A 134,998-nucleotide genomic window follows, 5' to 3' on the forward strand; every position below is an offset into this window, starting at 1 on the left:
TATATTTTGGATAGAATTGAATGGTATCAATGTCCCATCTCCCATTTTGTACTCAAATGAATAAAATTTGATTTGTCACCTTCTATAAAAACCGTCAACTTGAAGATAAAACCTACAAATGGGAAACAAAATGCAAGCCTTGATAAAGCCCTTGAAATGTTAGGACCAACCATCCTTTAATAACTATTTTCCAGAAGATTACCCAACAGTTCTTTCCAGAAATATTTCTCTCTTTCATGATGCACCAAAAAAGTTAATACCTACTACAAACGTTTTTTTTTATTTGCAACTGGCTTATTATATCATTTATAAGCTAAATATGAATTTAAATAATTATTTTACATGAGATTATACATAATAAGGTTTTTTTTTATTTTGAGGGGTAAATTGTTACCCATTGCTAGAAGACAGTAATTATGATTTTTAAAAAATACCATTCCAATAAAGAACATATTTCACTTAATTTGTTTAACAAATTTTCGGCATTACTCCTATTTGTTTAAGATCAATGTGCTCGATCTGTAATGAAAATCATAAGATCAGTATGCTTGATCTGTATGAAAATCATATTTCACTTAGGCTATTTTTTTTACTCCAACTAAGCTGCTTTAATATTAATAAACTTGAACATTTCCTCTTCACAATATAAGCCTATGCCATAGATACAATAGAAATATCACAGTCTGAAGAACAATAAAAGCATGCTACTTGGTCCACAAAGACAAGATTTTAATAATTGTTGAACATTTTGAGATATGTACAATAGAAATGCTTAAACTTCATATACCAAGTATTCAAGTAATGTTAATGCATAAATTAAACTACATAGATAGTAAAACCTCTTACCATTCTATTATACTATTTTTTGCGAACTCAATAAAATTACATTAATACAAAGAATGGGAGAATTTATTTTCATTTCCATTCAAGTATAATACCAATTTATAAGATCAAAGTTACAAATTAACGGATGAAAACTATTGCAAACACAATTGGTGATTGCAAGATGGACTTATGATAATAAATAAAATAGGGCATATTATGGAAATGGAAATGAGGGAAGTGTGCACTAAAAGCAATGCTTGTGAAATCACATATTGAAAGGCATATTGTTGACATCGAGGAATTATACAAACTTATTATGTATTCTACACAATGTCAGGAAAAGAATTTAAAGAAAATTGTTGAAGGATTAGAAACATGTTGAAGAACTATAATAAGAAAAATGTTGCATTGATGGTATTTGTTGGAGCTATATGCTGTTCTTGATTTTCATCTTACTGTAGAATTGCACTGAAATATCTTCAATCATTAAAGAACATTGGCCTAAATTCATTTATTTCATCTGCTTTTATTCACTATTAAAATACATGAGTAGCCCCCTACATTATACACTGTTTGTTTATTACAAGTATCACAAGATATAATAACTTGATCTCCTAGTAAAAAAATACTTTTAATTTAGTACTCTTTTGATAGTACCATATCTCAGTGAGTAATGATTTATCAGAGCCCATTCTACAATGGCAAAAATATTTTAAAGAAACGTAATTCTTGGTGATTGTGACATTGATCCCTGAACGATTCAAACAAACACGTAGCATAGGATGTGGTAGCAGGAAATAGAAAAGAAACCGATAGTACAATTTGGGATTACTCAACGGAAAATCAACGATAAAAGGAGCTGTTTTGAAATATTGATACTTCCGATAAGAAGTATAGATTTTGGGAATTTGGTAGGATTTTGCTGTTTGTTTTTTTATTATTATTTATTTATTTTTTACATTAAGAGGTGTTCGTGCACCCTGGCAATAAGTTGGTTTTAAATAAAAACAGAAGAAAAAATAACGAAAAATATTGATGAAGGTTTGATGAAAATCCATTAATGAATAAAGAGTGAACTATGATTTATTTATTCTTTAATTAGTGCATTGTGATGCTTGCAGCTTCCCCATTATATAAATTCAATAAATTACACATTTTTGTTGGAATATGTCTCATATGAAACTACAATACAATGTTTGGAGCTACTGTATATTTAATTTCTATGGTGTGCATGTATTTTCACAACACCAGCCGATGGTCTTTTTAACACAGAAGTTTGTACTGTGTACAATCTCATTTTACTAATTTATCAAAATAGTGAAAAATAGCATTAAAATATTATAATTCCTTCAAGTAACGAATAGATAGAGCAAGGGGAATTGAGCTATACATAGGCCTATAGCATAGGATAATCTCTTCTTGATCTAACTGGTAGCGGATGCCATCATCTTCTTCTGTATGGCTATGATCTCCTCCTGTTCAGCTACTGTCATGATGCATCTAGGAAAAAGATTGTGAGAGGTTATACTGACATAGCAGAGAGGAGACATGAAAGGGTGCATGGCTGGAAATCAATGATGATGATGACGATGATGGTGGTGGTGGTACATGTAGTGGTGATGATGGTGGTGATGGTGGTGATGATGATTAAAAAGATGATGGTGTTGGTGGTGGTGGTGATGATAGTGGTGGTAGTGGAGAGGTTGATGATGAGGATGATGGTGATGATGATGATGATGATGGAGAAGATATTGAAAAAGAAGAAGAAAAGGATAAGAAATAGCTAGAGAAGACAAGAGTATTATGAGATAAAAACCTGACAAAAAATAATTTCATTCATTTATGAATATATATGAATGCATAAAGTAAAACTGGTGAAATAAAAGAATAAAGAGACACCGTGAAATAGGAGTAGGAGTTTACAATTGTAAGGAAGAGAGAGAGAAAAAAAAACTTAAAACACTTTTTCTCACAAACTCTCATAGATCTTCATACCATAACCACTCTGTTCTGTAATGATCAGGATTTAATGTAATGAATTAAAAGAATGAAGCCGATGTCGAGGTGAATTGTTTTGAATGGGTAAAGCTAAAACCGACACTACACTCATTCTCATACCACACGATAATATCATTATATCTTGATGGAATGATAAAAAAGACAGCATATTGCTGGTAAAAACAAAACCCTGAGAGATATTGGTAGGTCGCTTTCCAGAGACCATTAATAATTTACATTTTTATTGTCGGCCATTTAATATTTGATCGTCTCTTTTACAGTTCTTCAAAATACAATGAAATAAGATGGAGAGAGGGAGAAACATTTCTTTTGTGTGTACATAGAGATATTTGTTCATATTCTCCTCTCATTTTGAGGGGGGGGTCAATGGGGGATAAATTGAGTTATGCCGTTTTATGAAGAATCATCAGATATATATCACCACTAGGTCCGATAACATTATCGTCTAACATCATTTGGTCAAGTCCATTTGATCTTCTATCAGTTGGGCTAATTGCCTTTTGCTCCTATCTTCACTTGGTCCAATACCCATTTGGTCTACAAAAAAACCCACTTGGTCTCACAATATATCCACCTGATCTGAAAGCCGCTTATATAGACTGAACCCACTAGAGCTAATTTTCATGTCTCATGAGCAAAATGATCTGTACTGAATGTTGTTTCATTTTCAACAGATTTTCTTGTTTCAATAATTGAGCAAATATTTGAAAATGGCAAGGTATATATTATATCAAATGGATGTTAAGAAAACAGATACAAATGTGGATTAAATCCAAACAGGAATGGGACAAAATTAGAATTATGCCAATTTGCAAGTCACAATGTGAGTCCAGTCATTATAGGTTATTCACTCAATGATGAAGAAGGTCATTCACACTATACATTATTTCATTCAATGTTAAAATTCACTCAATTAATGATGAAGATGGTCATTCAAACAATATTATTTCATTCAATGTTAAAATTCACTCGAACATGAAGATTGTCATTCACATTACATTATATCAATCAAGGTTAAAACTCACATAAGTACATGAAGATGGTCCATTCTCACTACATATTTCACTCAATGTTAGATCACTCAAGATGGTTCATTCACACTAAATATTTTATTCAATACTATATATCACTCAATTAAGAAGATGGCCATTCCCACGACACATTTCATTCAATATCAAATCACTCAATTAAAAAGATGGTCCATTTGCACTACATATTTCATTCAAGGTTAAAATTCACTCAAATATTATGATGGTTCATTTACACTAAATATTTCATTCAAGGTTAGTCAGAGTTCACCCTGGTCAATTCACACTGCACATGTCATTCAATTTTAAAATTAATTCAAAGATGAAGATGGGATATTAAAAACATGGTTCATCTAAGATTAGATTTAATCCAAGGACCAATTTACACAAAAAAATTTCATTCAATATTACTATTCACATGATATTGCAGACAATTCACACAACATAATTCATTTAGCCCTAACTTGCCGGGGGGGGGGGCATTATGGCCCCCAACATGTTTTGCGAAAAAACCAAAAGCCGATTAAGTGTAAACACGGTAAAAATCATGCAAATGATGTAAGTGCATGTCACACCAAAAATTGCTCCAAAATGTGATTTCATGTGAATGTACAAAGTCAACACTAAAATGTGTCTTCAGCTAAAATCCAAAAATGAGTGATCATTTTTAAATTTATTGAAATCAGTCATTTAATTTAGTGAAAATAGATAAGAAAACAAAATTGTTACTGGTATTTTTCTTTTACAGTTAGAAATACTATGAAGAATATTTCCACCAAAAATTAGCCTGCTAAAAGTTTTATTTAGTGAATTTGAGAAAAAGTACGATTTGATTTTATATAAATTAGCATTATTTCATACAAAATAAAATATATGAAGCTATAGCAATTCAACTATACAACTGCATAGAATATATCATTCCCTATCTTCGTGCCAATTTTCATTGTATTCACGAGCTCTGCCACCGAGATCTTGAGGGGCCATAATGCCCCCCCCCCCTCCCTCCAGGAATTTAATTTCACAAAATAGCCCAGGTAAGTTAGGGTTAATGTTAGAATTCATGCAATGATTATGATATCACACAGTCCACACGACACATTCCATTCAGTGTTAGAGTTTACTCATCCACAAAAGTGGTATATTCACACACTATTTCATTCAATGTTAAACTCAACCCAATATTTCCAACATTCCAACGACAGATGCAGGCAGAAACGTTTATGTTTTGTGAAATGTGATTACTCTGTGTGAATTTCTTTTATTATTACCAATAAAGAATAGCAACAAATCAATGCACTGCTGATAAAAACATGTTGCACTGATGTTACAAAATAAATTTGACTTGAGAAAAAGAATAATCTTGATTTAATCATATAAAAAAAGCTTTAGCTGATTTCTTTAATGAAATATATACAATCTATCATATATGCGCATTACCATAAATTCTATACATTATGCAGATAGTGGGATATAAATCTCACTCAACTGCATGCCTAATAATGAAATATGAAAACTGCTACAAAAAGAAAATAAAATTTTAGGTCCCTTATTTCTATTTCAACAGAAAACAAATTATTCAAATGGAGTTGAGGTTAGAATGACTTGATCAAACCATCGATTAGTTCATTACAAAAATAAGTATTACACTATCACTTTTTAAAGGAGCGAGTTAGATCAAAATTAAATTCTTCAAAACAGATAGCTTCATATGAATGGCAAGCTATTAGTACATGCGACAAAAATCGTGTAAAAACAAAAAAAAAATATGGAACATTTTACCAAGATGATCTAACACCATAATACTATAGAGGATAAATGTTTGCTTAAATACATTGGAAAACATATTTTCCCTATTACAATGCTTTTATAGTTAGATACAAGTGTGTCGATTTTCACTGACTGGAAAATTGCCCCAATCATGTTGTATGTATGAACTTTCATATCAGGCGTAACAGGCCCTGAAAATGTAGGGCATTATATTTTAGAAATAATGGTAAATTTAATGAAACTACATAAATGTAAATTAAGGTAATCATCATAACTAGGTCCAAACACATGACTAAACTTTGCTAGCAAAGATTGGGGAAGATTACTGGATACATGTTTATATAACCCTTATTTGAATAAATGTCCTAAAACTTATTTAAGAAATTGAAGATACCCATTGATTTATTTCAAATGAATTGCGAGGGGAAATTAAACTAAAACATGAAACAAGTTACCCATATTCTGGTGTACCTTCTGAATAAATACATTTTGCAAAAGAAATAAAAGTGTGACATTTTAGCACAAATAAAGAAATCTGAGTAGAGCAAACAGCCTTTGAAAGGCTGTAACTTAACAACATACATGGCAATACATGCTTCATACAACAAATTTTGTTGAATATTTAAACGCGACCTTTGGAACACATCTCACACCAAGTCCAAATTTTCAAGATTCCATGGTCTGTCACATACTCGGCAGAAAAAGATAATTTGACCAAAATAAAGTTATTTTCAAACTGAGGTTTAGATCTTGATGCCCTACTTTTAGCTTTCGGATCATCATGCACAAACGGTACAGCCGTTTGGTTTGTATCTGTCTATGAGGATACCGCAAGAAAGTTATCTTCGAGTTTGCAACTGCCAGATCAACTGTAACATTTGTGAATCAATTATTATTTTCCTTTGCAAGGAGGTGGAACTTGCAACTAATTGCAAAACTTATGATTGATTCTGTGATTTAAATTTGACTTGTAATTGATTGCAAGTTACTTGCAATGATGTCTAATCCATTCTGGTGAGAAGGGAGGGGGTGGTTCCATGGAACATCTTTCAATGAAAATCACTGACAAATTTGGTCTCAGCCAATCAGATGCAATGATTTAAGTAGCTTATAACAGTTCTTAGAGAAAGTCACCAACAAGATGCTATATGAAATCACCCCCTCCCCACAAGTCATGCATGTACTAGATCAATGGGTATCAGATTTCTATGAATAACAAAAAAATATGCTACAAACCAGAGCATGCTCATGTACTTTTTTATTATACCCCACAATTTCCTGTGCATTATTTGCATTATTTATTCAGATTTCTATGAATAACAACAAAACATGCTACAAACCAGAGCATGCTCATGTACTTTTTTTATTATACCCCACAATTTCCTGTGCATTATTTGCATTATTTATTCAGATTTCTATGAATAACAAAAAAACATGCTACAAACCAAAGCATGCTCATGTACTTTTTTTATTATACCCCCACAAACTCCTGTGCATTATTTGCATTATTTATTCAGATTTCTATGAATAACAAAAAATATGCTACAAACCAGAGCATGCTCATGTACTTTTTTTTATTATACCCCCACAAACTCCTGTGCATTATTTGCATTATTCATTTTTAAACACTAATATTTTGTAATTACATGTTTTCAATCAAAAGGATTCTAGATTATTAATGCTACAACTCATGTTAAGCCACTTCCTACTGAATTTTTAGAGCCCTATACGTTTTGTACAGGGATCACCCGTTTCTACTGGGCAATGGGTTAACAGACACAGTAGTATAATGCACACGAGACATTTTTCGATACCTCGAAATACTTCCCATAAATCTTTAGAATGAACACGAAATGTAAAAAGTGAAACCTTGCATTCATATTGGATAGGTGTGTTCAGAAGTACAAATGAACCAGTACATGCACACATACGCATGTAGCATGGCATGCTCTTAAATAAATGTTTGTGTCAACACACAATTGGGATAATAGAACATATACCGACAAATACGATAAACAATCAAAGGCAGCGAACATTTAGAAAGCAGTGCGCTATAACAGGAATGTGAATTTGGAAAGTGGTGAAGATGGCTATCCCTCAATTTAATCAGAGATCGAGATGGGCTCAATGCCTAACCTAGATTTGGTGACAACTGGTGAGTGAATTCGCCATAGGTTTACTGCAAGGATCACCAGGGGCAGGTTTCACAAAAAAATCATTAGACAAGTTTGTAGATAATACATCAAAACATGTATCATACACATGTTTGAGTCAATGAAGTTTCCATGAATTTAGACTTTACACATACACGCATTGAAGTCCCGTGAAACATACCCCTGGTCCCTATAACCGAAGGTTAACTACATCTCACGGGAAGCCTTTCACGTGCATACTGTATCATATTAATACCCCTTTTGATTACATGTACTTCCTGCTAATAGTGCAAGTTGATTAGTTACCTCAAATGCAATCAATATCAAGACTGTTATAGTGTTTTTCATGTACATGACTTGATCTTGCTGGCAAGACAAGCCAATTGGATTTGAATTGCTAGCAAAATACCAACATTATATAATAATCAATTTGGTAGAATAGCCTACATTTACACCAGAACATAATTCTTTTACGAGATACCATAGAAGGTCTCGTGTAATTTAAACTTGAAACTGACTGTGAAAAATATTCACAGACGTTACATAATACTTTTATATCTATACATGTCTCACACAACAATGAAATAGAGGGAGAGATATATCTACATTTCTACAATATCCTAAATATTAAAACCTTTTTTTTGTAGGAATAGATAGTGCTTCTGTGGAATAAGATAGAATAGAAACAGCTCAGGCCATATAAAAGAACAAGAAGAAAATGCCTGTGAATAGGATATCAGCTCATCTAACCACCCTCAGTTTCGTTCAATACCTTACGTTAAAATTGTGAATTATTCTATACAAAATCAATTATTGGATGGTCATTGGTTCATTGATCCTTGATTAGGTTGATTCAATCGGTGTGATGATGGAAGAAACCAATTTTCTTTTGTATCCCCATGCTGCACCAGTAACTATGCCATCTACGACGTAGGTCTGACGCAGCTTGCTGCCTTGCACGTAAAAGCTTAGGTTGAATTTCACAATTAAGACAAAAGAATGTTTTCTAAAATGACCCCCGATTGTTTTTTTTTTAATGGATCAAGGGAGAGTCTGAAATTTCAATAATTCATGACAACTGGAATATTTGAACTTTGGAATTTAAACATGCATGTAGAAAACGCACAGTATACATTTTTACAAACAATACAGGAGACAAGAACCTAGACAAAATACATGTGACCAAACATGCAATGGATACTCAAGCACGGTAAGCCCATATAATCAACAATTTGGAGTAAAACCCATCATTGCCTTCCTTGAAGAAGGAATTCAATAAATTGATAATACATATACATGTACTTGCGAGCTTCTTGTAGGAAACCTGCAGTATGTAGATTGACCGAAATGAAAGTACACGGAAGCACAAGTCATGGTTGAAATGAGATGCATAAGGACCTACGTTGCAAGAATTTTAAACCAAAGCATGAGATATGACAGTTATGAGATCCTGAAATAGCTATTTTGCACGTCAGACAATAGGTCATAACTACACAAAATGGATTACATGCTTTCAATTGTGTGTCAATCAGGTACTGTTTAAATATAAATGCAAAATGGCAATATGTCCTGTTACTCAAAGTTCAAAATTCTGCAATCACAGTACGCGTGCGTGTATTACAACAAACCCACATGTTATGTATCACATAGTTCAAGTTCTGTACACGTATGATATCATGCCACTACATGAGTGTAAAGACACAGCATCCCAAAGATACTGCACACAAAACTTTTGGAGGACATGACTTGACTGATAAAGAAACAGGGATTGTGGGTGCGGTAAGGTACTAAACACGAGGGTGGATTGAAGTGGGGAAGGCTGGGTGTTTTTCAGGCAACCGGTTCCAAACGCTGATCATGCTGGACAGACAGACAGACAAGTGCACAGACGCTCTTTCGCTCGCTCTCTCTCTTTCCCCCCGTTACTAATTCCTCTCCTGTAGCGCCTTGAATAGTTCTTTATTAAGTTTTGCCTGTTTGTCTGCATCTGCTGCTGATTGAACTGACCTGGATCACAAAAGAAAATATAAAATAAAATAAAAAAGGAAAACGGTTAGTAGGTCCAACAATCTGGATCAATTTCACTTGGTATACAAGCAGTGGAACTACCTCTCAGATAGTCTAATACCACATGGGCTAGACCCATTTGGTCTACACTACACTTGGTCTAATATCCACTTAGTCTAATCTAATGCCAAGCAGGGCCCTGTCTTGTGATTGATCCAATCAGCCTAAGCTATATGAAATCCATCAATGTCATTTCTACCACCGGAAACTTGCACGATGCCCTTCATAAGTAAAGAGCAGCACACTGAATTTTCCCCCAAAACAATAAAAAAAAATATACATCATATCTGGAAAATATTTTGTGGAAACATGCAGTTCAGATGTTGACGATATACTACGGGGCCCTGGTGTTAACGGCCACTTTGTCTACTATTCATTTTGCATTTTTCCAACTGAAAATTTGATTTATTAACATTTCATCTAGTACCAACAAAGTGGTCATAAGCATCAGAGCAGACAATTACCTTGATGTTTGAAGGGGGGACGCAACAATATATGTCCCCCACGAACACAAGATAATCCTCTGCACCGAAGCCCAGTGCCAGCCGCATAGAAACGCTGTTTAATAGTGTAACAGAGCACATCTTTTGGATTGTGAAGTCAAAATATTTATTGTTGTAACATTTGCCATCGCATAACCGGTTGTAACAGGGCCTCTGTTAGCGAATTGTTGGCGCGAATGTTTCTGTACTGTCACTACAGGTTAAGAGGTGAACAAGTGGAATGCCTCTGGCCGTCTCACCTGCATCACGCGGTTCAATTAGCAGCAGTGCTGACTTTGAATACTACTCTAACTCGCACAAGATGTTCAGTGATACATGGTTACTCTTATGTCCACTTTTTATGAACTAGACCAATAAACTTACAGAGATATGATGGTTATTCAACAAAAAACCCAAACATGGCCAAAGTTCATTGACCTTACATGACCTTTGACCTTGATCATGTGACCTGAAACTCGAACAGGATGTTCAGTGATACTTGATTACTCTTATGTACAAGTTTCATGAATCAGATCCATAAACTTTCAAAGTTATGATGGTAATTCAACAGATACACCCAATTCGGCCAAAGTTCATTGACCTTTGACCTTGGTCATGTGACCTGAAACGCGCACAGGATGTTCAGTGATACTTGATTACTCTAATGTCCAAGTTTAATGAACTAGACCAATAAACTTTCAAAGTTATGATGGTAATTCAACAGATACCCCCGATTCGGCCAAAGTTCATTGACCCTAAATGACCTTTACCTTAATCATGAGACCTGAAACTTGCACAAAATGTTCAGTGATGCTTGATTACTATTATGTCCAAGTTTCATGAATCAGATCCATAAACTTTCAAAGTTATGATGGGAATTCAACAGATATCCCCAATTCAGCCAAAGTTCATTGACCCTAATCACATGACCAAGGTCAAAGGTCATTTAGGGTCAATGAACTTTGGCCTTGGTCATGTGACGTGAAACTCATGCAGGATCTTCAGTGATACTTGATTAACCTTATGTCCAAGTTTCATGAACTAGGTCCATATATTTTCTAAGTTATGATGACATTTCAAAAACTTAACCTCAGGTTAAGATTTCGATGTTGATTCCTCCAACATGGTCCAAGTTCATTGACCCTAAATGACCTTTGACCTTGATCATGTGACATGAAACTCTAATAGGATGTTCAGTAATACTTGATTAACCTTATGGCCAAGTTTTATTAACTAGGTCCATATACTTTCTAAGTTATGATGTCATTTCAAAAACTTAACCTCAGGTTAAGATTTGATGTTGACGCCGCCGCCGTCGGAAAAGCAGCGCCTATAGTCTCACTCTGCTTCGCAGGTGAGACAAAAACCATGTGGATATTACAATAAATGTGCATAGTTTAACTGGATATGAGACAAAATGGAAGACCAACAGGTTGTATGGTAGTTTAACTATAATTAGACCAGGTCGGATGAGACCAAATGGAAAGCAGATGTGGGGGTGTAGGCCAAGTGGCCATTTCATTTTTTTAACCAATGTTTCCTGGGCCCCGTCTTACAAAGAGTTAAAATTGATCCGATCAACTGCAACTACGGCCAGCAACGTCAACATCGTCAACAGTTATGATGGTAATTCAACAGATACCCCCGATTCGGCCAAAGTTCATTGACCCTAAATGACCTTTGACCTTGATCATGTGACCTGAAACTCGAACAGGATGTTCAGTGATACTTGATTACTCTTATGTACAAGTTTCATGAATCAGATCCATAAACTTTCAAAGTTATGATGGTAATTCAACAGATACACCCAATTCGGCCAAAGTTCATTGACCTTTGACCTTGGTCATGTGACCTGAAACGCGCACAGGATGTTCAGTGATACTTGATTACTCTAATGTCCAAGTTTAATGAACTAGACCAATAAACTTTCAAAGTTATGATGGTAATTCAACAGATACCCCCGATTCGGCCAAAGTTCATTGACCCTAAATGACCTTTGACCTTAATCATGAGACCTGAAACTTGCACAAAATGTTCAGTGATGCTTGATTACTATTATGTCTAAGTTTCATGAATCAGATCCATAAACTTTCAAAGTTATGATGGGAATTCAACAGATATCCCCAATTCAGCCAAAGTTCATTGACCCTAATCACATGACCAAGGTCAAAGGTCATTTAGGGTCAATGACCTTTGACCTTGGTCATGTGACGTGAAACTCATGCAGGATGTTCAGTGATACTTGATTAACCTCATGTCCAAGTTTCATGAACTAGGTCCATATATTTTCTAAGTTATGATGACATTTCAAAAACTTAACCTCAGGTTAAGATTTCGATGTTGATTCCTCCAACATGGTCCAAGTTCATTGACCCTAAATGACCTTTGACCTTGGTCATGTGACATGAAACTCTAATAGGATGTTCAGTAATACTTGATTAACCTTATGGCCAAGTTTTATTAACTAGGTCCATATACTTTCTAAGTTATGATGTCATTTCAAAAACTTAACCTCAGGTTAAGATTTGATGTTGACGCCGCCGCCGTCGGAAAAGCAGCGCCTATAGTCTCACTCTGCTTCGCAGGTGAGACAAAAACCATGTGGATATTACAATAAATGTGCATAGTTTAACTGGATATGAGACAAAATGGAAGACCAACAGGTTGTATGGTAGTTTAACTATAATTAGACCAGGTCGGATGAGACCAAATGGAAAGCAGATGTGGGGGTGTAGGCCAAGTGGCCATTTCATTTTTTTAACCAATGTTTCCTGGGCCCCGTCTTACAAAGAGTTAAAATTGATCCGATCAACTGCAACTACGGCCAGCAACGTCAACATCGTCAACAGTTATGATGGTAATTCAACAGATACCCCCGATTCGGCCAAAGTTCATTGACCCTAAATGACCTTTGACCTTAATCATGAGACCTGAAACTTGCACAAAATGTTCAGTGATGCTTGATTACTATTATGTCCAAGTTTCATGAATCAGATCCATAAACTTTCAAAGTTATGATGGGAATTCAACAGATATCCCCAATTCAGCCAAAGTTCATTGACCCTAATCACATGACCAAGGTCAAAGGTCATTTAGGGTCAATGAACTTTGACCTTGGTCATGTGACGTGAAACTCATGCAGGATGTTCAGTGATACTTGATTAACCTTATGTCCAAGTTTCATGAACTAGGTCCATATATTTTCTAAGTTATGATGACATTTCAAAAACTTAACCTCAGGTTAAGATTTCGATGTTGATTCCTCCAACATGGTCCAAGTTCATTGACCCTAAATGACCTTTGACCTTGGTCATGTGACATGAAACTCTAATAGGATGTTCAGTAATACTTGATTAACCTTATGGCCAAGTTTTATTAACTAGGTCCATATACTTTCTAAGTTATGATGTCATTTCAAAAACTTAACCTCAGGTTAAGATTTGATGTTGACGCCGCCGCCGTCGGAAAAGCAGCGCCTATAGTCTCACTCTGCTTCGCAGGTGAGACAAAAACCATGTGGATATTACAATAAATGTGCATAGTTTAACTGGATATGAGACAAAATGGAAGACCAACAGGTTGTATGGTAGTTTAACTATAATTAGACCAGGTCGGATGAGACCAAATGGAAAGCAGATGTGGGGGTGTAGGCCAAGTGGCCATTTCATTTTTTTAACCAATGTTTCTGGGCCCCGTCTTACAAAGAGTTAAAATTGATCCGATCAATTGCAACTACGGCCAGCAACGTCAACATCTATTATGCTTGTTTGTTCAAAATATTTTCTAGCTATGATGTATATTCATGCATTCATTGTTTTCTTGAAAATTCACCGCGCTCCTCTTTGCATATAAAGGACATTGTGCAAATTTCTCAAAAATTCTTGAAAGGATAATTTATAAAAGGACAGTTGCTTTCCTTAAGAAATATAGTATTATATGTGATAATCAATTCGGTTTTAGAGAAAAACATAATACAACTCATGCTATATTGACATTAATAAATAAAATATCTACTTCTTTTGACAATTCTGATCATACCGTAGGATTATTCCTCGACTTCTCAAAAGCGTTTGACACAATAGATCATGAAATACTGTTATATAAGCTATCAAATTACGGTATCAGAGGGACAGCTTTACAATGGTTTAGGAGTTATCTTACTGATAGAATTCAGTTTGTTACAGTAAATGAATCAGAATCTCCAACAAGGCCAGTTTCCTGTGGAATTCCACAAGGTAGTATTCTTGGCCCTTTGTTATTTATACTTTATGTTAATGATATGAAAAATTCATCTCATGTTCTCTCATTTATTCTCTTTGCTGATGATTCCAATATTTTCTATACACATCATGATCCACATGTACTTGTGAAAACTATGAATGCAGAATTTAAAAAAGTAACAAACTGGATTAAAGCCAACAAACTGTCACTGAATCTGCAAAAAACTAATTATATGCTTTTTAGTCATTTATTGAAACATCTACCGCATCAAATACTTTTAGATAATACTGAAATCAAAGAAGTGCAAACAACAAAATTCTTAGGTCTTACTATTGATAACAAGCTCACGTGGAATGCTCATATCAACAATATTTGCAAAACTGTGTCACGAAATATTGGAGTCATCAATAAGCTTAAAAACGTTCTTCCAGCACAGGCGCTATCCATGTTGTATTGTGCATTAATCCTACCGTATCTTAATTATGGAATTCTGGCATGGGGTAATGCCTCTCAAACGAGACTAAATAAAGTCTTGCTACTTCAGAAAAAAGTAATGAGAATAATATGCAATATGTCCTTTAGATCTCATACGGATGAATTGTTTCGTCAGAAACGTATCCTTAAAGTCAATGACCTGTACCGCTTGCAACTATTCCAATTCATGTATCAGCTAGATAGAAATAGTGTACCTAATGTCTTACAAAAGAAATTTATGAGAAACAATACTTTACATTCATATAATACGAGACAATCAAACGACTATCACCTACCTAAAAGTAGAACAGTATTTTCTAGCAAAACTATATTTTTCACAGGACCAAAACTCTGGAATTCTCTGGACAGAGAAATGAAAGAGGCAGCTAATCTTAACCGATTTAAATTACTCATCAAAAAATTTCTTCTGAATTCTTATTGATTGAATCAAATATTTGTGAACTTCATACTTATCCACGGTAGTATTGATTATTTTAAAGTCAATATTTAATTTTGTATATAGTGTATATACATTTGTGTTACAGTGTTTATATCTATATAATTGTATAGAATTTTGCTGATTATTTTACTCTATTTGTGTCATATTACCCTTGTATAAAGTTTTAATAGGGGGTCTACATTTTACAAGCACTGCTTTTTAGTAGGCCCCTCCACTTTTTTTCTTTTCATTGTACGTTTCAGTCCTGCATGTGTTATGCATTTTTTTCATTGTAAACATGATTTATTACGAAATGTACTTTGATGATTGTGGAATATGAATTTATCAATAAATAAAAAAAAAAAAATAATAATAAATTTTTCGTATAAAAAAATGAGGACACTGATGGATTTCCATAGCGTTACGATTGATCGGATCAATCATACCTCTTTGTAAGACATGAAAGACTTAATGTGCTTGAAAACCATGTAATATATTTCTTGTTCAAAGTGTGATATATCACAAAGGCCACAGGGTTAAATAATGATGCCTCATAGATGATTTAAATTCACAATTTATAATAAATGAAGACACTATACATGGCTCATCCCTCAGGTGGATTTGAAAAAAAAAACATACCCAGGGTGCTACATAAATTTTTAGAAGCGCTTGCCTGGTTTGGCAAGTAAATTCTTAAATAGTTGGAATATACTTGCCCAAAATGTATTTCACTTGCCCGGAAAAATTCTTGAAAAAAAAAGTGTTTTACACCTCTTCAAAAGAAAGTTTTGCAGTTTTATAAACCATTGACCTTTTTCTCTCTTTTGACATGAACTGATCTACATCTACCTTGTTATTGCATTTTTTTTCCAAAGTGATTTTATCCTCCCTGCCATGACCAAAATTAGGGTCAATATCATATATCGACCCTAATTTTGGTCATTCTACTGTGAGAATTTTGCTTTCTACTGTGTGAATTTTGCTTGCCCATTCGGCAAGTTTTTTTGGTCTTTACTTCAAAACACTTGCCCGACTCTAACTTCTACTTGCCCAGGGCAATCGGGCAAGTGCTTATGTAGCACCCCGATACTTGAAGAAGTAAACTTACCTTAAACCATTAACGATATCCTTTGTCTTTCCAAAGTATATCTGGTTCAGTGTGTTCCTAATCTTGTTCTCCATTTCCTAAATAGAAGGATGGGTGGAAAGGATAGAATGGAGAATGGGAAAAGATGAGTGGAAGGTTAACTGATGTTTCAGCAGAGGAACATACACAGTGAAATCTGTACACAAAGACCACCCACAGGAAACAAGAAAAGTAGATCTAGTCAATGCAAAGCCGTTTCTGGCATTTTGGGTATAATAATGCCTTTGTGCCATCATATATCAGGTTAGGCAAACATTTTATGTTGTCCAGGGTTATCAAAGGTCTGCATTACATTTTGGAATTTTCATGCATCCAGTAAATAAATCATGCGTCCGGTAAAAAAAATCATGCGTCCGGTAAATTTTTTCATTCGTCCGGTAAATTGAATATACCGGATGCATGAAATTATCATGCATCTGGTAAATCATTAATTTTTGTGGTTTATTCAATAATTTTTTTCCATTCTATCAAACAGATGATGCATGGGCTTATTTTGTGGGTCAGTGGAAACTGTGTGCACGCGGTAACTTTGGAATTATGGTCTATGGTTAAACCATGCCAAAGTTACCTTGTGCACACAGTTCATACTGACCCAATCTAACCCATGCATCATTTGTATACTATAACATACCTCTACCATACGGCCAATATTCCCTATGTGTGCATTAGTTTATACTATAACATACCTCTACCATACAGCCAATATTCCCTATGTGTGCATTAGTTTATACTATAACATACCTCTACCATACAGCCAATATTCCCTTGTGTGCATTAGTTTATACTATAACATACCTCTACCATACGGCCAATATTCCCTATGTGTGAGTTGCCGCTGCCAAGTGGCTGATCTTGCTCAGTCTGTCTTGTCAGACTTCCTCCGAGATTGACTGTTCCTGACCCGCTCTTGGTCGTCTGTTTAATAAGAAATAAATACATCATGAAAGAAACACCATGGAAATCTAATACCTGGGTCCCGGAACACAAATGTTGGCGATTAATCGTACATCAATTGGCAAATGATTTCAATGGATTTACTGTATTTTCGTTGGATTTATATTTAATACATGAAAATAATGCCTCTTTAGACAACTTGTTGGATATAAATGTTATCAAACGCTCCCCTGGTCTGATAACGTCACACTTTTCCAGATGATAGCTTGATTGATATTTCCTAGCACAAAGTTTGAAAAATTTGGCATTAAATCATGGACTGAGCATCATCATTCTTGTATCTAGCCGAAGAAGTTCTGAAATATGCCTTTCACCCCCCCCCCCCACCTTCCCCCTGACTTCTCAGTGAAATGCCTCTTTGATGTGTGGATTTTCCATAGGAGTAATACATTGTATGTGGCAGGAGAAGATATCATGGAAATGTCATTTCATACCTGAAGCCATAGCATTACTGTTGAAGTCAGCTTGTAGTGTGCATTCCTGCCCTGAGCTTTTATCTGTAAAATTAACAAAATAATCATTATAATGATAATCAATATTTATATAACGCATCTCACATAACATAACTCCCGAAGACGGACAGTCGACCTGCCCGAAATGTTGAATAACCCCTCTTCACTTCATCCTGCTACTACTCAAACCATCGCTACTCAAGCCATATTCAGCTCATCTCATCTGGTTTACAGTCCTTTTCAGGACTTCACTCACTTTCAAGAAAGAATACCTTAAATTTTGTCTTTTTCAATTTTTCTGCCTGTATTTCCTTTCCCTTCTTCATATTACACATGGTGACCCGTAAACCTTCTCCACGAAACATAACTATGTCTTCATTCGGCCAGTAAAGGAACAATATGGCCGATATCATAGACAAAAAAGATATTGCTTTGCACTTTTTTAATATTTTCTGATCTAGTGTATTAAAAGCCCTTGCTTGTCATGACTTCAAATTTACCAAAATCACCATATTTTGGTACAAATTTGATAATAATAATAATAATGATAATAATAATAATATGCAACATATATATAGCGCTTAATACAAATGTTTCTAAGCGCTGCATATTATTACCCCGCCTTTAGCACGGGTACCCTGATCGGGCGCATCGAGCATTCAAGGAATTTCTTCCTACCGGGTACCTATTTACTACACCTGGGTCAAGAGTGGCAAATAGAAGAAGGGCAAATTGTTCCAGAATGCCCATTTTCGCTATAGGGAGGGCAATATCGAATGAGCCCCATTTCCACCCGGAAATTTGTAAAAAAGAATAGGTTGTAAAAAAGAATAGGCTGTAGAAAAGGCAATTTAAACTGGAATGAAACGACAGCGCCACATCACCAATTTACATGTACTTGCCGAATAACAATGTCTCAAGGGGCATTAGAAGTTGAGAAAATAAGAAAAAGCAAAAGATATAGAGAGTTCCCTATGTTGAATTGAGGAACAAGTGAAAAGATAATTTTTTAGAGAATTGGTTTAAGAGAATTTAGAAAGTCATCCCCATAAAACTGGGGAAATAGCAAATGAATGTTCACCTTATGATTTTGTTGAGATAGGAGGAACTGTTAATACATTGTTATTGTATGAATATGGCATGTTGGTTATAGACAATATATTAATCATTCAAGAATGTATGAGCTAGTCCATATAAAAAAATGATATAGTAACAATTACCATAACGATAATAATAATAAGCATTTATATAATGCCATCTATCTTGAAATAATCCTGTTTGGTGCTCAAGGCGCTCCGCAACCAATTTCTGTGCTCACAGCTTTTTTAAGGAATTACTCCCTGCCGATACCCATTTACCTCACTTGGGTAGAGTGCAGCACATTTTGGATCAGTTTTAATGACAATCAGCCATGCACACAGTCTTTTGTTAACAATACGATAGCTACAGTACGGAATCTGTAAAAACGCATTATTGTGGAGCGTTGTGGCCCAGTGGATTAGTCTTCTGACTTTGAAACAGAAGGTTGTGGGTTCGAATCCTAGCAACGGCGTAATTCCTTCAGCAAGAAATTTATCCACATTGTGCTGCACTCAACCCAGGTGATGTGAATAGGTACTCGGCAGGATTAATTCCTTGAATGCACTGAGCACTGAAAGCTAAAGCTATAATAATAAACAACATGCCTTGGAATAGAATATTTCTAGAAAGATGGTGCTTCATATTTATGCCTATTATCATTACTATACCCCAACTAAAAATAGGAATAAAAACATTTCATTACCATCACTTCAACAACATGAATGGAATCCTGCCGGGCCGGTACCCGGCAGGATTAATTCCTTGAATGCACTGAGCACTGAAAGGCAGCTTGAGCTAGAGCTGGGGTAATAAGGATAAACAATGTGCCTTGGAAAAGAATATTTCTAGATAGATGGCGCTTTATAAATGGCTATTATTATACCCCGACTAAAAATAGGAATAAAAACATTTCATTACCATCACTTCAACAACATGAATGGAATCCCAACATCCCTTGATTTTGTTGGAACCATCGCCAGCTTTCTTGATTAGTACAACTCCAGCAAAGTTACGAAGACCATCGGACTTGGTGGGCTGGACCTGGCTCTTGTCATCCAGATCCCAGAAGTACACTGATGATACTCCACCGTCAAAGTACCTGGAATTAAAGATCAACATTTCTGATCAGAAATGGAAGACAAATCTATCGAAATGAACCCATACAGGTATGAAGCTCTCTCAAGGTAAAAATCAATCTGTGTTAACTCTTCAAATTGGCAATGTCTATAATCTTTATTGAAATTCAACATCATACCATGTTTGAAATTTAAAGGACAAGTCCACCCCAACAAAAACTTGATTTAAATAAAAAGAGAAAAATTCAACAAGCATAACACTGAAAATTTCATCAAAATCGGATGTAAAATAAGAAAGTTATGGCATTTTAAAGTTTCGCTTATTTTCAACAAAATAGTTATATGAACGAGCCAGTTACATCCAAATGAGAGAATTGATGACATCACTCACTCACTATTTCTTTTGTATTTTATTATCTGAAATATGAAATATTGTTATTTTCTCGTCACTGTCATGTGAAATGAAATTTCATTCCTCCCTGAACACGTGGAATTCCATTATTTTAACATTTTGTGCTTCAGGCAAGGAGGCCCTAATCGTCAAATTCGTAAAAATTAAAATATTGTATTATTCAAACAATAAAAAACAAAAGAAATAGTGAGTGACATCATCGACTCTCTCATTAGGATGGAACTGGCTCGTTCATATTACTATTTTGTTGAAAATAAGCGAAACTTAAAATGTCATAACTTTCTTATTTTACATCCGATTTTGATGAAATTTTCAGCATTGTGCTTGTCTGATTTTTCTCTATTGATTCAAATCAACATTTTTCTGAGGTGGACTTGACCTTTAACAATGAAAACAAGAAGTCTTGGATATAACTTACAATTCTCTGTATGTGTCAAAGGCAGAGTTTGCATTCTCTTCGAGTTTCCTGAGGGCTGGGGAGGGGACAGCCCCATTCTCTAGTTTTGGATCATATTCGTTACTCCATGGAGACCTGGATTGCAGAAAAGAAAGAATTATCTTGGTTGGTTTCATACCTTGTAATTGTTAATTCATAAAGTATGTTTGTACATAAACAGCATGAGAAAGGACAGCTTCATGTACTCTCACAGGAATATTAAAAAGTTGGTCACTAGAACCGACAAGATGTACAGAACTACAGAGGACAGAAGAAAAATCTTACCACTTTTTCATTTCTCATAAATAGTCTGTTTTTGTTTTTTAAGAACACTCCTCTGCACACATGGTAATTTCAATGTACACATAGAAACTAGAGATGCTCGGCGGGTCGCCCAGCCGAGCACAAGTATCCCCGAACCCATCGCGTCATCCATCTTTGCGATATATAGAGCTCACACAGAAATTTGACAAATAAATACAATTATCTAGCGACAATGATCCTACATGTAGCATGCAGGTCTCCAAAGCCCATCTACCATCCAAGTGTGGTTGAAAAGTGACTTATGGTTGCAGAGAAAGAAGGTCTTGCATGTAAACTTCAACGTTGACCTGAAAATGACATTTGACCTTACCATGTGACCTCCAACTACAGCATAATATGCAGGTACCCCAAATCCATCTACCATCCAAGTTTGGTTGAAAAGTGACATACGGTTGCGGAGTTAGGAATCATAAGAGAGTCTTGCATGTAAACTTTAATGTTGACCTGAAAATGACCTTTGACCTTACCATGTGCCCTCTGCCCATACCAAAATCAATAGGCGGCTTCGCTATACCATACTCAACCTTCATGCCAAATTTGAAAATGATCGGAGAAGAAATGCAGCTGATAGACCGCTCACAAGGAAATCTCTGCGGCGGACGCGGCGTGACAAGGTCAACTCCATAGTATCCTCCGAACTCTGTTCGGGGGATACAATAATACTTTTTGGGAGTAATCCTCAGAGAATATTCATAATTCCCTTCTTCAGGGGTAACTTTTCACAATCAACCTATTCTACCGTTATGTGCAATAGGCGTGAACCACTTGCTATTTTACATCACTTCCTTTATAGAACAATAGTTTTCAGTGAAGCATGATCATACAATCTTGATTTGGGTATCTTTCAAATTATGCTAATTATGAGTCATACTCAAAAGTAACATAAATGCTTGGTGATTTCTCACAAACAATCATGGAATTCAATTTAATTCTTTCACTAATTTAGACAATAATACATACAGTGGTGTTTTAAAGTTAGTGAACTCCACCAGGAAATGAACATATTGAAAAATGTTCAAGTTCTATCATGTATTAATAGATACATGTATTTGATTGTGAAGTCAGATGATAAAATATTACATTCAATAAAGATTGCTTCTATGGGCTTGCAGAAAATTGTAATGTTGTTGTCTACATTTAACACTCAGCATGAAGGAGTGCGGTTGGGTTCACTATTAAACTATTACCTGAGCACAACTGTATTCAAAATCATACATGAATAACAATCATTGTAAATTGAATCATTCAAATGATTAGGGTGCCCCTAAAAGAAGCTTGATGAATAGGGCACCCAATACATTATACATAAAAAATAATAAAAGTGTAACAATACACAAATTTATACAAATAACATGAAAGAAAAAAATTCACTAAACCTACAGGGAGTTAGGGGGGGTCAGGTAAACAGTGAGAAAATTACTTATGTGATAATGGCATACGTCATTATGGATGAATTTATGAGCTTGGCTTTAAATGCAGTACATACATGTACTGCTGGAGTGCTGTAATTACATGTAACATTGAAGGTAGGAAATTCCACATTCGAGGACCAGTTGATAGAGCTAACCGTTTGAATATTACCGGGTTCTGGAATTTAAAGCGGGAACGGGTGTGTTCAATGTCGATTTTAAAATCTAAACAGCAACATGAATCATGATTGAAAACTCAACTCAAAACACTGACACAATCAGCGCCTCAGCGGTGCACTGTTCAGTGTCAAAAAATATAAAGCTGGCTATTTGTTGATTGTCTTTAAATTTCCTGCTTTAGTACGCAGTTTGAACCATCACAAGAAAGGTCAATTCTGGCACCTGCTTGTGAAGGCTTCCACTGCAAGAGCAAATTTATAAAAGACATTTAATGCCGTATACTTAATGCTTGAAGGTCGTAAAATCTAAGCTGATCGCATTTACAAACGCACCTTTCTTGCCATTTAATTTTTCTTCCAATTATGATTTGAAAGACATATAACCAGAAATGGAGGACATCGAACACACCCTCTGTTTCTCATTATATGCGTTTTGTAATCACGTTTTTAATCATGATTCATGTTGCTATTAAATTTGGAAAAAGTTGGGAGAGTTCGAGCAAATTCACAAAGCTTTCCATTTGGTTTCCTTTCTATTGATACACCCTGTACAGTGATTACTCACCTGTATGAGTCTGCATCTCTGTTATATTCACACAACAAGTAATCTTTTCCACATGTATTATCTTTAGCAATCTTGAGTGGTTGATCGACAGAAGAGAGCAGGTCCTCACATAGGTCTGGAACCTAATCACACACACACACGCAGACAAAAAAAGAGAAATATCAAATATTGAAGTTGATTAATACATGTACATGTACCCTGCCCGATGATATTATCAGGGCATCACCGTTAACAACACATATGGAAAAAAGAGTCTTGCATGTTTTTATCCCAAGACAATTTTTTGTGCCAAATTTCATGAAAACTGGTCAAAAACTGAGGAAGGAGTTTCCTTTCCCAAAGTTTTAGACAGGCTTTAATGGAAAACTGTATTGCACAAAGATACATTGATTGTGATGTGCTTAAAGCTAAATGATAGTATTTGCAGTAAAACACTAATTTTGTGAGAAAGTCTGTAAAACCAAGGTTAAGTATGACTATATCATCATGGATCTAGATCTGGTACAGTTACATAAGATGAACTTTGTGAAATTATAAAATCTAAGCGAAATATGATCACACTGAAGATCGCCAATACAGATAGCCACATGTGGGACAGTGTATTATTATTGCTGGAATAGACCCGACGGAAGTGACCGAATCGGCGCTTATTTTGCTAATTTCTCAGCAATTACACAATTTCTTCCAGAATCCTTTGGCACATATTGACACTTGGTTGGTCATTATATTAGATTCTGTAAAAAGTCATTTTGAGATCGTTACCAGAACTGGAATTTATCTTTAAAACCTAAAACGACTGGGGGGGGGCTGTGATGGCCCCTCCTTGATGCTTCAAGCAATATTTCCCTAATGCAAAAAGAAAGCGGCGCAAAATTTTTATGATTATTCTTCTTTATAGTCTCCTGCAACTTTTGACACCAAATTCGTGACATACGGGTATAGCAATGCAATGCCACATGATTTTTTACAAGACAATGTCATGCCGAAAATAGCTCATTTTTATACTTTGTGTACAAAGTCTATGGGAGATGAAATTCTTTAAAAATGTGATTTTTTTTGTTCTAATTGGTAGGCTCAATTAACTAACGGTTTGATATTTGTCAAATGGTCTGTAAACATTTCCAGTGAAAAACAATGATAATCAAAAGATGAAACAACAAAGAAATACAGTAAGGCCCCCATCTCACTAGGATGGCGATCATGGCGACCATGGCGATCTGTCTAAATCCCGCAAAGCGTAGCAGAATCGTCCTCGAATTCTATTTTTAGCCTGCGAGGCGATTGCACTACAACTTCACTGCGACGGACCTGCGCTGAAGGCGATGGTAATACGCTGGTAGTACGACGCTGCCACTCTCTTGCCACGATTTGAGGCAGATGTGATGCGCTGCTTCTGCGATCAAAGCGACCGTACAACGAGGCCCATACGCTAATTAGGACCTCAGTACGCTGGTGCTACGAATGGAACGATTGTGTTACGTTCATGATGGGCTCTTGAAACGATTTCAAGCAATCGGCATATTGATCGCGGCACATGAGACATTTTTCAGTCGATTGCCAACCTCCGACCAAGATGGATGTCCAGAATTTGGTTGGACTTATACATCTTAGCATTATACACTTAAATTAGAAGTTGAATACGAGGACCTGATACAAGGATAGTAGGAGGAGGCCAAAAAGATACTGGGTCCGATCCTGGCTGTCACTTAAGTCATAATATACAATATATATTAAAATTTCACCCAAAAGATGTCGATGAGCCTAATAGTATTATGAAGGAAGGCATCCAGAATTTCATAAAAGAGCATAAAAATGTTTTATATTTTGTTTATTTTTTTCCACAAAAGTTTGTCACTCAAAATTGTTAGGTAAATTCCTTGCAAATTTGCTTTCAAGAAGTAGTCTACTGATGTGAGAGCACTCATAAGGGGGGGGCACAATGCCAGAATCCCCATGAAGTGTGCTTTCCCAATCAATACATCAGTGATCGAATCATTAAAATTTTAATATTGTTTACTGTCACTGTAGTTAGAATTCATTCTATTTTTAAAACATTCAATTTATATATTTTTGCGGAGGTAACCCATTTCGTCATCAAGACATGCGATCGAGCGTCTTTTTTTTCCTCTCTTTCAAGCTGGCTCAGCAGTTAGATATTCATCCTCCTACTATACCTCCTTCTCCTCCTCCTCCTCTTCCTCCTCCTCCTCTACCACCACCATAACCTCTTGTTCGCTTCCTCTTGGACCGCCGGCATAACAGATAGGGCAGCTTCCCTTTTTGGTCCTTTTTCTGGGAAGTATATTTGAAAACGTCGTGGTGTCGCCTCGTAATCTGTTGAAAATGTGATGATCCGCTACCATCGGCACGTTGTTTCATAGCAGCGCAGACGGTCGCTGCTCAATCGCTGGCCAGTCATCAGCGGCGCAGCAAAAGCGCAACGCGAATGCCTGCAGCGGGCTGAGAACGTGTGCCACATGCCACCCAAAGGGAAAGCGTCGTGGTGGAAACGGTGTGAAGCGTGTCGAGCGCAAGGCAGTCGCGCGCAAGGCAGTCGCCTCGTAAACGGAAGCAGCGTAGCAGAATTGTCTTGGGAACGGGCCTGAAAAACACGGGCGATCGGTGCCGCTTTTAATGCGCTTCTACTACGCTTTGTGCGTTGGAGCTTCGTTACAGCTACGAATATGTCGTTTGTAATACGCTCTTGACTCGATTATGATGCGCTTTAGCACCTCCGCGATCTCGCTACGTAAGTTTTGAACATGTTCAAAATTTTGTGGCGACCAGGAAGATGGTGGCGATCCTTGCCGCTTCAGAAAATATCAAGGTACGACAGAGAAGATTGAAAAGATCAAGCCACGTTCAAGCTACGATATACCACGCTTTGTCGATTTTTGACGATCACAGCGGAATCGCCATCTAGTGAGATGGGGGTATAAGAGATTCTGAAAAAAAAGAAATGCATTAGCATTAGGAAAAAATTGGCTTTTGCAAGTTTTCTTTGAGAAAACCTTTATATTATAAATTACAAAGATAACATCTGGAAAAAAAAGAAAAAAAATTGGAGTAAAATTGGGTGTTGAAAATTAAAATAACTTTTTCACAAATAAATTTGCATATTTTATTCATAATGAATAAAAAAATATTATTTTCATTAATTTTTTTCAAACAAAATTGTGCATGCCAAATTTCGCACGAAAGGCACCCGAGAGCGAAAAATTGGCTTTTGCAAGTTTTCTTTGTGGAAACCTTTAAATTAGATTACAAAGATGACATCTAGGAAAAAATTTGAAGTAAAATTGGGTGTTCAAGGTCAAGTCCACCACAGAAATATGTTGATTTGAATCAATAGAGAAAAATCAGACAAGCACAATGCTGAAGATTTCATCAAAATCGGATGTAAAATAAGAAAGTTATGACATTTCAAAGTTTCGCTTATTTTTAACAAAATAGTTATATGAACGAGCCAGTTACATCCAAATGAGAGAGTCGATGATGTCACTCACTCACTATTTCTTTTGTTTTTTATTGTTTGAATTATACAATATTTCAGTTTTTACGAATTTGACGATAAGGACCTCCTTGCCTGAAGCACACAATGTTAAAATAATGGAATTCCACGTGTTCAGGGAAGAATGAAACTTCATTTCACATGACAATGACGAGAAAATCAAAATATTTCATATTTCAATCAATAAAAAACAAAAGAAATAGTGAGTGAATGACATCATCGACTCTCTCATTTGGATGTAGCTGGCTCGTTCATATACCGGTAACTGTTTTTGTGAGATGAAGCGAAACTTTGAAATGTCATAACTTTCTTATTTTACATCCGATTTTGATGAAATTTTCAGTGTTATGCTTGTTGAATTTTTCTCTTTTTATTCAAATCAAGTTTTTGTTGGGGTGGACTTGTCCTTTAAATATGAAAATATTGTTTTTCACAAATAAATTTGCATATTTTATTCATAATAAATAAAAAAATATTTTCATAATTTTTTTCATACTAGCTTGTGCGCAAATTCGGCACAATCGCACGAACAGCAGCCGAAAGCAGAATGGGGGACCATGTAATATTTACATGTATGATTGCAGTGATTGTACATGTATGTAAATGATGGAAAATATTTGAAGGATTCATTAACTAATCAAAATATACACAGGCTTTTAACTATAACATGTCTATACATGTATTTTCATGCACACAGAAAATCACATTATCAGAGCTGCTAACTTGAACGAGAACATTTCAATCTAGCTGAAAATCAGTACTTTGGTGAGGAAATCAGTATTTTCAAAGAAATCCCACAGGACAACACATATAACTATAACTTTATAAATCAGTATTTTGAATGAAATCATCAGTATTCTTCTCACTTTTCAGTACTAGTTATGGAAAATCTGTGGCTCTCTGTATTATCCAGATGGTCCATAATAGTGCATAATGTATCATTTACAATTATTAATAGAGCGATTGATGTACAGAAATCATTGAGCAGAATATGAAGAGAAATCACTCATTAGGTGGTTTCAGACCGCCTCGAAGTTCGTCAGTTCCAGGTATTCTCTGATCGGGAAATTTACCCCGATCAGAAAATACCAGGTATTTTGGTAATCTGAAAGCAAACTACGCGTAATTTCCCCGAAAGAAAATACCCGCTAAATGGTAGGTACTTGGCGAAATTACGAGAACTTTCGTGGGGATTTTTCCAAGGTCGCAGGAATAATTAATGGGTATTTTTTAGCCCAAAAAAGTTCTCGTAATTTAACGGGGATTCTTGTGATCGAGGCGGTTTGAAACCACCTATTAAGATGTAGACACACTTTAACAGAATGAAGTGATTACCAAAAGTGTCAATCTACATGCAAGGGAAGTCTAATAATGGTGTTAAAAATAATCCACAGGAAACCACTTCCAAGTTCTAATGAGGCAGTCTTTTGATACTATCATTTTATGACAAGCAATTTTGTGGTTTCGTTTATTAGAATATTCTATGTACCCCATGGTGTAGTTGTAACTGGTTTTAAAGGGCAAGTCCACCCGTTAAAAAAGGAATGATTTAAATGATACAGCCATAAAGGTATTGTACATGAGAGAGAAATAAAACTCCCTTGAAGCATAACAATGGAAATTTAATCAAAATTGGATGTAATTAACATGTAAGAGAGATATAAACATTTTTTCAATTAACTTTCAAGGTGGACTTGGCATTTAAAATAAAGGTTATTTTTTAAACAAGGCTTGACATTAGCGGTGGCCCGGTGGCCCGGGGCCACCAAAAATTCATCTCGGGCAACCATTATTGAAAAAATGTTAAGTTTTGGTGGCCCGAATCGGGCAACCAATAATTTTCAAAGTAGCGCAATTTTTCTCCCGATTTTGCATGCATTTATCAACCTTCTACAGTTAAAATTGCAAGCCAATTCGTCATGCGCCTTTTTTGTTAATCTACACACAAATACACACACACAAAGAGTGCATAGTCATGACAGTATGTAGGCCTACCGCTAGCATACAGTACCTATTATTCAGCCGGCCGCGCCGGCTGTCTGGCTGAGCTTTGCATGCATGAAACCAATGCAGCTAGCTAGCTGTGCACGAGCAGACTATTCAGACCCAGGGAGCTGCGATACGAAATGTTACTGCTAAGAAATCTTCCCCAGAACTTTGGAAATCTACGTCAGAGTCACATTTTACACCAATGAAATGCCCTTCTACAGTCCATATTACTGAAACCTGATTAATTGCAAGCATTAAAAGGAGGAATTATGACCTCTCTTTTGACTCAAAAAGACCGATTTCCAAATGCATTAATACACATAGGTGAGTACATCACAGTCCCATATGTGCATTTGTATGTATGTTGATATTTGGTTTTAATAGTTCGAAGCTGTGTCTCTTTGAGCCAAAAATAAATAGGCCGCTCTTTCTTTCTTGTTTACAAATGACTTCTTAAACCACTCTTAAGGAAGTAAATACTTTGGGAAGGCATTTCATTGATATGACATGTGATTTTTTTTCCCATCATTTTGTCAAATATAGGGAAGGAATTGTCTCACTGTTTTTTCCAGATAACTTTTGCCATTTTATTTTTTTCTTTCATTTTTTTCAGTGATTAAACCATTTATACCCCTTCCCATTGAAAATACCTGATTAAAGAACATGTTTCTACTGAATAATAATAATTTTCCCCATTTTTTGATAATTTTGTTTTATTTATTTTTCTTAAATTTTCTTTTGTTTTTCTCAAATTTTTTTTATGACCTGTTCTTTGTTTTTTTCTTTCTTCATTTTTTCTTTTGTTTTATGCAAAGTAAAATAACAGCAAGCACAATTTATATACAAGATGTACAAAGAATAGTGGTACGTGTTAGTGATTGCAGAATATTTCAGTTTGTTTTATTCATTTTTAATTAATGTTTTTCTTTATATTTTTCGGGCCACCAAACTTTATTAGTGGGCCACCAAAAAAATTATTTGAAGGTTTTGGTGGCCCGAACGGGCCACCACCAAAAAAAGTTAATGTGGAGCCTTATTTTAAACATTATAGCTTTGTAAGCAAAATTTCAAAAACATACATTACAGTGTACATGTAGGTTAAATTTTGCGAATTTGAATACACCCTAGTGAAAAAAAAGACATAAACATTACAAAACAATAGTTATCTTTATATCGATGAGGCATTTCTTAATTTTTTTTATACATGTATCAAGAGCAATTTGAGAATTCTTTTCAAATTAAAGAGGGAAAAGCTTTCTACATTTTCAGTTGAGATAGATGACCATTTCTTTCCACCGCAAGTTACATTTAACATTTCTAGCATCTCTTTCCTGTATGTAACATATATGTGCATGCAGAATACTGTATGATTTTTAAATCATCCCCAATCATGCAGAAGAAAAAAAAATATTTAACCTTTATTTTTTCCAAAAGAAAGTTTTTACCACAGCCTTGTCATTGAAACTAACAAAGCTAAATTCTCTTTTTGAAATCATAGTAAACTAACACTGTTTTATATTTTGAACAAAATAACTTGGTCACTTGTAAGATGAAATCTACCAAATGCTGCCTGGGTGAGAAAAGGGCATAGTTTTAAGACCTCCCCCCCAAAAAAAAAAATAATAATAATAAAAAATAAATAAATAAATAATAATAATAATGAATTAATAAATAAATAATAATAAATCAGAGTTCAAAGGAGACATTCCAACATACCTTTTAACCCTATCTAGGCCGGGGGGGGGGCCTCGGAGGCCCCCCCCTCAACAAATCGCGCGATATTTTCGCCGTGCGAAATTTTTTGACCGCGCCGCTCGCTGACTTTTTACTTTCAAGTCTTGCGCAACTTTTGAGACCAATTTTGCGTCACCCGGGTATGTGGTTCCGAAATTACGCGACATTATGTAAGTGCATGTCAGACCGAAAATTGCTCAAAAACGTGATTTTGTGTACAAAGTCAATGCAAATTGTGTTTTCAACCAAAATTCATAAATGTATGATTATTTTTAGTTTTGCTAGTCAAAATGTATTCATTTTATGCTTTTTATGATCACAGAAGAGTCCCCAACAAATTTCATTGAAAAAACAATGAAAAACAAAAGGTCAAAAAAACAAAAAAATACATAAGAAATTGCAAAAAACAATATAATACATAAGAAAACGATTTGATATCACAATTTTTTTCATGTACACTTGCTAAGGACACCACAAAGAGTTTCTATACCAAAGATTAGTACATTTGGAGCTTTATTTAGGGAGTTAGAGGAAAAAGTATGATTTCGCATACTAATTACGCATAAATTAGCATAATCACTTAATAACAATTCGCATGAAATAAATTACTATACAATCTTGTAGATTATGTCCAAGGCAACCCGCGTGCCAATTTTCGGCGCGATCGCGCGGTCGACGGCCGAGATCTTAGGGGGGGCCTGGGAGGCCCCCCCGGCCATAGGAACTCCCAAAATACCCCGGCCTAGATAGGGTTAAGAGTAAAATTTGATAGAATTTCTTGCAGTTTTATATTGATGTTTACTCGCTCGACCATGCTTTTCAAATTCCTGCCTTTGTTTATACAGCAAATAGCAAGACTTTTTGGTGACAAAAGCATTTTCCCATTGTTCTTCAATAATCAGATTCATGAATTAAACAATTCAAAATTTAACACAGGGAATTCCCCTAATTTTTTTTTAATCAATCAGGAAATTCATAAGTATCAGGTATGTCAGGGTTTATCAATGAATGATAAACAACCAAAACACTTGATAATTCACTAGGAAAAAGAATGTAAAGATCTAGATACAAAGTCCATAGAAAACTCTTGTGACTTACTAAAAAATACATTTATTTATAAATTAATTCAAAATTGCAGTCATTCATGCTTGACCAAAATCAATTATAATAAAAGTTAAATTCATAAATTCTGAACACTTTGCAAAAGTTTGCATATCTAATCGCTTTACAAACGTGTAATAATTATTATTACCCTGGTCGTCAGATCCTAGAATGCCCCTACACAATTTAGGTGCTGTATCCACCCCCCAGGGGAGCATTCCAACAAGACTCAATTGCTAGGCATATTGCATACATTGTAGCTTGAACTCTTTGGCATCCCACCAGGTATCCATTTAACACCTGGGTGGAGAGTGGCACTGAGTGGAGTGACACCTTGATTCCCCCATTACACCAACGCTACGTCTATGCAGTTCTCGCTACCTCAAAGAAAAATGGCCATGACGCAGTGGGAACTGCTGCAGCGTACTGAGAGCGTAGCGAGAACTGTTATTGACATGGCATAGTCTGCATGATCTCTGGAGACAAATTTTCCGCTACATGGACTTGGAACATGTCCAAAGTCCACGTAGCGGGACCGCTTTCTGATCAGTGCATAGTACTGACGCACTAAATATTGCGTACTAAATGCTCCATCGACGTTTCATAGACGTAGCGGACACGAAAAGAACAACACTAATGCACCATGAACGTATCAAGTTTCGTAGCGCATACGTAGCATGCACTGGACGATTTCATATTTTTGCGAAAACAAGGAAGTTATCGCTACGTCACTGCTATTTTTTCTGAATTTCAAGGATGTAGCGGGAACTTCCTCCAGTGTAATGGGGGCATAAACGAAGCTGGTGCCACGTTGGTTTGCTTCTGAACTTCAAGAACGTAGCAGAAACTTCACTTGGTGTAAAGGGGTATTAAGGAGGTATTAAATCAACCATCTGACTACAGACTTTGTTGGATATCTCGTAATTTTACTTACCAAGTCGATAAGGTTACTGAGATTCTTTTCTATTTCCTGTGGTGGAAGCCGCCTCATTAAATCCAAGGCACAATCAAGTTGAACATCAGCCTGTAAAAAAAAATAAGAAGAGATGATATTGTATAAAACTATAAAAGGCACTGGTTAACATTAAAGTGACTTTTAAAAATCTGAGAAGTAAGATCACATTTGCCATTTGCATCTCTGGTATGTTGTAAACAATGAAGCCCTGTAGAACTAATTAGTTTGTGTTCCAAAAGAGTGGCAGGGGTAGAGCATGGACAAAGACAATTTTCATCTGGATTATACATATTCAGGGACGTCTTCCACACCTTTTCCAAACGCAATTTGAACATGTAAAGGCCTGGTCACACCGCCGAGCATTGTTGAAGTGGTCGTGGAGCGGAGAGAAAAAATCATCACCGCTCGCTACCGTTCACCATTTTCGATTTTGATTGTTTTTATTTTGTTTTCGATTTTTTCCCAAATTTTGTGAGCGAAATTCGACCCTCTCTCCCTACCGCTCCAACAACGCTCGGGTGGTGTGACCAGGCCTTTAACAGTTTGACTGTTCACAACTTCATCTGGTAGATTATTCCATTGTGTGACAACTCTGTGAGAATACACCTTTTGTTTCAACTTTGTACGAACGCGATTCTTTTGAATCTTTAAATTGTCCCACCGTGTTCTCTCTGATCTTGGCAATGTAAAGAATTGGTCCACACTATAAAGTCATCGATACTATTTATTAATTTGAAGATGTGCAACATTGTCTGATACGTGTCTTCTATAGGCAAGTGTAGGAAGTAAGGTAGTTTCAAGATTTGAAAGTGTGTGAAGTAGTTGAGGTCCCTTTAAATGGAGTCAAAAGTTTGGTGGCTCTTCGTTGCATCTTTTTAAGCTTCTCAATGTATTTTTTGTCTATAGAATGCCATACACATGATGAATATTCTCAGATACATGTAGGTCTTTGTACAGGAGAAGGAACTACATGTAGGAATCCTTCTTGGTCAAAAGATGAAAATGTGCATCTGATCATTCCCAGTTTCCTATTTGCTGCAGCAACTACTCTTCCAACTTGCTGACTAAACTTGACCTTATCATCAAAAGTAATTCCCAAGTCCTTCTCCTCCGATACTGATGCAATGTGGGAAATCTTACCATAAAAAGGACAAGTTTAACCCTGTCGAAATATAACATGCTGTAATAATATGCTGTAACGCGCTTTGGGCCATTCTGGGAAAAGCGCTTTGTAAAAATTGGCTTTTATTATTATTCAATTGTCCATGCATTTCCACAACAACACAACGCTTATTAAAAGTGATTATTGAGCACTTTTAGAAATGTACGTCATAGAGGACTGGTACGAGGTGACGTCATTTTTTGGCCTGCCATATGCCTCAGGTCCTCACACACATCCACTATCAGAATAGAGAACCTCACCACATCCATTTTGCGGTTCTCCTAAATCATAGTGGACGTGTACGTGAGTGACGTCATTTTAACCATTCAAGCCCAGCATGATGATCAACCTTTCCCTTTTAAAACACAGTTTTCAGTGACTTTTCACAAAATTAATGTAAGTTTTACGATGCACTGTGGTTATCATATTTGAAATTGCTTTCTGACCTCCAAAATATATATCAATATATATCCTAACTCGCATAAAAAGGAATCAAAGCAAGTGAAAGGGCACATGTGCACAAGTTGCATCTGTGCATCACCCAACCAGGTCGCCAGGCGATGGTAAGCCAGATCTTCTGGGTCGGGCAGCGTGTCATGACCTGGTGGTTATTTTCCTTTTATGATTTACAAAGTGTCAAGTCACGTTAATTTGCTGATGAGAAAACATTTGCCGACCAGAACAGATGATGTATGATGATACAAACGCATTGGCTCTTCATTCACCCATATTCTAGCATTATTGCTGAGACGATCAGCGGACCTTTTGTAATCCCTAGTATAACTTTGCCTTTTCTTTGGCTTTGGTAGGCTAAGCACTGGCACTAGATTTGTGCAGTAGACATGGCCCAAAAAGTCAATATGTGAAATGGCCCCAACCGTTCTTTTATATTTTGAGAGAAGCATTAGGGACAGTGACTTTCAGCGATCGCGGAAAACGGACGGAATTCACAGAAATGGCCTTTTGAAACGGTAAATCATGGAAAACATATTTTTCCTCAAAAATTACTCCACATTCTCGACAAAATTTGAATATTAAATGGCCACAAAACACGATCTCACTTCACCACAATCACGACAATCCACACATCCTGACTGCTCTTCACTCCTTCACACTCGATCATAACCCTCGCCCCGGTCCTTTCGTGTCGCTCTGGTGGGGTACGGTCGATGGGCTGTATCGAAATCATTTACATGCTGGTCATGCTTTGCTGCCCTCTACGTTTGAAGATGTACAGCACGATCTTGAAATCCAAAATGGCGGATAGAACGAAATCGTTGACTGCTCGAAACGATGTCCAAAAACCCACAAAATTATCAATAAAAATTTCACTTAACCATGAAATAATGCTACAAATGTGAAAGTTGAGGATGTAGTCAAGTTAAATATGTTTGTCAAAATATTTTTTGTACCCCATCCGATTAGAGCGGATTCTACTGCGTTGTTGGTACAGTGGCAGATACAAATTTTGACCAGCTTGAGTGCTAACTTGTGTTATTGCTACTGAATGGGTAAACGGAATCATTGTTTACTAATTTCTTATGTACACAAAGTCTATGGGGAAACGTAATTTCCGTTTTCTGACATACTGAAACAGAATTTAAGATTTTCTGAAACGGAAAAGGCAATTTTTGAAATGGAAAAACACTTTCCCTAAACCATGTAGTTACATGTAGAAACATGTCACATTTTCTGACAGCCAAGTTGATGACATGTTTCCACAACTCCTCTCAGAGTCCCACAGTCCTACATGTAGGTCAGCTTAAAGACTTTAAAATGCCCATTTCTAGCCACTAGCCCGCAAAGTACATAGGGACCAGTATGCATACATGCATTTTCCAGCACATTTTAAAGAGTATTTAACCTTTATTTTTCACTATTTAGGAAATTTTGAGGTAAGTTTCGAGCAATGCCTGTGATAATAATGCTAATAAACTAGTACTTTAAATAAAAGAATATATTACTCTCCAAAAATTGGGCATTTATTTTTCTGACTAAATAAACCGATGCCATTGGGAATTACACACACTTTAAATTTTGACGGAATAACGCCATATTTTGGTATGTATCCAACTTTTCCTCCTTAAATCTCTTAGATACATTTTAGATAATTCTTGACACTAAGTAAACCTCCATATTTTTTTTCAATTTTAGTGGAGGGAACTTTCCTTTTAAAGATCTAGCCATAAATCATGAATTGAATTGAATTTATTACAGAACGTCACTGGCAATTGCCAACATTTTGTTCAAAACAAGAAATATATATAAACAGATAAACAAAAACAAAATAGTATTTTTTGTCAAAACAAAACAAAAACAAAATCAAAACAAAACATAACAAAACAACTTATACATACAAATATACACTATAAACATAGGCATTAATCGGGTACTCATTTTAACAATGAGTAAAATAAAAACTGGGGCCGATTGCACGAAAGGGTCTTTCCAAGGACCGTCTTTCGTGTCGCCCATCTTTTATGATACGCTACAAGCGGGGTGTTTCTGAAATTTATGATAAATAATAAGATTCGTTAGCTTGCGTTTAAATCAAATTTTATACAATTTCATGATATATCACATCATTTTAAAAAGAAATATTTTGTTTATTTTAACGGACGAATGAAATGTTTGCAGATGATTTATTTAAAATACGTTTCCACATGGCGCATCATAAAAGATGGGCGACACGAAAGACTGTCCTGATGTCCAAGAAAGGACAAGGAAAATAAAAGTAAAGTGGGAGAGGAAAGGGAAATAAAGAGGAAAGAAGTTCGAAAATAGAGAGGGCAGGAGAGATGGGATACAACTTCATTTCAAACATTTCTACGATATCATTTTAAAACAAGAATTCATTTAAAAACCAAGAGAAATGTTATGAAAAGACAGGGAAAACTCGCTTTTTTTATGCGCCATCTTGTGTACTGTCGCCAAGCGAAAGACAATGAAATCAAGATTGCCACATAAACACGATGGCAAGTTTTCCCTGTCTTTTTATAACATTTCTTTCATTTTTTAAATTAATTTTTGTTTAAAAATGACATTGATAGCAAAGTAATGTCTGAAATGAAGATATATTCCATTTACGTGATTTAGGGCTAGATCTAGACCCCTATTTAGTATTAGGATAAAAGTAGTTAACTCGGAGGCACTCAAGGGTTCAAATCGTCTCGTGTGTGAAGGATTCATATGTACCGGTGCACGCGAATCTTTCACACCCTTTTTACTAAAATAACTATGACTTTACATCGTAGCTAAGCATTATATTTGAGCTATGACACTTACCGAACCATATGGATCGTTTGTTGAATTCTCTTTGCTGTTTTTTTAAATAAAATAAGAGCATTTTTCGTGATCTTCACGTAGATGCCTCTTGATCAGCGTTGATATCAACTTTTGCCTAAAGAGGGCGCGCGATATTATTTCAAAGTCGGTAGGCACTTAAGAACCAAGTTTGAAAGGATACTCGTAAAATTATGTCACTCTCGCCGATGAATATTCATTAGATCGTGGTCGTGCGTGTTCAATACACACTGAGTGCATGCATGCAGAGAGTTTTTATTGAACACGCACGACCACGATCTAATGATTATTCATCGCGAGAGTGACGTAATTTTACGAGTGTCCTTTCAAACTTGGTTCTTAAGTGCCTACCGTACCTTTGTTTACGGTGTTGCAAGCTAGCTGCATTCTAGGCAATCAGCATTATTTTCTTGCTCGTTCAATCCACTTTCATCATCATCTTGTCAAAAGATGGCGTACTTTACCAATAAGTATATACATGAGATGCAACCTGTTGATTTTTGGTACAATTTCCTATTATGCGCTGACGACTTGAATTGAGAATGTTCGATACGAAAAATTGCTTTTCGATTGTTGTTTGCGTACTTTCCACCGCAGTATTAAGGACGGATCGAACGGAGTATCCTGGTAGAGACTTGGAGGTAAGCGATAAAAACACTTTTATAAATAATTTCCAATTCATTAAAAAAAAAAGTTAAATCATAAAAACAAATTTCCATTAGTGGAGAAATACTGGAATGTTTGGCGTTTTTCATTCCCTCACATTCGTGTGATGAATGAAAACGTCAAAGTCCACTATGAAACCACATGCGTTGTGCGAGGTTAGTATTACTAACCATGCTAACCTCTCATGTTGTGTGAGTGACTCGGAGGCGAAAGCTTCAGGTTTTTTGACGGTTCATGGAGATGAATGGGAAGAAATTCCTGGATCCGTCGAGAGTTAAGCATACGTTAGTAAATGATTTGGCCATTCCGTGCTTTAGGAAACTGGACACTTATTTGAACCGGGATCTACCTTACCATGATATTCTAAAGAAATCCTCGCTTCAACAATTTTCAAAAGATCTGATGCGAAACCTTTTGTTCCCGATGCGAAACTCTCCACACAGAGCAGTCGCTTCTGGTTCCTTGCTCCTCACACAATATTCTATTGAACGACTTTTACAGCGAGGGACGGTTTTTCAATCGACACCAAAATATAAATTAAAATCATTATTTAACAAGGTTTAACAAGCTAGTCGTAAAAAATAGGACACCAAAATTAAAAGTACAATCATTAGTTAACAAGGTTTAGCAAGCCTTAATTTACTCGTGAAATAGGACACCAGTCTGTAGAAACGCACGGAGAAACTCTCCATAGACTTGTACACAGTGGACACCTATTTCAATTCAATTTCAATTCATTTATTTTCTCTTTCAATCTTTTTACATTTACAATGATAGTTCAATAGACATATTTACAAAATATAATACATAAATCATTTCTATAATACAATAATGCTATGAAATCGAAAGAGAAGGAGACCAACTAAAAAGCAGAGCTTGTAGGGTGGAGGCCCCCTTTCATAAGTAGATTTCATGAATAAAAATATGATAAAATAAAGAAATAAACAATACATAATACAATGAATAAAAAATAAACAAAAATAAAATAAATAAAAATAAAAATTAATGAATCAGTATACACTGTATACAGAAATCATAAAACGATTAAACATATATACAAAGAGAAATTAATAAACACATTTACATATTAAGTTCTGAGTTACATAACTTTGTGGAAAAAAAACGATAATCTAATATGAATCCAGAAGATATTTTTTCAGTTTTCCTTTGAAATTTTGTATTGAATTACATTGTATAATATCCTTTGAAAAAGAATTCCATAATTTTGGACCAGTAAAAACAAATGTCTTCTGTGCAAACGATGTTCTATTCAGAGGTAAATGAAAGGAACTCGCCTGGCGAGTAAAGTGCTTATGAATTGTATTATTTTTTACAAACATATTATTAAAAGGTAACGGTAATTGTTTATTAATAAACTTGTACATTAACTGTCCGAGTTGAAAAGAATCAATCTTTAACCTTCAAGACTTTATTTTTCAAAAACAGAATATTTGTATGTGCCCTGAATTCTGCATGACTAATAATACGAATCGCTCTTTTTTGTAATATAAAAAGTCTATTAATTTGAGAATTCGCTGCGTTACCCCATGCAACAACTCCGTAATTCAGATAAGGTAAAATTAACGTTGAATATAATGATAACAAAATATAATGGGGTAAGAAGTGACTTAATTTTCTAATGACACCAATATTGCGAGCAATGATTTTACAAATATTATCAATATGTGTTTTCCAAGAAAGTTTATCGTCAATGAACAGTCCCAAAAATTTAGTAGATCGCACTCTTTGAATAACAGTATCATTTAAAATTACATCTTTTGGTACAGTCGTAATCTTGTTGCTAAATAGCATGTAGCTAGTTTTTGCTAGGTTAAGAGAGAGTTTGTTAGCTGTTATCCATTTAGAAACATTTTTTAGTTCGTCATTGAATATTTGCGTCAATTGATCTGGGTCGGGGTGTGATAGAAATATATTAGAGTCATCATTAGAGTCATCATTAACTTCTCATTGACATCCAACCACCAATTAACAAGGTTTAACAAGCCTTAATTTAGTCGTGAAATAGGACACCAAAATACAAATCAAAATCATAATTTTAACAAGAGTAAACAAGCTTTAATATAGTCGTGAAATAGGACACCAAAACAAAATAAATCACTAGTTAACAAGGTTTAGCAAGCCTTAATTTACTCGTGAAATAGGACACCAGTCTGTAGTAACGCACGGAGAAACTCTCCATAGACTTGTACACAGTGGACACCTATTTCCCCACGTAATTTCTCATTGACATCCAACCACCAATTAACAAGGTTTAACAAGCCTTAATTTAGTCGTGAAATAGGACACCAAAATACAAATCAAAATCATAATTTAACAAGAGTAAACAAGCTTTAATATAGTCGTGAAATAGGACACCAAAACAAAATAAATCACTAGTTAACAAGGTTTAGCAAGCCTTAATTTACTCGTGAAATAGGACACCAGTCTGTAGAAACGCACGGAGAAACTCTCCATAGACTTGTACACAGTGGACACCTATTTCCCCACGTAACTTCTCATTGACATCCAACCACCAATTAACAAGGTTTAACAAGCCTTAATTTAGTCGTGAAATAGGACTCCAAAATACAAATGAAAATCATAATTTAACAAGGGTAAACAAGCTTTAATATAGTCGTGAAATAGGACACCAAAAACAAAATAAATCACTAGTTAACCTGAGTTAACAAGGTTTAGCAAGGAGCAAGCCTTACATACATGCGCACGAGCGACTAAATAAAGCTATATGATGACATATCAGCCGACGAGAGATTGAGAGCTCGAGTACGAGTAGAAGGAGCTACCGCGGCGAACCGAAACTGAGCCTTAAAGGATACACACAAAGAAAATTCACGAAAGTGATGATTATAGACAAATTATATATGAATGGAAAGGTCTTGTCTTTTTATACACAAATATGTCACTAAAAAGTCCTACAGATGTTGTGGAAATGCAAGAAATGAAATTAATAGAGACCCTTCTCAGCCCCCCAGCCGCCCCCAGGCAGACATTCACGCGATCGAAAACAGTCGAGAATAATGACGTCACATGATCGACTACACACTATCTCTCTGTGCATAATACACTGATAAACCTTCCTGGTCTCTATTTTTCTTCGAATTTACCGTTTTCTTCATGTGTTGTGATATCCGATTTCGACATCTTCAGACTATAAGAGAACCAGAACTGTGTTACTTTGTCCATTTTTATTGAATTATGAACTGGAAAGACCGATTTTGTCCACTCGACAGTCTTCGTTGTGTTGCTCTGATTCCAAGCTGTACGGTCCCATTCACTTGCTGCCGATGCAGGTTATTTACGCTGTTTGATCCAGTCAAAAGTCAAGGTAAGCATGTTTGGAAACTGTAGTCTGTAGCCGTACTTGTTCTGACGATGCATTCAGGTCAGATGACAGATACAGATCTGATATAATTTTAGAATCATGCATTTTGGCATGACTACTATTAAAATTAAAAAGTCTTTATTTTAGAAATAATGTTTTTGCACAATTCCAGCAGATTTTTCTTCACAAAGACTTCAGTCAGATTTCTAAAATTCTAAATAAACTGGTCAGGACTCAGGCGATTAAATTGTTTAGGAGCATTGGCATGGACCATGGCTGAAAATATGCTGTTTCAGAGGAATGTTTGGCATTATCGTAGTTTTTGTCACCATCGTAGTTTTTGTCACCAGTCCATTCACTGCCGTTTATTTCGTCAACGGCGGTGATCCACTCCCATTGACTTTGTACACAACGAGCGCACAAACACCAAATTTCACGATAAGGCCGAATGTTTTCACGATAAGGCCAAATGTTTAAGTTTTTATTATACACAGGTCTATTACCCAATGCGTTCATGCTCAGGAGGGCCCTGTATCGTATACATCCAGATACACAGAATTATATCACCATAATGCCGATGTCATGAAGCAAGACAAATTTTCAGCAGTGGTTACCCTGATCATGCTGATTCCTGGCCAAAACTAGAGTCTGGTGTTTCTTTCTGATTAGAGTGCTTCTACATATGAATGCGTAGTGCCTTCAACATAAAACAATGAAGATAAATGCACTCTTTGTAATAACACAGAGTACCGTACCTCAAGTGATTCACTACCGCTAAGCGGTAAGTAGAGTGGGGCCTACACAAACATCACTTGAGCGTTGAGGTAGAGCACCAGTGTTCTGAGTGGAATTTTTCAGGTGTCTAAACCTACTATTATTTGTTGTTGACCGGGAATTACATGCCACCGCACGTCGTCAATCATCAAGATAATGAAATTCATACTTTGATTTGATTATTTAAATTATTTCTTTATTTTTTCTCTCTTCTACACACAGATCTGCACACTTGCTGACTCTGGTGACTTCTGGTCTCTGCTCGCTACTTCAATCTGGGAGATTCCATCATGTCCTCTTACTGATTTGGATATAGCCATTTTTTTCTTCATTCTTTCCAGGAGCTACGATGCAAGTTTTGGACTGATAATGATGCAACAGAAAATTTATGTTTATCGATCTTGGAAACGATTTTGAGCACAGTTTTGGAGAGAACTAAAAAAATTGACTTGGACATGAATACAGCTTGTCGAAAATAAGAACACACAACTTAAAACGAAAAAAACAATTTTAATGTTATTAGGGCATTTTGCAAGAAATTTTCTAATCAATCACACGTCCCAAATCAAGGGTAAGTCCTTTGATTAAAGACAAACATGTACATGTAGTTGAACTGCTATTGCAACTCGACCTTATTACGCTTGAATTTGAATTTAAGACTTACGCTTGATTTGCAATGGAACATAAGTTTCTTGCAGTGCCCCATATTTGTGTTTTGTTATCAGATATCTAACGTGCTGATTTTTCTCGAAAGGTATAATATATTTGTCCTTTTAAACGAAATGAATATGGGTACGCCTTTTAATTGTTTTCCACAATATTTATTGCATGTACATGTATGAACAGAAGTGAAATATTTATTGTGAAGCACTGAATGTTGTGTGCTGTTGTGTGATGGTTCATCATTTTTTTTTGTTCTAAGACTGTAAGCCTGGTGGGTGTGAGGAAGTGGCCTGGATGAAAGACAAGTGAACATGTGCCCAATTACAGATTTGCATATTTTAAGACAATTTTGTTTCTGGATAAATATTGCTATGCATTCCCTACATTAAGAGTAAAGGAGAAGTCCACACAATCAAAAATTCATTTGAATTTAAAGAAAAATAAGATATTGCAGGAAATTTCATGAAAACTTTGATTCAAATTTATATAATTACTACTCTAACATTGAGAAATTTTGCCTAATTTATAAAACGATGATATGCTCATCTGTGTCGATGTGCAAATTACACTAACCGTTATGTCACACGCACTAAGTTCTTTTGTATTTTGTTGTTTGATATATTTACATGACATGTAGATTTGATATTTAATTTTCTATTTATTTTCTGAAAAATTTTCAGAGGGATTTTAATTCCTCCAAATAACATTTAGAGTTACAGTTCCGTAAATGTAACCTATTGTGTTCGGATGAAGAAATTCCTATACTCAAATCTGCAAAGAATTAAAAAACAAAATGCCACAAAAAAATTAGAAACGAATGTGATGTGAGTGCCACACTAATTTGCATATCATTGTTTTGTGACTGTTTTGAGTAAAAACAGCAAGGGAAATTACTCTATTCAAATAATTTTTAGTTGATGTGGACTTGACTTTTAACTCATCCTGTACCCCTCCCATCCCAAATAAGAGTAGAATCTAATCAAGAACTTGAAATCAAAAGCAGCAATTAAATAAGATTTGATAAATACAGGTCTGAATGGGATTTCACAAGAAAAAAAAGCTGGGTAGGGACGAGAAGGAATAAAAAAAAATAACCAAGTTAACCCGAGTTTTGAACCAGGGTCCTCGCACACGACAAAACGATGGCCAACACGTTTGGCCACAGACTATTCCCTACATTGTGGTGTGCTTTTAAGATATATGAAACAAAGTCCGCTCGCCGCTGTGGGCTAATCATGTTTCGGCAATTCAACTGCAATTTCAATCATTTCGCGATGGATATTGCCATGTTATTTTGTGGTTCCTGACTTTGTTACGTAATGAAATTTCATAATTTTTTTTCAGTCGTGACGAAGAATGTCTATGCTTTATATTGATTATAATATCAATTTGTCGCAAGTGTGATTTCTAAGTGAAAATATGCTTTGTTTATTCAAATATATTTCTTGAAAAAAAATCATTTTTTCTAAGCTAAATATCGGTTACCAAAATACGTTAAATGTGCACTTTATTTCACTGTTCAGTAAATTCAAACTTTTATCTATATAACAAGACCAATCTTGTGAGGAATAAACAATTCTAAGAGCAAAAAACGCTGATTGGAAAGATCGTCTTCAATGGGCTGCTGTCAGCTCAGCTGCTCACGCTCATTGTGTGACGTCACTCAGCTGGAGCTCGCAAGAGGACCGATGGAAGGCAGAAATATGGCATGAAAATAAATCATTTTTGAGAGCTGATTTCTGCAAACTCTAATGACTATTTTGAAAAGTGAAGTTATATATCTGATTAGTAATACTTCGCCTTTACAATGATGACCACAAAAAGGCATTATAAAATACTTTGGATTCTTCGAATGTCTCCTTTAAATAAAGGAGGACATGTTTTTCATTTGGTAAGTGTCCGGGGGAATTAGGAAACTGGACACCTATTTCACGATAATGCCAATGATTTTTACTCTCTAGGAGCCTCCTGGCCATGGGTTCATTTCATGTCGCATGCGAAGGAATATCAAATGCACGCTTACACATGCAAATCTGTCATGGGGCTAGCGGCTTAAAGTTTTGCCCAAATAAATTAAGTTAGAATTTCACATTGTGCCACTCATTCATTAAGATTAAGTAGGTTATTAGATAAAGAATCGGCACCTAATAATCATATGTTCATGAAATAGTTTTCCTTAAATTGAGGATTTGTGAAGTGTCTTTTTTTTACTCAGCTCAGCCTCGGCTCAGCCTCGGCTCAGCTCAGCTGGTACCCGGTAGTCTCACCTCCCCCTGCAAATTTGTCAACGTGTGGGACTGACTTTGCAGTAGCGACTCCAAATAACCAGCGACGAAATAACAGTTATTTCATACAATCACAAAGAAAAATGGAAATAAATAAGATAAATATATTGAAGGTTCTTTAAGCTTCACTTACCATCTTCTTTGTTGAATTTGTCCTCTCAGAAATAGATAATGACTCTTTGTTTTTGTTACAGTCGCCGCTCTCTTCCGTGTGAACCCTCCCAAAATGGCAGAATAAGTACATCCGGGCTTTTCAAATAGGGACGCCCTCCCAGTGGTTTTCCTTATTTGGCAAAAATACCAAAGGACCTTTGCATGAATATTCAAGACGAAACTCTACATTAGTTTTAATTGTCGAAGAGTTTTTATTGATTTTAGATTATTTCTTAATATCTACAACAAATCATCAGCTAATAATTAATGATCAACCAAGTTAAGGAAATTCCTTCACCTGTATGGAAAATCCCGGGAGAGAATGAGCGAATTACTTCTCATCACCCTCATTCTACACCCGGAAGTGTTTGGCTAGAATTTATCAATCAGATAAAAATCTGTGTATACTTGATTTCAGCGAACGTAAATTCCCCTTATCTTAATTTAATTACCACAGTATTTTAAGATAGTACCACGTAGTGATAAAGGAATTTCCACAGTTAAAATGAAATACATGTCATTTTCACCAAACTTTGCAGATAATAGTGACATTATGTTTTTGCATTTTGGCTTATTATGTCATAATAAGCCAAAATGCAAAGATGTACGTGGATATAAAAAGGATAGACATGAAAACAAGGGATCACAATGTTGATTTATTTCACCGCAAAAACACATGCAAATTCAATTAGATTTTTCAAAAATGAGAGTCGATTCCACTGAAGATGGAGTTAGTATACTAATGATGAGGTCCCCGGTTTTGGCGGATTCAATGCAAACATATTATACCCCCAAACACTTAGTTTCTCCTGGAAGAATAAACGAAAAATATTTCAGAGGACGATGGGCTTAATTATTTTTAAAAGGGCCACCAGCTAGACTATTACCCTATGTATATGTCGGCTAATATCCTATTCTCTGGAGAATAGATAAAGCGGACTTTGTGCGTTCCCCCCCCCCCAAAAAAAAAAAGGGAGAGAGAAACTTTATGGGGCCAAGAGTGAAATATATTCTGTCGACTATAGGTCAAAATCTATCAACTGGCAATATATTTTTCGTCCGCTAGCAAAAGTTTGGGCTTAATTATTGCACCACTGTGGCCGGGGGGGGGGTCGCTTACATTGACGAGTGGATACCATATGCGCGACCAAAAAAAAACACGTAAAGAGGATGTCTTTTTCAAGATATAGGCACGTTATGTACATGTACGTAACGTAATAAGGGTGTCAAAAACACTAAAATAATGAAAAATGGTTTTATTTCGCTAGGAAATTAACGTGTTTAGGGTCAAATTTGCGAGGCTATGACCAATCAAGACTAAATTTTTTTTATAAAGGGTGTATTTTTTGCCCCAGATGTCAACACTAGTTAAGGGTACGATTTGCGCGAGTTTGGCTGTATACTAAACCCAATGATGTAGGTAAAGGCAAAAACCGACGACCGACGTCCGTGTTTGAAATATCATATAGGCGGATCTGGCCCGACGGCCCCCCCCCCCCCCTCGGCCCCCTTAGTGGCGGGGCAAAAAAGGAAAAAAAGGAAAGAAAGAAAAAAGGAAGGAAAAGAAAAGAGAAGAAAGAAGAAGAGGAAGATGAGTGAATAAAATGAGAGGAAGACTTAGAAAAAATATTTCATGTCACTATATAAATTTTTCGCTCGCGCTTCGCGCTCGCATTGCCTGTTAAGTGATTCACAATCTTGTTCAACACAGAGCTTAAATATCAAGTTTGGAAGTCAATATACGAAACATATTTCTCCTCGGAAATTGAACTTTCATTAATTTGTGTGATTTACAAATATATCAGGTACCTTTTATTTTCATGTATTCCATAAAGTTGTCAAAGTATCCCTTTTCAGGTCTAATTGTCAAAACGTATCAGCTAGCGCTGGCATGCTTGCATTTTGGTTGGTGGGTATGTCTTAATATTGATTATATAACAAACTAACTAAAATCCCCTTTTCCCAGTGGCAGTTTATCAAACATGTCGGCTCGTGATTTTCGCTCTCATTAATGGTTAAAGATTTATCAACTGATTACTGATGCACCCTATTCATAATAAAAAAAGTGCTTGAAATGTAGTATTATGCATTAATGAATAAGATATCAATTTAATAATTGAATTGTCCCTTTTGTTTAATCTCGCGCTTTGCAAAATGAAAAGGAAGTCATCATATTCATATAATAACATGTCCTAAGGATGTCACGGTCCTATGTCTCAAACTCAAAGTAATAATGAAAAATATCAGCTCTTTATCAGGAGCGATTTATATTAACCTTACAATTTACCTACAAAGTGCTTGAAATATAAAGTTGAAATTAACCCCCCTTTTTCAGATCGGAATATCAAATATTTTCTCATCCCTATCAAATATTTCTCACCCTTATAAAATTTAAGCTCGCGCTTTGCGTTCCTTTTTATTTTCATGATAAAAGATGTATTTAGAATGCCTAGATTATAGGTCTAAATCTGAAACACGCGCGCATGTTCATTCAATTATCCAGTTTCAGATCACAATATCAAAAGTTTTCTGCTCGCCCTTTGTGCTCGAATTATTAATGGAGGAAGACCCCCCCCCCCTTCTCACCCCTTTCATGATTTGCAAAGCATGAACAGAGTGTCCCGTTCTAGGTCTAAATCTCGAATTTTTCCTCTCGCGCTTCGCGCTCGCATTATTTGATTGTTGAAATATGTAATTTCTTCATGGCTAAGTGCAAGCAGTCCTTAAAAGGCACTTTTCGATCAGTTCAAAACGTATACAAACATTTTCTGCTCGCCCTTTGTGCTCGAATTATTAATAAAGGAAGATCCCCCCCTTCTCATCCCTTTCATGATTTACAAAACATGAATAGAGTGTCCCGTTCTAGGTCTAAAACTAGAATTTTTCCGCTCGCGCTTCGCGCTCGCATTATATGATTGCTGAAATACGTAGCGTCTTCATGGCTAAGCAGTCTTTAACGGGTAGGCCTACCTTTCCGATCAGTTCAAAACGTATAGCAAACATTTCTCCTCGCGCTTCGCGTTCGTAGTAATTTTTGCAAGCACATTTTTTTCAGAATATTCAAAGTTTAGGAAAAAATACATACAATTAAAAAAAAATTGCCAGCGCTTCGCGCTCGCATTATAAAATAAGGATTATATTTTTATGTTGATATATAGAATAAAGCTAAGAAGTGACTTATAGGACTACCCCCTTCAAAGAAACAAACAAAAAATCATCTTCGAGCGGCCGATCGGGAAAAATATGGCTGAAAAAAAATCCGCCGCCCCCCCCCCCCCCCCCCTATTGGCGAAGGCTGGATCCGGCCCTGATATCGCTGTACTTGTTTGGGAGTATAATTCAGGTATTACTTTCCAATATAGTAACGTGTTTTTTTCCCCAATACTTGTTAAGGGTATGGTGAAAATAATTAGGGTGCTTTTTGAGATCTCATGGTCGCGCATGGTATCCACTCGTGAAATGAAATCCAAAATGAAAATGAAAATTCATAATTTATTGTTCAAAATAGACATGAAATGAAATACTCCGAAAATTTGCTTTGCCCAATAGATCGTAGGCCCGGCAACCACTGTGCAGCGCCAGATCGACGAGGCTCTACAGGGTAGCAGCAACTCCCATCTTTTAACGTCTTTTGGTCTGACGCGGCCGGGGTTTGAACCCCCGACCTCCCGGTTGTGAGACGGACGCTCTAACAACTGAGCCAACACACCGGTGGCCCCCCGGTGGAAGTGGCCCCGGGCACTGTGCTCTATATTATCATTTTAATTTTTTTAATGAATCCATGTATTTCAAAAAAAACTCTTCAATTTGTTCATAGATAGCCCATATTTATAGGCCTCTGTGTTATTCGGTTAACGTTGAATGAAACGAATGTGATATATTGTATGCCTTCATTGTATGGAGACTCCAGACAACTCGAGGTGTAATTCAGCTAAACATTTTAGACACAGTGGCGTAGCTAGGATTTTTCCTGGGGGCACTGGGGGTCCTTGCTTTTTAATGGGGGAGGGGGCAACATATTTTTTTCTCTGTGTGTATGTGTCACAGGGGCGGATCCAGCAGAGACACCAGGGGACGGTGGGGCCAAAAATTATTTTCACTCATATTTTCCCCGATCGGCCGCTCAAATTGTTTGAAGGGGTAGTCCTTACAGTCACTTCTTAGCTTTAATCTTATAAAATAACATAAATATGAAATAATCTCAAAAGCTCTACATAAAAAGTTTTTTTTTTTTACTTTCATGTATTTCGTCCTGAACATTTAATATTCTGGGCAATGTTTATGGTCCTGAACAAAATGTAGGCCTAACTATGAGCTGCGAGCAGAAATTTTCAATAAACGTTCTGGCCTGATAAAAACTGTTTGCAGTTAGCCATGAAGACGATACATATTTCAGCAATTAAAAAATGCGAGCCTGAAAATTTTTGACATTCCGACCTAAAAAATGTCATTCTCAGCACTTTTTGTAATCATAAAAGGGATAGGTATGTAACTAAACAATTGGTGCGAGCGCGAAGCGCGAGCGGAAGAAAATTCAGATTTTAGACCTGAAAACGGGACACTCTTCATGTTTTGTAAATCATGAATAGGGTTGGGCATCTTCCTAATAATGCGAGCGGAAGCGAGAGCAGAAAATTATTGATATCCTGATCTGACACTTAATAATTTAAGAACGTTTAAATAAAGAACAAGCTACATATCTCAATAAATATTTGTGCGTGTGTTTAAAATTTAGACCTAGAATATGGCCATCTGAATACATTTTTTCACGAAGATTAATCATGCGAGCTCGAAGAGCGAGATGAAAACATTAGATGAAAAGGTGTCAATTTAAGAACTTTTTCAAGCACTGTGTAGGGAAATTTCGAAGTGGATGTGGAACATGTACTTAATAAACATGCATGCGAGCGCGAAGCGGCATGCTTTTTTTATTGATACTTTGACATGTAGGACCGGGACGCGTCCTGGACACTCTAAGAACATTTTGTCATCATGATGAAAATGATGACTACCCTCCTATTATTCCTAAGCGCGAGATGAAACTTATCGATATTACATTCCGAAAAAGGGCCAATAATTCAGTTATTACAGATATGAAAATTTCATTTTCTCATTTATTAATCTAATATGCTTAAAGAGATGGTCCGGGCTCAATATATTTATATCTAAATAAATAGAGTAAAATCCACAGAGCAACATTTCATCAAAATCGGATAACAAATAACGAAGTTATTTCAAAGTTTATCAATATTTTGTGAAAACAGTTATATGCACATCATCATGAATATTCATTAGGTGGGCTGATGATGTTATATCCCCACTTTCCTTTTTAGTATGTTATTATATGAAATCAGAAATGTTTCATTTTTTCATCCTTGTGTAAATGTGTCTCCATTACGATGAAATAATTAAGTTGCGGCAATAAATAACTATAGTGCACTTAATCAGTTTTCAATCCAATTGTTTTAGTTCTTAGTATAATTTTTTTTAATAAACGAAATTTCATATAATAAAATACAAAAGAACAAGTGGGATATGACATCAACAGCCCACTTATATTTATAAAGACATACATGCCTAGAACTGTTTCACCGAAATAATGCAAATCTTTCAAATTCAATAACTTTGTTATCCGATTTTGATCAAATCTTCAGCATTTTGCATTGTGAATTTCACTCTATTTATTGAGATATAAATATTTCCAGCCTGGATCATCCCTTTAATTACAATGCGTTATTCGTCCAGAAATTTATTTGTAAGGCCTGAAAACTGGACATTTTAACAATTTTGTAATTATAAATATGACGCACGAGTTAATACGTTGTTTAGGAATTAGTGCGAGCGCAAATCGCGAGTGATCGCGAGCCGAAATTTGTTATAATTTCCCATGAAAAGGGTACTAGCTTGTTATAGAATTAATACAGAAGTATACGCACCAATCAAAATGCGAGCGCGCAACGCTATCATGTTGATATGCCTACGTTTTGACTTGATTTGAACAAGATATGAATCTCATCGAACAGGCAATCGCGAGCACGGCGAAGTACGTGCGAGCGAAAATTTGATATAGTGACATTTTTTTTAAAGTATTCCCCTCACCTTATTTTATTCATCTGTCTTCCTCCTCTAATTTTCCTCCCTTCTTTTCCTTTCTATGTTTATCCTTCTTTCTCTTTTTTCTTTCTTTCTCCTCTTTTTTTTTTTTTGCACCGCAAATTTTTTTCAGGGGGGCACCTTGGGGGCACACCAAAACTGATGATAGTTCATGTATAAAATCAATGCTATTAGTGTTATCCATATCAATTTGTTTCACCCTAAGGCATTTTCTAGCACTATTTGTTCTTGTTATACTGTTCTCTTAACTTGATTGAAAAATTGTCATTATCCGGCTAGCTAACTGATTTTTAAAATATGAGATTGCATGACCTCCGCATGAATTTGTCTAAGAAGTTGAATTGGGATGTTTCAGGCACTTTTTTAGATACAAGTATTCGCATATCATGTTAAAAACATGATAAGTTGAGACCGCGGGATGGTTGAAGTGAAGTCCCCAAAATGGATTGTCCTTTTATTATCGTAGATCAAAATAAAATAAGCGTATACAGGCCTACAGTTATTTTTTTTTCAAAAAAATGTTGGTACTAATTTACACTCTTTGTGTTAGTCCTATTATGCAATTTTTGCTACCTTACATGATATTTCAATTTAGTTTAATCCACCGGCTCTAAAACTAAACTCAGCTATTCTATTAATAAAATTCATGTGTGTTAATTTCTACCCTTCTAATATTTTTACTCTCAATCTAGACAACATCACTATATCACCGTCGCCATCAACATTGCTAATTCATCTATAAATTGAACTGATGGCATATTTTACACTGTCTCTTGAATCCAAATAATTTGGAGTAAAAAAAGGTCAGGGAGAGGAAAGAAGAGAGGGTATGATGTTCAAGGTAATACAGGTAATACGGGGGGGGGGGGGTTGTACACCTGTTCCAGAGACCCAACTTAATTGGTCTGAGCATGCGCAGTGCAGTGAAGTACGAAAAGACACTTCATTGAAAAAATGGAGTCCGCTTGACGTCGCTATGGACACTTAATTTACGTTGCAAGTGATTATTCGATTCAAAATTTCAAAGTAAGACGTGCCCCTTTTTATTAGTCAATCACTTTAAGTTTGATTTTGATGCTGATGAATGTTTATGCAAAGGAGGAACGTTTCATGACCCAAGCCGAAGTAGAGAGTGGAATTCGAGATAAATTTCTGGTTGAAAATGAATGAATGAGTTGCAAAACTGTAGGGTAGTAGAGTGTCGAGACTCCAGCATTTGTAGCCTTACGTACCGGGCGCGGCCTCGATCGGGCGGGGTGCCGGGTACGGACAGGTACAGGTGTGAACACTTCGAACAGTGTAGTTCACACTGTAGACTATGATGAAACTGGAGTTCTGATTTTATGAATATATGGCAGTGTATCCTATTGCCGGACACCTTTATTTCAGTGCTTTAAAAATGACAACTAGGCCTAGAGGAAATACAATCAAGAAAAATTATTACTTGCTAATTAATTATTCCAAATATTCTGAAAATTATGAATATGATGAAATTAAATATTTTCCGTTTTCTTTGCACCGCACTTGCCGCATACCCCTTCGCAAAAACAATTATTTTCCTGCGTGACAAATGACATCATAATTCTGGAGGCGCGCCGGATGGGTAAAAATATTCTTGATTATAATGATGAAAGAAAGAATTGGTGTGATTTTTCATGATTTATCATATGATCATGAGTAAATTCTAAGTTTTTGTTTGCTTTCTTATATCGATTCTGAGCAGATCTTTGTAATAAAATTGTGTTTGCTAACAAATTTCATTTTTTTATTTGCGCGTTCGATATGACACTTTCCAGTATTAATGCTCGTTCATATCGTGACCCTCAGTCATCAAGTTCTATTGATGCAATGTCGATCGTCCACGGCTCTCTATCACGGTAAACCTCGCGCATGGCCGGGGTACCGGGTACCTTGAGAACTAGCCGTCGACGATCTGAGCGATGGAGCGGACAAGATTGAAATTCGGCAAATCAGGTCCATATTTCCATCAGAAAATCGACCAATTGGGGGCAATTGGGATCGATTGTTCATGCAAAATTATGTTATATGATATTTTAAGCATTTTTTGTCATTTAAGAGAAAAATAAGGCAAAAGTTGGATTTTTTCGCCTTGTTTATTGAAATCTTGTTCTTTGAATTGATCTGTGAAATTGAACTGCGTGTCCGGAAATATGAGTGTCTCGTAATACAATACGTGCCTATAGTATTTTTAGTTTCATTATAGTAGTAATTAATTAATTATTAATGCATGTTTGTCACAATATGAATTACATCTATTTTCCCAGGGGGGGGGGCACTTACATTGGTTAGTGGATACCATGCGCAACCCACAAAACACGTAAAAAGGATGTCTTTTTCAAGATAGGGCACGTTACGTATGTAACATGATAAGGGTGTCAAAAACACAAAAATGATGAAAAAAGGGTATCTATTTCGCTTGGAAAATTACGTGTTTAGGGTTAAATTTGCGGGGATGATAAAACAAAATTAAAATGTTTTTATAAAGGATGTCCTTTTTGCCTGAACACTACGTGTTTAGAGTCCGATTTGCGCGAGGTGTAGAAGGTGGGGTCGTATGATGTGTTTATAAAAGGTAAAACCGACGACCGAAGGACCCGTAACAATAAAACATTCCTGTACTTGTTTAGGGTTCATTTCAGAGAATATTTGCCAAGAGTATTGTTTTGTTTCCAATACTTGTTAAGGGTAGGGTTTCACACGCCAATAATTGTTACGGTGTGCATTTTCAGAATATGGAAAATACGTGTTTAGGGTGCTTTTTGAGATCTCATGGTCGCGCATGGTATCCACTCGTGAATGGAAGTGCCCCCCCCCCCCGTCTATTTTCTAATTGCATCGACAATTCTGAATTTATTTCCAATAATAGTATCCTTCAATCATTCATAAACATAGACCGAAGTTACTAAATGATGTAATGATGAAAAATATTGTATTATCTGTAGAAAAGACTTACATGTATGGACTGGATAAGTTATGAATAAATATGTGAACTAGTGAAATTCTGTCAAGTTTGACGCTGACCCACCAGGAGTCAACATGATCCGGCCAACCTAAAGAGGAGAAAGAATTTGGACTTGGAGCTGTGCATTCAGAAGAATCCATAATAAGCATTTTGCCATAAGGCAAGCTTAATATAGGTTCCCTGTACAGAGTGGGAGACAGACTTCGGTCTATAGAGGGTAGTGAAGCAAGACATCCAGTGAAACAACCGACGAAACAGAGACTGAAGTTTTCGGTTCCTAATGCTAGCTTTCCAGTTGAGGCGAGAAAAATTGGTAGTGAACTGAAAGGGTGTGGGGAACAGGGGAAAGGTAATTTCCCATGCAAAAAGCAAAAGCAAAATTTATAAATGAAGTTAGAGAAAATATCTCTATTCTTTTTTTTTAGAAAAAAAAATAATAAGAAAAACCCACAAAGCTACCTCCCCCTTTCTCTCTTTGCTTTTGATTCTCCTCCTTTTTTTTTGGGGGGGGGGGCAAACAGCCCATAATGCCCCCTGGCTATGTGCCTGAAACTCACTCTGGATGGTTATAGGACTTTTTTTTAATGAAGCAAAATGTTCAAAATTCACTACTTTCTTATTTTACTTCTTATTTGATTTTACTTAAAGACACAGCATTAATGCCATATTGTGCTAACTAATGTACCCAGTAATCTTTAAATTTACAAGAATCTTACCTTGGAATTAAAATTAAAAAAATTATGGTATAGAACTCACCTTTTAATAAACTCATCAGGAGACCATTTCATGAAATTTGTCAGCACGGACAATTATTAAAGTCAGTGCTGACAGCTTTCATTAAAACACTCCCCCCCAATGTGTCCAATACTTTTTCCTTTTATATAATAGGAAATGTGAAATAATCTGTACAAAATATATTGAGGGTTTTGTATTAAACCTGTCATTTTGATTTTGAAATAACATTGCCATTTTGAGGATTTGCATATAATGCAAATTGAAACTTCAAACGTTATGACTAGCTCATTCAGTCAAGGATTTAGTGCCAGTGAAATATGATATGAAACAAGAAAAATATTTGCACTTTAAATAGGGATAGAAGATGAGTAACACAGTATTGCACAGTTTGTATACCATTACAAGATTAGGGTTGCAGAATGTTTCAGTGAAGCAGTTGTATGTCAGAATGGAGTAGTGTATTTTAATCTCGGTTTTGCAAATTGTTTTCGCAAAATGGAATCTTCAATTTTTTTTTTTTTTGGGGGGGGATGATGGTAACATCACAATAAATTTGTTTTTTATTTAAAGGCAAATATTTTTCTTGTTTCATATCATATTTCACTGGCCACTAAATCCTTGATTGAATGAGCTAGTCATAACGTTTGAAGTTTCAAATTCCATTATTTTAAAATTTTGTGCCTCAGGCAAGGAGGTCCTAATCGTCAAATTCGTAAAAATTAAAATATTGTATAATTCAAACAATAAAAAACAAAAGAAAAAGTGAGTGAGTGACATCATCGACTCTCTCATTTGGATGTAACTGGCTCGTTCATATAACTATTTTGTTAAAAATAAGCAAAACTTTGAAATGTCATAACTTTCATATTTAACATCCGATTTTGATGAAATTTTCAGCATTGTGCTTGTCTGATTTTTCTCTATTGATTCAAATCAACATTTTTTCTGAGGTGGACTTGACCTTTAATATTTTTACATAATTCACCAAAATTGTGCTTGAAATTAGTAAGTTTTTCTTTTGAAAGTGCAAAAGTGCCTCTATGACATGCTCAGTCACTTTGCTCCCCCCTTTTTTAGTATTTTTGAAAATTGTTATACATGTACGTCATCCCCCCCCCCCCCCCCCCCCCCCCCCGAAAATATTATTCGGCCATGGGCAAAGTCTGATGAGTTTGCCCCTTCTAGTTTCAAGTGATGTCAGTAAGTCTTCATAGCCATAGGTAATTCGGTCCAAGTATTTCGTAAATGATTTTGATAAATATCTCCTTTGAATTGCTTAGAGCCTCTCTAGATATTTTCTCTTTTCTTTAAACTTATTATTTAAATTGCTTCGCTAGATATTCTTTCTTTTCTTTAGACTTATTATTTTTTCCCCAGGGCATATGAACTGGAGAGAAGCAGGTCTCAGGAAGCAACCTAGATGATTGGTTATTTCATGTGCTATCAGATGAAACAAAAAATATCAATACAGGCAATAATTTTTATGAGGAGAACGTTAAAACACGCACCAAAAATTTCCAGGCTTATTAAAAGGGGCACCAAGGCAATTTGATTGTGCATCCATGGTTATGGCTCCCAATGGCCTTGAATTGATTCAAGCCCTGTTGGGTTATATGCTGCTTCATGTTCTATCTAGTATTATATTAGAATTATTCAATCATCATCATCAAAATTATCATTATTATTATTTGTTTGGCATCACTTGTGCCTGGGAGGGAAAAGCAAACTGAATCACTATGACCCGCATGTCTCTCCCGATATAACAGATTTGGGGAGTGCAGGTGGACCATTACACCGGGGTTCCCTGTTCTCTTATACGAATAGGGCAGTGGATTTTTAACATGCAAAATAATTAGAATTATTATATATTCATATTTTTATATCACTGTCAGATGCTTTTCTAACAAGACCAGGACCGATCGTCACTATGGGTTCAGGGAGTTCCAAGACCAAGAATGGAGCCCCTCCTCCAAAGGGCGGGGCCAAGAACGTGGTTGTGGCAGAAGTGGTCGTCCCCAATAAATCAGAGCCAATCAAGATAACTGGAGAGTTGGACGAAGCTCCGCCCGCCAGTGGGAGCGGCGGACAGGCAACTGTGAAGGAAATTGGCCACAATAAATTTAGCCTGCAAGTCGGAGATAAAAATATTGGGGTAAGTCATTAGCACCAGCCCTCTGGACATGACATATTGAAAATTGATTTACTTCCATTTTAGATTAGAGTAGATAGACTTTATTTCCAAATCTATGAAAATCAGATTGAAAGCAGCAATTGTCTTAACATCATAATCCGTTTCATGTTGGTCTATTTGGGGCATTTCTTTTTTTTGTTGTGTGCACTTCCACTTGTCACAAAAGCATGTTTTATACTATGTTAGTTGACAATGGGCAGTTGGTGTATTGTACTGACATGTAGACCTGTATCTCAAAATTTATTTTAAAAAAAAATCAGGACAGGTAAGAGAAGAGCTGTATTTCAGAATTATGAAAATAGTTGCAACCTCTTATTTTATATATATGAAAAGAGTCTCCAAATATTTGAAAGAGAACTAATTCTAGGCAAGAGTGTTGTCATCGACATGAATGTCAGCTCTAAAACAAAGATTTTTCTGGGTAATCCTGATTTTTTTTTCTTCAAGTTCTGAGATACAAGGATTTAAAAGCCCGCCAGATATTTATTTTTTCTTTTAAACAAATTTCCATTTAGATTCCAATATACTAAGAGGGCAAGGCCACTTTTTGTAGGAGATGATACTTTATTATAGCTCAAATAGGAACAATTTAAAAAGGGCACCAAACTTATCGGAGGCCAATAAGAGGGCCATTGTGGCGATTTAATAGGCCATGACCCTTGGATGATCTTGAATTGAGGAGGAAAGATATCATAATTCTTTTGATTGAAGATGCAATAACTTTTACAACAAGCAAACACTGTCAGGAATTTAATCTTTTAGGGCAATTATGGGCCCTATTTATTAATTAGCTCAAAGGTCAAGACAGTACGATGTATACGTAAATACATGTAGCTAATTTTGAACTTAAGATACGGTCGTGCAAAAGCGTGAGGGTGAGTCATATTCCTTTTATATGTGGTGTTGTCATTTTATTGTGATATCTGCTGAACTTGTGACATATGTGTTGTTCACACGCATGTAGGAGTTCTACACAGCAGTGTTCAGCTCCACAAGGTATGTGGGGGATAATAGTGAGTGATACAGGAAAACATTCCATACCAAATGATGTTTGCTCATCTGCATTTGTGTAGGGGTCATTTGTGAGGTATTCAAATTGATATTTATTCTATATACATACTATTGAGAAAAAATGTATTTTTGGTAGGATTTTAAAAAGTGGCAGGAGGACCATGTCTAATGTATTTTTATTGAATTTATATAGGCCTACAGGTAAGTAAAATTATTGTGATTGGATGAAATGGTTGGACCAAGGATTTATGTTGTTCTGTCAATGTGGAGCTGGCCCCTGTAACCATGGTTGTGGGTTCGAATCCCAGCCATGGCGTAATTTCCTTCAGCAAGAAATTCATCCACATTGTGCTGCACTCAACCCAGGTGAGGTGAATGGGTACCTGGCAGGAATATATTCCTTGAAATGCCACTGCGCTGTAAAAGGCTGCGGGGCTACAAAAGCCAGGGTAATAATGTCCAAGTCCTTTGGAAGCGCATATGGACGTTATGACAAAATGTGATATGCGCCATACAAGAACTGCGTTGTATTGTTATTATAATTCCTTGAATGCTTGAGCATCTGATCGAAGTACATGTAGCTGTGCTATAGCCGGGGTAATGTTCAGCACTTATAAACATTATTAAATGCTACATTATCATTATTTTTAATAGGAACTTGACTTTGAAATCTCTTATTGTAGACATTTGAAGCATCCGACACGGGAGAAGGTGGCGACTTCTCGTCTTACTTGGCAAACACTGCATCTCTCACCATCAAGAATATAGAGACTGTGGCAGAAGACGGGGACAAAATGGCTTCTTCGAACAACGATACAATGGTCATCCAACTAGACGATTCGGTAAGTATTGGAGATCCGTCTTGTGGGCCATTGCAAGAAACTGATGATCGATTGCAAATCTAAGTGGGTTACCCAAATCAATCATCAGTCCAGCACTTAATTGCAAATTTAAAACTGATTGCGGATCTGCTTCTTGCAACATAAATTGCAGTGCGATAATGTTGCTGGCAATGTACTTTATGCCCCCCCCCCCATCAAGGCCAGTCAATAAATATTTCACCCTTTTCATCTGGTCTTAATATTTAAATGATAATGGTATTTACCAGGCATTTTTCAGGGATACACCGTATATCAAAGGCAGGCCCTGTCTTTCAAAGGGTAGTGATTGATCTGACCAGTCTCAACTATGGAAATCCTTTGAAACCATTTTTCTTATTATAAGAATTTCACACATTGTCCACTTATAAATACCATCACATTGATATATCAATGTAATAAATATTAAAGTCAACATCATATTAAAGGTAAATGCCAGTTGTGGTAATGATATCAAAATGAGTTTGTACAGAATCCAATAAAATGACCACCAAAGTGTCTGTTTGTATAAATAAAATTTGTGTGCCAAAGGATTCTGGAAGAAATTGTGTAATTGCTGAGAATTTAGCAAATAAGCACAGGATTCGGGTCAAGCGTTGGGCCGACAGTCAGAGCAATAATAATACACTGTCCCACATGCGCTTAACTGTGTAGGTGATCTTCAGTGTGAACATTTTTCAGCGTAGATTTCAAAATTTCACAAAGTTCAGTTTATGTAACTGTACCAGATCTAGATCCTCGATGATATACTGACAATGAAGCCTGGCCTTACAGACTTTCTCATGAAATCAGTGTTTACTGCAACTACTGGTATTTCTCTTTAAGATAACGTTATGAACAGATGTCTCCATTCTAGATATTAGTATCACTAATTTTCCACAATTGAGATCAATCAAATCAATCACAACTCTTTGTAAGACAGGGCCCTGGAATATCAGCAATACTAAGACCTTAATATTGTCAAAGACAAGTGAAATGTAGATAGTACTCATCAGACCCCACAGTCAATCCTGATTCATTTTACACAAGTTATTCACTACAATGTAGATTTTAATTTTCTATGACTCTATTGTATCCCATTGTATTCTGGTGTAATACTTTATAAATAAAAATTATTCTGCGAATTTCATTTTCAAGTTTACCATGATTTTGTTCTTTTTTATTGTATCCCAATTTGAGTATGGTATGCAATATTTCTGGCAAGCCCCCCCCCCCCACAAAAAAAAGGGCAAGAGTTCACCTCCATTGGGAGCATTTTCGTCTTAAAAAGATCATGACAAGCAAAAAAAAGAAAAAATCCCCAAATGGAGGTGCTCCTCCCCCCGAATCTGCATCTGATATTCAGTGCATAGAATTTAATGACTTTGTTGTATATCATTGCAAACCAGTCCAACAAAAACTTCAACGATGAAGTGGAATGGGAAGAAGTGATTCAGACCGTTGAGGAGACCCCAAAGAAGAAGAAGAGCAGTCGCCGGATAGATCTCGACGGAACAGACAGGAAAGCTCAACTTGAGGAAGCACTTCAAAGCAAACAGGCAAAACTTTCCGAGCAGGAATATGAACAAATGATTGCCAACCATAGGTAAGAATGAAATAATAGTAGCTGGATTTATAAAGCCCTTTTTGCCTGAAGATACAAAGTGCTGCTATTATTACCCCGGCTTTAGCTTGAGCTACCATCACCGGCCAGGTGCTCAGTGCATTCAAGGAAATAATCCTGCCGGGTACCCATTCACCTCACCTAGGTCGAGTGCAGCAGTGTGGATAAATTTCTTGCTGAAGGAAAATACGCCATGGCTAGGATTCGAATCCACGACCCTCTGTTTCAAAGGCGAGTGTCTAGACCACGACGTCCCCACAATGACCAATTCTGCCATCCAGTGACATGTGGAAGCAGCTCTGAGGAATGGGTTTTATTAGAACATGAGGAAAATGTGTCAATGTTTTATGTGAAAATAAATAGAATTTATTTATTTCATTTATATATTTTATTTCCGGGCAATAGACAACAAGAATGTGTACAAGAGGAAGAAGTTATCACCGACGAGTGCCTGTGGATGACTAATAGAAAAACTAGTTTCTGTTATGAAGCTCTCCGCACTAGTCAGGGTTTACAAGTATTCAAAAAGAAAAACGGTATAAAATGGCAATAAATGTTTAGATGCATTACTTATTAAAAGAAATAACTTAATTATAAAGAATGGTAGTTTCCATGTGCAATTATAATATCCAGTCAATATGAAATGTTTATGCATTTAAATAAACAAGGTTATGCTGTTATCAGATAGTAAAGCCTAGTCAGAAAAACATATGATTATCATTATTGACTACATTCATTATTAAGTTGATATCAAACTGAAATGTATGATCGGCCTGAATTGATTGCAACTCTTCTTCAAACAGGGACCTGGACCCCATCTTACAAAGAGTTAGGATTGATCCGATCAATCATAACTCTATGGAAATCCATTAGTGTCATAATTTTTTCTACGAAAAAGTTGCACAATGTCCATGTTATGGAAAGAGAAGCGCAGTGAATTTTCAAGAAAACAATGAATGCATGAATATACATCACAGCCAGTAAATATTTTGAAAAAACATTGCTGGCCGTCCATAGTTGCGATTGATCGGATCAATCTAATAAACTCTTTGTACAACAGGGCCCTGGACCCCATCTTACAAAGAGTAAGGATTGATCTCATCAATCGTAACTCTATGGAAATCCACCAGTGTCATATTTTTTCTACAGGAAATTTGCACAACGTCCTTTGTAAACAAAGAGAAGCATAGTGAATTTTCAAGAAAACAATTATTGCATGAATATAAATCATAGAAAACATTTTGAACAAACGTGCATCATGTTGAAGTTGTTGGCCGTCCATAGTTGTGATTAATCAGATCAATCACAACTCTTTGTAAGACTGGGCCCTGGAGTAATTCAAAACTCAACAAAATTACTGTCTCTAACAATTAATTTAACCCCAAGTAAGCCATGCTAATTTGGAACCCCATCCCGATCCAGTTAGGGTTAAGACACGAGGCAAATACTTTGTTTGAAAAACTAAAGTAAAAAGAACAAAATCATACGAGGAGAGTACTTTGATTTTCCATTCTATTTCCATTTCTATATTCCAGTTGTTATTTGAAATGTCTATATTTCAGATATTAGGAAAGTAACTCTAATTCCTTTAGTATCAGGTAGAGCATGCAGAAAATATCCAAAATCAAGAGAAACTAAATTTTGAAGGAACAAAATCAGTTGCTTACTTTAGTAATGGATGGCAGATGCATTATGAGGGTAAGTTCACCCTTATGACAAGTTAGTTTTAATAAAAGTTGCAAATCCACAGTCCTTTTCACTATCTGTAGAAAACAATAAGATATCGCAGAATAACATACATTAAAAAAGTACGCGTATTTCACTATCTTTCCCAGACAAGAGGTGGAGCTGATGACCCTTCTACGAGAGAAGGAGAAAGAACGGCAGAAATTTTCTCTGGCATCCAAGGTGGCTGCTCGTAAGAAGAAGAGAAGGAAAAACAAACAGACGGATGTAGACGGGGGAGGTGATGCAACAAATGTAAGTACATGTATTACGTAACATTACGAATGAATAAGTCACGTATAAATCAGCCTATTACAGTTTAGGATGTACTCTTCAAGTTACAGCAGTGTGAATATTTTTTCTATATTTTTTATGTGAAAATATTTTGTTTAGACATGGGTTGCAAATGTGACACATCAATTTAAATTTGAGGGGATTTTCTGGTTTAGTCTTTGCCAATTTTTTTTTATAAAATGAACATGTTCTGACCACTCGTAGTGGTTTAAACTATACCAATTCAATAGACATTGTTTCGTCTGTCAAGCGATACATGAATGTCCCTGAAAAACATAGAATACACAAATGATAACGTATAGCCTTTGTAAAGCACTGATTACATGTATCTAGTTGATATTCAGTGGCGTAATAAATATATATTTAAAGACCCAATTTTTCATGTAACTGAATAATGTGTGATATTGTGGGAGACAAGACCTTTGAAAGTTGTTGACTGTTAAATGGTGCCTTGCAAATGATTTCCATCATCGTATCCCTGCTGTAACTCCAGATACTGTGTTAAGCTGCAGGGCTGCCAACTCTTACTTATTCACTCACTTAGATCCTTTCTCACTATCAAATTTGTTTCATTTGCATGCATTTCTATGGATCTCAATCATTTTGACCCTTAAACTATATCATTGGCCAATGGGAGTCTCACTCTCAACTAATTATGCAATTTTGGCAGCTTGGTGGGTTCAAGGAATTTAAGTTAAATGATAGTAAAGGAGCGCTGTTGAGCGCTGTGGCCCAGTGGATTAGTCTCCGGACTCTGAAACAGAGGGTCGTGGGTTTGAATCCCAACCATGGCATAAGTTCCTTCAACAAGAAATTGATCCACTATGTGCTGCACTCAACCCAGGTGAGGTAAATGGGTACCTGGCAGGAATTTATTCCTTGAAATGCAGTGCGCTTAACAGCTGCACTGCTAAAGCCAGGGTAATTATGCTGCATATACTGTAGAGCGCTGTAGAGATTTCCGACGAGGTAAGTATTAAGCGCTATATAAGCAAATATAATTATTATTAGTAGTAGTTGCAGTAAAACACTGATTTCGTGAGAAAGTCTGTAAAACCAAGTACGACTATAACACGTGAGAAAGTCTGTAAAACCAAGGTTAAGTATGACTACATGTATATCATCGTGGATCTAGGTCTGGTACAGTTACATAAACTGAACTTTGTGAAATCATAAAATCTAAGCTGAAATACGATCACGCTGAAGATCGCCAACACAGATAGGCAAACGTGGGAGAGTGTATTATTGCTGGAATAAAGACCTGACGGAAGTGACTGAATCTGCGCTTATTTTGCTTATTCCTCAGCAATTACACAATTTCTTCCAGAATCCTTTGGCACATATTTTTTATTCATACAAACAGACACTTGGGTGGTCATTATATTAGACTCTGTAAAAAGTCATTTTGAGATCGTTACCAGAACTGGAATTTATCTTTAATGCTGTTTGGCACCCATTCATTTCACCCAGAATGAGTGCAGCACAATGTTGATCAATTCCTTCCTGCAGGATATTATGCCATGACTAGGATTTGAACCCATGACCCTATCTTTCAAAGGCAAGAATCACAACCACCAAACCGCTAGGCCTGTACTAATATGTATTCTTCTATTCTCCGTGTTCCTGTAGCTTGATCTTCAGAGCACAGCTCGTTACCAGGAGCTCCAGGAGCAGATAGCCCAGCAGAAGGCCCAGATGGAGCTGGCCCTCGAGCAGCAGAAGGGGATGGCGATGGGCCAGGAGTCGGAGCAGATCCTGGAGGCCCACAATAAGAAGATGGCAGAGCTGGAGGCGGAGCTGAAGAGGGAGCAGGAGAAGCGGAGCGAGGTGCTGAACTCCAAGCTGGCCGAGCGGAAGAGGAGAAGGAAAGCGAGGAAAGCAGAGAAGGAGGCAGAGATGAGGCTGCTGGCAGAGGTTAGAGGACATTTCTTATATAATATTAGTGTTGTACTCCTCTAGGCTAGCCATAGGGACAGATATGTGTCTTTCACCTGGCTTTGGCATTGGAGGTCTGAAGTCTTTGGCCTTAGACCCTGAGCTTTATAGCCTTTAACATGCACTGATAGTTACATGTATATAGCACTAGATAATTTGGCCCTAAGCAATTTTATCATGAAATACAGATCAATCGATTTCAACCCCTCCATCCTTTTGTAGGCCAAGGCCGAACAAGATGCGAAAGATGCAGAAGAGGCTGCTTCAGCTGAGAAGATCCAGGCAGACATCGAGGCCAAACAGGCTGCTTTCCAGAGGGAGGTGGAGAGCAAGAAGGCACAGCTATCGGCAGATGAGTACCAACGTCTGCTTGCCAAGCATGAGGAGGAGATAGCAGAGTTGTCGAGGAAGGCGAACATCCAGCGGTTGAGACAAGGACAGAACCTACAGGATAAACTGGATGCGCGACGGAGGAGAAGAGATGGGGTTAACACTGAGAAGGTTTGTGGAAGGGTACTTCTGTAGGTTATTTTTACATGATCTGCAAGCTCTTGGTCTAATCCTCAGATGTTCTGTATCAATGGGCTCAACCCATTTTGCATCAAATGTTCCAATTATTGAATTTTCGAGCTATTTAAGCTATCATGTATCAAGGAAAAAGATTCTAAAATCATTTGCAAAGTGAAGGGAGTATTCAAATACATGCTTCCTGGTAAGAGGTTCCTGCACAACTTTCCCAGGACTGCTGACGGGTAATTGCCCTTGAGGAAAATCTTGGTACCGTTTCATAAAACCTGTTATGATAACAAATTTGCAGTAACAGTTATAATCTACTGAAATTGTTCAATTTGATTGGTCAATGGTGAACTTTTTACAGAATTTGTGCACTTGTTATTGTAACACATCTTTGTGAGTCATTAATTACAAGAATTACAGTTAAAATTATGAAAATCTAAGCAAAATCTAAGAAAAAAAGCCCCATGATCAGTGGAAAACCTGCTGATCAAACTGTTTACACTATATATGCATACAGTAATGAAAACTTACACTTTTTTCAAAGATTTTCACTTTCTCAATTGCTTTATCATATTTATTTATGTCATCAAAACACTGTGTTTAGTTCTTGAACACTGGAAAATGCAAAATACACATAAAAAATAAGAAAACTTGTGAATTTAATCATGATGTTCCATTTTCACAGGCAATGACGGCTGCAGAGCTGCAGAGGATGGAAGCGGAGCTGAAGCAACGACAGGTCCAGTTTGAGGCGGAGATGAAGGAGAAGAAGAGCACGTTGTCCCAGGAAGAATACAAGCGTCTTATCGCCGCTCACAAGCAAGAACTTGCTGATATGCAGACAAAACTTGATGGACTGAGGGAGCGGCAGCAAGACGCCTTGCTGGACAAGCTTGCTGCGAGGAGAGCAAAGAGAGCAAATAAGAAAGAGGAACAGGTAGGAAAAATGAAGGAAATGATGATGATGGTATTGGTGATGATGATGAGGATGATGGTACTGGTGATGGTAATGTGATAGTGATGGTGATGATTATGATGATAATGATGATGGTGATGATGATGATTATGGTGATGATGATCATGATGATGATTAAGATTATGATGACCATTAGTGGTGGTGGTGATGATGATGATGGTGATTGTTATGGTGATGATGATAATGATGGCGATGATGATGATATTAACAATGATGACGAAGACGACGGTGATGCTGATGATAGGTGATAGCAATGCTGGTTAAGATAAACGATGATAAATTAATCACTTTCTCCACCTCGCACAAGTTCACCAGTATGCACCTATAAATCTTTTGACCATGGAACATCTTGATAATTTGCTTCCTTCAGGAACTCATCGCTAAATTGGAGGCCGAAACCGTTGCCATGACCAATCCGGATAATGTGTCTAGGGACCCCACCCTTCAAGATGCGATGTCTGCTGATGAGATCAAGGAATTACAACTCGCTATCAGCAGGAAAGACATGAACTTCAGGAAAAAACTGAAAGAGATAAGAGGTAGGGGCTAAAGATCTTCTATGTTTAGAGCATATTGCCACATTCAGGGTCCCATTATGCAAAGAGTTGCGATTGATCCGATAAACCACAACTATGGAAAGCCAGAAATGTCAGCATCCAAAATGCATATTGGTTCCAAATATTTTCTAGATATTATGCATATTCATACAGTCATTGTTACTTTTTTTTTGAAAATTCAGTGTTCTTCTCTTTTTCTTACGGATGACATTGTGCAAATTTCCTGTAGAAAATATTGTGACATTCATTAAAGTCGAGGTTGATTGGATCAATTCTAACTCTTTGTGAAAAGGTGCCTGGGATTGCATATTCAAAGTTCTGGAATCCTGCCTTTTCATTTGTTGGCATTTGCTGTTTATTCGAATTGTAATATGCATGTACATGTATATATTTCTTTCTAATCATTATTTTATGTAGAATATATGGAAATGGTTTGACCTGCAAGTAAGTATATTCTTGCCATTGCAACCAATTTTAAAGGGAATATTTAACTTTGTGAGCAATTTAAAAAATTATCATATTGCTCTTTGAAAATGTTATGAACATTCGACTAACAACTCAAAAATACCCATGTGAAAGTTTGGGATCATAACATATTCGGGAAGTGTTTTTAAAAACTGAAAATCTGAGGCAATGTTTGAAGAGAAAAATGCACTTCTCGACGGTTGATTCATGATTCTGTTTCCAATTTAAATCGATATTATATAGCGCCACCTTGTGATGTATGTAAGAAAGTAGGCGGAGCTTACCACGGCGGAATTCAGTTCTCCGTGATCTGTTGTGTTCGAAGTTTGTTGGGGGGGGGTCTGTGTTCTCTCGGTGTCCGCTCTGTGTGATAAGCGCATGTGCCTTGAAGTCTGTAATAGCTCTATGGTGAAAGGGTTTAGTTGTGTGTGTATCGCTTGCACTTCATTGGGGAATCTAATGTACTGTCAGGTGTCGAACTCGTGAGTGTCAATTCCGCCTTTGGTCTGTACATTTTGTATATGCTATAACCTGGGTCAAGCCTCATGTATGCCTCGAATGATAGACCAATGGCTCTATGGATAGACCATGGGATTTTGATGAATTTATATTTTGGCGACATAAATTAGTAGCAAATAAAACGACAGCAGAAAATAACGCTAAATAACGGCCAGGTCTACAAATACATGAAGAATCCCAGAGCTGCGTACAGTGTAGAGTAGGTTTTTTTTTTTTTTTTGGTTATGTGGATCATGGAGGGATGGAGTGTGATTTTCCAGAAGCTATATTGTGCCCCTCCCCCCAAAATTACCTTTCTGTTCTTTGCTTTACCTTTGCATAAACTACAGTACGTCATTGTGGTTCTTGATTATTCTCTTTTACATGGTCACGATATAGCAAACGTCCGTCGACTGGTTCGATCGAGATAAACTGATATGGACGATAAAAGAGGCGAATGCACTGAATATAGCTCCATGTATGTATCCGAGCGCAACTCTTGTCATGATATGTCGATGTGCATGTTTACATGCACGGAACATAGCTGGGAATAAAGGCAGCCCGAAAGGCAGTGACCTCCCCTCCTCCACCCCCCCCCCCCCCCCCCCTGCCCCTGACATGGAAACTTCATCATCCACCATCGTGTGTGTGTGTTTACGTTCTCCACGAGCTCCCCCAACAAAGATCATCCCATCCATTGGCGGCGGAAGCCAAAAAATTTAGGGGGTGTCCACCTGAATTTTCATGGACACAGGTAAAAAATTTGACAAGCGCCCACAAAAAAGGGTTATCAACCTAAATTTTAGGAGTTGCTAACCTAAAATTTTTGACAAGGAAAAAAAAAGGTCATCAACCTAAATTTTAGGGGGGGGCAACACACGTTCCAGGGGGGTCCACGTGAATTTAGGGGGGATCACGCAGGAAAAAAAATTTACAAGCAAAAAAAAAAAAAAGAAAGGTTATCAACAAAAAAACTTAGGGGGGCCGTCCCCCCCCCCCACTTCGCCGCCTATGTTCCCATCAACAATCTTCGGTAGGCATATCTTCACGGAAGATACTTATGAGAAACTCCCGGGTCCTGTTGCTCCCCCTCTCCGATCGATCGGGGCCTATCCGTGACTATTTTGGAACGTGTTAGATATAGGGTAGTAATTTGCAAACCCAAACATCTCAACTCCCGAGACCCTGGAATATCATGACTGTATAAGACCTACAAATTATTATGCATAAGTTTGTTTGTTTTGTGTATTTGATTTGCATGTATGACAGTGTGTTTTTTTTGGAAGGGGTAGCCGTATTTAATTTTATCCATGATTGGGGTCAATAATTCTTTACATTTCTCCGCCATATAATCCGCTCATGACACCTTTCAAATCATATCACATTTCTTTTTCAATTTCCATTTCTTTCCCGCTATTTTATTCTTTTCTGCTTCCCTTCGCTCTTCCTTCCGTAAATTCTTTACAGTATAAAGACGCAATCTGATTTTTGTTACACAATCCTATGAACCTTACGTGAAGATAGTTTTTTGTGTTCTTTTCTAGCTCGTAATACCTGAAAACCTGTAAATTGGTTATTGATTTTCTTTATACAATTTTTTTATAAACCCCTCATTATTTCAGCGTATATGAAGCATCCTTTACCTTCAATCTGGCATTGTTTATATATATCATCATATCATGTTCATTTTAGGAAAATAATGAAAAATGAAACAATGTAAAAATCTTAGTTTGAGTCAGAATTTTAAACAAAACTAGTCACACCGTCAATCACGAAAGTTCCCGTTTCTGCTCGATCCAATCACTGTAATTTTTAGATTCCATGGAATAATTAGTCCATCATCACCACAACCATCAAGTAACAGTACACTTGAATTCGTGTATTTTAAAACAAATGCTTGTGAATGAGCATAATTGTATTTCCGTCAATATTGAAAGGCCATCTCTAACAGGGTAAGACCCCCCCCCCACCACTCTGGATATTTTATCGTCGGTTAATATGCGTGACTGTCGGGATAAGGGAAGAGAGGGAAAATAGAAGGGAAAAGGGTGGGGAAGAAGAGAAAGAAGAAAAGTGGAAAAGGGGGAAAAATTAAAAGAAAAGAGGTTGTCGGACTGACGCCTACTGGAAAAATGATAGAACTGATTGTCACGAAGGAATGTTCCTCTACTCCATGTATATAGGCTAAATACCATCAGTGTAATGTAGGCACACAGGGCTGTTCTAATAAAATGCTTTGAATGTATAGGTTTTATGTCTAAATCCCTTAAAATTAAGCCCATCATTTTTTACGTACAGTGATTAAAATTGCCCGGCCGTAGGTCCCAGTCGCGAAAATTGTCGTCATTCAATTAGAGTATTCAATATATTCACAAGATTCTTATATACGTGTTGGGCAGCACTTTTAAAATAGTCCCTTTCAGATCAGTAAATTTAGTTCGCAATATAGACAGCTTGTTCTTTATTGTTGTACAACGTCCAGTCGTGATCAAGTATTTATATCACAAAATATATTGTTGAGATGATAACCTTCGTATATACGTGTAGATAAAATAGCTTATTGTGTTTCGCGCTTGCAATGATTTTTTTTATTGAGGTACATCGAATTTGATATTTACATTTAAAGAATAACCTACTTAGAATGTTTAGTTGTCGGGTCATAATATAGAAAACTTCAGCTCGCGCTATTCGCTTGCATTGTTTCAATGAATATCCCCCATGTCAGCAGTGACGTATCTAGAACAAACGAAGTCCAGGCAAGTGCTAAAATCGCACCCCTTTCAAATTGTAGGTCTATTATATACTCGGCAGTTGACCAGTCAAAACAAAATAATAGTTTAGTCCGTTTCTTTTAATCATGCAAATGATGCGTATCTAGCGTAAACAATGTATGCGAGCGCTAAGCACGTGCCTATTAAGATCGTATAAAGGAATATTCTAAGCAATTTTTGTAATGATTAACATAATGCATATCCAGACAATGAAAGCAAGCGCGAAGCGCGAGCCGAAAATTGATATTGAGACCTACAATCGGGACATTTTTAATGATTCTTAACGATGCGTATCTATAATTAAGCAACTCATGCAAGCACGAGGGCGAGCTGAAAAAATATATTGAGGGGAAATTTTAATAATAATAATAATTATAATACTAACAATAATAATAATAATTCATAATAATAATAATAATGGTGGCTTATATAGCTCACAGGTCCACCTTTCGGTGCTCATGGCGCTTCAAAAAAAAAAAATAAACACAACACACACCAACAATATAAAGCGAAAGGGTATAGAGTTTGAATTCTCCTGAATGTTAGTGGGAGATCAAAATTTAGTTTTCAACTGGGACTTGAATGTTTCTGTTGATGAAAATTTGACAATTGATTCCATAGCTTTGGTCCTATAACAGAGAATGCATGGTCCCCCATTTGTGTTTTGTTCTGGGTGTCGGGAGCAATAGAGCATCAGATGATGATCAGAGCTACATGAATGCTAATATTTTGAGATAGAGCTTCGGAGATATATGGGGAAGAGAGAATATAGATTGAATGATGTATAAGTAAAAGAATTTTGAAGGTGATTCGTTTATCAACAGGCAGCCAATGTAAGGACTGAAGGATTGGCGAGATGGAGTCATACGTTTCAGTGTACGTTAGGAGACGGGCAGCAGAGTTTTGTAGACGTTAAAGTTTCGTCGAATCTTTTTGTGGGAGGTTACAGAACAATGAGTTTGATAAATCTAAACGAATGGAAATCAAAACATCGATAATTTTTAGGACTTTTGTAGGAATTCATGAAAAGGATACGTATCTCATTGGGGTAGGCCCTAATGTGAGCGCGAAGCGCGAGCTGATTATTGTTTTACACAAACATGTATATCCTCACCTAAAAATGTCCTTTTAATTATCGTTTGTAAAACTAATGGAGAGTTTTTATCTCCCTTTTGACAAACCAGAAAAAATATACTTCCGAACTGTTTGCAAGAATTAATGAAAAGGTATAAAAAAAAATTATGCAAACTCGTAGCTATAGATTAAAAGTTATGACATTTGCGTTTGAAAAAGGATTTTATTTTTATAAGGAGTGTTTGTTAGAATTCAAGGAGAGAATATAAGTAGATCACTAATCAAAAGTTGTCACGAATATTCATCTCTGGGTAAGGACATGCAAGATCATTAAAGGTGCATAGGACGGGGGTATTAATCACACCGTCAGCGGTATTCCTTTTCTGCGTCTTAATTCCTTTGTCTTTTCTCTTCATTTTTTTTTCTTTTTTTTTTCTTAGCATCCCTCTTTCCATTTTGCACCACTGAAAGTGGCTCCCGGGGCACGTGCCTCCCTTGCCGCCCCTGCTAGATACGCCATGTAAGAAAGTCCACTTTTCATGTCGGAAAAAATATCAGCTTGCGCTCTGCGCTCGCATCGATTGTCGAGTTACATATATATATATAGAGAGAGAGAGGGGGGGGGGTGGGGGAAATCAGCTTGCGCTTCGCGCTCACATTGATTGCTTACTCATCCTATTAATGACTTCAAAAAACGTGGTTAATATGTTCAGTTCTCAATAATACTAAAAAAAAATTATTGTACATGACAGAAAAAGTGCTTAGAATGTCCGAGTTTGGGCGGAAATTAGAATTTCAGTTCGCGCTTCACGCTCGCATCATAAAGTTATGCTTATAATATATCCATCCAATTTTTGGTTGAAAATGTGATTCGAATATACATTTTTATGTCTGAGGTTTTTAAAATGTACAACTCGCGCTCGCATTTTATTGATTGGTGAGATTTGTATGACATATTTATTCATGAGTCACTGCAAAATGGATACTTTTGTAGGTGAGTATGTTAAAAATTACTTCTGTGTTTCGCGCTCGCATGCATGAATCATAGATACGCATCTTGTTCATGACTACAATAACTGCCCAGAATATTCAACTCTCAGTTCTAAATAAAAAGTATACAATAAAATGAGCTGAAATGTGATATATTTAGACCTTATGAGATATGGTAAGATAAGACTGTATTAGAACTTCGATCCTTAGTAGTACGTCAAGCCCTCCAATATATAACAGATAAATAAATGAAATGAATAATGAATAATGCCAAAACTGAGAAAGCTGGTAATGCCCCTTGGGCCTTGGTATGGCGAAAGAAAATGTGACTGAGAGTGTCGAACACTTCCAAGACTCATGGTCGTCTGACGTCGGTACCGGTAGTATACGTTTGTAGAATCAAGGGCTATACCGACAAACATTTTGAACATTTACGATGGAGTGTAGCTCGTAAGCAAAAATATAAATGAATAAAGAAATAAAATAAAATAATCACTTTTGAAAATGAACACCACTCCCTCCCCCCCTCCCCCCTCTCTCTCTCTCTCTATTGCATGGTTGTGGAAGTTCGTATAGTGTTTTTCGTTTGCGCGGGCGAGGGGCTCAAATAAAGGATTATAGGTATGTTCGTTTTGATCACACGAATCAAGCAGTAAAATGATACATTGGCACCTTGAGCACCTAACAAGATGGACACGTGTGTTATATAAATCTGATATTATTTTATTACTATCATTATCATTATTTAGAACAAATACGCTACTTGCCCCTTCCAATTCCCTCGTCTCCATTTTTTTCAGGGGGCCGCGGGTTGGCTTAATCTGTAGTGTTCCGTTCCCGCTACCCCTTTCAATAATTTTAATTTTTTCATCGACCATTCTGGAGATATACGATTTCATCTCTCCGATCCGCTTCGTCAGTGTGTAAATGTGCTGGCGTGAAGAGAGGGGGTCGCTGGCAACCAACCTCCAACCTCGGACAAGACAAGAAATTGAAGAAGGAGAAAAAATAAAGCACATTTTGATTTTAGAAACGAAAATGTCTATGTTCTTGTGTGTCTTTTCCCCCTGTTTATATCCCATAATGATGTAATGATATTCATTTCAAGATTTCAAAAATCACGACATGTTCAGACCCCCCCCCCCATTCCTCCATGTCCAGGGTTGCACTTTGTGAATAATTAGAGAATTCAACCACGTCACACTATCGTTTTTGTCCTTTCATTTTACGTCTCTCTCCCAATTTTCTCTCTTTCATGTGTTGTATAATAGTGTACACTTTGACGTCGAAATAAGATTTGCAGACCAACGAAGGGAATGGGAAAGGTATCGATAAATGGAAGCGAGGGGGGACGCCCTCCTGAATTTAAATAAGTGGGGCAGTTCCCCCTTAAAAAGGAAGAGGGAAAGAAAAAAAAGAAAAGAAAGAATAAATATGGAAATAAAATAAGAAAAAGTTGAATATTACGATTTACTAATGATACCAAACTAGCAGTTTTGACAAAGGAAAACAATTAAAAAATTTAAAGCAAAATAATCATACAATCAAAAATATATAAAGAAAAAATCCCCTCCAAAATGAAGGTGTTTGGATCAAACCAGTACATTATAGCATTGTACCCCCATATAAATCTTGGAGGTGATTTAGCACCACCGCTTCCCAGGGTCATGTGCATCGGTGTTTCCACAGATCCAAAACAAACTTCTCGAATTTATAGACATTTCCTGGAATTTCTAGTTTGATGTTTAAAAAAAAATCGTACAAATAATGTATCCAGCCGAAAAAAAATTAAGGACTTAAAACCCGTTTATTCATGCCCTTTTTTGAAAGATCAACATAATTACGAAATCCGTTAGCGCGAACAGAAAATTTTCAGCAAACAATTTAAAAAAATATAACATGAATGTTGATAGTTGCTATGTTTAATTATTGTTTACTTGTAATCTTCGGATTTCCCGAAATTTCCTTGATTTGTTTCATTCAGAACCCTTCCTGGAAAAGGTCAAATCTCCCGAAATTCCGAAAATTTCGGGAGATTTGAAACCGTGCATCCCGGGAATAGCTTTATACATGTATAACCCTTTATAATGCAATTTTATATAAGGAATTTCACGAAAATGCTATTGAAATAAAAATATAGGGTTTGAATATAAGATCGAGGAACTTTTAAAACTCAACTCTCTGCGTTTACTAGCATTTCTTTATTTTATTCTTTAACTTTATATGCCCTGTCGCCGAACACTATGTGTCTTTCCACATTTTTTTAAAAATCTGATTGAATTGATATTTTTAGGTTGGTGCATGACTTCATATTTTTTGGTACAAAATACCATCTTGACGTCTCAGGATTCTGGAGTTTCTTGGGCTTTTCTACCTATGCCTATATAGAGCAAGGGGAAACAGAGAGGATCAATAAGAAAGGATATAAGAAGAAGAAGAATAAATGTGAATGAAATAAGGAAAGAGGAACGATTTGAAAAACAGAAAAATAGAAATCATTATACAAAAAAATTCAATCGCGAATATATAAAAAAAAATCAGCTTGCGTTCTACATGCGCTCTTATCATTATTTAGGAAAATATGCAATATTACAGAACAGTTTATCCAATGTTCAGCAAATTTCAGCTCGCTTAGCGTATAATCTTTACACTTACCATAAGACCGTATTTTAGAATGACCCGATTCAGCTCTTCATGTCAAAATATTAACAATTTTCAACTTGTGCATCGTGCTCCGCGCTCGCACCATTCTGTTGTATAATCAATGCAAATTAAATAGTAAGTTTGAATCTCGGCTTTCAGTCATTTTTTTAAAAGCAATATGCTTACAATATGACAATCCTCGATCTTGCTAATTTTTAATTTATCGTAATAGTTGGATATGGATAATTTGGTGTGTGTGTGGGTTGAATCATAATGTTTAATTACACTCTATGATTCATGCCAAAATTTTAAACAATGTTATACGCGAGAACATAAATCAAACCAAATCAAATCAAAATGTTTAAGATATCCATACCCTGCTTGATTACCAAGAGTAGAATGACCCGTTTGAGATGTACATGTACATAAAACAGTTCGCGCTCCTATATTTCCTTTCAAATCGAAATATGAGTGAACATTAACTTGCGCTTCGCGCTCGCATCATTTATTTAGGCCATAGTAGGTCCATGATCATTAGAAGCTACGATGTACTTAAAAAATCAGACTTTAGTTGCATCCCTCCTAAATGATAATAAGTATTGTATCTGCTGATGTGAAACGTGGATGGAAATATTTCTTACCATCCCCGAAGGACCTAAAAATATACATTCTGGCACTGGCGGCGGAAGATTATGCTTCAACGCTGCCAATCCAGAATCTAATATTTTTATACTTTCGCCGCCGGCCGCAGAATGCAATTATTTTTATGTCCTTTTTATGCCCAAGATATACCTTTATATATATATATATATATATATATATATATATATATATTATACTGCACGAACTCTTTTTACTAACTCTTTTTAGGAATCACATTACATTGGTTGTTTGGCTGTGTACAGTTATGTGTTGGAGGGGGAAACAGCTTTATGTTGTGCAGGGGTGGATCCAGGACTTTCTAAAGGGAGGGGGCACCATTTCCTGAGAAAATTTTGACACGGCAAAAAAATAAAAAGGTTTTCATCTAAAAGGTATTTCGCCAAAAATTTGTCAAGCAAAAAAAGAAGAGGAAAGGACCTCCCGTTCAAGGGGTGGGGGGGGGGGGTGGGGTGGCAGTGCACACGTCGGAAAAATGTATGGCATATTTACCTCACAAGTTTTGATTACTACTCTCAAAAAGTCGGATTTGCCCCCCCCCCCTTCCCTCCTTGACCAGCCAGCGCAGTTGTGCTCGGCCCATCAGAGCTCAGTCTTAAATATATGAAATATTATAATCATATGACTGCACATGCATTAGAAATGAAAACATTATGTCCTGCATTATGTTCATTTTTCGAGCGATATGAGAAGAGTCTTACGTAATACCAAGTAATTTGCATACCCACATCAACTATGAAAATTTCATACATGGGATGAAGGCATTCTCCCCCCCGGCCCCGGATCCTCCCCTCAGTTCACGACATACTACACAGAGCTCGAGAGACCACATGTCCTTATTCCATTCGCAAGTACATGTATGATATGTTTTGGATCGCACATATTCTTATGCTACACTTTAGATTTATCTTCAAGTAATACATCGACCCAAATTTGCCACGTTACTATCATCCCGGCGAGGAATCAGTAAGTCCGCAATTTTTCTTATCTAAAAGGGTCTGTACGTATCTTGTATTGCGCTCAGATTCTGTTTCTCTTCTTTGAAAGTGAATTTCTCTGCTTCGACACCCAAGAACCGGCAAGGCGCTACATTACACGGCACGGGCCAGCGGAACATGCGCTGCATGTAATGTTTACAATTCTCAGTGCAGCCGCCGACACCGGCCGTAGAGGCCCTCCCCCCCCATTCACTGTTGGTTGATTGACAGTTCTCGCTTGCGTAGCCGTTAATACTAGTACGATCTCAACGGCAGAGGGAGGCGTACAATTTATTTCAAATTGGCGAAGTCTCAGTGATTTGAAAAATCGTCTAGTAGACGCGATCCAATATAATCACATATTCCCACATACTAACAACTTTTCATCCGAAATAAAGATGATTTCTAGGGTTTCTTGGAACAAATACATAAACTCATAAACATATTTCATCTTAGTTTGAGAATTTTTTAAATCAGCTTCTCACAAAGTTAAACGATCCCTTTAAGATGAATTGACCTTATCTACAGTTTTCTTTCTCCTTCTCTTCCTCCTCCTTTCTTTCCTCATAAACTAATTTCTCAAATTATCCTAGCTGGAACTCACACAAACCAATAGACTTAATTTAGGATTAAAGCTAGGATCTTCTTCTTAGGTCACAGGGCAAACTAAAATTTAGATCCAAAAAGGACTTATTTACCCTACTCTTATTATTTCTTTACATCCAAACTGAAAATTCATTGGCATTTTACATTGATTTTTCTTGATGTTTAGCCTCCAAGTCGAACGCCGAAGCCCAAAAGTTCATCGACCAACATCGTCTGGAGATGGATATGATGCAGTCCCAGCTAGACCTAGAGAAAGCCAGGATGAAGGCGGTCCTCATGGCCAAGCTGGAAGCTAGGAGGAAGAAGGTAAGAGATGGTTGATGATCAAAAATGAGAAAGAAAGAAATATGAGAAATTGAATACCATAAATATTAACATTTTTGAAAATTTGTTTAGTTATTTATCATGACATGTCAGACATAATTTATCCTATCTTGATATAGGAATTATCACTTTCCCTTTTTATGAAGGTGTTTACCAATCAAAACCAAGGACTTCATGCGTAGTTGTTATAAAGTGACTGCTTTTCATCTGTAACACTGTTTGTGAAACAAACTTCTTTTGTACAAGATACTCTATGCTCTTTCTAAATCGTCTTTGGTATATGTAAAAATATTTTCATGAATACGAAAAGAACAGATCTATGGTAAATAAGAAGTTTTATGGAATTGAATTAAATCAGAAAGAAGTGAAAAGAATCATTCTGGAGTTCCAGTATCAGTCATCAATAATAAAAATAATAATTATATAGGAATTGTATAGCGCATGTATCCACCTTGCTAGGTGCTCAAGGCGCTCCTATATTACCCCGGCTAAGCTAGTCTACCGATTCTGGCTTGCACAGCTTTTGGAGGAATTACTTCCTGCCAGTACCTACATAATGTGTGCCCAATAATTTCCTGGTTCCTAAATTCAGGGAGGCACTAGCGATGAAGCTGATGAGACAGAGCCGCCAATGTCTGCGGAAGAGATCAAACAACTCCAGGTCATCCTCGACCAGAAGTCCCTTGACTTCAAGAACCGCCAAAAGTCGGCCAAGAAGGAAATGTCCGCTGCGGACCTCTTCAAGTACATGGATGCTCACCAGAGAGATATGGAGAGCCTGGAGAAGAGGTTGGCCCTGGAACGGCTTCGTATGGAGCAGAATATCAAGGACAAGATGGCCGCCAGACGGTTCAAGAGACCAGGGTCTGCGACTTCTACCAAGGTACACTTAAATATTAATTATGATAATATTCTGTTTTTAAGGTAAACGCTTAGATATTAATTATGATAATATTCAGTTTTTATAAAGAGCTTATCGTGTCGAAACAACTTCTCTTAAGCACTGTACAGACACAGAAGATTATTCACTGAAAAAGTTCCTCTAATTGGTATGAGGACATGAGAAAATATTTTTTTCTACAAATGAGAAGAGAGTTGGGGGAGGGTTAACACCTGTGGTGTGATGAAGAACTTTCTGATAGTAATCCCAACGATGATTGAGTCACCATACATTTGATAGTAGAGTCCTATGATCATGAACCCTATCATTTTGATATGCACTCATCAGAGCTGCCAAGTAGTACTGATTTTCTGTATTTAGTACTGAAAATAGAGAAGAATACTGATGGTTTCATGCAAAATACTGATTTCTTAAGTTTCAGTTTATGTGTTGTCCTATGGTATTCCTGTGAAAATACTAATTTCCTCACCAAAATACTGATTTTCAGCCTTGAAAATACTGAAATGTTCTTGTTCAGGTTGGCAGCTCTGGTATAGTCCTATGATCATGAACCCTATCATTTTGATATGCATTCACAGAGCCAAGACAAACCGGAAGATGTCGAGACCCTGGAGAAAGAAATGATGGTCAAGGAATCCACATTCCTCGCTGAGGTGGAGTCCAGGAAATCTCAGATGTCCAAGGAAGAATACGAGCGTCTCCTGGCCCAGCATCGGAAGGAGATGGAGGAGCTTCGGAGGAGAATGGACCGGGCCAAGGGAAGGCAGATGATGCACTTCCAAGACAAGCTGGATGCGAGGAGGAGACGGAGACAGATGTGGAAGAACGAGGAGGAGGAGCGGATGAGACTGATGAAGCTCCTGGTACGTATCGATTTCTTTTGTATCTTGTGAGATTTCTTATTATCAGCAACGGATCCAGCCAAGATTAGACACAATACCATATCACGGTCCATATTGTTTGTGCATGATAGGTGACTGGTCCAACGAATTGTGTCTAATCCGGCTGAATCAGTAACTAATCATTGCCATTTATGATTGTATCTCATTACAATGCCTTTGGTCCCAGTGGTGCAGTAACGTAATGGCCAGATAAAGGTTTAGAGGGGTAAACTATCGTGTGCAAACAATGTTTAGACCAAGAATTTAAGAGAGCGGTGTTGGCTCAGTCGGTAATGCGTCTGCCTGTCGAACCAAAAATCGTGGGTTCGAGTCCACCCCGGGCTGATGACTGAAGCCAGTGCGTTGTGTGTAAACGTCTCTCCCATGTTTCATAGATGCAGGCTATGTTAAAATGGAAAACACTCCGTCCCTCAGATAGGATGTTAAATGGAGGCCCCGTGTAGAGGACAGTCACCACCTTTGCACGTTAAGAACCCACTGCACTATTCGTATAAGAGTAGGGGGAAACCCCTGTGTAGTGGTCCATCTGCATTCCCCTAATCCGTTATCGGGAGGATAGACCTGCGGGTCATAGTGATTCAGTTCGCTTTTCGCCTCCCAGGCACAGGTGACGCCAAACAAAATAATAATAATGTTTCGGTACCATCATTTTATCATAGTCGTTGGTTCAATCTTTGGCCGTGTCATACCGAAGAATTGATGGACCTTCTGCCTTTTGAATATTTGAGGTATTAGAATGGAGAAGGGTACGTATAATGACATTGTGATATACAGGGCCTGTTGAGAGCTAGACAGGGCCTATTGAGAGCTGAAGTGGCTACCCTGGGTGAATATTAATATAAATAAAACAAATATGAATATAAAAAATTGTCATTACTAATTGCTAAGTTCTCAGTAATTATGTATTCTGTACCAGAATTATTTGCATATATTTTAAGTATATTCCTACAAATAATTGGGCGGTCATTTTATTGGATTCTGTTTAAACTCATTTGGAGATAGTAATCACAGGTGGCACGTAAATCTGAGTGATTAGCGCTTGATGATAGCGTAGACACTTGTATGTATTGCCATTATCATTCTTTAGGCCACAGATCATAGTCATGTCACTTTCAATTCTATCGTTTTAGAATGATAAATCCGAGCCACTCAGCAAGGACGAGTTCAACGACATCGCGGAGGACATCTTGAACTATGATGAGGCAGTCCAGTCCGACATCAAAGAGAAAGAGGGCAAGGTTTCGGACAAAGAATACCAGAAGATGCTTGATGATCACAAGGGGAATATGGACAAACTAGAGCAGACTTTGATAGAGAAGGTGAGATTGGTTTCCTTCATTATTCCACATTCTTGAAACAGTTCATTTTTACACTTACAGTAAAGAAAATAACTCAAGTTGTTCATTTTGTGTTTATTTTTTATAATTTTTTGAATTGCTATTTTATTTTTCATTTATCCACTTAATGTTTTTTTTGTTTTTTATTAATTTATTGATGAATGAATGAATTGATTTATTTATTCATTCATTCATTCAATTCATTCATTCATCATTCATTCATTATTTCATTCATTCAATTCATTCAGTCATCATTCATTCATTATTTCATTCATTCATTCTTCATTCATTTATTCATTTATTTTTTTGAGGGGGTGCTACTTTACATAATCTACGACATTGAATGACCTTCAGCATTTGAGCGAATGTATATTTTCTGGGTGTCTTTCTGTATTTTTCAGGGCTCTTGAGAATTTTGCGAGCAAAGTTGCCGAGCCCCCTTGTAATTCTTCCCTTCTTTGCATACTGGGGAATTCCGTAAAGTGTGTATGGTGAGACTACCACATATCGACCACCTCTTTTGAAACTGACCACCTTGCGCGCGTTAAAATTATTGTGTATTACAAACGATACGCGCGTGAGAGTAGTCCATAGAAACAGTAAGAATCGATTTTACGATAAAAAAAGAAGCAACAAAAAGTAAAAATTTAGTAGAATTAATAAAAACTCTATTAACCAAACCCAAACCCCGCTGAAAAACCAAGAAATCTGATAGGAAACTGCTTTAGAACAAATATATATCGTCAATCATCCAATTATGTGCCGGAGCTCGCAGTGGAAGTAGTGAGACGATCATTTAGCATGTTGACATCATAGAACTGATTTAAAAGAGTAATATTATTTTGCCACCACGACAAGAATCGGCCGTAAACTTAGTGTACCGCGGGTGGTCTGTTTCAAAAGACAGGTGCATATGAGCAAATGTAAAATCATCACATTTGTCGATATATACGCGGATTGAATCGAAGTCGCCCAACAAAATATGGGAATCTGATCTGCTGAAATTTTATACAAATGAGACGAAAACTGGGTAAAATTATTGAATATTTTCACAGAAACGATGCTAAGAAGACAAGGTGGTCGATAAGGGGTAGTTCCAACCATACTTGTACAAATGTCAGAATCCCTACATTGCTTCCATTTATCATTCCATGTAAAACAGTATACAAATGATACACAACATTGAGGGCGGTAGTAAGTACAGGGGTGTGAGAGCTCAGATTTTTAGCTGATTACATATTTTTAATGTTTTTATTTTCAGCATGACTTCAGCTTTTTGGGGGCTTTCCTCTTTATATAAAGTATGGGAGCTCTTTAAATTTTAGATTTTTACAACACTCTTCAGTTTGTTCAGATCATTTTATTTGTGACCACTCCCACCCCTGTAAGAATTATATGCACTAGGTACCTTTGGAACAGTTCTAATGCCCTTTGACTGTTTCAAAGATAACAATTATGGGTAATTTATTCTAATGCCCAATGAAAATGATGTGTGTGATATGTATTTATAAGATAGTGATGTGTGGGTCCTTGTTATTTGATAAATCATTATCATCAGACTATCTACGTCCGACAACTCGAGCTACCAGATGCACATCGCGAAAATCTTTCATCCAGTGCTGAACTCGCACCAACTGCTTTAAGAACTCATATATTCCACGCACCATCAAGGACTGGAATTCTCTACCCCCTGACATCATATCAATCTCAGTCTCCGATAATTTCAGAACACAGGCAACTATATTCTTTCGCAACAAGGAATAATAAGAAACAAAGTGCGCACTCCCAATTCCTCCTCGGGTGGTTCCTCTAATAGGGACGTTGAGGAGTACCATCAAGAAGAAGAATCTTAAAGGCCATGAACGGTCAATAGAAAAATTCATCTTGCAAAGTAATGTCAGAACTAGAATTCGAAATAAATCAATTTTAATCGCATTACTTTCTGCTCTCAATTCAGGGCAAAGGCAGGAATGAAGAAATCAATGGCATCGAAGATCAGATGAAGCAACAAGAGGCCATCTTCTTCTCCAAAGTAGAACAAAGGAAATCAGCGATGCCCAAGGATGAGTACGAGCGTCTCTTGAAGGAACACCAGGAGGAGATGGATGATCTTAAGAAGAGGCTAGGTTGGGCTAAAGGAAGACAGGCAAGGCATCTTCAAGATAAGCTGGAGGCGAGGAGGAGAAGGAGGAAGATGCTTGGAAATGAAGAAGAGGAGAGAAAGAGACTCCTGGAGCAATTGGTGAGTAATGCAACCTGTGTTAGTGACCACCACTGTAGAAAGGCCACCTGTCTTTAATGGCCATGTGTTTCGTACTCTCGGGAAAAGGATAATGAGAAGCTTTTGATAAGACGAGGAAAAGAAGGAGTAAAATACTTGGAAACAAAGAGATGTTCCACTTGTATCAGTATATATAGTACTTTAATTTCATTCAAAAAGGAAACTTTTTGCAATAACAGTTGTACTAGCTTCCTCAGATTATCACAGCATGAGATTAGAATCCTAGCAAGCATGTTTTTATCAATAGGAATACAGAGATTTGCTTAAGTAGAAATTTGCTTAAGTTGTGGATATAAAGTTTTTTTCTCATTCTTTTTTTCATGTAGGCTAAAGTTGATCGTCTTAGCGGAGAAGAGCTTGAGGAACTTGAAGATGCGATCGATTTCTACGACATCTCCATGTCTGCTGTGATAGAAGCCAAGAAGGGGCAGGTTTCAGATGAAGAGTATAACAAGATGAAGGCAGAACACAAAAGGAATATGGAACAGATGAACCAAAGTCTAGACCAAAAGGTAGTATGTCCACTTATGATGATGGTGATGATGATAAGGAAGAGGAGGAGGAGAATGATGATAATGAGGTTGATGTTGATGATGATGATGATCGTGGTGGTGGTGGTGACGACAATGGCAACGGTGATGATAGTGATGGTGATGATGATGATGGTGGTGGTCACTGGTGGAGGTTGTGGTGACAACGACAACTACGACACCGATGAGGGTGATGGTGGTGATGATGATGATGATGATGTTTACAATTTATAATGATGATAATATTGGTGGTGGTGATGATGATGATTGTGATGATGATGGTGATGACGGTGATGATGATGATGATGACGATGATGATGATGATGATGATGATGATATTGATGAGAGTGGTGGTTGTGATGGTGAGATGAAAATCATAATGATGGTTGTGGTAATGATGATGACCCAGCACGATGCTAATGACCACGATTACGATGGTGTTGATGGTGATGACAATAACAATGACAATAATGAAAAGTTATAAAGTAATCTGATAAACATGCTGTTATTCATAGAATTCTGTAGTTCACATTGATTCAACAAAAAATGAGAATGATGATTGTAAAATGACGCCACTCTTACTGCACGAGGCCGTTGATCTTCATTCATACTTCCATCTTCAAATACCTTCAGTTTGTTCCCCAATTAAACATCCTTATTTTTGTGTGTGTTTTTTACTCCCAGAGGTTACAGTCGGATATTCATAACACAGAACAGGTCGTGTCAAACGTCAAAGGTCAAGTTGTAAATGTTGCTGTTGTTGTAGATGATGGATCTGATGAGGACATTGATGATGGAGATATGGTAAGAAAATGAATATTTTAGAATAATTTTTTATTTCATATATGAATAAATGCTAGATATTATATATTTGTTATCATATTGCAGGAAAAAAATTCACATGGAAATGCTTAAACGAGCCCTGGAAAGTTAACCCTTTGAACCCTGAATTATTAGGGGCGGCGGTGACCTTGACCCTAAATTATTTGCACATATCGATCACATTCACAAACTCCCATGATTCGAAACCCAACAGGGTTAACGGCAGCTTCTCCCACTAGTACCCGGACCGACCCGGCTGAAGATGTTTAGCTTCTCGCAGACCTAGTCTACAAACAGAAATATCAATTTAGTGTCTGTTTTGGGCTCAAAATCACTGTTTTCACCAAAGTCAGATATACTAATTGCTTCCCCATAGTAAGCATGTGACTCGCCGCGTATTACACTGTGTGTTACTGCACATACGACACGAGCAACCACAAAAAAGTGGCATATTTTGGCAACTTTTGATGCTAAGTCCTTCCGAAATCATTGCCAATCTTGACTGAAATTATCGACTAAATGTTCCTACACGTACTAGAAAGATGACGTCATTTTAAAAGATCACCTGACATTTAGAATCCATGTTTTTAAAGTCACATGGCTGTAGATACCGGCCTATCGGATATATGCGCGTTTACTGGTATGCCAGTATTCCTGCCTATTGGGTTCAAAGGGTTAAAAAAGATCCCTAGCAAATCCTTAATTTACAATGTTAAAGCTTATCCAATGTTGCCGATACACACAGTAGATTGTGAAAAGTAGCCCCTGAAAATATATATATTTTTTTTTTTTTCAAATTGTCAAGGCTTCATTTGAAAGTTGGATAAAAGTCAATGAATTCAAAAACATAACTGGTATTTAAAAGCAGGTACAGGCCAGATATTGCCTTACTCATATAAAGATACCTTCATATCATTATTTGATTCTATTCAGTTCATGCAATTTTTTCTGTAAATGTATCATTCAGAACATTTAATCTTTATTGAATTGTATTTGATTAAACCTTATCTAATTCCATTTGAAAGTACTCTACATATAAAATATCATACAAAATTATCAATACTGAGAGGAAAGTAATCTGAAATGTGTTGTGGTGGAAGAAAGCAAATTGATTTGTATTTGTAAATTACAAATTAACATAGATTTTCGTAAAATCATAACAAGAAAAATAAGAATGTAAATTTTAATTCATTAGAATTGAATTTAATCATTATTTGGTGGATTTTTGTGACTTCTTTAAAGATAAAAATATTACATTATGGTTTTTTATTGGTTGGTCGGGATATTGCATCAAAATCTAAACTTTATGTTATATTTATTTATTGTGGGCCAGGATTTTTTTAAAACTTGTCTCAAAAGTATTTCCAGGAGACAAAGAGAAAAAACAAGCTTATTCTCATAAACTACATAATTTTAACAATAATAATGATGATAATCAGAGTCATAATGTGCATTTTACAAAGTTCATAAAGCATTATTCTTAATAATTAACAAATAAAGAGTTATCCTTAATGAGAATGGTTCATATATAAAGTATTTAGAGATTGTGAATTTCAGATTTCAAAGAGTATGGATATTGTACTATTTCATGCTACAAATTGCATGTACATGTATGTAGAGTTACATGACTTTGTGGAAAACACTTGAAACAGGCGAAATTGTTTTTCTCAGACTCTTTCATCATCAATTGGAAGTGTTAGTATTTGCCAAACGGAGGTAAGAAATATATTTGAAAAACAAACATGTATATATTAAAAAAAAATTATAATTCATGCAAGCTCTCTTAAACGGTGATAAGTCAAAGCTCACACCTCTTTCATAAGCTTACAAACACCTCTGGGCGCCATAAGACAAAGGTTAGCGATTAATCGCTGTGACCAATCAAGATTCTTGTTGCATGTACATTTTGCTAAGTAGACTGAATATGAACCAATCAGAATTGTTCTTTTAAATAAGCGATCAATCGCCAAACATTGTGTTACGGGACCCTGGTAATAAATTATACATGAAGCTTAAAGACCCTGACTGGTGTAAAACCAACCATATATCAACAAGGGTAATGATTCATAGAATACAAATATATCAAAAATATAACATATCTCCTTCCATTAGTTGAAAAATTGAATAGAAATCAAAGAAATCACTCCTCCTGAACTTTTTTTCAATTGAGCACCTGCATGAAAATGATGACGTCATGTAGTGTATGGAGGGTCATGATTCCATAGGTTTTTGTTCAAAAAACTGGGTGATTTTACTGATTTCCAGATTATGAATTCAATATCTTTTGTTCCTTTTTCAGATGAAAATGGCAGTCGCAATTATTCAGTGTACATATGGATGGAAACTTACAACTTTTCACTACTTTTTTGTGATTTTTTTGTTTGGTTCTTATTGGGCCTAAATTGCTATGTCAGGAAAAGTTGTTACACGTAATCTGAATGCAGATAGAATTGAAATCTGTGCCATATAAGCAGGAAACAAAATATGGCAATAACCAGTCCAAAACTGTAGATTTCATAAATTCAAGCGTGCGGGAAAAAAAATATATGTGATATCACTCTGTGATAGAAGTGAAGAAAATGAAATGCGTAATCTGGAAAGCAAAAAAATCACCCAGTTTTTCTGTGTACAAACCAATGAAATCACGACTCTTCACACACAACGTGACGTCTTGGTCTCGAGGCCGGTGAAAAGCACAATAAAGCCTGTTTTCTAAGCCTGATAATTGGAGCTTTTCTTAAGCAAAATACTCAGCTGTTAAACAGTGAAAATGCATAAAGTTTACATTGCTGTATTTAGTAGTCTATAAACTTTCGATTGGTATGTGATTTTTCATTTTCATTTTGGGGTCCTGTCTGGGTCTTTAACAAAGTTTGATGTTACCACTTCTGGAAAGAAAAATTCTGTTGATGTGAGATGAAGAATAAATTCTTTTCTTTGTGTACCGGTAATCATGCCATTTTCACTATTTTATTTTCCAATTTACAAGGAGGATCAAAAGGTATGCTGTAAATGTGTTTGATTGAAAGTGGGCATTTATTTCATTTTATCTTAATACCTTATAAAAAAAATTCATTTTATCCTTGTGGGCTGTTCTCATTTTTTTATGCACATCATTATTTTTGCATGCCATTATACAGTGTGAAATATGATAAATATATTCCCAGAAGCTATTTTTAATTTACTAAATCCATGTTAGTTTTTCTTACATAATTTTTTGGCATATTGATGGGTTATTTTTAATTTTGTTTTGTTGAATTGGGGAGGGGGTCATTTAACCTTGATTTAAATAATGTATTGAAAAATGTATTTGCAGTTTTTAGTTTGTGTATGCCTGCCAACACATTCATTCAAATATTGTTATTAACTTTTTTGCACCCATTTTCCAACTTGAGCACGGATACAAGTATGATCCCAAACCAAAAAAAATAAAGAAAACATTTCATTTTCAAACTGCTGTCTCCTACAAGTCCATACTTTATTCATCTTTGATGATTCTTAGGGGTTTTATTTCTTTATTGTTTGTGTGTGTGATTCTAACATATAACATGCATTTTTATTGTACCATCACTGAGTAAAAAGTGATTACCACCCACCCTTTCAAAATGCCTTTATTTTTCATAAAATGTCCAGTGGTATGGTATTCTTTTGTTATGGCTTCAGTCCCAAGACTCACTGACAGAAAATCGGAAAAGTATAATTGAAAAGATAAGAAAATGGGTAGACGGAGCTTATATTCCTGGAAAGTTGTTCAAAAAAAAATTATGGAAATCATAGATTTTCTGTATCATCTGATTCAAACTTTCCCCAGTCTGATGGGGTTTTTTTAAATCTTTTTTTCTGTGCTAAAAATAATTTCATTTCAAATGCTGGCATCCCCTAAAGGAAGAAAAATGATTTCTGTGAGAGGATTCTTGATAATCATAATTTGACTTAATAATCTTAAATGCTACATGCAATACAAGACTTGTTGTCTCATTATGAGGTCTTATACATTTGAGGATGGGCAGTTGTCCATGGAATCTCGAGAGGGAATTCTTGTCCGTGATTATTGCAACTAAAAATGTGCTATATATGGTAACAGGGCTCATCAGCCAATCACAATCTAGGTTTCCATGGAAATGATATAATAATGGCAAAGATACCTCAGTTGTAAGTCTTACAAAACCCCAGTGTTATTTATCTCATATTGGTCACTCCAAAACTTCAAACCATAATGAAAACTCTAATGTGACCTTTGACCTTTCATAGGACCTTGGGATCGATGCAAGTCAGTTGGCCGTCTTCACCTCCACAAACCTGTGGACCACGCCCACGCAGTCCAACGATGTCGTCATCGTACCCCTGAAGGAGGAGTACCCCAGCAAACGAAAGCGGGAACTCTTCACCGATCCCTCCATCTTCCGCCAAATTGATGCCCATGCCATAAAGGTAGTTCTAGAGTGATGATTGCATGTTTTGTGTAGCATTTAGCACGTTTGTATGTTTGAATCTCCGGACAGCCTGGAAGTATTGATATGCATGTTGTTACTGCAGTTCAAAACAGAATACACAGGAGCACTGTTGCTATTCAAAATTGATGCTCATGCCATGAAGGTATTCCTTGTTGAATGATTGCGTTGTACATGTAGTATCTAGCATGCTTGTATGCTCAATTCGTTTGTGGGACATCCTGAATGTTTCAATATGGGTGATTTCAAGTTTAGTGTTGACCTTTTGGTGTTGGTGTTGGGTCGGTTTTACACGATTATAACACCAAACATAAAATGAGGATGGTCCTGAAAAGTCACTCACTAGTTGTTGAGATGTCAATAATGTGATCCGGATCAGTTTTACAAGCTCTGAATAAGTTTCGGAGCTAGGGGAAGCAACCGAAATTTCAACACTGACACCAACACCAAGGCCAACACCGAACTTGAAATCACCCAATATGCGTGTTGTATATGCAGTTAAAAAGCAGAATTCACAGGAATACTGTTCTGCTCAAGTTTGGGGACTTGGACAGTGAGACAATCTACAAGACATTGTGGAATACTAGTAAGTTGTGCAGTGTCAGGAGAACTGTCAGATAGACCCTTGGCTTAACTTAATCAATGCTATGAGATTAGCAGTGATTGGTCTACCACGTTGGTCTTAATGATAGGAGGTAATTCTAGGAGCATTCCTTTGTAGTAGATATTTTTATCTATATATATACATATATATTCTTCCTGTGGGATTAATTTTCCCAGTATCTCATTGCAAAATGCTCTACATTTTTTTATGATGGCTACACAAAATTTCCTTTTTGAGTTTGTGTATCAATTTTTTTACCTAGGTCTGTACAGAACATAATAAGTAAAAGCTTTTCTCTACCAACCAGCAATGCTCATCAGATTTCAAAATAACTAATCAAAATTAAAATTCAAAATGTTAATAAACAGACAGTGAGCTTAATCACCCAGCCATCCCTCTCTGCTCTGACCAACAATCTTACCTTGTCTAGAACTACCAGAAACATTTTGTTTCATTTATAGAATTTAATAATTCATTTGGATCTTAGCTCAACCAGAGACATATCCTTCTGTCCTTTCCATCTATAGCTGGCCCAGACTGTAAGCTTGGTCACCCAGCCGTCCTTCTCTGCTCTGGTCAACGAGCTTACCGAGTTTGGGACTACTGAACTTCAGAAGGTGCGCCTGATCTTTCGGTGGCTGACGGCTCAGAACTGTGAGGAAATGGACCTGAATGATGTCATCGACGATACTCCGCTGGGGGTCCTGAAAGGGCTTTATCATCAGAAGATCACCTTCTCAACACTGTTCATGAGGATGTGCAGGTACATTGACCTCTCGATACAACATTGACAGAAATCAAGGAATCTTGAGGGAAACAGAAACAAAAAAAAAGCTTGACAAAAACATGCTGTAGACAAAAATGGTCAAAACATTGCTATGGAGATGGCACATTGATATTGCTTTTAATGAAGTTAGCATCTTGACTTGACTCCAGATTTAGTTTGAGAATGCAAGACCTCATCATAGATCATTGGCTACTTGTTTCTGATAGAATACATTATCGAATACTTGTTCAAACCTATAAATCTCCGTCAACCATGCTTCCTTCTTACATTTCTTCATTATTTCAGCAACAAATATCTACATACTCTCTTTGTTCTGCAGCTGCTCCTTCCTATGTCATTCCAAAATCCAGAAAACAGGCCGGTTTCAACTCTTCAATCTCTTGCCCCCGTCTTTGGAACAAACTCCTTCCATCCCTCAGAAACCTCTCTTCTCTTTACCTCTTTAAAAAACATCTCAAAACACACTTATATAACCATAAAACTTGTCTTATACCATCATCAGTGCTTTGTATCCTCTGGAAAAAGCGCTATATAAATTCAATTATTATTATTAGATCTGCTCTGTGTAACAGGAGCTCACTGAACTTTTCATGTGTCCTGTGTGATTCAGAAGCAACCACTTCGACAATGAGTATTGAAGAATTAATTTTTTTTTCTATCCAGATACATTGGGCTTCAGTGTGTTGAGATCTGTGGTATCGCGAAGGTCAAAGGTTATGGTGCCGGGCAGTTCATCTCACCCAAAGAGCCTGAGTTCCAGCACACCTGGAACTCGGTCCGTATCGATGGATTCTGGCACTTCGTCGACTGCAACTGGGGAGTGTCGCATATTGCTGGCTCCGTGACCTATGACCCCTTCCGTTTCGAGTACGATGAACACTACTTCCTGGCTGACCCGGATGTGATTATCTTAAGCCACTTTCCAAATGACCCTGCATGGCAGTTGCTTCAGTCACCGCTATCTCTAGATGAGTTCAATGTCCAGGTTCTACTAAAGCCAGACTTCTTTCAGTTCGGCTTCAGCCTTCGGAGTCACAAGAATGTCATCATCGATGTGCCCAATGGAGACTTAAATGTCCAGATCCACTGTCCGTCGGGATTCATTCTGTCATGCCGACTGTCCACTGTGAACGGTGACCGTGATGTAGCTGTAAGTGGTGTCCCCTTTGACCTTTATGAGTTCATCCATCAGGTTGGGGATGAGCTGATGGCATGTTACGTTAGGATCCCAGAGGCAGGTCAGTTCTACCTGACTATGTATGCCAGGAAACAGTACCTGGATGGAGAGCTTAATCTAGAAAGCTACACCGAGATCTGCAGGTATCTTGTGCGATGCAACAGCCCAAGCAGAGATAACGTGCCACTCCCGTACTCGCCAGCAGACCACTGGGGTCCGATTGGAACCATGAGTGCAGGACTTGTCCCGGTTTCACATACATCAGGTGTGGTTGTGTCCACAGATGGCAGCAATTTCACCATCCGCTTTAAAATGACCCAGCCATTGGCATTCACCCATACATTGACAAGCTTTGGTGTAGATGACCAACGACTTGTGCCTTACACCATGCAGCGAACGGTAGACGAGGAACTTGTATTCACTGTGATGCCGCCCAACATAGGACGATACGCCCTTCACGTCTACGTCCATTATTCTGGTCTGCCCAAACCTTCTCATCTCTGCAGCTATCTCCTTGTAGCGCACCAAGTACGCCAGAATGTCCAGCCGATGCCGCAGCCCGAACACGGGATCTGGGGTGCCACCCCAGCATTCTCATCGCTCGGGTTAACCGCTTTCACCAATGCAGATCCTCTCGTCATTACCAAAGAACCAGCAACAGAAATCACCATTGGTACCAACGCTCGCATCTTCCTGAGGCACGAGATGAGCTTTAATGGAAGGGACATGACACAAGCCATTCGATCTGAGTTTGGGGAAGGCTTTGTCACTTTCATGCTTCAGTTGCCGTACAGTGGATACTACTATTTCCGGTTGCTTGGGAAAGACACAGATGACCCGTCCATTCCTAATACCTTGCTGTTCAATTATCTTGTCAGAAGAGACTAATGGAGCATTGTACAGGAACTTAAAAATTAATTGCAAATCTATTTGGGGTTTCAAAATCAGTCATATGTCTTGCATTTGATCACAGTTTTGCAGCTGATTGTGTATCTGCTTCATGCAACGAGGACTGAAGCTGATTTACTACATCTAGAATTAATTGTAAAATTGTATCAATTGTGAAATTGGTCGATCATTTTTGAAATTGCAATTAAAATCTATTAAAAATTATGTATATTCATGTAACACTCTTAAACAGTGTAAGTTTCATATACTTACAATTAATGCTTACATCCAGTTTGCAGGGCATAAAGATGGTCTGTGTGAATCCACAGTCTCAAAATATCTGTATTTTCTTTTGAAATTCATTGGATTTGTGTATTGAGCACAGTAAGTATAGTAATTATGTGACATACGCCTAGGCCTCTCATGCCACCTTCACTCATATAGCATTAAGTTTTTAAACAGATCATATTGCTATTTTCGATGTCCCAGGAATTAGGGTAGGTGAGTCAATTTTTTCCCTACAGTTTGAAATGTGGGCAAAGTTTCAACTTTGACAGCTAAAATAGAGTCTAATAGTAGAAATATATGTACCGTGTATGTATGGTGAAAAGTGGGACGAGTATCACGATTATCACACTTGCGTTCATCAAAATATAGAAAAACCCTTACACAATCACCATATGCAATTGATATATCTAGGGTCAGGGTATTTTTAGGGACAGACTGAATATGCCAATACAATTGTTTTTAATTATCTAGCTCTTTTTTCACTTTTTCATGTGCAAATGAAACTCTCATTGGTTTTAAAAGTGTTGGTATAAGCTTTGTCATTAAAATTTGACAGAGGAAAATCAGTCACATTTCAGCTCTCAATTTTATTAATTTTGAAGGGAAGGGGGGGGGGGAGGAATTTTGTAGTCTCAATAAGATTGCTTGTACTGACTTTAAACAATGAATCATTTTCAATGCTTACTGAAATTGGAATAGGCATTATAGCTATTCATGAACTGTCAAAAGTATCATTTGAATATTACAAAAAAAAATTAGTAAGTTTTTCATGATTAGAGTGGAGCGTTGTGGCCCAGTGGATTAGTCTCCGGACTTTGAAACAGAGGGTCATGGGTTTGAATCCCATCCATGGCGTGATTTCCTTCAGCAAGAAACTGATCCACAATGTGCTGCACTCAACCCAGGTGAGGTAAATGGGTACTGGTAGGAAGTAATTCCTTAAGAAGCTGTGTGCGCTCTGAACGCCTAGATTGGCCGGGTAATTTAGAAACACCTTGAGCACCTAACAAAATGGATATGTGCGCAATATAAATACCCTATATTATTATTTAATAAACAGGCAGGAATTTATATATTGTATTGAGAATGATATATTGATGATTTTTCCACGTTAAATCACCTTGATTCTAAATACATTCCTTTTTCTATATTTGTTGTGTATCTTTGTGAGATATATATTAAACATAAATTGGTAATATATGCAGCCAGTATAAACCATTACAAAATGGTGATATGGATCTTAATGAACAAATGATTGACTGAATTTGATCACGTGACTGGTCATTTAACAGGAAATTTTCGAGATGACTGGTAACATCCCAGCCATGGCGTAATTTCCTTCAGCAAGAAATTTATCCACATTGTGCTGCACTCAACCCAGGTGAGGTGAATGGGTACCTGGCAGGAATTTATTCCTTGAAATGCGTGTGCGCTGTAATCATAGTAATTACGGCAGCCAAGCTACAGCTGGGTAATGGTATCCAAGTCCTTTGGAAGCGCATAGAGACATTATTCATAATTGTGATATGCGCTATACAAGAACTGTTTATTATTATTATTAACATTGAATCGTTCTATTGACCGGTCTTGGTTTTAATATGAGGATGGTTTATCGAAGAATAAAGATCCATATCACTATGTAGGAAAACATTCAATACACATCTTGTGGGCAGGTATTAGAATAATTATCTCTGCAACAGTTCATATGCCCTCAGCTCTGCCTTGGGCATATTCAAACTTTTCCAGGTATCTTGTGCGTGTCATTCTTACTAATGCCATTGATGTTTATTATTTGTATCTTAATTAAATTATGATTTCATATCACCTTGATAATCAATCCAATACATTGTCTTTCTTTCTAAAACTGAAATCCATTGAATTCTATTCTGCATGTTTTTAAACCTTGTAAAATTGACCAAAGGTTCTTTTTTTATCCATTGTAGAGGGCATTTTTCAAAAGAAGATGATTGCCCTAATTCATGCCTCGAGCACCTAACAAGGTGGATATGTGAGCTATACAAATTTTCCTATATCATTATAATTCTATTTTATGTTTTGGGATTATCAATGAATTAATTTCTGTGTTTCATTTTCAATCATCTACTTCTGTCTTTTTCTGTTGAATTATATTTTAAGTACTTTCCTGAAAATCTGCATGTTTCAAAAAAAAAATGTTAGGTCATGTGACTACATTCTGCGAGTTAAATTTACAGCAGTGTCTCTAATGACTGAACTTGAGTGCATATGATGCACATATGATTCTCTTGTAATATATATATTTAAAGTTATGTTCTGATTTCTTTCAGTTGTTTAAATTGTTGTGTTGTATGAATTCATGCTCAAAGATCTATGCTACGACCCCTTTCTGATCATTCAACTTTGATTTTTATTCCACAAAGATATATGCACTAATTTGGAAGAGACATGGCCTATGGGCTTAATGTAGGTTTTGAGAAGTTTTTCTGACCAATGTCCCATTGCATAAAGATTATCATTATTGCAACATTTACATCTGAATGGTAGCAAACTGTTGTACCTTTCATTGTTGAACAACCAATCAGAATCAATCATTCAAGTCTCCATCATTAGATGACAGAGTTTCATGCAACTAGGTCCATGTTCAGTGAGCAGACCTTAAAGATCCACTGTCTACCAAAGCCAGGTCATGTTTTCACAGATTGCCTTTTTTGACATGTTGTATCATGTATAATGTGCAGCTCTTTCATCAATGGTATAAACATTTAGTGTATATGTAATGTGAATATATGTACATGTATATCATGCCTAAAAGAGTTTCTTTGTCAATAATATATGAATAAAGATATTAATCTTTGTGATAAGTTTTATATTCAGTCTACCATTTTTTTAGTCCATTAGTTTCAATATGTAGTGTGGAGTTACCCTCTCCGGCTCCAGTAAAGACTGCATTGTTGCGTAGTAAAGAGGTCCACAGGGAAATCATCATTTATAATATATGCATTCAAAGCACAAATCCTATTATCCTTTCTTCCTATTTTTTTAGTGTTTTTCCATTTATCTGCTTTTAAAACTTGATCATTACACATATTTTATTTTGGGGAGTGATCAGATCAATTTGTGTGATCACCATTTCCTTTTATTTGAAATAGAAAACAAAAATCAACATCAACTCGAGATAGAAAGAACAAATGGGATTAATGGATTAACTGATAGTCACTAAACTCAAATCAGATTTTATATTAATAATTTTAAGATGATCATGAGTTTGAGCATTGGTAGATTGATGGATAGATAGAACTTAATGGGAAGGAACTAATTCTATACAGTCGTCCATTAAGTAAATGGACATTAACTATCAACCCATCATTTACCCACGTTATTCACCTGGATAAAATTTTGACCACCACAAGGGTAATTACGTATCCAACCAATTTGGAGCAGTGTTTTACCCAATGCAGGAAGTATATTGTCCAGTAAGGATAAAATATAAGGAGCAAATACTTTAGAATGGGAAGACTTATCATCACACTGGATAAATAAAAATGCCCCAAAGAATTTAAGAAATACCCCATGGTAGTTGGGCACATAATTAAAAAGAGCACTTTTACCCAATATTTTTTAGAGCTATCTATCCCTCTATTCCATTTCTCTATTCATCTACAATTTTTTTAGATGAATGGACGAGTGTATGACAAAATAGCACGTTGTTTAAGCATGTCACTCTAACAACAGGTTGTTTAAACTTTTTGTAATTGCTTAAACTTTTTAAACAACTTGTTTAAGGAGTTTGAACAGTTGTTTAGAAGGTTTAAATAGTTGTTTAAAAAGTTTAAACAGCACTTGTTAGAGTGACAGGCTTAAACAACATGCTTATAATTTTAAGCAGCGTTTTTACAGTGTATAGAGTAAATAAATTTATGGATGGATAGAATGATGGATGGATAGTTAGATGAATGGGATAAATTATACATGAATTGGTAGAAGGATGAGTGGAACGAGTCAAATAGGGATAGCTACATTGGATGGATGGACAGGGAAAGAAGATGAATGGAGGGGAGGAATTATGGATGAGTGATATGTTGATGGATAGAAAGGTAAATGGAGAGGTAAAGAGTTTAATAGATTGGTAGCTTAATGGAGAGATGGAATGGATGGATAGATGACATGTGGATACATAGGTAAATGATAATTCATGTCCATTTACTTTATATCAATAGTTTATGATAAATTCATTATGATCAAAATCAACTAAGCAACTGATAACATAAATCCCGGATCAAGCTGCTATATCGCCATAACGCACACGCACAGTTGCACCCAAAAGCCTACATCCATACGCGAAAACACACAACCACATTCTCCCCCTCGCACAAGCGCACACAATCATCACACCAATACTTTCATAATGAAACACATTTCTGCTAATTTTCTAGGTAAATCTGGTATTGTTTATGAAAATCACATGATATATAAAAATAGCGTATTCTAAAGTCTTTTGCAGTCATTGGTCTCACAATTATTTGGAAAGGTGAAAATAGGACTGGCTAATATAAATGTCAATTGAATTCATTTGTCACATGAAGCGATATGCTATATTGCTACATCAAAAGCCGCAGTATTCAACAAAGTTAATACCGAAGTATTCTAAAAGTTAGACGTTTTTTTAATTCGAATTAAGGGAAGACTTTCGAGCATTCTCTTTCAAAGTAAACGTCGATGAAATATTTTCTCACGAGTAGAAAATAAACTTTCCATGGCACTACCAACACAAATATTGTTCCTTTCAATCGTTGCTTCTTTTACGGGATGAATAGGAGTTTAGTATGATTATTTTTATCAATTAAAATCGCTCATTCATTCATGAAATTATTCAAAACTGATCAACCAAAGTAAAAGGTAGAAAATCGGTTTAGAATCCCGTGTTTAAATCAGGTTCTCAGATGTCTGTCGACGAGGAGCAGGAATTTGGCTACAGATACTTCTAATAAGTGTTTTCCTTATTAAGCCTGGATAGAACAAGAGCTAAAAAAACGAATATACTAAAAAAGTAACCTGGAATGTCATGCTTAACGATTTATATTTTGGGAACAAGTCCACTGTCAGAGACAACAGGTTCAACAATTTAATTTAACCCTCTGTTTTACAAACAGAATATTTTACATCGAAAAAATTGAGTATTGTATTTCTAAAGTATTTAGTGCATTCCGAGATTGCAACTAACTACAATGAAAATCAGTGGGAATGTCCCTAGGTGCCAATCCAAAAACTATAGGGCCTTCCCATAATCACACAGTGCATTGCTCAGGTAAAGAGCACCGTTCTGACTTGTTCGAGCAAAAGAAGATATTGTCTGAATAATGTCTTGAAAAACCTGAAGATGAAATGCGGTATTAAAGTTACTCCATGAGCACAGGGATTATTCGCATGTATTAACATTGTTCGCTTAAGTCCTTTGAGGAACGGCCCCGTATCGTAGCCGTTTTGTCGCGCTTTCTCTTTTATATACCATATTGTCTTTTCTCCAAGACATGAATATTAAATTGTCGGTAAATTTTAGATGAGATTCATGGGATTTATATCTTTGCAACCATGTGATGAGAGGGAGTGGGGTGTGAGAGTACACTTATTTCAGAACTTCAAGCGTTCTCTCCCTCGGCCTTCTCAGGATTATTGCTTCTTATGATCTTTCAATCAATCGCATTTTCAGCCGATATACTCTAATAATTGGCACCAATTGATTAAATTATTCTCTTTCAAAGGGTGACGGAATTTTTTTTATTTCAGATTTAATAAGTACTTGTCAGTTAAGGTAGTTTAGCTCCTATCTAAAGGAGTCCGTTTTATTTTCTAAATTAGTACACCTTTTGCTGAGAGATACTTCTGACTCTTATTTAATCATCATCGCATACTTTATTTATGAAATTTATCCTGTTTTACTTAACACTTTATTCATAAACTTCATTCTAAAAGTGCACAGTTCTTTATTCATGATCTTTGAATTCCTAAATGTACGAAAATGGTCGCATATCTCATTTTCTGGTATTTAATCATCTTTACTCGAATTCCATTCACTAAGCGTGCTAAGGGTGTTTGGCGAAGTGTCAGTGCACCATTCAAGAAAAATTAGATCAAGTTCCCTTTTGCCTTTCCTTTATTGCACATTATCTCCATTTACTTTTTTTAGTCGCTGGGAAGATAATTGAAGAGGCAAGTCATTAAAATGATTTATTTTATCATCATTTTCATGTATGACAAACAGCGTTCAAACAATACATGTACTCAAAAAAAGATGATTTTGGTTCATTTAGTGTCCGATCGAGAAAAAATGGTCAAAATCAACCAAATTGTTGGTTACAATTTACCAGGAAGTTGGTTCATATTGACAATTTTTATCGGTCAGAAACATATCAACCAAGAGAATGGTCATTTTGACCAATCCTTTTAGAGTGAACCTTGGAATGACATCGCATGTAGCAATCGTAAAATAATCATTTTGGGAATGACTATATTCATAGCTAACGCAGGCCAATTAGCACTAATTTAAAAAGCCTGGTTTAAGAGAACTTATAATCAGCATAATCAATTCCGATGAGAGTGATAACAACAAGAGTGATTGCAAAAAGGCCCGACAATTCAACCATGAAGCCTATAGAAAAGGTTCCTTCTTTTATTTAGTGAAAAGGTTCCTTCTTTTATTTAGTTCAATAATTCTCGTAAATGACGTAAAATGCATTTAAACTCTTTGTCTTCATGTACGCACTTGCCGGGTGCAGTATTGTCTTTAAAGTGACCAATAATACGAGGTTATTAATGATTTATGAACATATATTGGAAACGGACTCATATTACATTGGCTGGAATTTACTCTTACATGCTAAACCTATATTTTTATATTATGATATTGCAATATCATGACATATAATACTAGCACAAATCTATCCAATTGCACTTCATGAGTTATTTATATATATATATATATTGCTGGATATCTGACTTTGAATAGGTCAACGACAAAGTGATATTGCTCTCTTAAATACGAATTCTGAAAACAAGGTCACATACGAATAGCACTTAAAAAGTGCCAAGGCGTCTTGAATTTCAAGCATATTTGCGAAATTTTGTCAAAGTATAGATTAAAATGGATGTATGTATTAATCAATGGATTTAGACGCTTCCTGATTAAAAGGACGTACGTCTGATGTAGCGGCGGATACGGTCCACCGGCAATGAGTGTCCACAGCGGACTGCAACAAGGATTTCGAATCGAGAAAAGCAATCAAGTTGAAGCTTCGCTGATAAGTTTAGTAATCTCAGTCGGTTCTGTATTCTGGACGCTGTTTTTCTTTCCAATGTCCAGCAGGTTGTGAGGAAGATCGTGGGTACAGCCTGATTCGCTACAGAGCATGATACTGCTCGTACGCCGACATCGTCCGCCTTGCTGGGCCTCGGCCGGGGTGCTTGGGTAGCGGAATCGCTTCGGTTTCACGTAACGCTCGTTGCTATTCCAAACACTGTAGCACAAGTAGATGACTAAACCTGAACATTAAATTAGAATCAAACGATAAGTAGAATAGAATCGTTATATCATTTTCCATTTCTATAAAATGTTTTATCCAGTATCCTAAAAGCTCACCCATATTTAGCTTCACTATAAGCTTTTATGAATTATAATAAAAGAAAAAAATAAAGAAAAGAAAATAATTGGTTTCCAAAGGGTCAATTCTCCAATCGTGTCTTTAAATAGAACAAGATCTAGGGCATCAATAAGGGTGGCCGCACGCAGCAGGGGGGGAGGGGGAGGTTGCCCTCTCAGAAATTTTGGAAACTTACATTTTTATTACTGAAAAAAAATTCAACAAAAGTATGCAAGAAATCATTCGATTCCACTTTTTAAAAAGGCAAAAACTCCAAAATGACAAGCTCGGTCGATTCGCAACCTCGCTTTCAAGCTTTTTTCGAAAAAGTTTACGCATGCTGCCCCCCACAAAAATGTCTGCGTACAGCCAAGTATATAAGAGTAAATGATTACGTGGACATAGTATGAGAGACCGTCTCTCAGACGGCAATCTATGAACTCATTTGTATGTATGGTGCACTTCGTTCGTTTCTTAGGTTTGAATGATATGAATATAATTTTAGGCGAGTTGCATTTTTAGGGGGACACTCATTAAGATTTTATCTTTCAAACGTACAAAAATTTGGTAAAAGGAAACGAAAGCTTGCAAGAGATCTTCAATTAATAATAGCAATCTTAACAAATAAAAAATTCCTATTCCAGTTATAGATATTTCAATAACTTACTCTAACCAAGGAACATTGCCGATATAGTTTAGATTGAACGTAACTTAAAAAAGTATTAAAAAATGTGCGTTTTGTGACTTAGTTGAAAATTAAGCTGCAATTGATTGCAACTCTAACTGCAACCGAACCCAGACTAACTTACCTATAAGAATTAAAACGATGTATCTAACCCATGTCATGGCGTCCATCTTCATGAGGAGATACGAATCGATAAGTATACTAAGAGCTGGTAGTAGCGGAACCATAGGAACCTGAAAATCAAACGAGTAGATACATTTGTATTTCTGCAGAGTCAAATATGACTCGGAAAAGGCGTCAGCTGGGAGTCAACTCCCAAATCTATAGTGGTATAACTCTTTATGAAGCGGGCTGCTCTACCATGTCTACATGATTTTTTTGCAGAAGAAACATCAAGAGTGCCCTATAAGATTCCTCCTAACTATTTGCACTCTGAATTACTTTTGGATGGATAATAATGACATTTGTTTCCATTTAAATTTTCTTTAATTAAAGATTTCCATACTGCTCCATTGATATTTGTGATTATAGTATAGATGTTATTCAAGAACAATTGCCTTTCATTAGCTTCTCTTATTTGAAGGTAGGGGAGAAAACTAATTATTATTGCTGAAATTTAATTGTACGAATGTGCAAGATTGCAATATAAGCGCGCAAAGGGTTAATTGAGATATAAGTAAGTAATCAAGCTCTTATTGGCATCAGAGATACGAGTTGTACTTAGGCCTATATACAACAAAGACGAAATTGTGAACACGCAAACGATAATGCTAGCGAGTTTTCGCACTGCCATCACACAGAACAAATCCAAGCACACAATAAATGTATTGAAAATTCACGTAAAATAACAATGAAGAGGTGGGGGTCTTTTTTCTAAAATCAGTGAACCGGAATAGCTGTTCATCCTAAGTTTCGGAGCTAAACGAAAAATTTGCAAATATTACGTCGATTGTCCAGATTCAAGGACGAAAACTACTTTTTGGATTCACCAATTGTCGGCAAAGGCTTCTTGGGTGCCTATTGTCATGAATGACATTTGACAATACATTTATTAAGTTCTAAAGTGTTCTGCGCAGCGATGCAAAAACTCCCTACCAATTGGAAGTTGTGCAGAACAGCTACTTTGTGTGAACGAATGCAAAACATATTAAATGCGACCTATATTACCATCCCACTGCTGCCACCAAAACAGTTCTGCATTATCTCTGGCAAAACACTCAGTCCATCAGTATGTATTCGGACTCTCCTCTGCCCCCATTTCAATACTTATCAAATCTACAATACTTTATTGTTCACAGACTTACTAAGATGCATTTGTCTGATGTTTTATCAGCTGTGACTTAAAATTAAACTAATTCGGTTCAAACCAGTTAATACTTCATTTCAAACAAAACTGATAATTGACACAAACAATATTGATACAATTCAAATATGGCATAGATTGCATGATTTCTATCATAAAACATTTATTGAATATCCAGTAGTCCTACAGCATTCGTTTATTAGTAAATAAAATGAAATGAGCATTTTGAAAAAGAGGACTACTAGTAAGATGTTATGCAAATTAAAATTTACAAATGATCATTCATATAAAGCGTTGAATGATTGAATATCATATTTTTTTGTAAACAGTCCTTTCATCATGCATCTTAAAAGCCTATTTACATATTATTCATAAAATGAAAAATATTTAAGAATATCCACCATTTTTCTATGATATTTTAGTTACCTTGAAAGCTATTGAGACTCTACTTTCCGGCTGTCTCCAGATGACAATCAAAAGAATGAGCATTAACGCTCCGATTGCAGACGCTGTAGTAATTGCCCAAATCTCGCGATTTTCGAGATCTTCTCCAGCAAATATGATTATGGATTCCATTCCGAAACACGTACAAACTGGGTAACGAAATATGATTGTACAGATAATTATGAATAATTAACTATACATAAAAAAATATACACTTTGATTTTTAGATATTCAATCGATATAAAACTCTTCCACATCTAAAGTAGATATCTATGATTTTGTAAGTTTACATGTCACAATTTTTATTTTCTTTCATACAACATATATCGAAAAATAATATTAAATTAAGCCTGCTGGATTATACTAATGTATAGAAATGATTTGTTCCGAAGAGTGTACGTTTAAAAATAAGTAAATGTTTATTTGCTCATATTTTTGTTAATCTCTAAATGATATCAGCCCACCACGTTCATATAGCAAGCAAACACATTTTAAATGTTTTTGAAGTTAACAAAGGATACAGTTTTGAAAAGTTTCAAGAAAAATGCCCCCAATAAAGTTTGAATTGAAATATCCAAATTCGAAAGGTTCCTCCGGTTCTTACTGAATAAAACCACACAGACTATGACGACTTTGAATGACAGGGGCGTCGGTTCGTCATAAACCGGCCTGAACGCTTGGCTCAAGAACTTAGATATGGTGGATCGTCTGGCGTCGGCATACCCCATGGTGTACCCGTCGATCTGCGGGAAGAGAAAGGTGTGTGAGGAAGCCGGGGCTGACATGTCAGGCTCATATCTGAAACAGGTGAAAAGGAAAGAAAAGGGAATAGTTATGAAGAGGAGAACGTTTTTGCTACGACCTGAAAGTTATTTGGGGGAGGGGGCTTTAGATTTTACAACGTAGCCCGTGCTCTCTATTATTCATGCGTGGTTAGCACACCCCCTCCCCCACCCCCCATCAGAAGTTTCCGCGTCATGGATGAGAAATCTAAGGCTCACTAGGTGCCGGTATAAGAATTAAACATCTCTCTGAAATCAATTAAGTAGGATTCATTATAAACTTCTAAAAAAAAGAGTACCACATTTTTTTAAAGATTAGTTCTCTATTTTATGTTCCATCATCATCATTATCATAACCATCATCGTCTTCATTATCATCACATTTTTATAGGATAGATTGAAAGAGAAACAAGAAGAAAACGGAAAGTCAAACTGCAGTATATAAAATTAAATGAATATAAAGTAGGCATAAGGAAAACACGTTGACTCGTTGTTTATGTTTGTTTAATCGCGTTTTAAGAAGGGAACCATTTGAAAAGATTAAAATCAAACGATGTATCAACCATCGTGAGGTGTGAATATCATTCTCGACCTATGTACGGTACCTGAGTATGATGACGCATGCCGCCACGGTGAGGAAGGGTACCAATGCGCCCATGACCACGACGTTAACAAGAGATTGGAGGTCGATGACCAGCGTGATTATACCTGTATGAAAAGAGTTGAGGGTTTTTTTTGTGTTTTTTTTTTACTTTAACGGTGACTTTTGATGAGATGAATTTAATTTGATCAGACATAGATTAAGAAACATAAGCTTGGTTTCAAATCACTTCAAAATAAATTTCCCTTACTTCTGTCTCCTTTGTGTTGGAAAATAGTCGAACATCAAAAATGCACAATCAGTTTATTAAAAAAAGGCACCTGGTACCCAGAACACAAAGTTTAGCAATGATTGTAGAACATTTTTCTACGAATGATTCCATTGACTATAATGCACAATCAATCGTGAAAATCAAGCGTACGATCGATTGCTTACTTTTGTGTTACGGAACCTTAGAGTAAATAAATGTATATTTTCAATGTAAATTTCTAATAATGTCAGCACATTAGATGTAATGCAAAATAACATTAGTAATCCGAAAATATAGTCTCCTTCAAAATTTTTACACGAGTTCGGCCTTATGTATTATCCATCAACCTGAGCTACGTAATCGATTATATTCAACTAAAGGTTCTCCCTTAGTTAACAGATATTTCCTCCGCATATCCAACAAACCATTGATACCGAACACATTTTTTTTTTCTTTTTTTTCACACAACACTCGAAAGAAAGGGCATTTAAATCAGTCACTTTGATTCAAGGAGAGATACCTGCAATGATCCCGGATGTAAGACAGGCATAGAGAGGCGTCTGGAAACGAGAATGAACTTCACCAAGAAACTTAAAGATCATTCCATCCTCGGCCATAGAGTAGAGAAAACGTGGCAAAGCAAACATGCAACCATACAAGCTATTTGAGGGAATTCAAAAGAAAGGAGATAATTTAAAACAGAAAAAAATGAGGAAAGGGATAGGGAAAGAATGTCTGCCTCCATGATAGAGCACGAAAAGTCACTTTACAAATCATGATGTAGAGTATATGTACATCTCCAAGACACTTAAAGATCATGCCATCGGGCCCGTCGTGGGGTAGAGAAAACGTGGCAAAGCAAACATGCAAACTATTGGGAGAGAAATAAGGGAAAAAGGGGATTTTCGTTAACATTTAAAATCAAGAGAAAATTGGGAAAATTTTAATGTCTACCACCATGGTGCGGCGTTAAGAGAAACTTTGAAAATAACCAAAAGTGTATTCCTTGATATGAGAATAGATTTTAAAAGAAAATCCTTCATATTTACCATGAAAAATATTTTTTTAATTGTCTAGTATACAATTGACGAAGAATATTAAAGCTTTGAATAATAAAAGTACAGTGTTTATTGAGAAATTAAATGCCGATGGTCTACAAACTTTTATACATACAGCACAAAACTAGTATTTGAATAACTCCGCCCAGCAGAAAAAAAATGAACGGAAATTGTGAATAATAAAATGAAGAGAAAACACCCCCTAGGATCTACCGTCTTTATCGGGTAATTATTTAGTTTTCATCAATCAGTCATTTTTCAAACCAACTTGCCTCGTTATGAGTCCACAGATCCCGCCCACTCCTATGACGTAACGAGCTACGGTCCAACCCACTTTGTCGAACGCGACAGGCAGCGGAGCCTCCTCGTCCAATAGGAAATACGGACACATGAGCGTCATGACCGAGGACACGCCCAAATATGCGAAGAAGGTGAGGAGCAAAGAAACCATGATGCCGATTGGTAGGGTCTTCTGCGGATTGCGTACCTCTTCACCTGATTGGTCAGAAGTTTCGGGTCACGTGGTTAAGGTTAAAGTGTATATTAAGAGGGGTGGCACCAATGTTGTCGAATACATGAGAAATCGCGGTTTCGAAATCGATAAATGCTACACTTAAGCAGTAAATGACAAAAATAATTTTTCACGGTGCATAAAGTTCTTGATTATTGTGTTTCTTCTTTCTCTCTTTCTTCCCCCTTTGAGCATTTTACATTCTACATTATTCTCTTTCTACCTCGCTTTCAATTATTGACACGTGTCATTTGTCTGCCCCCCCCCCCCCCTCTCTCCCTCATTCTTTATTATCTATTTTGCTCTGTATGTAAGTAATATGTTACATCACTACCTGTCGAGCATTATTAACAAAAATTCTCTAAAATCTTTTTAACACTCATGTGCATTATTGCTCTTACCAGCAGTCGCTACAACCTCAAACCCAATAAACGCGTAGAAGCAGACAGCTGCACCTGCAAACACCCCTCCAGGTCCATAGGGGAAGAATCCCCCGGTACCGAACTCGGAGCACATCTCTGGGCCACCTGTTACAACTGATGACGATGAGGAGGATGAGGAGGAGGAGCTATTTATCCATGACGAACTTGGTTGGCTGTTACAAGGCACCTGCAATAAAAATAATAATCATGGAACAAATTTTTTTCTTTTCTTTTGGAACCGGTGCATTTACTCCTTGCTTCAGCTAATCTACACATCGAGTTACTGGTCAAGTATGAATACCTGAATCCTTTATTCAAAATATAGTATATCTTAAGATTTAGAGTATATTGACCATTGGAGGCATGATCATTTTTGTCACTAAAACGACCCTTATGGAATATGAATGATACGATCGGTATTTTTGAAGAGAACAATTTTAGGTTAGCGGCTGCAATGAACAGGTTCTATCTCACTAAATAAGACGTGCTACTATATTTGCAGAAGTACTTATCAAGATCATCACATTTTCACAAATTGCATAGGGAATACTTATTAGGTATACTCACCGAGGCCAACAAGGTTATCGGAATTAGGTAAGGGTATAGGCCTACTGCAGTAATTCAATCCTACCCTGAGCAATACCTACTGGGCATGCTCAGTTCACATCTACTCTAGATGAACGCGCATAATGTTTGTGATTCTCACCAAAATAAAACAAGTCGATGTGGATATTGTTCGGTTATGCGTTATTTTTAAGAATGTATAATAATAATACTAATAATAATAATACAGGATATTTATATTGCGCACATTTCCACCTTGTTAGGTGCTCAAGGCGCTCCTATATTACCCGGCTAAGCTAGGCGTTCATAGCGCACACAGCTTCTTAAGGAATTACTTCCTACCGGTACCCATGTACCTCACCTGGGTCGAGTGCAGCACATCGTGGATCAGTTTCTTGCTGAAGGAAGTTACGCCATGGCTGGGATGCGAACCCACGACCCTCTGTTTCAAAGTCCGAAGACTAATCCACTGGGCCACAACGCTCCACGTTGGGGTGTGAAGTGCTGAAAAGTTGTGAAACTGGGCCCATCTTACAAAGACTTGCGATTGATCCGATCAATCGCAACTATGGAAAGCCAGCAAAGTAATCGTATAAAATGCATGTTTGCTTAAATTTTTCAAGATATTAATGTATATCTATAAATTTATTGATTTCTTGACAGTTCGGTGTGATCTCCTTTGTTTACAAAGGACATTTTTGCACATTTCCTGTCACTATGACACTGATGGATTTTCACAGAGTTACGATTGATTGAATCAATCGTAACTCTCTGTAAGACGGGGCCCTGAAGAATAAATTGCCTGATTTTATGATAAATATTAATCCATCAGACCCTGCCCGAATAAAAGAATATGAAACAAATAATAATGATCATAATAAATGATAATAAAAATGAAAATCATATTGATAATGAAAATAATAATCATTTTTTTTAAACCGCAGCGCTTCATACAACGGAAGAGTATTACAAATAAATAATTATGATGACAATCGCAATGCTGTATCTCGGAATATAGAGAGATATTTTTTCATCTACCGTTGGAAGTTGATCCATGGGTATGGTCCAGTTTGAAGGGACGATCTTGAAGAAACCACAGATGATGATGTAGATGATGACTATCAGGTTGAGACCGGTGAACACGTTGTTGAATACAGAGGACGTCTTCACACCGATGCCCATTAATACTGAAGAAATGAAGACCAGATAAATGACAATCAAATGTTATGTAGTATGTATTTAACTTCCTGTTATCCTTTCCGTCATTCACCTTCACTTGTTTACAAACTCTCCCAATGTCATCTAAGAATCCCAAAACCCCCGATACCATTAACTCCTAATCATTGACCATAAAAGACCAACCCTCAGTGACGATAAATGAAAATCAAATGTTATGTAGTATGTATTTAACTTCCTGTTATCCTTTCAGTCATTCACCTTCACTTGTTTACAAACTCTCCCAATGTCATCTAAGAATCCCAAAACCCCCGATACCATTTAACTCCTAATCCTTAACAATAAAAAGACCAACCCTCAGTGACGTCAGCTAACTTCATGGAAGAAGTATGACTCACACTTCCTGCCCCAGACACTTGCACAGAGCATCACCACACCCTTATACCAGAGAAAGTTTGATAGACAGACAGTTACATGTAGACCAATCAGAACAAGTTTACATCCCCCAACTTAAATTGCTACACCCCAAAACTAATGATATAAAAAGGCTTCTTGATTTAGAGATAGAACAGAAGAATACTAGACCCCCTCTCATCCACATAGAGTGACTGACTCCAAGACTTAGACGTCCATCGAATATTAATTTAACTTCACTCCGAATCTCAATCTGATACTTCTAAATTATTTTATATTCATTGTCTCCTATTATATCTGAATCTTCATGTATTTCGAATTGTGAACATTCAACTGCAACTGATGATTAAATACTTTGTGATTTTGAACTGTATAGCTTTGTCCAATGTTTCCTTATTACGCTTCCCTTCAATAATTACCGATCCCAACACGACACAACGATGGAACTGTGGTACCAATAATTGAAGTCTTATGAATAAGAAACTAGAGAATCATGAAGGACAAATTTGGGAGTCGTATAAAGACAGGGGATGGTATAAAACTGACATTTTGCCGTTTTTCTTCTGCAACATACTCTTAAAATAGTTTGGCAAAAGAAAAGCCCAACTTTTAACCAACTCTGGGCAGCATACTGTCCACATAACTATTGGCTAAAATCTGCCCAAGTTGGGTAGTAAAAACTAATAATTGGGTAATAAATTTGCTAAATTGGATAATAATTGCCCAGAATATATATTTTACCAACATACATTACACAACACAATGGACAGTATGTTGCCCAACATTTTAAAAGTCTTCTATCGTGCACTCTAGATTGAGCTGTTTCTTGTATTATGCGTCTTGTTTTTTTAAAAATCAATCCTGCCACAAAAATACTGTGAGCCACCACGATTATCAACATCATTATCGTCATCATCATCATCACCAATATTATCATACATCACTATCATCATCATCAACATCATCATCGTCATCACCATCGCCAATATTATCATCATCATTATTGTAAACATCACTATCATCATCATCATCATCACCAATATTTTCATCATTATTGTAAACATTATCATCATCGTCATCATCATCATTATAATCACCATCATCGTTGCCATCACCGTCATCATATAAAATCTCTAAGTCTTCAACTCGGATCTCTATCTACTTTGTTTACCTGACGAAATAATGCAGAACCCTGTCCCAAGGAAGTCCGGATATTCGGCTAACCATGACGTGTGCATGGCAAAATTGGCGGATAGGAAAGCATCCATCTTGTTACCTATCATGGCGTCGATGTAGGCTGTCGTTGCCCTGGCAACCGATGCTGCTCCTATTTCCGAAAAAAATTAAGGAAAAAATTTAGGATTATATGATTTTGTCCTCGTTAGGGTAGAAATTACAGGGAATGGTATATCGAATCATGCCAGACCTGAAGAAAGCCTAAAAACCTCGAAATCTTTAGCTAAAAAAGATTTAACATTACACAGTAAGAGATTGGTTCATTGTTTGAAGTGATAATGTAATGAATAGCACTGCTCAATTCGTCACATTTATTGCTTAACATTTGAACATTGATGTTTCAATATTTATAAAACATTTTCTTTAAACTCAACAACCGCATTAAAGATAACGATAGTTTGTTAGAATTTGATACATGCTATCAATTTTCCTGATTTGTGTATTGTCATTCCTTTGATGAATGACACCCTTTTCTGTGAAATTATTTAAATGAATGCTTTCGGATTTCCTTTTTATATTTTGTAGATACCTAAAATATTTTCAATGAGGACGTTCCAACCAACGAAGAATCCAATGAATTCGCCCATTGTGACGTAGGTGTAGACATAGGCAGAGCCCGCCTTTGGAACGCGGGCACCGAGCTCAGCAAAACACATTCCTGAAAATAATGAGTAATTACTTGTGAGAATAGATACATAAAGATAATTCCGATAATATAAACAAATAATATAGATAATGACAATATAAATAATATAAAATGAATGTCTAGGCGTATCCCGCCACAGGCCTCGGCTTTTAGGGTATACGCCTTCTTCTTTAAACCCAACATGTACATATTTATATTCTGCATAACAATTTGATTTTGTATGAATTAATGTTTATGAAAAATGTTTTGAAACGGTAGAAAATGGGTGTTAATTTGAATTTAATTTGAATTTGAATCACGAAATAGGTATGTGTTTCTAATCAACATCTGTTCCCAAAGTTTATTTGAAGCGCCTACAAAGTTTACAAAACTGGGCAGCCCGTATTATCCTTAAGGTGGACCGACGTCATGATCCTGGCCTTTCTTCATTGGCTCCCTGTAAAGAAGACAATTGTCTTTAAATTACTTCTTTTTGTCTTCAAAGCCTTTAATAACCAGATGCCAAATATATCAAAGATAGTCTTGCTGAATTCCCATAGACCAACTCGCCCTAATCTCCGTTCGTCTAAAGACCCATATTTGCTTGCCATTCCCAAAACTCGTTCAAAAACAGGTGATCGCACGTTTAGTGTTAATGCTTCCAAAGAATAGAACAACTTACCCACTTTCATTATTTAAATCATCAAAATGTTCAGATCAATTCAAGAAACTTCTAAAAACATGCCTCTTTTCCGATTAATTTCTTTTGAATGTATTTTTATTGTAATTATTATGTACTCTTGTTTTAAACTCGTTTGTAACTCTGTGATATAGTTATGGAGAGCGTACTAAATGCTAGTTATTATCATTATTATTATTAATTGCAAGGATTACAGATGACTGGTCAATCACAGGCGCGAAGAGATGAGGATGGGGATTGGCGATAGATCAAGAGGGGGAGGGGTATGGAGAAAGAAAGAAAACGTAAAGAGAATGTTTAATGAGCGGGCATAATTGCTAAGGCCTTTTGTATCTAAAACCACGATCTATTCCTAACATAAGCTTCTAAGCAATTGTATTCTAAACAAAACGTAAAACATGAGAAACACTGCATGGGATATGTTGAAAGTTGAATCTTGACTGGGCGTTGTGGCGTGCGCCTGTAATCCAAGCTATGTGGGGAAGTTACAAATTGATGCAGAGGTTCGAGGTTTGAGCCCTGGGGAGCGTTTCATCAACATTTTCGTCCGACAAGTTGTCAGATCTGTCAACTTTCCTTGATAATGATTGGCTGAGAGTCACTGTTACCATAGTAACTGTCGGATAAAACAGGACTTGTCGGATGAAACGTCCGACAAGTCCTTTCATGAAACACTCCCCAGGTCACGTCTTTCGGATGGTGACGTTAAAGGTCGGTCCCAGACGTAAATAATCATATCTGATTGGTACACGTCTAACATAACTCAAACACACACAAACACACACACACGCCTTTATAATGATAATAAAAATATTTGAAATTTATATAGCGCATAATAGTCAAAAGACTCTCTATATGCGCTGTACAAAATATCAAATTAGGCATAAAAATATGTAAATTATACACAAAACCTAAGTTAAATTATTAGTTAAACCTATCAGAAATATACATCAATTCATTTGGATTCGTTCAATTTGGATCATTTTATTCATTCATTCGTTTGTTCGTTCATTCAATCAATCAATCAATCAATATTCATTCGATCATTCATTCATTTACCGTTCCTTCAGTCATTCAGACAGTCGGTCATTCACTTAATCATTCATTCTTTTTGCTTCAGTGGCCACTTCCCTCGAGGCCACATGCAGGCATAGCTGTATTATCAGATAGTCAGTTTATTCTACAAAATATAAATAATTTTGATAACGATACCTGCCAGGACGGCGGCAACAGCAGCAATCATGAAGGAGAGTATGAGAGCTGGTCCAGCGACCCACTTGGACACCTCACCCGTGATGACATAGATACCGGCGCCTAACGTATTCCCAATGCCAAGAAGGATCAAATCCCACACGGAAAGGCATCTCCTAAGCCTCGAAGCCGCCGCTGCTTTCGGATCCATATTGATTTGCTTCTTGCGTAGAAGAATCCTTGATATCTGGCCCAATCTGGACATGATGCTATCAAATTTCTTCAGCTTTTTGGACAGTTCCAGCGATTAAATGCATTAACAGTTCTATTTATTTTGATGATCAGATGATTCAGTCCAGCGCTGGTGTACACACGTTGAGAAAAAAAGGCGGTTAGCACAATTTTTAACAACGCAGCGCAGACGACGCAAAGAACAAGAATTGCGTTTAAAGAGCTTGTAAGATCATGTGAGAAAATTGTTTCCCTTACTTGGCCTAAACACCTGTGACTTCGCACTCCAGTGGTTCGGAGATGTTTGTGTTCTATTATGGCTTGGTAACTAAACGGTTTTTGCAGAATGATGAGGTGGAATGAACTTTGGGTTGGGTTCAGCAATGTTCAGATTGAAAGGTTCATTATTCTTATTGGCTTCAATTACTAAGGGGTTTTAAAACGCACAACAGGGAGGAAATTAAATTGGGAAAGTCTGGGCTTTCACAGAAAAAAAGGCTTAAACAGCAAGAATGTTTAAAAAAATAGATAGAAAGCACATGTTTAACTTCGCTAAGTATGCATGAACTAGCGCGGGCTGAAAAGCAGGGTAACGAATGTATTTTGTTGTCTTTTTATTTTCAGACATGTTCTATCGTTTCTTGCCCATGAGTGCGACGAAAAGTGAAATCAAAGCTAATGTTGAGAAATATGGTTATTAACGAAACGTATTCTTTTGTTTTTGTCAAAATATTTGGGCTATATTGGCAACTCCCTCCCCTTCCGACAACCCCTTTCACTTATCCAAACAGCCGATCAATTGACTGATGAAATCCATTTCGTGTTGTGGGAATCAAGCTTACGAATGGCAACCATATTAAGTCAATGAATTAAACCAACTTTTGGAAGGCTCAATGGAATTAAAAAAAATAAACAGTATTGATTATTCAAATGTTTGATCATCATTTCTATTACAAACATGATTTCAAGTTCAACAAAGTAAACTAAAGTTGCTAAACATGAAAGACATTACAAAGTAAAAAAAATTAAAGCAAATTGTTTAAGCCTGTCACTCTAACAACTAGTTGATTTAACTTTTTTGTAATTGTTTAAACTTTTTAAACAACTTATTTACAAAGTTTAAACAAACAACTGTTGTTAGAGTGACGGGCTTAAACAACGTGCTTAAAATTTTGAACAGCGTTTTTTTTTTAAAAACAGTGTAGCTTCATGTTGCGTCGAACCCAAATTATTATTTATCTCCAAGTCTGAGAGCGCTTATGTATTTTACCGTGAACAATATCTCTCTAACGACGATTCATTATCTACGATTCTAGAATTGTTTATCACTAACTTACGAAGTCACTAAGGGGTTAAAGGGGAATCCAACCCAAATAATAACTTGCTTTTATAAGAAAAAGAAAAATCAGACAAGTCGATAGGTGAAAGTTTGATCAATATTGGACAAACAACAAAAAAGTTATGAATTTTTAAATGTTATAAATATTGGTAATCACTATACCCATGGAGACTTCAAATTGGCCGCATATGGGATGTCATAGTGATGTAAGGCAAGGACTACTCTTCCATGTACTCCAATACATATTATGGCTAAAATGTCATTTTTCCAAAAAGTTTTATTTTGAATTGTATTTTTCGTTCATGAGGACATAAAACTATATACTGCCTGGATTATGTTTAGATTACTGCCCCAGGGGAATGGGTACTTAGGAGAAAACCACAAATCCCTGATAATAAAGTACATGGCCTATGGGAAAGTTGTCCTTGCCCCTTGTCATAATTTACTTACCCAGTTGCCAATTTGAAATCTACATTCTATTAGTGATCTCAATTTTAAAGCAGCTATAACTTTCTTATTGCTTGTCCGATTTCTTTCAAACTTTCGCCATTCTATTTAATTTATTTTTCGCCTTCCCAACACAACATTTTATGGCCAAGGCTGGATTCCCCTTTAACGATAACAATTTTTCGTATTTTGCATGCGCAATAATGTTGCGAAAATACCCAGCTGTGTCAAGGAGTTTTGAGATAAAGCGGAGTTGATTGTTCATGGACGCTTGGGTATAATATTTATGCAACTCGCAACAGGTCAATGGTAAATGATGATAACGCACGGCTTTGACATGTGAACGACGATTCTACATACATGATTGTGAACAACTGCCGAACTCCGGTTGATAATTCTAGATATAACATAAGCAAAATTTCAGAGTTTAGAGTTTTGGACCATTTCTCTTTATTATCGCCTAAATTTAGTTGACAGTGATCATTAATATTTGCTTCTTCAGGGAGAAAATGTGTTAAAAATCCTGTATTATTGCTCTTGTTCTGGCTTGTTAATTTATTCTGTTTTAATTAAATAATTATGTTTGTGTCATATTACCGAAAATGGCTTGATGGCTTTTGAATTAAGACATGAAATAATTTAAGGCCAAATCTAGGAAGATCATATTTCAATTGTAATTCAATTGATATCTAAAAAGACTGTACTACTGTATAACCCCCAAAATACCCCGTTGCCTTGGTATGGTTACGGACTGCTCTCCCGAAAAACCCATAAATTGTATTCTGCTATGAATCGTATTTTCATGATTTCAAACACTTTCCTCGAATATGTGCCCAATTATACTTTTATCATGCCAAGATTCGTAACAGTTTTCTAAATCTGATAAAATGTTAATTTTTTACCTTCTTTCTTCGCTCGTAAAAGTTTTTTTTTATTCAGAAGTACTACATTGTATCTGAAGTTAATTGACGCATAATATTGCTTCAGTACCTTACTGACTAAAAGCTAATTTACGAATAGGCCTATGTAGTTTACGAAGTTTTAATTTGATAGTCGTCAAATGGCATGAATGGTGACGAATTATATTCGCCAAACTGGAGGCAACTAATCTGACAAGATTGGGTATCCAGCTCCAGCTGGAAAATACATCGATTCGATTGGTCGAAATCACGACCCCAGGTCAAAATACATCATGTCTTGAAAATGCTGATTGGCTGACGATGATCAAGATGGGAGGGGCTTAGATACTACAATTTCTTCGCGTGTGATTTCAAGGTGTTTGAAGGTCATGACACCGAAAGATAACTGGAAAAGAATCGGCTAATATTTTGCGTTGAGTTTCATTCTGTTAGAATCACATCAATAGGAGGGCAGGGCGTGTGGCATTGCAATTTCCCGCAATTTCGTTAATTGACTAAAAAATGGTTTGTGACAATCATCATCTGAAACGGATCTAAGAAGATGAAAACCTGTTGATTACATTGATCAGAAATCGAACAAGAAGTCGGTCTTTGGGTCAGGAAGGAACTGTGTTGTGTTCAGACGGATATTCATTACTAGGTAAGTCCTGAGGCTCATCTCTTTGGTGTTACATATTTATGTATAAAACGTCTACCGAACCGAATAGGCCTATACGATGGTCATCTTTAATAAATATGATCGTGATTAGTTTAGGAAGTCCCTTTTTTCAATCATTTAATGTAAGAAGGTAATTAAAAAAAAGCGGTAGAAGGGATAGTCAAAAGGAGACGAAGAAGATGAAGAACAAGGATGAAATTAAGGGGGAGAGGAAAGAAGGTAATGAAGAATCAAAAGGAGAAGAAGAAATAAGAAGAAGTAGTAGTAGGAGAAAAAGAAGAAGAAGAAGAAGGAAAAACGAAGAAGGGGAAGGGAAAGGAGGAGGAAAAGAAGGAGGGGGAGGAGGAGTAGTAGTAGTAGAAGAAGAATAAGTAGTAAAATAAGATATAAAGAACAAGGAAAAATAGAAAAAGAAGGACGAGGGGAGGGTGAGAGAAGGAAAAGAAGAAGAACGAGGGTCTAGAACAAGACGAAGAAGAAGCAATATAGAAATATGAAAGGGATACAAAAAAGAGAAGGGGAGCATGAGGAGAGAGCGCTCGTGTGTAGGGATAGGTAGAAGGCTTGATACAGGGTGGAAAAGTTAAGAACAGAGAGAAGAGAACAATGCAGGAGATAGAGAGGCAAGGGCACCGGAAGCGGCGGGGGGGCAGGGGGTGGGGCACTTGCCCCCCCCCCCAATAAAATTTTTGGGGGGCAAAACGAGATTTTGCCCCCCCCCCCCTGAAAGTAGAAAAATGATAAATTATTTAAGGACAAAAGTAAACGAAGGTACTTTTCTGCCTGAAAATTGTCATTTCCATTGTCAAAAATGAAAAAAAAATTGCCCCTGACGGGGCAAATACACTATCATAGTAAGCCTCGCGTCTTTTGACGAACAATTCCTCTGTGAAACATACCTTTGATAAGCCCCTTTTCCATCTTATTACAGTGTGATAACGTTTAACCTTTTAATAAATACATTTCAGACTAAAAGCGAATGGCAAATTGATAGTGGTCCACCAATGATTAGGTTTATAACTCTATGATGCTGGATGTGTCGTCTAACAAACGCGCGGCCGCCCAAACGCTCAGACCCACTCAGACCGGACCCGATATCACTAACGCGCGTGAACACTGGTTACTCGAGCAACATATGAAATCTATGTCCGGGGGGGGCACTTACATTGACGAGTGGATACCATGCGCGACCAAAAAACACGTAAAAAGGATGTCTTTTTCACGATAGGGCACGTTACGTACGTAACGTGATAAGTGTGTCAAAAACGCAAAAATAATGAAAAAAAGGTATCTATTTCGCTAGGAAAATTACGTCTTTAGGGTCGAATTTGTGGGGATGATAAAACAAAATTAATTTTTTTTATAAAGGATGTCCTTTTTGCCCCAACACTTCGTGTTTAGAGTCTGATTCGCGCAAGGTGTAGAAGATGGGGGTCGTACTAAACCAAATAAGGTAAAGCAGACGACCGAAGGACCCGTAACAATAAAACATTCCTGTACTTATTTAGGGGTTCATTTCAGGGAATATTTGCTAAGAGTATCGTTTTGTTTCCAATACTTGTTAAGGGTAGGGTTTCACACGCCAATACTTGTTAAGGGGTGCATTTTCAGAATATGGAAATTACGTGTTTAGGGTGCTTTTCGAGACCCCATGGTCGCGCAAGGTATCCACTCGTGAATGGAAGTACCTCCCCCGAGATCTATGTCATATAGCTGTCAAGTCCAGAAACCATAACATCTCGAGAAACTTGTTTCAATATTTTAATTTCAACTAAATATAAATTGAGTTAATACAGTGATAACAAGTCAGTGCCCTAAAGAAAATACCAAGGTCATTTCAACTCAATATAGACATCAGAAAATTACACACAGAATAATCATGTGTAGAGGATTATAATTTATAATTTTTGAAAATGGTTAATCCCACTCGAAAGCAACTTACAGATAATGTTTAGACATGAAAAACAAATAAAATCATCTGTGAAAGTGTCTTCTTGACCGGACTCATATTATCCGAGATATGAATAAAAATGTAATAAAGAATATAAAAGACCAAAATAAGCGCTACAGTACTGCTCTACTATAAAAAAAAAACTTAAGATATTTTCACAGCCCCGTATTTTCCTCTATTCCTTTTCATTGGCATGATTGGAAGGCGTTTTGTCTGATACTATTTCAGCTCATATGATATAGCACTTATGTATTTTAGATTCCAAAACTTCTTCCCATTACCTGTTACTAATCAGATCGAGATGGCAGCTATATATGTTCTCTGGTTCATCCCAGCTTTTGTTATTCATGGACGTTTGCAAAAATAAAAAAAAAATCCGGGAGTGGGTGGGGCTGCAAGACCTAAATTTTCGAAGAAACTTAAGAGCGAGGGGGTTTGTGATGGGGGAGCTTTTGCATTTTCTACAATAAAATTGAAGGATTTCGTGCACACTTTTGATGAATTTTGCCCTCACGATCGGCGGCCCCCGGCTGCGTACGGTCATGTTTGTCATCTTAAAGTCTTTAAAAGGGCTATATTACATTGGTTTGAAACAATTTCGTTTGCAATATAAGGCTCGTAATTTGCTGGAACTGCGACCCTGATCATGAAGAAACACCAGTCTGGGTCAGACTGGAGGAAACAGAAGGAGCAAAAAGAACTCCAAGACTGTTTAATTCTCAAGAAATTAATTTTTGAATGCTCTTAGAAACGCAACTTTTATACTCCATTTTTACACAAAGTCCTTACCGGGGGAGGGGGTCCCACAGCCTCTCCCGCTCGATCGCTTCGGTATCTCACGCTGTCAAAAATATTGTGCCCCCTTCGAGATTTTGCCCCCCCCAAAAAAAAAAATGAAAGTATTCCGGCGCACCTGGAGAGAGGGAGAGAGAAAGAGGGGGAGGGAAATACGAGATGGGCTCATCACAACGATGTCATGACTTTTCCCCCGGTGTCAATTGCTCCGATATTAAATCCGCATACTAATTGAATGGCAAACTTCAACATTTGAATAAACAATATACTTACCCTAAGGTCTGGATTAGTCTCAGGACTTTAAAACAGAGGGTCGTGGGTTCGAATCCCAGCCATGGCGTAGTTTCCTTCAGCAAGGAACCCGTCCAAAGTGTGCTGCACTCGACCCAGGTGCACGTAAATGGGTACCGGCAGGAAGTATTTCCTTAAAAAGCTGAGTGCACCTGAATAGTAGCCTAGCTTATCCGGGTCAGTGGCGTAACTACGGGGGGGGGCATGGGGGCACGTGCCCCCCCCCCCCATCGGCTGGCAAAAAAAAAACGGGGAAAAGGAGAAAAAGAGGGAGAAAAGAAGAGAAACGTAGTCGGGATGAATAAATTTTGTCCATTATAAATGTTATATTATATTATAATTATGTTATTACATAAGAAGCATTTTTCATAACTTTAGGAAACATTATTTGCTCAGGGCCTATGTCTTTATTGTTTCTGGTGCTCGCATAGACTGTTTAACGAGATATATAATCCTGTTGTACTAAAACCTCCCGTTTTCAAATCAATATACTGTACACCAAATATATTTCCTCGCTATTCGAGTTATTATTATTTCATGTAGTGACATTTGCTTCTTTTTCATGACTACTTAAAGTTTTTTAAGGTCTTAATGTAAAACATTTCCTGTCCGTACTAACGTTCGCATTAGTTGATTGGTGAGATGACTGCTCTTCATGAATTCCTAAAATCAGTCCTTTCAATGACCATTTTTCTGATCTCAGTATCAAATTTTTAAGCTCGCGCTTCGCGCTCGCATCATTTGGTTAGTGAAATACGTACGATCTTAGTGAATTCCTGCAAACAAGCCATATAATGCCCCTCTTCAGGACTGAATTTCCTAAATTATCAGCTCGCGCTTCGCGTTCGCAGTATTGCATTAGAGATGCGTATGATAATCATGATTACCATGTCTACAAAAAGTGCTAAATGTGTTTGGATGTAATTCTAACTCAGCAAAGGATGGTACTAGCATTAGATGACTATGCTGAGATATGTATACTCTTAATAGATTCCTAAAAAAAATGTATATTCCCCGTTTGGGGTCAGTATATACAAAAATTTCAGCTCGCGCTTCGCGCTCGCATCGTCTGTTTAGCGAGGCAGGTACGTATCATTACAAAAATGTTGCTTATAATGCCCCTTTTTAGGTCTGAATATAAAAAATTTTCAGCTCGCGCTTCGCGCTCGCTTCATTTAATCAGTGAGATACATATACGTGACACTGCATATCCTTAAAATGTCTCTATTAGGTCAGTAGTATACCTGGCAACTGAGCGCGCTTCGCGCTCTCCCTAAGTGACTCTAAATTTTTGCTGGTGCCCCCCAATACCGTGACCCACGGTATGCCACTGATCCGGGTAGTAATGATAGCAAGGCCCGCTGGGAGAATAGTTTTTGGAACTGAACTGGCTACCCTGGGTAATATACCGTTATTATTAATATCATCATAACATAAAACCATATGGCAATCTTGATAGCAATCCTGAATACCATAGAAGTAAAAATATACAGAAACAAGGGGAGCTCGTTTTGGTTGCAGAGGTGTATCATGTAGGGAGGGTGCAAAATGCATGTACACTAGAAGGTGCAAAGTTACATTTTTCAGGAATTTTCTTCATCTTTTGGGGTGTATAAAAAAAAGAACAAAAACACTCTAAAAATGAAATGTTAAATCAGCAATTGAGAGGTTGGAGGAGTGACACCCTTTTCTAAAATAAATGTTATATCCTATCCAACATTGCATATAAAGCTGAATACAACAATTGCCAAGCAACCTCTGTTTCTGTTTCTGTTTGTGGTAACTCCCGTAGGAACTCGGCAGGACAGCATTTTTTTTGCTGGTAAACGCCAAGCTGGTATATAAACCAATTACCTTGGAAACATTTTACGTTTAGGTTAATCAGTCATAGGGGCTGACGTAATAGACGACAGATATCACTCTTGGGCCTTTTTATCAAAGTGGAGACAATGGCAGAGTTGGGATTCGAACTCACAACCTTGCGATTATAAGTCCAATGCTCTAACCACTGGACCACACGACCCGTAATTTAAGTGTTGGACCATTTTAAATGATTTATGCAACATTAAGAAAAGTTTGTCACTCCTACTACCTATTTAATGTTGATTTAACATTTCAGTTTTCAGAGTGATGATGCTATCGGTACCGGTGCGTTGGCTCAGTTGGTAGAGCGTCCGTCTCGCAACCGGGAGGTCGGGGTTCAAACCCTGGCCGCGTCAAACCAAAAGACGTTAAAAGGTCGGAGTTGCCGCGACCCTGTTTTGGCGTTTAACGATTAAAAGGATAGCCTCGTCGATCTGGCGCTGCACAGCGGCTGTCTGGCCCACGATCGATTGGGCAAAGTAAATTTTCGGAGTATTTCATGTCTATTTCGAACAAGAAAATATTGATTTTCATTTTCAGTGTTGCATTTAGGGTGCAGGCTTGAACTTTTAGGTGTGAAAATATCATTACTACCAGAGTACAAGCGATACTGCTCACTTTAACACCCCTGTACATGAAGACGGAGTCTATGCAGCGACTCGTTGATTAATATAAACATTTTTGTCTGTGCTTGAATTCTCAAACAAAATCGTGCCAGAAAACTCATCATCCGGGTCAAAGATCTTAAAACAAATGAGAAATTATGTCTATGATTTGGGATCGGAAGAATAGTAATTTGAAACATGCGACTACTGGAAGATTCTTTGGTTGCACTTGTCACCTTAGTGCGAAGTCAAAATAGTGTTGGTTTGTAATTCCTTTTAAATTAAATGCAATCATTATAATAGTTTTTGTCACATATGAAGCAAAATTTATTGATTTTGTTATCAAAGGGGTAATATTTTTCATAAAACTGTTACCGTAACAGAGAACAAAATTCATTTGTTTGTAACCAGATTTTTCTTACATTTAATGAAGAAAGCAACTATACGGTGCATATATTTAAATGGTTTTTATTTTGGATACGTTTGAATATAAAATAATTTCTCCTCTATTGTAATTATCATAACAAACGTTACAAATTATTGTTTTTGTATCATATGTAATAATTACAAAATGGTTACCATTAGATAACGAGGACTATTGGTAACGAACGTGATCGCACGCATCATAGTGTGGAAAGCTTTCCAGTCAAAGGTTCTCTGTTTTCATTATATTTTGTACAACATTATTCATCACTCGGTGTTAATGATGCTAAACAATATAAATGTATATTCAAATTTGAACCAAAAATATGTATTAACATTTTTCTAAAAAACATTGTACAAATGTGCACAAGATCATTCTATTTCAATTTCTAATACGGTCTCGCGTGTACAAATTTGTTTACATTAATTGAAGTTTCTATTTCTTGCCCCCTAGAAAACGATATAGGCCAAAACAAAAAGCATAAATGTAAGAGAAACCTTATTCAGTCCAATTCACAGTTTATTTATAGGGCATATCGGTGTGCTATTACAACTACACTCTGAAAAATAGGGGGTTGAATTTGAACCTTATATAGGGGTTAGTAGCAGCCCAAGCGGTGCTAACGAGTGTAATTACCTTAAAGGGTGCAGTCAGTGACATAATTCTCAACGTCAAGTTTTATGCACCTCAAAGGGTGAAAAGTTGCATATTTTAGGGTGCAAATGATAATAAAATGGGGTTTTTTTTTGCACCTTTTTGAACCTAGGGTACAAGATTACGTACCGAAACCTTCAATTTTTCATTCAGAGTTCTTAATTTCTTAATATGTAGGGTATTGTAATATGATTTTCGTTTGGATTCTTAACATGCTAAATGGAAGAAAACCTAACTTTTCCACCACGTTTCATCTCGTGATTTTATTCGTTATCATAACAGCAATAATAATTATCGATTAATCTGTTTAAAACAAGCTCGTGTCTCGTAACACGTGTTTATACAATTTGTTGTTGCATATAATTCATCATGATAAAGTTGAAATACAAACCAGACTAATTAACCAGACTAATAACTAATTACATTATTGTTTGAAGTTATGTAAACGTTGGCACGTAGCCAAAAGTGTGGTGCTTCTTAAAATAACCTTTTCAACTTGGTTGTTTATGCTCAGAGTATTTGCTGATCTAAAATTAGAATCATAACAACTCCTTTATCAGATTTTTATCTTTCAAAATGGGTACAGAAAAATTGCAAAGAAAATAATGTCGTCAACTTTTGACGTTTCATTGGGAGAATATCAGTCGTTTCTAGACGCGATCTGTAAAACAGGTTTCCTGTATTTTCTATTTAATAAATTAATACTCTTTATAAACTTGAATGGCCAAAACCTTCTGGCCAAGATTTATTTAGAAACTAACAATTTGACTTACGTTTAACAAATCAATTTCAAATCTCATTTTCTTACGTTGCATTATTAAATGCGGTTTACATTTGCTGTATTTTTTACTAAAACTTTCAAACAAGCTTTCTATGTGACTTTCAATATTCGATACTTTAATGTCATCCTATTATGTGAAGTGATGGAAATATGAAATAATTGATTTATCTTAAATCCAGAAACTATCTTCAATTACGTTTGGATGTTCACATCATGTCACTTATTTCGTGTAATATTCTAAATTGTTATCATTGTCTCATATGAACAGTCCGTTTTAAGTTCAGATAAAATGACTACAAAATGTTAAAATAAAAAGTTTGCAATAAATACAATATTTCTATCTTTTCTTTAATGCAGATAATAGCTTCTAAATCGGCAATAATGACGTCATGCTCGTCACTTCGTCAGCTCGGTCGCACCGTCTGCCGACAGAAGAAAGTTGAATACGATCTCAGTTCGACACCTCTCGATCGATGTCTCTCCACGGCCGATCTATCGCTCATTGCTATCGGTTGCATGCTGGGATCCGGTGTTTATGTATTGACAGGAGAGGTAAATAAACAACAAGATTCGAAACAAACAAACAACACACACCTTCACACACAATAAAAATATATACATAAATTTCATTGAATAAATTTTATACATTTCAATTGAAAATATAGGCCTACAAATGTATATTTGCTGTACATATATTTTTGAAAGTAAACTATCTTCCAAAATGTGTATTGAATCGATATTTGTGAGTAGAATTTTTTAACAATTTTTTCATATCAATGTCAATGGTCTTGATTGTGTTTATCGACTGGAAAGCGGAGGATACGGAATCCAAGGGCATCAGTAAAAAGGGATCATACAAAAAAAACTTTAAAAAGTTTGGTAAAATATATTTGTGAAGTACTTTTTTTAAAAGATGATACAATACAACTCTATCACTGCTCAAGGAAGAGTATAATTATCTTCCACAAAATTCTCTAACTTTCTATGACTTTTTAAAAATTATTCCATTCTTCCTGATTATCTTCTTCACTCACCCCTATATAAAAAGATTTATAATGAATGTCCAAGAGTGACTATTAAAATGTGAAGGATAAATGCATTTCAGCATGATTTGAGAAGTAAATTGCCAAATGTTTCCCTTAGGCCAATTTCGTCGTCGTCGTTTTTTTTTCCTTCTTATGGCTGACAAAGACTGTTCGATTTGCAAAAATAACCATGTCATAAGTTGCGTTCATACACAATATTGATCTACATTAATCATATCAACGTTACCTTTGTCTCTAGATTGCTGGTGAAATGGCCGGGCCTGCCGGCACCGTCTCATTCTTGATATCCGGTCTCGTAGCCCTGATGGCAGCAATGTGCTACATGGAATGTGCAACACGCCTTCCGGAGACGGGTGCCTCCTACCTCTACGCCTACGTCAGCTTCGGCGAGATCTTCGCCTTCATGATCGGGTGGAACGCCATCATTCTCAGAGTCATGTCTGTTGCGCTAGTCTCACGAGGCTGGAGTGCTTACTTCGACAACGTCATCAACGGCGTGGTGGGAAATTGGACAGTCGAGGTAATCCTCGATGGAGAGCCTTGGGACTCGCCTCTGCTTGGGAACTACCCGGACTTCCTGGCTGCAGGAATCGCAGTTCTAGTGTGCATCCTAGTCGCGGTTGGGACGTCTATCTCCGCCCGCGCCAATGGTTTCTTCGTCACCATCAACGTCATCACCGTCGCACTCGTGCTCGTCACCGGATTCGTCTACGCCGACTTTGATAATCTCACGCATCCTGATGGGTACTTCCCGTTTGGTTTCAACGGCATCTTGACAGGTGCTGCGGCTTGTTTTACCGGCTACTGCGGTTTTGAAGCGGTTGCATTCAGCGCCGAGGAGGCCAAGGATCCAAGTCGAGGACTTCCCATCGGCGTCATCATAGGTTTCCTGGTATCCATGCTGTGCTACTCAGGTGTTCTCTTTTCCCTGACAGCAATGGTACCGTACACTGATATCAACGTTGAATCTCCCTTCGTATCTGCCTTCGGAGCGGTAGGGGCAAACTGGATGCAGTATGTTGTCGCGGTAGGAGCACTTTGCAGCATGACTGGATGCATCATCAACTGCGTCTTCTGCGTCGCTCGATGCATCTACGCTCTTGCCAGGGATGGGCTTCTGCCAAAGTTCCTCGGATACACACATCCGGTGTCAAAGACACCCGTAACATCGACCCTTTTCGGTGGAAGCTTGTCCGTCGTCATCACCATCTTCATCGACTTCGTCTCCCTGATCCAGTTCCTGTCTCTTGTTGCCTTCATAGAGTTCATCATCGTAATCGCCTCGTCGATCATGCTGCGGTACCGTCCCGACCAAGATGTCAGTGGCTATGCTTCCTTAGGTGGCAGTAACACTCACGTAACGGAAGTCAGTCATGTCCCGAACGGCAGCATACAGAGTGCCAGTGCACCGAATGGTGGCACTCCCAACGGGAAAGGTCACCACCACCATCGTCACCATCGCAACAGCGCCGAGACCACACCTTTGCTTAACACCAACGGGAAACCGCATCCGAAAAGGTGTTACCAGGACAGCAGCTTGAAAAGAATGGGTGCCGCCAACCCTGGTCCAACCGTCGCTCTATCCATCATCGGTTTTGTTGGCTTCTCCTGCGGCGCTATGGTGCTCCTGTCCTATTTTTTCGAGGAGATCAGTTCGGGGAGCGTGCCATACATCTGCGTCCTTGTCGCGTTTCTTCTCCTTACAGTCACTTCTTGTATACCTTTGGTCAGGCTGCCTCAGTATGGGGAAAATGTGCCTTTCAAGGTAAGCAACAATTTTTTAAATCGATTTAATTTCTTTTACATATTCCAACTACGCTTCTTTACACATCAATTCAAGATCTTAATGACGACGTAATACAATCGTACGATTAACTACCTTTGAAAAAATATATATATGTTATATTTGTTTATACGAGATATGCAAACATCACTTCTTCCAAAATCGATTATATCAGTTGCGATGTGTTCGGGGCCTTAAGCATGATGGTATATAAATGAATGTAGATACAGTATTTTTTTTCATATTACAGGTACCTCTAATGCCATATTTCCCTCTTGTTAGTCTCCTTGCGAATGTTTTCTTGATGGTACAGTTCAGCGCCATTGCTTTCATTGAATTTGGTATCTGGACAGCCATTGGTAAGTGATAAGTCTATCAATTAAGTAATTACGACGTAAATGTAGATGACATAGGGGAAATTTAAAGGTTATTCTACGAATGGTTTCAAAACTTCATTGATTGATGTATCGATTGATTTATTTATTGGTTGGTTGGTTGGTTGATTGATTAATGGATTGATAGATTGATTGGTCAACTGGTTGAATAATCAATTTATTTTTTATTCATTCGTTAGCTGGTTGATCGGTTGATTCATTCATTGGTTAATTGATTTGTTGGTTGATTCATTCACTGGTTGATTGATTTGTTGGTTTATTCATTCATTGGTTAATTGATTTGTTGGTTGATTGATTGATTGGTTGATTGGTTGATGTATGTGTTGGTTGGTTGATTGGTTAATTGATTTGTTGATTGGTTGATTGATTGATTGGTTGATCGGTTGATTGGTAAATTCATTAATTGGTTAATTGAGTTGTTAAATGATTGATTGGTTAATTGGTTGATGGTTGAATGATTCATTGGTTGATTGATTTGTTGGTTGATTAATTGATTGGTTGATAGGTTGAATGACTAATTAGTTGATATATTTATTGATTATTTGGTTGAATGATTGATTGGTTGATTCATTCTTTGGTTAGTTGATATGTTGGTTGATTCATTGATTGGTGAATTGATTTGTTGGTTGATTTCTTCATTGGTTAATTGATTCGTTGGTTTGTTGATTGATTGATTGGTTGGTTGATTGATTTGCTGGTTGATTGATTGATTGATTAATTGATTGATTAATTGATTGGTTGGTTGATTGATTGATTGATTGATTGGTTGGTTGATTGATTGATTGATTGGTTGGTTGGTTGATTGATTTGCTGGTTGATTGATTGATTGGTTGGTTGGTTGATTGATTGATTGATTGATTGATTGATTGATTGATTGGATGGTTGATTAATTGATTGATTTGCTGGTTGATTGATTGGTTAATTGGTTGATTAATTCATTGGTTGATTGATTTGTTGGTTGATTGATTGATTGATTGATTTATTGATTAATTCATTTATTGGCTGGTTGATTGATTGGTTGATTGATTGGTTGGTTGGTTGATTGATTGATTGGTTGGTTGGTTGATTGATTTGCTGGTTGATTGATTGATTGGTTGGTTGGTTGGTTGATTGGTTGGTTGGTTGATTGATTGATTTGCTGGTTGATTGATTGGTTAATTGGTTGATTAATTCATTGGTTGATTGATTTATTGATTCATTCATTCATTGGCTTGTTGATTGATTGATTGGTTGATTGATTTGTTGATTGATTGGTTAACTCGTTGATTAGTTGGATAATTGATTGATTGGTTTATTCGTTCATTGGCTGGTTGATTAGTTGATTGATTGATTGATTGATTGACTGTTGGTTGATTGATATGTTTATTGATTGGTTGATTGATTGGCTAATTTGTTTCTTGTTTGATTGGTTGGTTGAATGATTGATTGATTGATTAATTGGTTGATTGGCTAATTAGTTGATTTGTTGAACGATTCATTGTTTGATTGATTTGTTTAATTTGTTGGTTGATTTATTCATTTGTTTATTGATTCATTGGCTGGTTGGTCGATTAATTTATTCATTTGTTTATTGATTCATTGGCTGGTTGGTTGGTTGATTGATTCATTGGTTGGTTGATTGATTCATTGGCTGGTTGGTTGATTGATTGGTTAATTGATTTATTTATTGGTTAATTGTTTGTATTGATTCATGTCTTAACATTTCTAAACTTCTTACTATATTTTGTTCATAAATTCGTTTTCCAATCGGCTTATTTCCGACGGTTTTTTGTCTTCTAAAGCTGTATTTTGTATCATTTTTGTTTCCACAGGACTGGTCGTCTATTTCATCTACGGTGTCAGGCACAGTCACGAATCCGACAATTACAAACATCGGATATCAAGACACGTAGACGTACAACCGAATGGTGATGTTACGGAATCGATACCGATAACAAGGGACTTCGAGACCTCGGATCGTGGTTCACGACGATCGAGCGCCGATAACAACGCATACTGGGCAGGCGATAGTCTGATGACGTCATCAGAAACGAGCTTTGCCGGTTGTTGACGAGAGGTGACGAGATTTGACGAGAGATGACGAAATATTGAGTTTCGGATTTTCAATGATCATTACAGTTGTGTCATTTATCTAACATCCGTCTTATCAGTGAAAAGTGTTGAGATATATTCATCCTTTTATACAAAGATTGTACCCCAATGTGGAACCAAAAGTTGAAAAAATTATATTATTTCGTTAAGGAATGTTGCTTATTGGTATTGTTGGAATGTTGCTTATTGGTATTGTTGGTGTTCATTCTAAATATCGATGAATTACCTCTAAACGTCCCACAGGAAAGAAAATTTCAGAAATAAATCTGAATTGCATATGGTTTCTGAAAATCATGTACGATTTAGAAATACTTTATCATTGGTTGGTCAACCTTAAGTCTAAATGCAGATAAAAATGCAAATGATTATGCAAATACGTACATTTATAATGTTTTGAATCTATATTTATCTTTGAAACATATTTCCGTTCATACTCCCGTTAAAAGAATGATTATGAGTAACCAGCTGTACCATTAAACCATTGCTGTCTATCGAAATATTGCATGTCATTTTTTTTGTTATTAATGTCATAAAAGATAGATACCCTCTTGTTTTATACCACAATTGTGTTAAATCTAAATATGTTTTGGGGTCAACTGGGAATGAATGATATTAACTGAAACTAGTAGAATGTATTTTGTATTCCTCCTTTCTATTTTCATGTCAGATTGGTACCATTAATTGCTTAGTTGATTTCGTGTTACATAGAATTTAATGACTACGTGGAGAAGTGTATATAGAACACTCTGAAAACAAATCAGTAAAAAATGACTAGTTAATAGGGTCAGTTGGGTGCAACTGTTATTCTAATCATATTTGACTATTTTCTAGTCATATTTTACTCGAGCAGAGTTATTTCTGACTAGAATATATGTCAGAAATGTGACTAGAGATATCAGTTGCACCCATCTGACTACTGGTCTAGTCAGTTTGACTGATATGTTTTAAGAGTATAATCTTTTATCGTTTTCATCTAATCAAGCACGAATGCTCATAGTCTGATATACAAGTTGGCATCGTAGCCATAGGCGGCGGAAGCGGGGGAGACAGGTTCCCCTAAATTTGAGGCGGGGGGACGTCCCCCCCCCCCCTTAAATTTTTAGTTGATAACCTTTTTTTTTTGCTTGTCAAAGTTTAACGTGTTTCCATCACAAAATTTCAGGTGGACCCCCCCTAATTTTTTTGGGTTCCGCCGCCAATGATCGTAGCTCAGAATTCGCATTAAATTTTGCATTACCCACCCCTATCGCTATCTGTCTCTCCATGCCCCCCCCCCCCCCCTCTCCATATTAAAATCGCTGTATGTGGATTCGATTCTGAACAAGTGCAATGTATAGAAAACTCAGCTGAAATAGCCCATGTTCCATTAATACCGTGGGATTTTTGCCGGAATATACAATGACGTTATCATGTATTACATCTGTTTCACGAAAGTAGATGAGCAAACAAGGCAAAATAAATACTCCACATTTCAAAGCTTGTTTATACGGCTCAATGTGCTTTGTCAGAACTTGTGTATGTGTGTTAATTAACATTGACACTATTTATCCCATTTATTTGAAAAAAATCTATTTCTTCCCGCTTCCTCTGAAATCTTGTCCTTTCTCTTTCATCTCTTATATTGTTCGAAACCTTGCTATTCCTATCAATTCTGCGTTCCTCATTTTCCCATTTTAACTTATAACCAGTCTTCAGAGTATGAAGGGCAAGTGATGATTCACTGTCTCAGTCTTTCCGTTTTCTATATACTTTGTTTTCATCACCTCCCTTCCACATCTCCTATTGCGACTTTCTCTCCCTCTCTCTTTTATTCGAACTTGAGATTTATTTAAATTTTGACATTCAAAAGATATTAAATTTGAGATCAATCGTAACTCGAGTTTGATTTCAATCCATTGAACCTCTTTTAATTCTTGAAAATATGATTTTAGGGAAATGGGGGGGGGGGGGCTGTTAATGCCCCGCCCCCCTCTTGTAATGTTTTACCTTTTGTCATCCACATCCATGTAAAGCAGGAATGAAAAAAAATAGGTTGTGTTCTGAGATTATCATTCATATTTTATTGTTAATGAAATTAATTCACAGTTAGTAATTCCTCTCTCCCTCTCTTTCTTCTACTCTCTCCCACACCCATCTCTTTCTCTTATCTTTGATTTGGGCAATTATCTTAACAATATGAGTACATAATACTTTTTCACTACACATTATCAAATATACACGAATATAATAACTTCACATCAATTATTGATAAAACAAATAAAAAATATAAAAAGATTTTCCTTTTTTAAAGGAAGATTTCTGAAGCACAAAGATTCTGAACCTTAAAAGAATGCATTAAACAAAATGATCATACACAGATTAGTATAAATACACTGGTGAGAAAGAACGAGTATCGCTATCTGGAAAAGATATTCACACACAAATTATGATTCTCTTTGAGCAATTTGAACTCAAAATCAAATCAAATGCCTTGTGATTAAGGATTGTTGTTCTAAGTCGAGTTTAACACTCTATAGCCGAAGTATTCATTTTCCAAAAAAGAGATCCCCCCAAAAAAAAATCATATTGCACTAGCAACCAATATGATATCAGGATAAAGCCATTTGGTCTATTACCAGTTGGTCTATAGGAACAAAGTCGTCTAATATCAATATGATTTAGTCCAATGGTCTACTATTCAGTTAATCAACTACCAATTTGGTCAATCACCACTTGCTCAAAAAAACCACAAGACCTATTTTCATTTATTTTTTTACTTAATGGTTGCATGGTCTAATTGCCACCTGTTTACTGAATTTTTTCCCATTTTCTTCAAATGAAAATTTGGTTGATTTATCTAAGTTCATCTATAAGGATTTTGATTACATAATTGCATGGTGAAGTTAAATTCCTCAAATGATAATTTGGTCCATTGATCTAAGTTTATCAATTCAAACAGATCAATGGGTATTAGGCCTTAGACCAAGTTGACATACACAAAACAGATATATAGGCTACCGGCATGATTTTTTTTCTTCTAAAATGGTTAATAAGTTCAGAACCATTTCTTTAAACATAGTCACTTAAAAATGCCAGGTAAGATGTAACAAAGCTTTGGCGGAATACATCTTTGATTGAGGTAAACTATTCATAGTACTTTCAACATATCATTGTACTATTCTTATCTGTGAAGTGGTATCCCATATTGGAATACAATCATGTATGGATAATAATAATTCTATAGATTACATAAAAAAAACTGCCCTAGTGATTCTGACCGGATTGTGGAAAACACGTTTTATTGACCACTTCAGAGTCAAATTTCATCTTAGTTGAATTTCACAGATTTCTGTAGTAAAATAGATTTGACTAAGACACATTCACCTGTACTCACATAATTATGTTTGCCTTCCAAGAAGCACTTGAAAAAATATATATACAATTTCTTTCACAATTCAAACATTGCAACACTCACAACCATTTCCATTTTATACATATTAGAAGAATGAGAATTGAAAATCTTAAGTTTCATAATTTCAAGCTCCCTATGAGTAACTCTTGAATGATGATGCATTCGTAATTCCGAAGCTTCGTTGTTCCAAAGGTTCTTTATTCCGAAGGTTCATAAGTCGGAAAACAAAATGAGGTTCGTAATTCCGAAGGTTCGTTGGTCCGAAAGCAAAGTGTGGTTCGTAATTCCCAAGGTTCGTTAATCCAAAAAACGAAATGAGGTTCGTAATTCCGAAGGTTCGTCAGTCCGAAAACGTAATGATTAACGAACCTTATTTCGTTTTCAGACTAATGAACCTTCAGAACAACAAACCTTATTTCGTTTTCGGATTAACGAACCTTCGGAACAACGAACCTTATTTCGTTTTCGGACTAACGAACCTTCAGAAGATTGAACCTTATTTCGTTTTCGGATTATCGAATCTTCCGAATAACGAACCTTCGGAATAACGCCACAAATGTTCGGATTAACAAACCCTTTTATGTTTTCAGATTAACGAACATCAAGGTATAGGCAATTTACATGTTTCGGAATTACGAACCTTCGGAATAAAGAACCTTCGGAATTACGAAGTGTAACCAATTATCAACAGTCGTTGTGAGCGTTTCATCAATATTTTTGTCTGACAAGTTGTCAGATCTGACAACTTTCCTTGATTTTAATTGGCTGAGGAGCACAGTTCCTATGATAATGCCGCAGAGGTGATTGGTTTGCATGGGGTACATGAATTATATGAAAGATGGCATGACATATACATCCCAAAGCAAGCATACTCAATCATATTATAAAATCTTCATTTCGTAAATACATTTGCTAAATCCTATTTCCAATATTCATTGAATCTTATTTGTCTTATTTCAATATCTTAATTTTCATCAACTATTGGATGTGTATTGTAAGTATCAATCATTTTTGCAAATTATATGCAATTCAGCCGTAAGGCTGCTATGTGCAATGTTTTTTATACCGAAATGAATAAAACATGAATATATAAATAAATAAATGTCAGAAAAACAGGACTTTCATGAAACACTCCCTTGACATTTACATAATCACAACGATCCTCACGGTATTGTATTTCATACATTGAAAAAGAACGAGATGTACATATATTATACAAATTATAATTCCAGATTCACTATGAATGACATGACATGTGCAGCATAAATAAATCTAAAAATAATGTGAATGTCATGAAGTCTGGGATACAGTCAAACCTGTTGTAAAATGATGAAAATAATTTGAATTAGATTAAATTTGATTGCCTATTCTAAAAGAGAATTTGGCTGCCAAACACTGAAATCACACAAGATAAGAAAGAGCGTGTATAAAAAGTATACAAACAGTTCATCAGTTTTAATGTAATACCAAATCACTACCCACTGAAATGCTTTGAATGGCAATGTGTTTTATCTGCTTTATCTGTTTTATATTGCAAATTAAAAAAAAAATCGAAGGAATGTTCGTTTTCAATTTATTTTTTTTCAAGTAATAAACGTTTTTGTACAAAAATGCAGCAATCACAGTAAAATACCACTGTTGCCAATTTGAGGATTTGAAGCTGATCAAATAAAGCTTCAAATCATCACTCCCAACCTTTGTGCTAAACTTTGACATTAAGGCAAACTTTATGCCTTTATTTCTTACAAAAACCTCTGATCGTTTCGTTTTTTGTGATGTGAAATTTTATTTTGTTCATGATTTTCTGTAAAAGAGTTGTATACAAACTTATTTACAAAATGACATTTAAGGTGCAGCCATATTAAAAATAGTAGTTGCATCTAATAAGAACCTTTTGGAAAGTGTTCATGAAGCACAAGTCAAAATTCAAGATGCGTTCCAAAAGTACAGGTATGAATTTACAATAGTACTGAATTTCTATAAATCCAAATTTTTCAAATCAATTTCATTACTCCATTATTCCAGTGTGATAACTACATGCAGTCAAAGATAATTACTGAAAATATCAGAATATACAGAGTAAAAAGTCAGACAACCTGAAGACTGTTTCATTAAAAATGTTCATTAAAATATGCACAACTTTATGACGGATTTACACATTTAAAGCCAGACTAGGTATCGACCAAGGGCTGTAGTTAAAATGTACACTTGATATTTACATCAAAATGAGAAATTTGACATTAAAAAGTGAAGTTATGCTCCACTACAAAGAAAAATTGCAAATGATGTTTATTATTACAAAACAAAAATTATTGCTATGATTTTTCAACAAGCCAGTGAATATTGACGGACTCCCTCAATACTGGGAAATTTGAAATTAATTCAATATCGATGCAAAAATCGTCTTCCTCAATAATTCTTTCACATGTTTATTGAAAATGAATTAATTTCATACCTCTCATTATGCATCTTGAAAGAAATATAACCATTATTATGAAATGCATTCTTAACATGTCAACCATACAGTTTTAGTTTTAAAAGCCCAATAGTTTGGAAGGACATGTAATATATTTAATGTAAGATTATTAAAGATAAAGGTCATAAAATGTTCAATACAGTTGTCTCAAAGTTAGTGACCCCCCCCCCCAGAAAATACACTCCTTTATGGTGAGTTTTGAATGTAGATAAGAACACTACAATGTTTGGCAAGCCCAGAGATACAAACTTTACTCAATGTTATATTTCATCACCTGACTAATCAATTAAAGGACAAGTCCACCCCAACAAAAACTTGATTTGAATAAAAAGAGAAAAATTCAACAAGCATAACACTGAAAATTTCATCAAAATCGGATGTAAAATAAGAAAGTTATGGCATTTTAAAGTTTCGCTTATTTTCAACAAAATAGTTATATGAACGAGCCAGTTACATCCAAATGAGAGTGTTGATGACATCACTCACTCACTATTTCTTTTGTATTTTATTATATGAAATATGAAATATTTTGATTTTCTCGTCTTTGTCATGTAAAATGAAGTTTCATTCCTCCCTAAACACATGGAATTCCATTATTTTAACATTTTGTGCTTCAGGCAAGGATGTCCTAATTGTCAAA

General features: G+C 36.4%; 4 protein-coding genes across 6 annotated transcripts; 2 read left to right on the plus strand and 2 right to left on the minus strand.

Moving 5' to 3' along the window:
- Positions 1–5,109: 5,109 nt before the first annotated feature.
- LOC121427842 (F-actin-capping protein subunit beta-like) lies at positions 5,110–45,256 on the minus strand. Its single transcript, XM_041624410.1, has 9 exons — positions 45,129–45,256; positions 32,779–32,868; positions 23,510–23,631; positions 21,015–21,128; positions 20,027–20,207; positions 18,011–18,073; positions 17,418–17,537; positions 16,584–16,660; positions 5,110–9,799 (listed from the first exon to the last, which is right to left on the minus strand). The coding sequence occupies exons 1-9, from the start codon at positions 45,237–45,239 to the stop codon at positions 9,718–9,720; spliced, it is 960 nt and encodes a 319-aa protein (XP_041480344.1). The 5' UTR covers positions 45,240–45,256; the 3' UTR covers positions 5,110–9,717.
- A 6,935-nt stretch (positions 45,257–52,191) lies between these two features.
- LOC121428161 (trichohyalin-like) lies at positions 52,192–92,944 on the plus strand. Of its 3 annotated transcripts, none has more exons than XM_041624755.1 (20): positions 52,192–52,288; positions 56,873–57,132; positions 58,866–59,024; positions 60,449–60,645; positions 62,499–62,643; positions 64,312–64,596; positions 64,840–65,130; positions 65,819–66,070; positions 66,480–66,648; positions 77,517–77,656; positions 78,267–78,557; positions 79,154–79,438; positions 80,608–80,796; positions 82,772–83,056; positions 83,422–83,607; positions 84,310–84,429; positions 87,437–87,448; positions 88,699–88,878; positions 90,030–90,265; positions 90,953–92,944. In XM_041624755.1, the coding sequence occupies exons 2-20, from the start codon at positions 56,908–56,910 to the stop codon at positions 92,352–92,354; spliced, it is 5,049 nt and encodes a 1,682-aa protein (XP_041480689.1). In that variant the 5' UTR covers positions 52,192–52,288; positions 56,873–56,907; the 3' UTR covers positions 92,355–92,944. The 3 variants fall into 3 exon arrangements, with proteins under 3 accessions (XP_041480689.1, XP_041480690.1, XP_041480692.1); XM_041624756.1 differs by having other exon boundaries at positions 64,840–65,118; XM_041624758.1 differs by lacking the exon at positions 87,437–87,448.
- A 6,383-nt stretch (positions 92,945–99,327) lies between these two features.
- LOC121427651 (cationic amino acid transporter 2-like) lies at positions 99,328–112,688 on the minus strand. The gene is made up of 12 exons (XM_041624159.1): positions 112,239–112,688; positions 110,231–110,359; positions 109,637–109,792; positions 107,914–108,062; positions 106,291–106,498; positions 105,651–105,873; positions 104,841–104,980; positions 104,075–104,177; positions 103,292–103,485; positions 102,670–102,836; positions 101,065–101,173; positions 99,328–100,157 (listed from the first exon to the last, which is right to left on the minus strand). The coding sequence occupies exons 1-12, from the start codon at positions 112,480–112,482 to the stop codon at positions 99,898–99,900; spliced, it is 2,082 nt and encodes a 693-aa protein (XP_041480093.1). The 5' UTR covers positions 112,483–112,688; the 3' UTR covers positions 99,328–99,897.
- Positions 112,689–115,485: 2,797 nt separating this feature from the next.
- On the plus strand, positions 115,486–128,660 carry LOC121428054 (cationic amino acid transporter 3-like). Its single transcript, XM_041624627.1, has 5 exons — positions 115,486–115,794; positions 123,534–123,728; positions 124,461–125,987; positions 126,256–126,364; positions 128,212–128,660. The coding sequence occupies exons 2-5, from the start codon at positions 123,558–123,560 to the stop codon at positions 128,448–128,450; spliced, it is 2,046 nt and encodes a 681-aa protein (XP_041480561.1). The 5' UTR covers positions 115,486–115,794; positions 123,534–123,557; the 3' UTR covers positions 128,451–128,660.
- Positions 128,661–134,998: the final 6,338 nt, after the last annotated feature.

This window comes from Lytechinus variegatus, chromosome 14 (genome assembly GCF_018143015.1).
Source record: "Lytechinus variegatus isolate NC3 chromosome 14, Lvar_3.0, whole genome shotgun sequence".
Lineage (NCBI taxonomy): Eukaryota > Metazoa > Echinodermata > Echinoidea > Temnopleuroida > Toxopneustidae > Lytechinus > Lytechinus variegatus.

What these genes read in the sequence shown, in the direction of transcription:
- LOC121427842 (XM_041624410.1), bottom strand. Translation starts at nt 45,239, where the DNA reads ATGTACTTATTCTGCCATTTTGGGAGGGTTCACACGGAAGAGAGCGGC. An exon ending in TTTGACACATACAGAGAATT is followed by an intron (nt 20,208 to 21,014) that starts GTAAGTTATATC and finishes CTTTAATTCCAG; the next exon opens with GTACTTTGACGGTGGAGTAT. An exon ending in GATATCGTTAATGGTTTAAG is followed by an intron (nt 9,800 to 16,583) that starts GTAAGTTTACTT and finishes TTTGTGATCCAG; the next exon opens with GTCAGTTCAATCAGCAGCAG.
- LOC121428161 (XM_041624755.1), top strand. Translation starts at nt 56,908, where the DNA reads ATGGGTTCAGGGAGTTCCAAGACCAAGAATGGAGCCCCTCCTCCAAAG. An exon ending in AGATGAGGCTGCTGGCAGAG is followed by an intron (nt 64,597 to 64,839) that starts GTTAGAGGACAT and finishes ATCCTTTTGTAG; the next exon opens with GCCAAGGCCGAACAAGATGC. An exon ending in TTGATGCCCATGCCATAAAG is followed by an intron (nt 88,879 to 90,029) that starts GTAGTTCTAGAG and finishes TTCCATCTATAG; the next exon opens with CTGGCCCAGACTGTAAGCTT.
- LOC121427651 (XM_041624159.1), bottom strand. Translation starts at nt 112,482, where the DNA reads ATGTCCAGATTGGGCCAGATATCAAGGATTCTTCTACGCAAGAAGCAA. An exon ending in TGTTGCCGCCGTCCTGGCAG is followed by an intron (nt 110,360 to 112,238) that starts GTATCGTTATCA and finishes CATTATTTTCAG; the next exon opens with GAATGTGTTTTGCTGAGCTC. An exon ending in CCTCATTGAAAATATTTTAG is followed by an intron (nt 109,793 to 110,230) that starts GTATCTACAAAA and finishes TTTCGGAAATAG; the next exon opens with GAGCAGCATCGGTTGCCAGG.
- LOC121428054 (XM_041624627.1), top strand. Translation starts at nt 123,558, where the DNA reads ATGACGTCATGCTCGTCACTTCGTCAGCTCGGTCGCACCGTCTGCCGA. An exon ending in TTTATGTATTGACAGGAGAG is followed by an intron (nt 123,729 to 124,460) that starts GTAAATAAACAA and finishes CTTTGTCTCTAG; the next exon opens with ATTGCTGGTGAAATGGCCGG. An exon ending in TGGTATCTGGACAGCCATTG is followed by an intron (nt 126,365 to 128,211) that starts GTAAGTGATAAG and finishes TTGTTTCCACAG; the next exon opens with GACTGGTCGTCTATTTCATC.